Here is a 144,179-nt window from a genome sequence, read left to right on the forward strand (position 1 = left end):
TTCATATATACTTTCTATTCTAATAACTCAATATTCAGTAATAATTTATATTCAATTGTTTCAAACATTTTAGCAGATTATAATACACTGCAAGAGTAGTGTTAGAAGGGAAATCACAACCTCTTGAATACAACTTCAACATTTCTTGATTGAGCTAGGACTCATAGTTGGACCTGGAGTGAAATTAATTTTGTTTAGCACAAAATCAAGTGCATATGAATTTTTACACTTCTGAGATATCAGGTTTAATTTAGTATAGTTCAAAGTTTTTCTTTAACAAATCGGAATTCTTGTATTATCCCGCCACCATAGGTTATTAAATCCTGTGGCTACAATACTGTGATCGGGCTAGATTTTCTAGATTGCTAGTCAATGAGCTAAAAGCAGTTATAAAACTCCACATGATAATCCAATATTTATTCATCTCACCATTATCCGTTCATTATTAGCACCAAATAGCCCAGTCTGTTTTCTAACTTAACAAAGGAAACACTTCTTAAGACATTTTTGTTCCTTTCCTTTCTCTTCATATTCCTATTCCTAGATCCCATATTAAATCCTCCCTTAATCCATATTGTCTTTTGCACATCCTTTAAAAAAAAGACAGTTTAACCGATTTGCTTATAAATATTTTTTGTGTAAACTATCATTTACCTCTTCTTAAATGTCTCACTTTATTAACACTACATGAACTACTGATAAGTAATTTCATATTTTTTCTAAAATATTATATATTTTGAAACAAATTTAATTTGTTAAAACACTACTACAACTTTTAGGACAGGATGGAGCAATCTTGAAAACAATTCTCCAAGTCAACTGCCAAAACTGGGGATAATTAATATTGATTAAAAAAACAAGGAGAGATTCTCGGAATGCAAATGGTACTGTTCATCAGAACAGCTAATTGTTGGTGATTTTTTTAAAAGCAACGACGGCATAGATAAATTTATTTATTAATAAAAAAGATTTGGTATAAAAGAAAAACTAAAGAACGTTTGGTAATATTTATACCTCATGACAGTAGAGTGGAATAATTCTCTCTATTAAAAAAAGAATGGAATAATGAGAAGTCATCTTTGAGATTTAAATCTTTAACTTTTAAATTAGACACATATAGTTATATTGTTTAGGAACCATTTAGCTTGCTGTTAGTAAAATGAAAAAAAAACTATCACCAAAAATTAAAGAACAGTTGATTTTGGTGTAAAATTTGTCTAATTCAAACAGCTAGATGGTGCTTTAATTTTTTGTCATTTAATAAAATTAAGGTGGGGTTTGCAGATAATTCATCTACATCTTTTCTTTTCTCATATTTACTTATTTATATCTTTTTTCTTTATACTTTGGCCCTTTCTTTTAGTGTGGTTGGCATTTGCTTCAAATAGTTGGTTCCTTCTCTCATTTGACTTCCGACAAATAAACTCAGAATTCAAACATTCGTCTAACGTATAAATTTCATGATTTTTTACCAAGAAAATGACAAAATTGACAAACTACATAAAGGTTTTTGTTTACCCGTAAAACGGTACAGTTGAATTTATACGTGGTTTTTAGACAAGTGAACTAATTTGATCCTAAAATAATGCAATAATTGAAGAAATGTACAATACTTAGCCTTGAAATATAGACGAAACAGTAGAGATGACGGTTCCGGGAACAAGGTTTCCGAGCACAGCAATGATGAGATCATATAGTAAGCTTCGTATAGAATATAGTATAAGTTTTGCCTGAAAATTCGTATTCTTTACAATAATAACTGAGATCACTATTTATAGTTATGTTTAGGGAAGGGGGTCCTAGGATCGTTCCCTCCTTTAATGTCAATTATGAGAGTCATTGATGAAGATGTAACGGTGAATATAAATGCCGAATTCTCTGTAACGGATCGTCGCTCTTAATGCTGCAGAATATTTCCTATTAAATGCTACCGGGCACAGAGCATTTAACACACCTTTATGAACATTATCCTTTCTGGTGAGCGGAATGACTGCGTTCGGTCTTCGTCCATCCCTGTCTTGGGTTCCACGTGTCCTCCCTTTAGACGATCACGTGTCATATCATATTTCACCTTATACAGATAGTCCCCCTGCTATCCGGTGACATAACTTTGTGTTACCGAAAAGTTGGTAGAAATACCCTTTTTGCGGGAATTACTATAACTCCCTCTGAATATCCCTGACAGTTGATTAGACGCACGTCTCTCCGCATAAAATGTCCCGAACACGCGTCATCCTATGATTCAGCACAACTTTTACCGATTATCGAGGTAATCATGTCCATGAATTTAGTCGCCAAAATTTTACTTATACGCAACATTCTTTTCCTTTGCGTTTCACAATTTGTCGAGCTTCTGATTTGCATCTTTGTTTTTCATCCTTTCTCTAATTCTCTTCAAACACAAAACCTTTTTCTTCTTCTTTTTCAATGGCTTCTTCCACCAAGCGTGCTGGTCCTTCAAACCAAGCTTGTTGGTCCTTCATCCACTCTTCCATCAAAAGTTGCTATAGCACCTCCATCGGCCGCATCTGACCATAAAGAATGTTTCTGTTCCACAGTCCCCAGTTCATAGGAATCTGGGAAAAATTTATGATGCCCCTTCTAAAGATACACAAAGGGGAAGGAATGTTACTCTTTCGGTCTCTATCGGATACAACTTGCTATCCCGACCGGTGGAGCTTGCTAATTATCTGAAGCCTTTGGCTTCAGAAAAAGACTGGGAAAAGATTCAGGCACTCTCGGGAGAGTGAACAATGCCATGCACAACGCCGCAGCAGTACGTCCTTCTCTTCCTTCATTACTTCTTCTATTTTTGTATGAATGTATTCTAAGTTTTACTTCTTCTTGTCTTGTAGGCCAACTTTCTTGCTTCTGAGAACCTTCAAAGGTTGATTCGTGAAAAGGAAGAACTTACTTCTGAACGGAATCAAATTTTGGTGGAACGAGATCAAACTGTTCTCTGCCTCTCGTAACTGGAAACTAAAGTTACTGAGGCCGTTGTTTTGAAGGCTCGTTTGCAGCAAAGAGACCAAGAAGTGGCAACCTTTATCCAAGAAATTGGCCCTTTGAGGGTTAGATTTGATGAAGCTAAGGCCAAATAGGCTGAAGTCCAGGACGTCGTTCTTGCTGCAACCGAGTGTGAGGCTGCTACTGCCAAAAAAGTGACTAACTTAGAAGCAGCCCTGAATTCCAAACTCGAAGAGCTTGCTGCTGTGGGGGCGAAACATGCCCAGCTAGAAGAGAAGTACAAGAAAACTATCGATCATAATAGGCTCTTTAGTTCAACTGTCTACGACCTTGAAGTCAGCCTCAAATCTGCTAGGTCCGCCTCGGAAAGCCTTTCTGTCGAGGTTACCTGACTCAAAGAAGAACTTAAGCACCGACCGGCTTCCCTCGTTGTTGAAAAAACTTACGCCATGTATAGCATGAGGAGAAAACCTTAAAAGAGGCCAAAGTTGGTATCATCGACTTTGATGCCGAAATTGCTAAGCCCCGAGAGCTTGAGTTAGCTGCTAAAAATGGACTCTCGGTGCAGTCTGATACTCCTGGTTCTTCTGGTTCCGGTTCATAGTTTTCGAAAATCGAAGAGAATCGGAAGGTGACGACGCTGAAGACAAAACTAGGGAAAACGTCTAGCCATTGGTGGATCCACCTATTTCTCCCAAGAATACGGACACTTCTATTCCTCCTGGTTCCCTAGGCGCTGCAGTTTAGCTTTTCTTTTCTTTTTCCCATTTTGAACTTTTACTGTTTTGACACATTTTTGTAAATAAAGACATACTTTTGCTCAAGTATCGTTTTTGTATTACTTTCGTTTGAATATCCATGCAAGTTTTTAATCTTTGCATTTGCTCAAGAATTCTGCGCATATTTTCCTGTTCGCGCTTTACTATGTGTAGTCTCGAATGTATTTCCCTCGAAGCACTTTGGTTTCGAGCATTATCCCTTTTACGTGAGGGTTTTTATAAGTATTTGCGCGAGTTTACTTTTTGCGTCCTTTTCATATATGGCTTCGGGTGTATTTTCCCCGAAGGCACTTTTGATTTCGGGCATAAATTCTTCCGGAACCAACCCTTTAACGTGAGGGTTTTTATAAGAGAGGGCCCTCTTATATTTACGGTGCTCTTAAAGAGGACGTCTCTTATTCATTATGGCACTAACATTTGAAGTACTTGTTTAACTTTCAAATGACAAAGTTTATTCATTGTTCAGACAAGAAACAAGATAAAAACAAAAGGATTTCATTTTATTCCTTCTATTTTCAAAAAATACATAAGCATTTGCTATGCAGAAAAGAAATTGCCATTACTTATGGCTATCTTGTACAACTTGTTTCTACGGGGTTGGCTGCGCAATCCTCGGTCCCGATGATGCGTTTAGTTTCCGGATTTTCGATCCCCGGTTGACATGGCAGTCGTTGTTGTCGTATCCTCATATCATTCCCCCTCAGTGTTCGAATGCGAAGAGTGCAAATTGGAAGACTGGAAGTCTTGTATCTTCAAAGATCCCACTAATGAATTGCTAGATAATCCTCAACTTGGTAACACAACTTTACTTCCCCTCAGGAATTTATGCTATCGAGCGAAGGAATATATAACAACCCTCTAGTGGTTTGTGCTCGTGAACGGTTCGGTAACATTTGTTCGGTAGCAAACTTAATTTCCCAGTGGGAATTTTCTATCGAACTAAAGATTATCTAATTGTCCCCTAGTGTAAGCTTGCTTGTTTGCCTTGCTATTAAAGATCTTATTGTTACTGTCTTCATAGTATGCTTTTTGTTATTGCCTCGTTAAAAACCTTGCCAGAAAAACCCAATTGGAAAAAAAACTAAAGGAAGGAAAAAAGAGTGCAACACATACTTTCCGCTTGATTAATGTTCATCATCAATAATATCTTTTGAGGTGTGCCACGTTCCAGTTGCTAGGCAACTTGTCTCCATTCTAGTTCTCCAACTCGTATGAACCTTTCCCAGTGATACCTGAAATCTGGTAGGGACCTTCCCATGTTGCACCTAGCTTCCCCGCATTGAGCTCCCGTGTATTTTGGGTTACTTTTCTAAGAACCAAGTCTCCTACTTTGAAATAACGGAATATGGCTCTTCGATTATAATATCGCTCAATTCTCTGCTTTTGAGATACCATTCTTACATGCGCCAAGTCCCTGCGTTCTTCGAGCAGTTCCAAGTTTATTAACATCGCTTCGTTGTTCGATTCTTCATCTGCCCGAAAATATCTCAAAGTGGGTTCACCTACTTCCATCGGGATTAGGGCTTCAGCACCGTACACAAGGGAAAATTAGTTTCTCCTGTACTTGATTTGGTTGTTGTTCGATATGCTCATAGATCTCCGGGCAATTCTTCGGGCCATTTGATCTTTGCTTCTTCCATCTTGAGGTTTTGAATAATCACTTTGTTTGTTGACTCTACTTGACCGTTTGCGCTTGGATGATAAGGAGAAGATGTGATCCTCTTTATCTTCGAATCTTCCAGGAATTTTGTAACTTTTGCACCGATAAATTGTGGCCCATTGTCGCATGCTATCTCTTTTGGTATTCCTAACCTACAAATTATATTTTTCCATAGGAAATCGACCACTTCGCATTCTCCGATCTTCTGATAAGGACCTGCCTCTACCCATTTAGAAAAATAGTCAGTCAAAATTAAAAGAAACCTTACCTTTTCAGGAGCTAGTGGTAGCGGTCCGACGATGTCCATCCCCCATTTCATGAACGGCCATGGGGACAAAACCAAATGTAAGGGTTCTACTGCTTGATGTACTAGTGGTGCGTAGCATTAGCACTTATCACATTTTCGTACGAAGTCTTTGGTGTCTTGTTCCATGCTAAGCCAGTAATATCCTACCCGTACCAACTTCAGCATCAAAGAATTTGTGCCCGAGTGATTGCCGCATATACCTTCGTGGACTTCTCTCATGACATAATTAGCTTCTGACGCTCCTAAGCATAGGGCCAGTGGGCCTTGGACAGATTTTCTATACAATTGGCCTCTCTTGAAGCTATAACATGCAGCTTTGGCGCATAACGCTCGTGATGCTTTGGGGTCTTTGAGCAACTTCCCGTGCTCGGGATAGTTGATTATTTCATTTCTCCAGTCCCAGACCAGACTAGTCGAATTTACCTCATAGTAACCATTCGTATCCAGGACTGAGCTCATCAGTTGTACTACCATCCCGGATTCTGATCCATTTATTTTTGTCGATGATCCTAAGTTTGCTAATGCATTCGCTTCTCCGTTATCCTCCCTCGGGATGTGAGTAATTGACCACTCCCAGAATCATGCCAAAAAAGCCTAGACCTTTACCACGTATTGTTTCATATGTTCTTCTTTGGTATCAAAGATCCTGTAGACCTGATTTACCACCTGTTACGAGTCACATTTAATTTTCGATAACTTTGGAATCAAGTCCCCGGGCCAATTCGAGCCCTGCAATCAAAGCTTCATACTCTGCTTCATTGTTAGTTAAAGGGATCGTTCTGATGGCTTGCCTTAGGGTTTCCCCCGAAGGCGTGATTAAGACTATTCCGAGCCCAGACGCATTTACATTTGAAGCTCCATCCGTAAATAAGGTCCAAACCCCTGATGTCGATTCTAACACTATTACTACCTCCTTGGTTGCTAGAGGCAGTAGTCCCGGACTGAAATCGGCCACGAAGTCAGCCAAGACTTGCGACTTAATTGCAGTCCTTGGTTTATATTCTATGTTGAACTCACTCATTTCGACGACCCATTTGGCTAATCTGCCAGAGAGCTCGGGTTTATGGGGGATGTTCCGCAAAGGGAAAGTAGTCACCATAGCTATCGAGCCTCAGCTTCCGAGCGGCGACTACGAGAACTAAGGCTAGTTTTTCAAAATGTGGGTAGCGATTTTATGCTCTCGTTAAAATTTTGCTAACGTAATAAATGAAAAATTGCATACCTTCGTCCTCATAGACTAAAACCACATTTACTGCAACTTTTGAAACCGCGAGGTAGACTAGCAATGTTTCACCTTCTTTTGGTTTTGAGAGAAATAAAGGGCTCGATAAGTACTTCTTCAGATCCCTCAGAGCCTGCTGGCCCTCCGGTGTCCATTCAAAATTATTCTTCTTATTGAGCAGTGTGAAGAAGCGATGACATTTTTCCGATGACCGGAAAATGAACCTGCTCAAAGCTGCTAATCTTCCTGTGAGCCTTTGGACTTCCTTTACGTTCGACAATTGATCCAGGATATCCTCTATGGCCTTGATTTTGTCAGGGTTTACCTCAATTCCCCTTTGTGAGATCAGAAATCCCAGAAACTTACCAGAACTGACCCCATAGGCGCACTTCTCAGGATCAAGTTTTATATTATGCTTCCTGAGGATGTCGAAAGTTTCTTGCAGATGCTTATCATGGTCACCTGAATTCATAGACTTAACGAGCATATCATCTATATAAACTTCCATAGTTTTTCCTATTTGCTTTTCGAACATCTTATTTATGAGTCGTTGATAAGTGGCTCCGGCGTTTTTCAACCCAAAGGGCATTATATTGCAACAATATGTACCGAAATTCGTTATAAATAAAGTTTTTTCCTGATCTTCTGGTTTCATCTTGATTTGGTTATACCCGGAATAAGCATCGAGGAAGCTCATCAATTCGTGTCCGGCCGTGGCATCAATCATTTGATCGATATTTGGCAGTGGGAACGAGTCTTTCGGGCATGCCTTATTAAGGTCTTTATAGTATACACACATGCAAAATTTATTGTTCTTCTTAGGAACTACTACTACATTGGCTAGCTAGTATGGATATCTTACCTTTCGTACCTAACAGATTTTAAGCAAGCGGGTTACCTCTTCTTTGACGAATTTATTCCTCACCTCGGCAATATGGCATTTCTTATGCCTTACCGGATGTATGTTGGGATCCAAACTCAGCTTGTGCATGGCTATTTCCGCCGGGATACCTGTCATATCCTCGTGCGACTATGCAAAACAATCAGCATTAAATTTAAGGAATTCAATAAAAACCAAACCTAAGCTCCGGGTGCAGTCCTGTCCACAAATGGAATTTTCTTTCTGGGAATTCCTCGAACAATGCAACTTGCTCCAGTTCCTCCACCGTGAACTTCGTTGCGTCCGTCTCTTCTGGAACTTGGAAATATCGTGGCACCTGATATTGTTCTGATAACTCTGTTTTCGGGCAAAATCCTTCTAGTTCGGGAATAGGTGCCAGTTCCTGTAATTGCTATTCCATGCGTTCTTTCCTTTTGCTACTAGAAACTGAGATTGAATTCATCTCCCTTGCTGCCAGTTGATCACCTCTTATCTGCTTGATGCCTTAGGGCGTTAAACACTTCAACAATTGGTGATATGTTGATGGTACAACTTTCATCTCGTGTAACCATGGCTTTCCCAGGATAATATTGTATCCCATTTCACCATCTACTACTTCGAAGAGAGTTGTTTTCATTACTCCTTCAGCATTTGTGAGCAACAAAATCTCTCCCCGGGTCGTCACACTTGCAAGGTTGAATCCAGCAATGAGCTTTGTTGCCGGAATAATGCTTCCGATGAGTTTAGTTTGCTCCAATACTCTCCATTATATGATATTAGCTAAACTTCTTAGATCCACTAGAATACGTTTAATCTTAAAATCTAACACATTTAAGGAAATTACTAGTGTGTCGTTGTGTGGTAACATCAATCCGTATGTGTCCTCCTCCGTGAAAGTGATATCGTCTTTTCGGAGTCTTTTACTATGATTTATTGATACTTTTGTCTTCTTCGCTACCGAAAAAGTGACCCCGTTAATCTTATTCCCCCCGAAGATCATATTGATCGTTTGGCGCGGGGGGTTCTTCTCCTGCTTTCAGAAGTTCCACGTTATCTCTGTTACAACCATAATTGTTATTAGCTCGGTCACTCAAGAATTCTCTAAGGTGACCATTCTTCAATAATGTTGCCACCTCTTCTCAGAGGTGTCGGCAGTCCCCTGTCCGATGACCGTTTGTCCCATGGTACTCGCACCATAAGTTAGGATCTCTCTGGCTGGAGTCAGATCTCATAGGTCTCGAGAATTATGTATCTTTAATGTTTCTCATGGCTAACTCCAACTCCACTATACTGGCATTGAAGTTATATTCTGATAACTTGGGGTAAGAAGGATCCCGAGACCTCGACATCTCCTTATCCTGGAGTGATCTATTATTTCGACCACGATCACTCCCTCTATCAGCGATGAACTTCTTTGTTGCCCGAAAGTTTCTGCCACGTCCTTCGGTTCGCTCGTAGGGCAGAAACCAGCCCCTTGAAGTTCGTCTGTTCGCGTCGTAGTCATCCTTTGATTTTTCCCTGGTCTTCTCCCATCCTTTGGCCGATAATATGGAACTGACCTGGTCATCTTCAATCCTTATCTTTGACTTGTACCGGTTATGGACATCTGCCCAAGTTGTTGCTTGAAACTCAAGCAGGCTCTCCTTCAGCTTCCGGGAAGCGTCTGAGCTTCTCGGGTTCAATCCTTTGGTGAATGCTTCAGCTGCCCATTCATTCGGGTCAGTCGGGAGCAACATTCTTTCTTTTTGGAATCGGGTAACGAATTCTCATAATAATTTGGATTCTCTCTGTGCGATCCTGAATATGTCGGCCTTCCGGGATTGTACTTTTTTGGCCCCGACATGAGCCTTGATAAAAGAATCCGCGAGCATCTCAAAGGAATCTATGGAATGCTCGGGTAATAATGAATGCCACGTTAGGGCTCCCCTCGTGAGAGTTTCTACAAATTTCTTTAGCAGCGCAGATTCAATTTCGTGAGGAGCTAGATCATTTCCTTTTACCGCCGTTGTGTAGGTGTTAATATGCTCCTCTGGGTCTTAAGTCCTGTCATACTTTGGCATTTCAGGCATTTTGAATCGCTTCGAGATTAGTTCTGATGCCGCACTAGGCTTGTACGGCAATTGAGTATACTTTTTCGAGTCCGGGCTTTTCAATACTGGTGGCGAGCCTGGGATTTCTTGAACGGGTCATTTTCGTTGTTCATACCGGATCTGCTCCCCCCCAAGCCCCGTCGGAGCCAACGTCGCCCCTGGGAGTGTTGTTATCGACTCTCCGTGTTGTTTGGTCTGCGGGAACAATGAGAGGAATTGGATCTCGTCTCTTTGCATTATTCGAAGCCCCCGATAGTGCCTATTTTAGTTCCGTCATAACCTGGTCCTACCGAGTGAGATGGCCTAGAATGATTGCATGTTGTTCTCGCAGGACCCTCATCGCATCCACGACATGTTCCTCATCAGCATCATCGGGAGTTGCATCTTGAACCTGTCGAGGGTACTGCCTGCCATGCACCGGCGTGGCGTCATTCTCATCATTGCGGGTGTTTCTGATTGAATCCTCGAAATGAGGCTGATCCCCTCGAATTTCAGGGTTGTGCGTGTCGTTTACAGTGTTATCTGCCATTTCTTATGATTTGTTTAAGATAAAATAATCAAATCGCGTTAGTAAACAAGGTAAGGATTAATTTAATTGTACGGCTGTCTAGGCCCCATGGTGGGCGCCAAACTGTTTACTCGTAAAACGGTACAGTTGAATTTATACGTGGTTTCTAGACAAGTGAACTAATTTGATCATGAAATAATGCAATAATTGAAGAAATGTACAATACTTAGCCTTGAAATATAGACGAAACAGTAGAGATGACGGTTCAGGGAACAAGATTTTCGGGCACAACAATGATAATATCAAAGAGCAAGAAAGTAAGATTGTATTATTAGTTTTGCAGAAAATTCGTGTCCTTTACAGTGATAACTGAGCTCACTATTCATAACTATGTTTAGGGAAGGGGGTCCTAGGATCGTGCCCTCCTTTGATGTCAATTATGAGAGTCATTGATGAAGACGTAACAATGAACATAAATACCGAATTCTATGTAACGGATCGTCGTTCTTAATGCTGCAGAATATTCTCTATTAAATGTTATCGGGCGCAGAGCATTTAACATACCTTTATGAACGTTATCCTTTCCGGTGACAAGCGGAATGGATGCGTTCGGTCTTCGGCCATCCCTGTCTTGGATTCCACGTGTCATCCCTTTAGACGACTACGTACCATATCATATTTCACCCTATACAGTTTTGTCGTATATAGTGTTTAGATTTCTGGAAGTGATAAAAATTAAATAAATTTATGTTTGACTAATGTGTAATTTCATCTTTTAAAATTAGCGTGGGCGTAAATGGTGGGACAGATGTATTATGAAAGTCATTGATGAAAACGTAACGGTGAACATAAATGTCGAATTCTATGTAACGGACCGTCGTTCTTAATGTTGCAGAATATTCTCTATTAAATGTTATAGGGCGCAGAGCATTTAGCACACATTTATGAACATTATCCTTTGCGGTGACAAGCGGAATGGTTGCGTTCGGTTTTCGGCCATCCCTGTTTTGGATTCCACATGTCATCCCTTTAGACGACCACGTGTCATATTATAATTCATTTTGTGTATATAGTGTTTAGATTTCTGGAAGTGATAAAAATTAAATAAATTTATGTTTGACTAATGTGTAATTTCATCTTTTAAAATTAGCGTGGGCGTAAATGGTGGGAAGGATGTATTAGCTAACACCGGTGGTGAAATGATTCCAAATTAAATAAAAGTTCCAATTCCTAAAACAATAAAGTAGTGGAAGCTGGTAACCAGTCACTCTCATGTGGGAGTTATTAATTGAAAATTTTCAAAAATATTCTGTGATTGAACTGAAATTGTCAACTAAAAGCCATTTTGTCCATTTCCCACAAGTCAGACCCAAGTATATCCAAAGTTGTACGAAATTTCAATGTAGGGGCACGGAAAATGTTCATTAGAAAGATATTCGTTTTTCACTTTTTAACAATATCCTATCTTATTAGCCTCTCCGTACATCCATAAGATAAATTAGTTTTTAGATTTGACCAAAAAAAATAATAAGATTAATTAGTTTGATTTAGTCTTCAACGGCTCCATAGGTCCCACTAATGATGCATCAAGATTCAAGCAATCACATCTGGAGAGCTTCGACTATAATATATATATATATATATATATATATATATATATATATATATATATATATATATATATATATATATATATATATAAAATTCCAGAAAGTGTTATGCAGATGGTGTTGTGAAAGACAAAATTAAAAGAGTAACATGATCTGTCATATTCATTCCATATTTTGGCCTAAGCACGAAAAATAAAAATAAAAAGTTAAGAGCTGCACCATAATTGACTGTGCATATGATCATACGTAGTCACGGACCACATATAGATAAAGAAATGGACAAACTTAATATCTATACTTGAATTTCATATTTTTGCCGTCATTTTTTTCCCTCGAGAAAACAGTTGCTAAGAGCCCGTTTGGACATAAGAAATTTTTTTTTAAAAAAAAATTCATTTTTTTTTGAAATCAGCGTTCGTTCATAAAATTTTTAATTTTCACTTGAAAATGCATTTTGAAAATTTTTGAAAATTTGAAAAACTCCAAAAAGTTATTTTACAAAATTTTTACTCAAATCACTCACAAAACTTCAAAAACAACCCAAAATTATATTCATGTCCAAACACAACTCTAAATTTTAAATATCATTTTCACTTGAAAATTTTCTCCCCATATATTAGAATTTTACAATTCTTATGTCCAAACGCCTACTAAGACTCTTGTAGTTTGTTCCAGTTCTTAGTCAATGTTGGTCTGAAGCTTCCTCTTTGTTCGTAGCCCAGGCTTTACCTAGTGTCGTTGTAAGATCTTCCTCAGCCCAAACCTAACAAATACAAGAGGCTGCTCTATGAGTGGAAATGACACTAGGTAGTCACTTTAAGGGGCAATTAGTCAGTACGTTCTGAATTTCTGTTTTTCAGTTTAAATTTTTAGGACTAAAATATCCTAATTTGTCATGAATTTGAGATTTTTAGTCTAAAATTTGAGGACAATATAAGTACTAGTTAATCTTTAAATAATATCCCTTAGAATGACTATCTCCGCACTTGCCCCGTTTTATGAAGAGTTTTGCTTTTTGAAGCCTATTATAACGAAGCCATTCCTTGAGCATTATGGCTTTAATCTTACATAGTCCACCATCATAAATTTAAGGGTAAATGACACAGTTACTCACAAACACAAAATTATTTACCCTTGTCTACCTATTTACTTTTCTATCCATCAAGCTTATTACTTTTCTTACCCATATTAGTTTTTGTGGGTAATTTTCTCTTTTTTCTCCTTTTCTTTTTTATTTCTCTGCTTCTTTTCTTTTTTTCTTTCTTTTCTCCTTTTCTTTTTTCTCGTTTTCTTCTTATTTTTTTTCTTTTTTCTCTTTTTCTATTGATTTATTTTTTGCCTAAATCGTATTATTGTTATTTTTATCAAAACTTAATTTCACACTCAATTTTGACTCCTTATTTATTTATTTTTTTCTTTTTATTTATTTTCTTTATTTCTTGTTCCTTTTCTAATTTCATTTAACTCTTTTTTTCTTTTATTTTCTTTTTTTTCATACAATAAGAAAAGATAATTGATATAGTAAATATTTGTTCACTTTTTTAATATAACTAGTATAATATACATTTTGTCTTTTTTTTATTTTTTAAAAATCAATTATTAGAACAACCTATACATTATAACTGTTTTATCTTCTCTTTTTTGTTTTTATTTTTTTTTCATTTTTAATTTCATTTATTGTAGCTTTGTGCTGGTTTAGTTGCCGCGCCGAGCTATGATAGAGTGAGGGCATGTCCTCGAGGGGAGCGGGGGATGGCATGGGGGTTAAGGCACATTCTAGGTTGAGAGTGGGGTCATGGAACATAATGACTCTAACAGGGAAGTCTATAGAGTTAGCAAAGATTCTCAATAAGAGGAAGATTAACATAGCTTGTGTCCAGGAGGCTAGATGGGTAGGGAACAGGACTCAAGAGGTTGATGGGTTTAAGTTGTGGTATTCAGGGAGGGTGAGAGGGAAGAACGGGGTAGGCATTTTAGTTGATAAGGATCTAAGGGAGCTAGTGGTTGAGGTTAAGAGGGTGAATGACAGATTGATGGCCATTAAGATAGTCGTGGGAGGGTATACTCTGAACGTAGTTAGTTCTTACGCGCCTCAGGTGGGTTTGGACGAGGTGGTTAAAAGACGCTTCGGGGAAGATTTGGATGGGTTGGTGTGGGGTATACCGTCCATCGAGAAGCTTATTATATGGGGTGATTTTAACGGCCACATTGGGAGGTTGCCTGGGGGATATAACGGTGTGCATGGTGGCTTCGGTTTTGGAGATAGAAATAGAGGAGGTACTTCACTGCTGGAGTACGCTAAAGCTTTTGAGCTGGTGATCGTTAACTCGTGTTACCCGAAGAAGGCGGAGCACCTGATAACCATTCGAAGTACGGTGGTCAAGACCCATATAGATTATCTACTTCTCCGAAAATGTGATAGAGGTTTATGCACGAATTGCAAGGTCATACTGAATGAGAATCTTACGATCCAACATATGCTTTTGATTATGGACTTAGAGATCAGGTGGACGGGGAAGAAGAGGGATATGTCTGGTATTCCTAGGGTCAGGTGGGGTGCATTGACTAAAGACAAGGCCCAGGAGTTGGGGGAGAAGTTGCTGGCTATGGTAGCCTGGAGGAGTAGCGGAGACGCGAGTTGTATGTGGTATATGACAACAAATTGTATTAGAGAGGCGATGAGAGAGGTGTTAGGGGTCTCGAAGGATTTTTTTGATGGCCATAAAGGGGACTGGTGGTGGAACGAAGAAGTTCAAAGGAAAGTGGAAGCCAAAAAAGTGGCATATTTGAAGCTAGTAGAGAGTATAGACGAGCGGCAGAAGAGTGCCAACAAGGAGGGGTATAAGAAGGCTAGGAAGGAGGCGAAGTTTGCGGTTACTGCGGCTAAGACCGCGTCGTTTAGTCATTTATACGAAGAAATTGGGGATAAATATGGGGTCAAGAAGTTGTACATGCTGGTGAAGGTGAGGGAGCGGAAGGCTCGGGATCTGGACCAAATCAGGTGCATAAAAGATGAGGAGGGTAGAGTTTTATTAGAGAGGGCACAGATTAGGCAGAGATAGCAGTCTTACTTTCATAGACTCTTGAAGGAAGAGGGAGATAGGAGCATTGTGCTGGTGAGTTGGAGTACTCAGAGCGGCATCGAGATTTTGGGTATTGTAGACGCATACGAGTGGGGAAGGTTGTAGGGGCTATGCGCAGGATGACTAGGGGTAGAGTAACTGGGCCGGACGAGATCCTGGTGGAATTATAGAAGAGCATGGGTAAGGAGGGATTGGAATGGTTTGCTAGGTTGTTTAACGTCATTTTTAGGATGAAGACGATGCCCGAAGAGTGGAGGAGGAGTACGTTGATCCCATTGTACAAGAACAAGGGGGATGTCCAAAACTGCAATAATTATATGAGTATCAAGTTGTTAAGCCACACGATGAAAGTGTGGGAGATGGTGATTGAAGGGAGGTTGAGGAGGAATGTGTCCATTTTCGAGAACCAGTTTGGTTTCATGCCGGGACGGTCGACTACTGAGGCCATTCACATTGTGAGGAGATTGGTAGAGCAGTATAGAGCTGTGAAGAAGGATTTGCATATGGTGTTCATTGACCTAGAGAAAGACTATGACAAAGTCCCGAGAGAGGTTCTATGGAGATGTTTGGAGGCTAGATGAGTGCCTGTAGTATATACTAGAGTGATTCAGGACATGTATGATGGAGCTAAGACACGGGTTAGGACAGCAAGAGGAGACTCTGACTACTTTCCGGTTGAGATGGGGTTGCATCAGAGATTTGCACTTAGCCAATTTTTGTTTTCCCTGGCAATGGATTCATTGACGCAACACATTAAAGGGGAGGTGCCTTGGTGCTTGTTATTTGCGCAAGACATAGTCCTAATTGATGAGACGTGAGGTGGCGTTAACGATAGGCTGGAGGTCTGGAGACATACTCTAGAGTCTAAGGTTTTCAAGTTGAGCAGGACCAAGACAGAATACTTAAAGTGCAAGTTCAGCGGTATTACCCAGGAGGCAGACGGGTATGTGAGGCTCGATATGCAAGCCATTCCCAGGAGAGAGAGTTTCAAGTATCTGGGGTCTATAATTCAGAAGGATGGGGAGATAGATAAGGATGTCACACACCGTATCGGAGCAGGATGGATGAAGTGGAGGCTCACTTCCGGTGTCTTGTGTGATAAGAATGTGCCGTTGATACTTAAGGGTAAGTTCTACAAGATAGTGGTTAGACCGACTATGTTGTATGTGGTAGAGTGTTGGCCAGTCAAAAACTCACATGTCCAGCAGATGAAAGTGGCGGAAATGCGGATGTTGAGATGGATGTGTGAGCATACTAGGTTGGATAGAATTAGGAATGAAGTTATTTGGGACAATGTGGGAGTGGTCCCTATGGAGGCAAAGATGCGTGAGGCGAGGTTGAGATGGTTCGGGCATGTTAAGAGGAGAAGCACAGATGCCCCAGTCAGGAGATGTGAGAGGTTGGCTTTGGGAGGTGAGAGGAGGGGTAGAGGTAGGCCAAAAAGTCTTGGGGAGAGGTGATCAGGCGGGACATGGCGCAACTTGAGCTAACCGAGGACATGACCCTAGATAGAAGGGTGTGGAGGTTGAAGATTAGGGTAGAAGGTTAGTAGGTAGTCGTGCGTTTCCTTTTGTTTTTTCTAGTTCGATAGTATTAGTGCTAGTAAAGTACCTTTTTTTCCTTAGTTTGCTATATTCGCATGCCTTGTTCCATTATTACTTGCCATCGGTAATTCCGTAGTTTGCTAGAAGTACTTCGTTCATATTCTCGTTTGCTGCCTTGGACTTAATTTTCTAAATATATTGTCTTAATATTACTTGTTATCGGTACCTCTTTCATATTCTCTGTTGCTATCTTCGATTTAGTTTTCTAATTATTTGTCTTGCTATTACTTGCTATCAGGGCTTCTTTCACCATCTTTAGCCGAGGGTCTATCGGAAATAATCTTTCTGCCCTTCCATGGTAGGGGTAAGGCTGCGTACATCCTACCCTTCCCAGACCCCACTTGTGGAATTATACTTGGTGGTGGTTGTTGTTGTTGTTGTTGTTGTTGTTGTATTTTATTTTTTCATAGTCTAATTCTGCACACATTTATGGCTCCTTTATTTTTATTATTTTTATTTATTTGTATTAGTAACAATTGAAGTATATTATTTTTTTATGATACCCACATGCTATTTATCATATACTGACAAGGTATATGATATCGAAAACTCTGTTAGAAAATTATAAAAAGACTCATTGAATTTTTTTTTAAAATAAAAAAATACCAAATTTAACTATATTGTTACGTTATCCCATATACTGTAATAGTATACTGTTGCAATAAGTATACATCATTGAATCAAATATTATATACCAAAACAGTATGTAGTATGTTATTTTAGTATATAGTACAAATTAGTCTTCTTCGGTAGTTCAACTCAATTTCAACCTAAATTTCAAAAATCTACTCCAGATTTTTCACCAATTGACTTAAACTTTAGCCACAATCTCCGACAAGCGCAAAACACAATAAAAAATAGACACCGCATTTATTGTCTTTTTTGGATTTCTCTCAGTAACAACAGGTAGAGTTCCTAGAACCCTCTCAAACAATAGATTAGCTAGTTGCCCCACATGTCGTTCCAAGTTTCGAATGGCCGTGCCTTGTTCTCGGATAGTCATGCCATGGGTTTCAAGCCTCTCATTTGTCTTACTAATAAAGGCCTTCATCAGATCTTCCATGTGAGACTGATTAGATAGTGGAGGATGATATTGCTGCCTCTGTTGATTTTAAAAACCTGGAGCTCCCTGTCCCTGGGGTCTGGAGTTATTCTGCTGCCATGCATTTGCACTACCACTTGGTGAACTCCAAGAAAAAACTGGGTACCTCTATCCCATGAAGTTAAAATTATTGCCACTTTAGTTGTTGCCTCTACCAGAACTACCCACAACATTTACTACTTCAGCTGAAGCTTGACACTCATATGTAGGGTGTCCCATTCCACAAAAGTCACATGCTGCTTGTGGCTCACTTTGTACCTTGGCCAATATTAACTTTCTTATTTCTTTGACCATGGTGTCTAGCTGGGCTTGCACTGATGTGTTAGAATCTACCTGGCGCACCCCAGTTGATTTTCTTCCATGGTTATCATCTGTAACCTATTGATTTGCATCTTTAGATAATTTATTCAGAGTTGCAACAATCTCCTCAGGAGTTTTCTTCATAAGAGGACCTATAACTGTGTTGTTTAGCATCCTCTTGCCAGATGGTGTCAGGCCATACCAGAAATCTTGGAGTTATATCCACAAGTCTACTCCATGATGATGACATCTTTTCACAATATCCTTAAATCTTACCCATGCTTCAAACACTATATTTGTCTCTTTCTGCTCGAAGTTATGGATTTCTCTTCGAATTTTTCCTGTTTTTGCAGCTGAAAAATAATTTTCAAGGAACTTTTTTATCATGTCTTCCCAAGTTTGAATTGCCCGAGTCGGCAAATTCTGGAACTAGTGCTTAGCATCTTCCCTCAGTGAAAAAGAAAATATCCTTAAGTAGATAGCATCTTTCAATACTCCGTTGTGCTGGAAGGTATTCATAATCTTATCAAAATCCATCAAATGAGTATTTGGATCTTCATTGGGTTTGCAACGGAAGACACAATTGTTTTGAATGGTCTAAAGTAGCCCTTGCTTGATCTCAAAATTATTGGTTGCGATCGAAGGGGGTCATACACTAGATACTCCTTGGTTGTATACTGGCCTGACGTAGTCTCCTAGTGATCGTCCAGGCCTGGGCATATTATTTTCAAATTCGTCTTCAAACAGAGGTCGGTTCAGGTTGAATCTTCGTCTTCCATTCCCGTCAACCGTTTCATCAACTCTGAGAGCTATTGTCACGACCCCAATTTTTCTCCGTAGGATGTGGTGACGACACCTAGTCTTAGGGATTAGGTAAGCCTAACACTTACTGAATTAATGACACACTCAACCAAAAATTATTAAACATGAAAAAGAAATTTTCTATACATGCCAACAATCTCAAAACCGGCAGTACAAGTCATAAGCTATACTGAGTTTACTAGAAAATCTTCTAAGTACAACTGTTTTAGAATAGAAATAAACAGTGTGGACATGTAATTTTTGACCCTCCTCAAAATTTTATACCTTTTAGTGCTTAGATGTTGATTTTAGATATAATATTGTTATTTTGACTATTTTTAACTTTTTACTTTATTTTATCTTAAAAATAAAAACTACAAAAATATTTTCCTCTATTCTAGCTAATTGGTATTTTGTCTAGCAATTTTTAAGTTATTTAGTCTTAACCAAAATGAAAAAAAAAAGAACAAAAACAAAAAGAAGAAAGAAACGAAAAGGGAAAGAAACGAAATCAAAGAATGGAAAAACAAAACAAAAGCAAGAAAAGAAAATTGGAAGCGGTCCCCACTTCTCTATTTTTACTTCATATTCACGTGCCTTTCCATTTTTGACATTTTCTTCAAAATTCTTTCTCTTTCCTTAACCAATCAAATGCTGCCATCTCATCCTTTGGTTCTGGAATGGTCTTTGCTTTCTCTCCAAGATATATTCTTGAGAGATAAATAGACGGAGAGCAGAACAATTAAGGGGGATTGAGAAGAGAGGGCATAAAAAAACATTAAAGAGAGACGTAGAAATACCTAGGCGCCGCAACACTTCTTCCCCATTTGTCTTAGTTCCTGACTCATTTTCTCTGCCTAAGACCACCATTTTAGCATTGTAAATTCACCATTAAATCATCGAATTTACTGCAATCCACCCATAAACCTTTTTTTTCATTAAAATAGTTATGTAAACTCACTACTGCAATATCATCTCCTCCAGTTGACCATTACTTCATTTTTCCTTCATTATTAAAGCCATGGATTTCGATTTTGGAGAGATCGATTTTTAATCAAATTTCAACAAATATATTTGAGTCTTTGCTGAAATACAGTCCGGTTGAAGGTCATAATTTTGCTGATTATTCGATTTTGGTGTAGGTTCCGTCCGTCGAGTTTCGATTTCGGGTCCTTGTTCTTGGTCAAGTTTTGGTTAACGAGTCGGGTTTTGTTTAATACAATCGGAACAAATTGTAGCTGCTTTGGGTCATTCTATTGGAGGTCCATTTGATTGATTCAAAAGAAGATCGCAGTTATAAAGGTTAATTTCGCTTCCCTTCACACAATTATTTGAATATTCTTGAGTGAGTTTCTGACTTAATGTTGTTTGACATGCTTTAGTTGTTTCGTTCACTAGTCTGGTTTTTTTTTTTTAAATTTGCTTATTTTGTTCGAAATTAGTTTGATAACTTTATAAGAATATTGTGTTGCTTGTTGTTTTTGTGAATTATTAATTGTTCAGTAAAGTGGAATTAGGCAGAACAAAGACAAACGGGCAGTGGAAGTTTGAACATAATTAAAGAGAATTGGGCTTAATATGATATGCTTCGTTTCTGCTTCGTTACTATTAGTTTCATTAACGCTAGTAGCATGTTAGGCCGATAACACATGTGTAGGCAAATATTAAGATATTTATACATATTTAATTTTGAGGCAACATGTAATTGAAGACCAAAGACGGCTGTAAGGCACTCTTTTGCGGTCCACAATAGTGTGGCTGCAAGATAATCTTCTACGGCCACACAAATCTTGTGTGGACCGCAATTCGAGGAAACTCTGAACTTGGCTTTTTTGTCAACTCTCTGATCTTGGATCCGAACCTAGCTTTTGCGGCCGCACAATTCATATGCGGTCCGCAATTTGCTTAGAAGTCTGCTGAGTTTTTATTCCTTATTGCGGCCGCAGATGGAATTTTGCGGATCGCGCAGTTTAGGCTTATGTGCCTTTTATTGCCTTGTGTTTAGACTACTCTTTTTAGTCGGATTTCATTTCGGGAGTCCAACATCCAGCATTTCTGCAATTGCGCACATTTTATTAGTTTCGGGAATACAATTTCAATGCTTTTAGACTAAAACAAAGCTAAAAGGCGCTAATAAGTAGTCAAAATTTTCACTTATCAATGCATTTCAATGCTTTTATTTTTTATTTTTGCATTTTTCTTTTTGTTCTTTTCTTTTCTTGCCTTTCATTCTCATCATTTCTTTTTCTCTTTTTGTGCCTTGATACCTCTTTCAAGTTCCTCGTATCTCCCCCAAACTTACGTTTTTAGCCACTTGTTTCACAAGAGTGTTAAGGAAAGTTCGAGTGCCAAGAGAGGGTCACGACAAAACGGGTAAAGACTTGTAACATGGTTATCAAATGAGAAAGGCTCAAGGCTCAAATGGGTTGACTAGGGATAACAACATTGGTAGGCAATGAAAAATTTAAATTGGCCAAGGAAAGCCTACAATCACTTCTCAAGCCAAGCAAAACTTATGATTTCACCTTGCAACACATTCGGAGCAAGGTTTAGACCTTTCGCACGTGTACTTGGACTAACAACAAAGCATTTCACCCCTCACGCAACTGGATTGTTAAAAAGGATAGAGTCGAGGGCCCACAACGACCACATTCAAGATTGAAAATCACTATGGTTTGATTAAACCACTAGATAATTGCCTAAGTCAACACAAGAGTCACAAAGTCACTAACTAGAGCTATTTCTTTCAAAAAAACTATTGTTTCTAACCATAAGCATGTAGTTAAGTGTGTTGGTACCAAGTGAAGCATTTTTGACTCTTCAAGCATGACTTAATTAGGTCTTTTTATTCATTACTACTACTATTATTTCTAAACACAAAACAGACTCATTCCCTTAAGAAGGTTGTCACGCCATCTATCGTTGGGACGAGTCACCCGGTTCGCACAAAAACTATCATTGGAAAGAACCATGGCATTAAGAAAACCAAAAGTTTATTATCTACTAAAACATAAGAAGAAGCTACTAAATCAAAAAGAAGCTACTAATTCAAAAGGAAGTTACTAAATTAAACACTAACCAATAAGAAAATAAACATAAAGAAACTACAAAGCAAAAACTATCGAAAGCATAACGAATGTACATAATGAGGGAGAAGGAGCAGATATATACATAATGAGAGAAGAAGAGAGAATATATACAGAATAAGGAAAGAGAAGAAAATGATGTCAATTTATTACAAGCCAAATGTCTCAGAATCATCAAATAAAATCAAATAAACTCCACCCCCACCCCCGAATAAAAATAAGCATTGTCCCCAATGCTTAACAATATAAGAGTAAACGAAGGGTAAGAGTGAAGAAGACTCCCTATGGCTCCTTGGATAGATATGTGTCCCCTGCAATGTCGTCATCCTCAACTTTGGGAGTGACTGGGTTGGTGAATATCTGACGCACTGCCTCGGCAGTGTCGGTAGCAGAGTCTGGCTCCTCAGACTAGCCAGTCAGTACCACTGGTGCTGTAGGATCTGGGCCTGGATGGTGAGGGTCAATCAGCGTGTCAAATGGAATATCTCTAGCTGCAGCAAGCTTGGCAACCTGTCTTCGGAGCTTGTCCAGTGACTTCTTGGAGGCCTGGGATTTTCTCATCTTCTTTACTTCTTTTCCCATCTCTTCGATCATTGACCCATGCATTACCAATGTAGCCATGATAGTGTTCTGGTTCTCCAGGAGCTTCTTCAATGTTTCTTCCACTGATGGGGGCATCTAAGGTGCCGGAATAAAAGACTATGCTGCAACAGTACTGGATAAGTCAGACAACTTTGCAATGGTTGTCTGCATCCAGTTGTTGAGGCTCGCCAATGTCTGGGAGATTCGCATCGCATAAAGTGGAGCAGTAGGCATTGACACCGGCTTCAAAGCCGAGGTGGAACCTGTGACAGGAACTGCTGTAGGAACTGAGGATGGTGGTGGAGGCATGGCTGCAGAACTAGATGAAGGCTCGGCCGAAGTGGATGGAACATTAACTGCCTCTGCAACTACCACTGATGGCTCATCAGATTGGCCTGTAGTGGTAGACGACTGACCCTTTCTATTAGGGTTGTGTGCATCCATCAATGAGTACCATGAGAAAGGTTTCTTCGCTCGCACCTTTGTATCAAAGTCCCTCGGCTCTACCTTCGCATCCGTGAGATACTTTGTAATGGTGTTGGGATGCGGGTAGGATGTGTCAGCTTACCGGGCGACCATAGAGATGTTGGCCGACATCACGGCACCCACATTGATAGGGTACCCGGCCATGATGGAAGCAACTAAATTGCCCGAGGGATCGGAAGATATGTCTCATTTTAGCACGAGTCTAGTCTGCTGCATACAAAGGTTTGCCACCCCTTTGCCTCGAAGCTCAGAGTGCTCATGTGAATAGAAACCCCTGCTATGATCCATGGTGGTGGTGGTCTAGGAGCTGCTAGAATCTCTGCTAGCCAAGGATGAGATGTATCCCCAAGTGCACATTTTCTAAGTACTCTGTGGGCTCGACATCATCAAATCCCAAGTAGGTGTTCAATGTGTGCCGATCAAATCGCACCTTGAGGTTTCTCTCTTTTGTCACCTTTGTCCCTTTCTTTATATGTGCCACATTGGCGTAGAAATCCCGGACAAGGTACTCCTTAGCATCCACCACGCCCTGGGTAAACCACATCCACCCTTTGCGTTCTCTAAACTTCCTCAACATTGTCGGGTTATACCTCTCAAGATCTTTTAACTGAAATTGCCGCTCAAGAGTGAGCGACCTCACTGGCCACCACTCACGAAAGCTGGTGAAGGCTGCCAAACTGACAAAGCGGTCCTCCCATATTTCTTTCTTCTTCGACCTCTCGAGGCCGGTAGCAGTAGCATCTCTCCCTCTACCATCATCGGGGATGTCCTGCACTGATGTCTCAGGTGCCTCAGGGGCAGGTGTAGTAGATGGCTGAAAAGCCTGACTAGCACTTTTCGAGCCCTCGGAAGTGCTATGCGATGTGGACGACTCGTCCTTGAGATGATATCTCTCTGGCGGTCTTGACTGGACAGTCATTTGCTCATGTACAGAGTCTGAATTTCCCTCTGATGCTTCCCTAGATGGGGCATAAGAACTGGTTTAGGAAAGATCTGCACCTCTCCCTCTGCCGGCTGCTGTTTTATTTCTAATCTCATGTTGTTAGGCACTAGGTAAGGGTCTCTTCCCTCATCCCCGAGAAGGGTCACCCCTTCCTTTCGAAGTGTCACCTCTACCTTTAGATTGCACCATTTTCTGCACCAAGCAAAATTGATTGTTAGTTGCATTTCAAGTTCAAACATGCAATGAGATCTGTAAGGACACATCAGAAGGCAGGGAGGAAACACAGTTGAAACTGCGGTCCGTATATTTTTCATTGCGGCAACAGAAATAGCCTTGCGGACTGCACAATTTTCTTTTGCGGCCGCAGATTTGGGTTGCGGTCCGCACATTTTATCCTGCATCCGCAACTCAGATACCACAAATATGCCAACTCTTTGATAACAGAGAATTGGTTGTTTTGCGGTCGCTCTGCGGTCCGCACAATTTTCTTGTGACCGCACATTGAATCACAAATAGCACCCTTCTCTAAAGTCAGGAAAAGAACAGTTTTGTGGCCGCAATGGAAATTCTGCGGTCTGCACAATTTTTCTTGCGGCCGCAAACTCATGATTATTTAAACTTACCTAGAATCAACTTGTGCGGCCGCAGATTCCAACAATTACGAATAGTTCGGCAATTTTATCTAGGGCTTGCAATGTTTTGCTTGCAATGTTTTGCACAAATTTTGACATGAAAATCTATTAACTCATTCCCCTAGAGTATTTATTAGTTTACCCACTACAGATTTAACCCCACAAGTATGTACAACTAGATTCAACAGACAAATGGCCTAAAATTAATTAAAATGCTATGAATCAAACTAAAAATTGAAAAATCTACCAAGTAATTGAAGCATATCAGATATGAATGAGTGCAAGAAATGAGTGATCAACAGTTGCTAGGCGTGTGGGCAGATGATTTAAGAAGAAATTTCAATTTTGTCCAAGTTTTTGTGCTCAGAGAGGGAAAAGGGAAACAATGCCCTGGCCTCTTTATTTATACTTGTCGATTTTCCCAAAGGAAGGAGAAGTGAGTGCAGCCGCGGAATTTCAGTTGCGGACCACACTCTGTTACCTGGTAAGCTTATACACCATTTGGTCTGCGGTCCGCAGATTTTTGTGTGTGACCGCAGATTTTATTACGGACCGCAGATTTTGTGTTGCGGCCGCAAATCGGCCATTTTTCTGACAGGCCAACTTCAGAGAGCTAACAATTTCCACCTTCAATTGGTGCGGTTCGCAATGTAATTGTGCAGCCATAGAGCACCTTCTGCTGCAACAACCATACTTGTGCGGTCCGCACAATGCAATTGCGGTCCGCAATTCTTTCAACACTTAACCAAATTTCTGTCCACAATTCCTGTAAAGCACACTCATCCCTGTAACACACTTCAAATCAAGTTAGCACCAAAATGACTCCTAACTACAAAAGAAACAAAAAAAAGAAAAAAACACATGGGTTGCCTCCCAAGAGGCGCCCGATTAACGTCGTGGCACGATGCAGATTACCATCATTCGAAATGAATCACTGCCACAACTTGGCGATCACAAACTTTACCCAAATAGTGCTTCACCCGGTGACCATTGACTCGGAATATCTCATTTTTTTTTCTTCAAGTCCAATGGACCAAAAGGCGTCACACCCACAATTTCAAAGGGACCACCCCATTTAGACTTTAGCTTTTCGGTAAACATCCTTAACCGTGAGTTGAACAACAATACAAGATCACCCACCTTGAACTCTTTGTTCCAAATGTATTTGTCATGAAGATATTTCATCTTTTCTTTGTATAAGGACGAACTTGTATAAGCATGGTACCAGAACTCATCCAATTTATTCAAATGTGCAACCCTTAAGTTAGCGGCTACATCCCAATCAAGATTCAACTTCTTTAGAGCCCACATAACTTTGTGTTCAAGTTCCACCGGAGGATGACAAGCTTTTCCGAACACCAGCCGGTATGGAGACATTCCGATAGGTGTTTTGTAAGCCGTCCGACAAGCCCATAATTCATCATCAAGCTTCTTGGACTAATCCGTCCGGTTAACATTCATTGTTTTGGACACGATACTCTTTATCTCCCGGTTGGAGACTTCCACCTGACCGCTAGCTTGTGGATGATTGGGAGTCGTAACTTTATGTGTAACACCATACTTCCTAAGTAAAGTGTCAAAAGCCTTGTTGCAAAAATGCGACCCCCTCCCCCATCGCTTATGATAGCCCGTGAAGTACCAAACCTTGTGAAAATATTCTTCTTCAAGAACGCCACCACACTTCTCGCTTCATTGTCGGGTAGAGCAATGACCTCAACCCATTTAGACACATAATCAACTGCGACCAAGATGTAGGTGTTTCCACAAGAACTCACAAAAGGACCCATAAAGTCAATACCCCACGCATCAAAGATATCAATCTCCAAAATGGTAGTGAGAGGCATTTCATTCTTCTTCGAGATTCCACCGGCCCTTTGACATTCTAAAATCTATTCACTAAATCACTTGCATCCTTGTAAAGAGTGGGCCAATAGAAATCGAAACTTAGCACTTTGGCTGTCGTTCTTGATCCACCATGGTGACCACCATATAGCGAAGAATGACAAGCCCCAAGAATTTCACCTTGCTCTTCTTCCGGTACACATCTTCTAATTACCCCATCCGTACAAATCCGGAAAAGGTATGGCTCATCTCAATAATAATCTTGACAATCTCGTTTGAGCTTCTTCCTTTGATTTAAAGAGAACTCATCCGGAATGATTCCACACACAAGGAAATTTGCTAGAGCCGCGAACCACGGCACCTCCTTCATTGAAATATCCAAGAGTTGCTCATTGGGGAAGGAGTCATTGATTTCAAGGCCATCATGCAGCGTCCTCTCCTCCTTCAAACCAGACAAGTGGTCCGCCACTAGGTTTTCACTTCATTTTCTATCGTGGATGTTAATATCAAACTCTTGAAACAAAAACACCCATCTCATCAACCGAGCTTTGGAATCTTTCTTGCTCATAAGATAGCGAAGTGCCGCATGATCCGTGTGGACAATAACTTTTGCACCCATCAAGTACGGGCGGAACTTCTCAATTGCAAACACAATGGGAAGGAGCTCTTTCTCTGTAACGGTGTAGTTGACTTGGGCACCATTCATGGTCTTACTAGCATAGTAGACCAGATGAAAAATCTTATTCATGTGTTTTCCCAAAAGAACCCCAACCACTATGTCACTAGCATCGCACATGAGCTCAAAAGGAATACTCCAATTAGGAGTGGTGATAATGGGAATGGTTGTCAATTTGAACTTTAACAATTCAAAGGTTCTCATGCAATCATCAGTGAAGTGAAACTTAGCATCTTTCTCTAAAAGCTTGCACAACGGGTTCACCACTTTAGAGAAATCCTTGATGAAGAGCCGGTAAAACCCCGCGTGGCCTAAGAAGCTTCGCACGCCTTTCACCGAAATTGGAGGTGAAAGTTTAGAAATCACCTCAATCTTTGCCTTGTCGACTTCAATGCCATTCTTTGAGATCTTGTGGCCAAGGACAATGCCTTCCTCGACCATGAAATGACACTTCTCCCAATTTAGCACCAAATTCGTTTCTTCACATCTTGCCAATACTTTATCCAAATTTGCCAAGCAATCATCAAAGGATCCAACTACCGAGAAGTCATTCATGAAAACTTCAAGGTAGTCCTCCACCATGTCCGTAAAGATAGCCATTATACACCTTTGAAAAGTCGCCAGTGCATTACATAACCCGAATGGCATCCACTTGAAGGCGAAAGTACCATAGGGACATGTAAAGGTTGTTTACTCTTGATCTTCTGGAGCAATAAGGATTTGGTTGTAGCCCGAATATCCATCTAGAAAGCAATAGAAAGCACGGTTGGCCAACCTATCAAGCATTTGGTCAAGGAAGGGAAGTGAAAAACGATCCTTCCTTGTGACTTTGTTGAGCTTGCGATAGTCCATACACACTCTCCACCCGATCACCGTTCTTGTGGGAATCAACTCATTCTTGTCATTGGTGACCACCGTCATGCCCCCTTCTTTGGGACACATTGCACCAGAGAAGTCCACGAACTATCGAAAATGGGGTAGATAACCCCGGCATCCAACCACTTGATAATCTCCTTTTTGACCACTTCTTGCATAGACTCATTGAGTCTCCTTTGATGTTCAATAGATGGTTTGGCGTCTTCCTCCAAGTTGATCTTGTGCATGCAAAATGAGGGGCTTATTCCCCGAATATCCACCAATGTCCATCCAATATCCTTCTTCCTCTTATGTAGCACCGCTAATGTAGAGTCTAACCTGCACGTTAGTCAAGCAAGAGAAAAGAATAACCGGTAAAGTAGAATAAGGGCCAAGAAATTCATATCGAAGATGTGGAGGCAATGGCTTCAATTCCAAGGTCGGAGGCTCTTTAATTGAAGGCTTTGTAGGAGAAGTTTTCCTATTTTCAAGATCTAAGGAGAGTTTTCGGGGTGCATAGTTGTACGAACCCATTCCTTGCAAAGAGTTCACACATTTCATGAAGCCATCCATCTCGTCATCATCAAAGTTGAGCAAGACGGCCTCCAACATATTACCCATATTGATCGTGGCACATGTATCATCAATAATCACATCGGTCACCAAGTCCACAAAAGAACACACTTAGTTGCTATTTGGGTGCCGCATGGATTTGCACACATGGAATACCACTTTTTCATCACCCACTCGAAAAGTGAGTTCTCCATCTTCCACATCACAAAGAGCCTTCCCTGTAGCAAGGAAAGGTCTTCAGAGAATAATCAGCACCTCATAATCCACTTCACAATCAAAAATGACAAAATCCGCCGGAAGGATGAATTTATCAACACGAACCAAGACATCTTCAACCAAAGGTATCTTTATGGTCTGATTGGCCATTTGCAATCTCATATAGGTGGGTCTTGGTTGCCTAATTCCCAAGGTTTTGAAAAGTGAATAGGGCATCAAATTGATACTTGCCCCAAGATCACAAAGAGCTTTAGCAAACTCGGCACTTCCAATTGTACTTTGAATTGTGAAAGCGTCGGGATCTTCCAATTTGGGAGCCATTGAATGCATAATTGCACTCACTTGATGAGTGACTTTGATAGTTTCAAAATTCATCGAACGCTTCTTTGTGACCAAATCCTTCATAAACTTTGCATAACCGAGCATTTGATCCTAAGCTTCCACTAATGGCACATTGATTGAGAGACTCATCATCATTTGAATGAACGTTTTGAATTGATTCTCGCCATTTTTCTTGGCAAGCCTTCGAGGGTAAGGAGGTGGGGGGCTTAGGCAATGGTGCCTTAGCCTTTTGCACTACCGGCTCCGGTATGTCAATAATGTGATCCGTAGACGGGTTCACCTCCTATTGAGTCTCTTTCACATTGTCATCAATATCAATCTGAACTTCATCATTTGATTGCATCACATTGCTCGAGACCTCTTCTTCTTGTACCACTTGCTCATCATCCACAAGTTGCCTTTGACTTGAGGTGGGTGCATTCCCACCTCTTCCACTTCTTGTAGTAACGGCCATGGCATGCCATGTGTTGTTCCCACCCTTTGGGTTCACCACCGTGTCACTTGGTACTGCCCCCTTAGGACGAGAATTTAGAGCTTGAGAGATTTGCCCCATTTGTACTTCTAAGTTGCGGATCGATGTGTTGTGTGAGGCAAGTTGGGCATCGGAATCGGCATTGTTTTCCATTATTTTCTTGAAAATGTTCTCAATACGCCCCATTTCATTGTTGGAAGATCTAGGACCATGGGAAGGATAAGGAGGCGGGTTGCTCGGTTGTTGATACATCAGGGGACTTTGAAAACCCGACCCCCAGTTGCCTTGATTATTGTTCCATTCACCTTGATTGTTGCCTCCCCAATTACCTTAATTATTGCCATTCCAATTTCCTTGATTGTTATTATGCCAATTCCCTTGATTGTTTCCACCACTCCAATTACCTTGGTTGTTAGAATTTCAATTGCCTTGATTGTTTTGAGGTCGCCATTGTTGTTGATTTGGGCCTTGGAAATTATTTCGTTGCCCTTGAAAGTTGTTCACATATTGCACCTCCTCTTCTTGGTCATTGTAAGAATCATCTTGATCAAACCCACTATCTTCTTGCATAAAATTGTCCACTCATTGTTGCACTTGTGGACCCTTGGTTTTCCGTTTGTTCACCATCATGTTTACTCCTTCCATGGCATTGACTTTCCTAGGATTTTGCACTTGAAGTTGAGCCTTTGCTAGTTGATTCATGGTGGTAGTCAATTCGGCTATGGTTTGCCCATGGTCATGCAACTCTTTGTGGAGGTTAATCACATTAGATCACCTTGTGGAACATTAGTCCGGGATTGCCATGCCGATGATGTGCCCGCCATTTCATCTAAAATCTCACATGCCTCCGCATAAGGCATAGTCATGCAGTTCCCACCAGCAAGTTGATTCACTACACATTGGTTGGTTGTGTTGATCCCATGATAGAAATGTTCTCCGTCGTATCATTTTTGGGACATTATTTAACCATTTTTCTATATCGCTCCCATATCTCGTGTAGTGGTTCATTGGGCTCTTGCTTGAATGCTAGAATCTTATCCCTAAGTGCAGCCATGTGCCCCGGAGAGAATTACTTAGAAATGAACTTTTCCGCCAATTCATCCCAAGTGTGAATGGAATGGTTCGGCAGACATTCCAACCAATCTAAGGCTTTCCCCCGTAGAGAGAAGGGAAAAAGCCTTAGCCTCAAAGCATCCTCGGAGACATTTATTTGTTTACTCCCCCAACACGTGTCCACAAACCCCTTCAAATGTTTGTATGCATTTTGACCTGGAGCACCGGTGAAGAAGCCTCGTTGCTCTAGCAAAGTGAGCATCACATTGGTTATTTGAAAGTTGCCCGCCCTAATACGGGGAGGGACTATTGCACTTGCATGTCCTTCATTTAGCAACACTTGGTGTGGAGACGCTCGTGGTGGAGGTGGGGGTGGAACGAGCACATTATCATGAGGCACTCGGCCTCTTCTATTGGCTTGAGGTTCAAGAGGAACCTCATCTACTTGATCATCCTCAATGTCCACATCCCCCAAAGCAATATTTCCGAGCTCATTGTTTTCCATGGTTGTACCTATGATTTCTCAAACACGTTAGTAACACGGAAGGAAAAGAAGATATTCCCAAAACACACTCAAAGATATAGCTAACACCGTTTTTAACTCCCCGACAACGGCGCCAAAAATTGATCGCGTCCAAATGCACACCTCTAAACAAGGTATGAAACGGTCGATTGCAATTATAGTAACCCAACGAAGAATCGGGGTCGAATCCACAGGGAGCTAGATAGGAGTTAGAGGTATACAATCTAATGCGTAAAATTGAATTATCTTAATTTTTACTTCCACAAAAAGGGTTTTGTTTCTATTTCTAAGTTTAAACTAAAGTTTACAGAATAAAGAAATAAGACTAGGATAGTTGTTTTTGATGTTTTTCAAATTGGTAAAAAGCCTAGGGTTGTGACCATTATCTAGGTGTTTGCCTAATGGGATAAAGACCTTAATGCTTGTTTTGTGGATCGGGGGTATGTTATAGCTATCAACTCTCAATTACCCACTCAATACCTCTCGATAAAAGAGTGTTTTTTTTTTCCAATTTGGCTTTCTCAAGACCATATAGGTATCACACAAAATAGTTGATAAAATCTCAAGTTGGGTTATTACTATCTATAGGTTGAACCCTTTAATTGGGTTAATCAATCTCTCGATTAACCCAATTTCTTGTTAGCCAAGTTTTTCTAGACTAAGTCTCTCTTTCTCAAGTAGAGACTAAGTCAAATAGGCATGAACCAATGTTTGCAACCATTAATTCCACAAATTAAATCATGAACTAGGCTAAATAACAAACACCCAATCATAAACAAGCACTAATTTAATTACCTATAAGGTTAACACACTAGAGTTGGGTCACAACCCTAGTAAAGATCTAGCTACTCATGATTGGGTTTGAAGAAGAAGAAGAAGAAAAACTAATTAAACTCATAATGTAAGCTTAAAATGATAAAATCTATTGTAAAATACACCAAAATATAGTAAACTTCCAAAAAAGGTGAAGAAAAATGGCAATTGTACTTGCTGATGTCAACACTTAACCTAATTTTGTGAAACTCTTCTATTTATATAAGTCTGAAAATCTCGAGGCAAAATGCCCCTCGGGAGGTTCTGCGGCCGCCCAATTCCATGTACGGTCCCGAGGCAATATTTTTGCGGTCTACAAATTTAGCACTGCGGCCGCAAAGCACTCTTTTACGGTCCGCAAGATAATCTCCTACAGCCGCACAAATCTTGTGCGGACCGCAATTCGAGAAAACTTTGGACTTGGCTTTTTTGTCAACTCTCTGATCTTGGATCCGAACCAGCTTTTGCGGCCGCATAATTCATGTGCGGTCCGCAATTTGCTCAGAAGTCTGCTGAGTTTTTATTCCTTGATTGCGGCCGCAGATGGAATTTTGCGGACCGCACAGTGTAGGCTTCTGTGTCTTTTATTGCCTTGTGTTTAGACTACTCCTTTTTGAGTCGGATTTCATCTCGGAAGTCCAACATCCAACATTCCTGTAATTTTGCACATTTCATTAGTTTCAGGAACATAATTTCAATGCTTTTAGACTAAAACAATAGCTAAAAGACGCTAATAAGTAGTTAAAATCCTCACCTATCAAGCATCCTCAGACTCAGCCCCACTGAATGTTGGAGGCTTAAGCCTCCTATGTCTCTCTAGTTTCTTCTGCTCCTCATCTCTCATAATGCGACCCATCTGGGCCTGAGCAACTGCAATCGGGTGGGATGGTAGTACCCCCGGTCTCCCCCGGCTTAAGAAGTGGCTGATGCGGTCGAAACTAAAATTGCCTGAGCAAGTCTAGTGCAAACAGTCAATATCTGGGCTAGAGCCTCCTAAAGGTCTGGAATCACAATGGGTACAACTAGTGCTTGAGTTGGTCCCATCAGCTCAACCACATCTGGAATTTTCTCCTGAGCTGGAGCAACTGGTGGGTCTACAGGTGCTGCTCTAGCTGTTGTACGAGCTGCACCTCGCCTTCTACCGCGGCCCGACCTCTCGTGGCCCTAGCTGGTGGTACTGGTGGTCGTCCGCCCGATCCGGTAGCATGTGTCCACACCATCTGTGAGAGAATATAATAATAGAAGTTTAGTTCCCAGAATCAACAAATTCGCACGACAAGAATACGAGAAAGTGAATTTTTCTTAAGGGTTCGGCTTCCTCTTGAAGATAAGTACAGACGTCTCTGTACCGACCCGCAAGACTCTACTAAACCTGCTCATAACTCGTGAGACCTATGTAACCTAGGCCCTGATACCAACTTGTCACGACCCAAAACTCTACATGTCGTGATGACGCCTATCACAGAACTAGGCAAGCCGATATTCACAATAAAACTAGGCATTTTGTATTAGAAATAAGATGAAGCAAGTTTAACAGTAATAACTCTCATAAATAGCCTATGTAAACAACTGCGACTCGAATGTAATTTTTTCAAAATTCGGGTGTCACTGAGTTCATGAGTATCAACTATAACATAGTCTGAAACACTATCTAGAAAGGTAATAAGTAAGTCTAAGAGATAAAGGAGGAGAGTCAAGGTCTGGGGACGCCAAAGCAGCTACCTTGATTGTCTTCGAAAAGGTTAAACTCCAAGATCAGCAACCACCGTTCCCGAAAATACCTGGATCTGCACATGAAGTGCAAGGTGTAGCGTGAGTACAACTAACTCAATAAGTAACAAGTCTAACCTTTGGGCTGAAACCAGTGACGGGCCCAACAAATATAGTACGAATACAAAGTTTAACATTATAGAAAATGTAGACATGTTTCTAGGTTTAACAGTTAAGTTCAACACAGATAAAATATGCCAAGTGTGATTGATATGAGGAATATGACATCTCTATATCTATATGCCAATATGAATACCGTATGTGATGCAACATAATGAAAATCTCACGTACCTGCACTCTCACAACACTTAATCTAACTGTCTCAATTCTCGCTCGTCACACTCAGTCACTCAGCACTGTACGATGCCTGCTGCGGCGTGCAGCCCGATCAACCTATAGCCATAAGGCCTGTTGCGATGTGCAGCCCGATCCACAAATAGCCATAAGGCTTGTTGCGGTATGCAACCCGATCCACATATAGCCATAAGGCTTGTTGCGACGTGCAGCCCGATCCACATATAGCTCTAAGGCCTGTTGCGGCGTGCAACCCGATCCACATATCTCACTCACAGCACGACTCTCAGGCCTTAACTCAGTCATCAATCTCTCTAGTCTCTCGGGCTCACCACACTTATGCTAAGCAGCCCAAATCAACAATACATGATGTGGCAATAAATGATACAGAGACGGAGATATGATATGAAATGATGAATGCGACTGAGTACGTAACTGCAAATTAAGTAAATAATCTCAACAACAAAAGAACGACCATTGTGCTTCCTACTAGTACCAGCTCATAGCCTAAACATGATTTCTAACCTAATTCACAGCTCAAGTGCTCTAACACATAGAGTACAGTAATAATATTCAGATAAGGTGACTACACCGTCCCACGAAATCGACTAAGTCATAATTACTATAGTGCACGCACACACGCAAGTCACCTAGCATGTGCGTCACCTCAATACTGATCACATAACATGAAATTCAGCAATTCATACCTTCAGAACCAAGTTTAAAAGTATTACTTACCTCAAACCGTGTAAATCTCTACTCCAATAAGCTCTTGCCTCGTGCATCGGCCTACGAACGCCTCGAATCTAGCCGCAAATAACTCAATACGATCAACACAAGCTATATGAATCAATTCCATATGAAAAAGCTAAGTTCTTAATCAAAAGTCAAGTCAACTCAAAAAGTCAACCCCGGGCCCACATCGAAATCCGACAAAATTAACAAAATCTGAACACCCATTCAACCACGAGTCCAACTGTCACGACCAAAAACCAATCGTCGTGATGGCGCCTATCGTGAAACTAAGCAAGCCAACTACTCAACCAGTTCAACCAAATAAAAACATTGAAAATTAAACGGAAGCAGTTAATATTTAAGAAAAAACCCTTTAAAAACCAAAATAAAACAACAACGCAATACAAATCTATCCCAAAATCTGGGTGTCACCGAGTACATGAGCATATATACCAGGATACAACCTACTACAATGTCTAAGGAATAAGAACTGACATACAAATAAAGATAATGAAGGAGAGTCAAGGCCTGCAAATACCATCCAGCTACCTCGATAGTCTCCGAGATCTCGATTCCTCACTCAGCAGCCACCGTACCCGGAAGCACATGGATCCGCACACGAGGTGCAGGGTGTAGCGTGAGTACAATCAACTCAATAAGTAACAAATCCAAACTTTGGACTGAAAGTAGCGACGAACTCAACCGGCACAGTTCAATATAAAAAATAACAGTGCAGAAATGTAGACATGCTTTCAAGTTCGATAGATATCTCAAAATAGTAAAATGGATCAAATGTGAATGATATGAAGAATATAACTCCTCTACTTCTACATGTCAATGCACATGTTGTATGTGACACACCATGCTAACAGCCTCATGTGCTCACACTCTCAAATGCTCAATCACTCAGTATTGTATATGGCCCATACGGCCCAGGGAAGATCCATCCCGAAATATATACATCACTGACCATCAGTCACCCAGTACTGAGTAGGACTAATCCAGCCCGCGGAGAAGATCAATCTCCTAGTATAAAATGCTTCGGACGAGATCATGTCCAGGGAAGATCCATCCCTCAATATAATCAACCGCGCTCATTGTGGGTGTGTGCAAATTTCGGAGGGGCTCGTTCAGCCCAAGCAATAGCATAAATCAGTATAACCGCTGCGGCGTACAACCCGATCCCATAATTGCCACTCATAATCAGGCCCTCGGCTTCACTCAGTCATCAATCTCTCTAGTCTCTCTCTCACGGGCTCACAATATCATGATACTAGCTCAAGAACAGTGATATGATGTATCAATAAATAACAACAGAGACTGAGATATGATATGAAATGAATGAATATGACTAAGTACGAAATATCAATGAAATTAGTAAGACAACAGCAAGAAACGACCAGTATGGGTCCCAACAGTACCGGTATAAAGCCTAAACATGATATCTAGCATGCGTGACAGCTCAATTACTTTATCACATGATGAAAACATGGATATCAACAATATAGAACCACTAGACAGTTCCATGGAATCTACCACGTCCCAATTCTCACGGTGCACGCCCGTCACTTGGCATGTGTGTCACCTCAATACCAATCACATAACACATAAATTCGGGGTTTCGAACCCTTAAAACCAAGTTTAGAAGTGTTACTTACCTCAATCCGGGCAAAACTCTACTCCAACATACCTTTGCCTTAAAAATCGGCCTCCAAATGATCCGAATCTAGCCACAAGCAGTACAATACAATCAATACTGGCTAAAGGAATTAATTCTACAAGAAATTACTAAGTTATAACTCAAAATCCGAAATTGGTTCAAAACCGTCCTGGGCCCACGTCTTGAAATCCAACAAAACTCATAAAATCTAAAAGCCCATCCAACCACGAGTCCAACCATATAATTTTTATCAAAATCCAACACCCAATCGTCACCCAAATCCCCAAATCAACTCTCCAAATCCCTAGCCTCAAACTCCCAAATTACACCTCAAAAACACCCAAACTAGGTGGGAAAATCAATGGGGATACAAGATTATTGAATAAAAATGATCACAACGAGCTTACCTCAAGAATCACCTCGAAATTCCTCTAAAAAATCTCCAAAATTCGAGCTCAAAATGTTAGAAATGGTAAAAATCTCGGAACCCTCGCTTATATAGGTTCTGCCCAGCGATATCACTTCTGCGGCTCACTTAGCCGCTTCTGCGGACACACATGAGTGACTCCAAGCCCTCTTCTGCGGTTAACTCCGCACCTGCGGCAAAAATTTCGCTCCTGCGGACTTGCTTCTGCGCGAGAAATATCCGCTTCTACGGAGCCCAGCTTCACAAGCCAATTCCGCTTCTGCGGCCCTCCTGACCGCAGATGCGGGAAAACCTTCGCACTTGAGACCATCTGCCTCCTCTCCTCAAACTTCGCATCTGCGCTGCCATCCCCGCATCTTCGGGATCACATCTGTGGTCCCCCCTCCGCAGGTGCGATTATACCAAAAATCCTCAAAACATCAGCAGCTTATCGATTTCAATTCCAAGTCCGTTAACCACCCGAAATCAACCTGAGGCCCTCGGGACCTCAACCAAACATACCAACAAGTCCTAACACACGATTTGAACTTAGTCAAGCCTTTAAATCACCTCAAACAACATAAAAAACACGAATCACACCCCAATTCAAGCCTAATGAGTTTTGAAATTTCTAAATTCTACAAACGACGCCGAAACCTATCAAATCACGTCCGATTGACCTCAAATTTTGCACATAAATCACAAATGACACCACGAACCTACTCCCACTTCCGAAAATTCAATCCGACCCCGATATCAAAAAGTCCACCCCTGATCAAACTTTCCAAAATTTCAACTTTCGCCATTTCAAACCAAATTCTACTACGGACATCCAAATCACAATCCAAACGCGCTCCTAAGTCCAAAATCACTCAATGGAGCTGACGAAACCATCAAAACTCTTATCTGGGATCGTTTACACATACGTCAATATCCGGTCAACTTTTCCAACTTAAGCTTTCCATTATGAGACTAAGTGTCTCAATTCACTCCGAAATCTCTCCATACCCGAACCAACTAACCTGATAAGTCATATAACAATTGTAAAACACAAAAGGAGTAGAAATTAGGGGAACGAGGCTACAACATTCAAAACGATCGGCCGTGTCGTTAGTTCCTCCCTCTCTTAAACAAACGTTCGTCCTCGAACGGGTCTAGAAACATACCTTGAGTCCCAAATAGGGGTGGATATCTGCCCCGCATCTCCCGCTCGGTTTCCCAAGTAGCTTCCTCAACGGGCTGACCTCTCTACTTCACCTTCACTGAAGCTATATCCTTTGACCTCAACTTCCGAACTTGCCGCTCCAAAATGGCCACCGGATCCACATCATAAGTCAAATCATCATCCAACTGAACCGTGCTGAAATCCAAAACATGAGGCGAATCGCCAACATACTTTAGGAGCATAGAAACATGAAATACTTTATGCACGCCCGACAAACTAGGTGGCAAGTCAAGCTCGTAAGCCACCTCCCCAATCATCTGAAGCACTTCAAATGGCCCAATGTACCGAGGGCTCAACTTCCCCTTCTTTCCGAACCTTATAACACCCTTAATGGGTGAAAGCTTCAGCAGGACCTTCTCCCCAACCATGTAAGCAACATCACGGACTTTCCTGTCGGCATAACTCTTCTGTCTGGACTGCGCTGTGCGAAGGAGCTCCTGAATCAATTTAACCTTGTCCAATGCATCCTGAACCAAGTTAGTACCCAATAGCCTAGCCTCACCCGACTCAAACCAACCCACCGGAGACCGACATCGTCTCCCATATAACACCTCAAACGGAGCCATTTGAATGCTCGATTGGTAGTTGTTATTGTAAGCAAACTCTGTCAGTGGCAGAAATTGATCCCAAGAACCCCAAAATCAATGACACACGTGCGCAGCATATCCTCCAATATCTTAATAGTGCGCTCAGACTGTCAGTCCGTCTGAGGGTGAAATGTTATTCTCAGCTGAACCTGTGTACCTAATTCTCATTGCACTGCTCTCCAAAACTGTGATGTGAACTGTGTGCCCCGATCTGAAATAATGGACACTGGCATACCGTGTAGGTGAACAATCTCGCGGATATAAATCTCAACCAACAGCTCCAAAGAATAAGTAGTGCCGTCTGGAATAAAATGTGCGGACTTGGTCAGTCGATCTACAATCACCCAAACAACATCGAACTTCCTCAAAGTTCGTAGGAGTCCAACTACAAAGTCCATGGTAATACGCTCCCAATTCCACTCCGGAATTTCAAGTCTCTGAAGTAATCCGCCCGGTCTCTGATGCTCGTACTTCACCTGTTGACGATTTAAACACCGAGCTACAAACCCAACTATATCTTTCTTCATTCGCCTCCACTAATAGTGCTGCCTCAAATCCTGATACATCTTCACGGCACTTGGATGAATGGAGTACAACGAACTGTGAGCCTCCCGGAGAATCAACTCATGCAAACCATCTACATTAGGCACACATAGCCTGCCCTGCATCCGTAATACACCGTCATCCCCAATAGTAATACGGGGATCATTATACTGGCGCTCTCTGATGCGATCATATAAGGAAAATCGAGAAACCACACCAGCTAGAACTCGACTGGGCTCCGAAATATCCAATCTCATGAACTGGTTGGCCAAAGCCTGAACATCAACTGCCAGAGGTCTCTTCCCAATGGGAATGAATGCGAGACTAGCCATACTCACCGCCTTTCTACTCAAGGCATCGGCCACCACATTGGCCTTCCCGGGATGATATAGAATGGTGATATCATAGTCCTTTAGCAGCTCCAACCATCACCGCTACCTCAAATTTAGATCCTTTTGTTTGAACAAGTGCTGGAGACTCCGATGATCCGTAAACACCTTACAAGACACACCGTAGAGATAATGCCTCCAAATCTTCAATGCATGAACGATGGCAGCTAAATCCAAATCATGAACAGGGTAGTTCCTCTCGTGACGCTTCAATTGACGCGAAGCATAAGCGATCACTCTACCCTCCTGCATCAACACACACCCAATGCCTATCTGAGAAGCATCACAATACACTGCATAAGATCCTGAAGCTAATGGCAAAACTAAAACTGGAGTTATGGTCAAGGCAGTCTTGAGCTTCTGAAAGCTCTCCTCACACTCATCCGACCACCTGAAAAGAGCACCTTTTTGGGTCAATTTGGTCAAGGGCGATGCAATAGACGAGAAACTCTCCACAAAGCGGCGATAATAACCGACCAAGCCGAGAAAGCTCCGAATCTCCGTAGCTGAGGATGGTCTGGGCAAACTCTGAACCGCCTCTCTCTTCTTTGGATCCACCTGAATACCCTCACTGGACACCACGTGTCCCAAGAATGCCACTGAGCTGAGCCAAACTCACACTTGGAGAACTTGGCGTAAAGCTTCTCCTCCCTCAACCGCTGCAACACAATCCTAAAATGTTGGGCATGCTCCTTCTGGCTACGAGAGTAAATCAGGATATCATCAATGAACACTATAACAAACGAGTTGAGATAAGGCTGAAACACACTGTTCATCAGATGCATGAATGATGCTGGGGCGTTGGTCAACCGAAAAGACATCGCAAGGAACTCATAATGACCATAACGGGTCCTGAAGGCTGTCTTTAGAATATTCGAGTCCCGAATCTTCAACTGGTGATACCCAGACCTCAAATCAATCTTGGAGAACACCCTCGCTCCCTGAAGCTGGTCAAATAGGTCATCAATGCGTGACAAAGGATACTTGTTCTTGATTGTGACCTTGTTCAACTGCCTATAATCAATGCATATCCTCAGAGTACCGTCCTTCTTCTTCACAAACAGAACTGGTGCACCCCAAGGCGACACACTAGGCCTAATAAACCCCTTATCAAGGAGTTCCTGAAGCTGCTCATTTAATTCCTTCAACTTAGTTGGTGCCATACGATACAGTGGGATAGAAATGGGCTGAGTGCCTGGTACCAAGTCAATACCAAAGTCAATATCCCTGTCGGGCGGCATTCCCGACAGGTCTGTAGGAAACACATCCGGAAACTCTCGCACCACCGGAACAGAATCAATGGTGGGAGTATCAGCACCAACATCCCTCACAAATGCCAAATTAGATAAACAACCCTTCCCAACCATCCGCTGGGCCTTCAAATATGAAATCACACTACTAGGAACATAGTCTAGAGAAACTCTCAACTCAATCCCCGGCAACCTCGGCATCGCTAACGTCATGGTCTTAGCGTGACAATCTAGAACAGCGTGATATGGAGACAACCAATCCATACCCAAAATCACTTCGAAATCAACCATACTAAGCAACAGAAGATCAACTCTAGTCTCCATTCCCCCAATAGTCACCACACACGACCGATATACACGGTCCACAACAATAGTATCGCCCACGGGCGTAGAGACATGAACAGATGAAACTAAGGACTCACGGGGCATTTCCAAATGATGAGCAAAATACGATGATACATATGAATAAGTGGAACCAGGGTCAAATAATACAGAGGCCTCCCTATGGCAAATTGAGACAATACCTGTGATCACTGCATCTGAAGTAACAACATTTGGTCTGGCAGGAAGAGCATAGAATCGGGCCTGACCGCCATCTGATCGGCCTCCCCCTCTAGGGCGACCCCTAGCTGACTAAGGTCTACCCCGAGCTGGCTGAGCGAGTGGTGAAGTAACGGGTGCTGAATTCATAGGCTGACTTCTCTACTGAGCTGGACCTCCCGTAAGGCGGGGACAATACCTCTTGATGTGACCCATATCTCCACGCTCGATACAACCCTTCCCTGCGAATGGCGGTGGGGACTGGAGGGAGCCCCGAAAACCAGAATACCCACTAGAAGAACTCGGTGCCGATGAGCCCTGAACTGAAGGTGCATGGGACGAACTCTGAGCTGGAAGGGCACTAAGAGATGACAGGCCCTGATGTGTACTGTATGAACCATGGCCGGGTGATGCACCACGGTGGACTGGATGAGCCGTCTGAGCATGCCTATAAGGACGACCCCTACCGTGGTAGAACTGGCCTCCAAAAGGAACACCACTAAAACCTCCTGACCCCCGAGGCCTCTTGGCCTCCCTCTCAACCCGCTCCTGGCTGCGGACCATCTCTATCTGTCGAGCAATATCGACAACCTCATCAAAAGTAGCACAAGATATCCTCTCCCTAGTCATAAGCAATTGCAGTTGATATGCGAGGCCATTAATGAACCTCCTGATCCTCTCCCTATCAGTGGGAACCAACTAAACTGCGTGACGATCTAACTCAGAAAACTTCATCTCGTACTGCATCACAGATATGCCATCCTGACAAAGCTGCTCAAACTGTCTGCACAACTCCTCTCTGCGAGACTGCGGCACGAACTTCTCCAAGAAGAGAACGAAAAACTCCTGCCATGTAAGTGGTGCTGCACCGACCGACCTGCGCCTCTCATAAAATTCCCAACATCTGAAGGCAACCCTAGAAAACTGAAAGTGGTGAACGAGACCCCACTGGTCTCCAGAATACCCGCTGTCCGAGGCAATCGCTCGCACTTATACAGAAGGCCCTCAGCATCCTCTGACTCAGCACCGCTAAATGATGGAGGTCGTTTCCTCCCAAATCTCTTAAGTCTTCTCTGCTCATCATCGGCCATAACGGGGATCACCTGGGCCTGAGCAGCTGCAACCGGCTGGACTGGTGGTACCCCCGGTATCTGAAGTCCCTGCACTACCTGCTATAGAGTACGGGCAATAGGGGTATGAGTACCTCCCCCGGCCTGAGCCGAAACTACCTGGGCAAGGCCAGTGCAAACTGTCAATATCTGGGCCAAAGCCTCCTGAAGGCCTGGAATCACAATGGGCACAACTGGTGCCTCAGCTGGCCCCACTGGCTCAATTGTATCGGGTACCTGCTCCTGAGCTGGAGCGACTGGTGGGTCTGCAGGTGCTACCTTAGCTGGTGGTACGAGCTGCACCCCCACCCCTACCGCGACCTCGGCCTCTTGGGGCCCTAGCTGGTGGTACTGGTGGTTGTCCATCCTACCTAGTAGTATGTATCCTCACCATCTGTGAGAGAATAGAATAATAGAAGTTTAGTTACCGGAATCAACAAATTCGCACGACAAGAATACAAGAATGTGAAATTTCCTAATGGTTCGGCAGTCTCTCGAAGATAAGTACAGACATCTCTGTACCGATCCACAAGACTCTACTAAACCTGTTCATGACTCGTGAGATCTATGTAACCTAGGCTCCGATACCAACTTGTCATGACCCAAAATCAACCGTCGTGATGGCGCCGATCGTGGAACTAGGCAGGCTAACTACTCAACCAGTTCAACCAAATAAAAACTTTGAAAATTAAACGGAAGCAGTTAATATTTAAGAAAAACCCTTTAAAAACAGAAATAAAACCACAACGCAATACAAATCTCTCCCAAAATCGGGGTGTCACCGAGTACATGAGCATCTATACCAGAATACAGCTTACTACAATGTCTGAGGAATAAGAACTGAAATACAAATAAAGATAATGAAGGAGAGTCAAGGCCTGCAAACACCATCCAGCTACCTCGATAGTCTCCAAGATCTCGATTCCTCACTCAGCAGCCGCCGTACCCGGAAGCACATGGATCCGCACACGAGGTGCAGGATGTAGCGTGAGTACAACCAACTCAATAAGTAACAAATCCAAACTTTGGACTGAAAGTAGTGAGTAACTGAACCGGTATAGTTCAATATAGAAAATAACAGTACAGGAACGTAGATATGCTTTCAAGTTCGATAAATATCTCAAAATAGTAAAATGGATCAAATGTGAATGATATGAAGAATATAACTCCTCTACTTCTACATGCCAATGCACATGTTGTATGTGACACACCATGCTAACAACCTCATGTGCTCACACTCTTAAATGCACAATCGCTCAGTACTGTATATGGCCCTATACGGCCTAGGGAAGATCCATCCCGAAATATATACATCACTGACCATCTGTCACCCAGTACTGAGTAGTGCCAATCCAGCCCGCGAAGAAGATCCATCTCCTCGTATAAAATGCTTCGGATAAGATCCATGTCCAGGGAAGATCCATCCCTCAATATAATCTACCGCGCTCATTGGGGTTGTGTGTAGACTCCGGAGGGTCTCCTTCAGCCCAAGCAATATCATAAATCAGTATAACCGCTGCGGCATGTAGCCCGATCCCATAATTGTCACTCATAATCAGGTCCTCGGCCTCACTCAGCTCACAATGTCATGATACTAGCTCGAAAATAATGATATGATGTATCAATAAATAACAACAGAGACTGAGATATGATATGATATGAAATGAATGAATATGACTGAGTACGAAATATCAATGAAATTAGTAAGACAACAGCAAGAAACGACCACTATGGGTCCCAACAGTACAGCCATAAAGTCTAAACATGATATCTATCATGTGTGACAACTCAAGTACTTTATCACATGATGAAAACACATATATCAACACGATAGAACCACTAGACAGTGCAATGGAATCGACCAAGTCCCAATTCTTACGGTGCACTCCCACACGCCCGTCACTTGGCATGTGTGTCACCTCAATACCAATCACATAACACATAAATTCGGGGTTTCGAACCCTTAGAACCAAGTTTAGAAGTGTTACTTACCTCAACCCGGGCAAAACTCTACTCCGACACGCCTTTGCCTTGAAAATCGGCCTCCAAATGACCCGAATCTAGCCACAAGTAGTACAATACAATCAATACGGGCTAAAGGAATCAATTCTACAAGAAATTACTAAGTTATAACTCAAAATCCGAAATAGGTTCAAAACCGCCTCCCGGACGTACATCTCGGAATCCAACAAAACTCACAAAATCCGAAAGCCCATCCAACCAAGAGTCCAACCATACAATTTTTATCAAAATCCAACACCCAATCGTCACCCAAATCCCCCAAAGCAACTCTCCAAATCCCTAGCCTCAAACTCCCAAATTACAACTCAAAAACACCCAAACTAGGTGGAAAAATCAATGAGGACACAAGATTATTGAATAAAAATGAACACAAGGAGCTTACCTCAAGAATCACCTCGAAATTTCTCTCAAAAATTTCCGAAATCCGAGCTTAAAATGTTAGAAATGGTGAAAATCCCGGAACCCTCGCTTATATAGGTTCTGCCTAGCGATATCGCTTCTGCGGCTCACTTAGCCACTTCTGCGGCCTTGCAGGAGCGACTCCAAGCCCGCTTCTACGGCTAACTTCGCACTTGCATCCAAAATTCCGCTCCTGCAGACTCGCTTCTGCGAGAGAAATCTTCGCTTCTACGGAGCCCAGCTTCACAAGCCAATTCCGCTTCTGCGGTAACGCAGATGCGGGAAAACCTTCGCACCTGCGACCATCTGCCTCCTCTCCTCAAACTCCGCATCTGCCCTGCCATCCCTGCATCTGCAGGCTCGCACCTGCGGTCCTCCCCCCCTCCGCAGGTGCGATTACACTAGAAATCCTCAAAACTTCAGCCGCTTCCCGAATTCATTTCCATGTCCGTTAACCACCCGAAATCAACCCGAGGCCCCGAGGACCTCAACCAAACAAACCAACAAGTCCTAACACACGATACGAACTTAGTCTAGCCTTTAAATCACCTCAAACAACATCAAAAATATGAATCGCACCCCAATGAGCCTAATGAACTTTGAAATTTCCAAATTTTACAAACGACACCGAAACTTATCAAATCACGTCCGATTGACCTCAAATTTTGCATACAAGTCAAAAATGACTCCACGAACCTTCTTCCACTTCCAGAAATCCAATCCGACCCCGATATCAAAAAGTCCACTCTGGTCAAATTTCCAAAATTTCAACTTTCGTCATTTCAAGCCTAAATCTACTACGGACCTCCTAATCACAATCCGAATGCGCTCCTAAGTCCAAAATCACTCAACGGAGCTAATGAAACCATCAAAACTCAAATCCAGGGTCGTTTACACATAAGTCAACATCCGGTCAATTTTTCCAAGTTAAGCTTTCCACTATGAGACTAAGTGTCCCAATTCACTTCGAAATCTCTCAGGACCCAAACCAACTAACCCGGTAAGTCATATAACAACTGTAAAGTACAAAAAAAAGAGTTATTAGGGGAACGGGGCTACAAACCGCAAAATAACTGGCCGGGTCGTTACACCAACTATACCAAAATTACTCAAATCCGATAAAATTAACAAAATTCGAACACCCATTCAACCACGAGTCCAATTGTCACGACCAAAAACCAATCGTCATGATGGCGCCTATCGTGAAACTAAGCAAGCCAACTTCTCAACCAGTTCAACCAAATAAAAACTTTGAAAATTAAACGGAAGCAGTTAATATTTAAGAAAAACCCTTTAAAAACCAAAATAAAACAACGCAATACAAATCTATCCCAAAACCGGGGTGTCACCGAGTACATGAGCATCTATACCAGGATACAGCCTATTACAATGTCTGAGGAATAAGAACTGAAATACAAATAAAGATAATGAAGGAGAGTCAAAGCCTGCGAACGTCATGCAGCAACCTCGATAGTCTCTGAGATCTCGACTCCTCACTCAGTAGCCGCCGTAACCGGAAGCACCTGGATCTGCACACGAGGTATAAGATATAGCGTGACTACAACCAACTCAATAAGTAACAAATCCAAACTTTGGACTAAAAGTAGTGAGTAACTCAACCGGCACAGTTCAGTATAGAAAATAACAATGCAAAAATGTAGACATGCTTTCAAGTTCGATTGATATCTCAAAACAGTAAAATGGATCAAATCTGAATGATATGAAGAATATAACTCCTCTACTTCTACATGCCAATACACATGTTGTATGTGACACACCATGCTAACAACCTCATGTGCTCACACTCTCAAATGCACAATCGCTCAGTACTGTATATGGCCTATACGGCCTAGGGAAGATCCATCCCGAAATATATACATCACTGACCATCTGTCACCCAGTACTGAGTAGGGCCAATCCAGCCCGCAGAGAAGATCCATCTCCTCGTATAAAATGCTTCGGACAAGATTCATATCCAGGGAAGATCCATCCCTCAATATAATCTACCGCGCTCATTGGGGTTGTGTGTAGACTCCGGAGGGGCTCCTTCAGCCCCAGCAATATCATAAATCAGTATAACCGCTGCGGTATGCAGCCCGATCCCATAATTTTCACTCATAATCAGGTCCTCGGCCTCACTCAGTCATCAATCTCTCTAGTCTCTCTCTCACGGGCTCACAATATCATGATACTAGCTCGAAAATAATGATATGATGTATCAATAAATAACAACAGAGACTGAGATATGATATGATATGAAATGAATGAATATGACGGAGTACGAAATATCAAATAAATTAGTAAGTCAACAGCAAGAAACGACCACTATGGGTCCCAACAGTACCGGCATAAAGCCTAAACATGATATCTATCATGAGTGACAACTCAATTACTTTATCACATGATGAAAACACGGATATCAACAAGATAGAACCACTAGACAGTGCAATGGAATCGACCAGGTCCCAATTCTTACGGTGCACAACCACACGCCCACCACTTGGCATGTGTGTCACCTCAATACTAATCACATAACACATAAATTCGAGGTTTCGAACCCTCAGAACCAAGTTTAGAAGTGTTACTTACCTCAACCCGAGCAAAACTCTACTCCAACACGCCTTTGCCTTGAAAATCGGCCTCCAAATGACCCGAATCTAGCCACAAGCAGTACAATACAATCAATACGGGCTAAAGGAATCAATTCTACAAGAAATTACTAAGTTATAACTTAAAATCCGAAATTGGTTCAAAATAGCCCCGGGCGCATGTCTCTGAATCTAAAAAAACTCACAAAATCCGAAAGCCCATCCAATTACGAGTCCAACCATACAATTTTTATCAAAATCCAACACCTAATCGTCACCCAAATCCCCCAAATCAACTCTCTAAATCCCTAGCCTCAAACTCCCAAATTACACCTCAAAAACACCCAAACTAGGTGGAAAAATCAATGAGGATACAAGATTATTGAATAAAAATGAACACAAGGAGCTTACCTCAAGAATCACCTCGAAATTCCTCTCTGAAATTTCCAAAATCCGAGCTTAAAATGTTAGAAATGGTGAAAATCCTGGAACCCTCGCTTATATAGGTTCTGCCCAGCGATATCGCTTCTGCGGCTCACTTAGCCGCTTCTGCGGCCTTGCAGGAGCGACTCCAAGCCCCCTTCTACGGTTAACTTCGCACTTGCGTCCAAAATTCCGCTCCTGCGGACTCGCTTCTGCGAGAGAAATCTTCGCTTCTACGGAGCCCAGCTTCACAAGCCAATTCCGCTTCTGCGGTAACGCTAATGCGGGAAAACCTTCGCAACTGCGACCATCTGCCTCCTCTCCTCAAACTCCGCATCTGCCCTGCCATCCCTGCATATGCAGGCTCGCACCTGCGGTCCCCCCCTCCGCAGGTGCGATTACACTAGAAATTCTCAAAACTTCAGTAGCTTCCCGATTTCATTTCCATGTCCGTTAACCACCCGAAATCAACCCGAGACCCCGAGGACCACAACCAAACAAACCAACAAGTCCTAACACACGATACGAACTTAGTCGAGCCTTTAAATCACCTTAAACAACATCAAAAATACGAATCACACTCCAATTCAAGCCTAATGAACTATGAAATTTCCAAATTTTACAAACGACGCCGAAACCTATCAATTCACGTTCGATTGACTTCAAATTTTGCACACAAGTCAAAAATGACACCAAGAACCTACTCCTACTTCCAGAAATCCAATCCGACCCCGATATCAAAAAGTCCACCCCGGTCAAACATTCCAAAATTCCAACTTTCGTCATTTCAAGCCTAAGTCTACTACGGACCTCTAAATCACAATCCGGACGCGCTCCTAAATCCAAAATCACTTAACGGAGCTAACGGAACCATCAAAACTCAAATCCAGGGTCATTTACACATAAGTCAACATCTAGTCAATTTTTCCAACTTAAGCTTTCCATTATGAGACTAAGTGTCTCAATTCACTTCGAAATCTCTCAGGACCCAAACCAACTAACCCGGTAAGTCATATAACAACTGTAAAGTACAAAAAAAGGAGTTATTAGGGGAACGGGGCTACAACCCTAAAAAAAATGGCCGGGTCATTACACCAACTATACCAAAATTACTCAAATCCGATAAAATTAACAAAATCCGAACACCCATTCAACCACGAGTCCAACTGTCACGACCAAAAACCAATCGTCGTGATGGCGCCTATCGTGAAACTAAGCAAGCCAATTTCTCAACCAGTTCAACCAAATAATAACTTTGAAAATTAAACGGAAGCAGTTAATATTTAAGAAAAACCCTTTAAAAACCAAAATAAAACAACAACGCAATACAAATCTATCCCAAAACCGGGGTGTCACCGAGTGCATGAGCATCTATACCAGGATACAGCCTACTACAATGTCTTAGTAATAAGAACTGAAATACAAATAAAGATAATGAAGGAGAGTCTTAGTAATAAGAACTTAAAACAAGAGAATCTCAACAAATGGATCTCGCAACCTAAGTGGGGTTTGGGTGGGCGGGTAATTTATTTTGGTCGTATAGGTATTTTATGTAATTATTTTAAAGATGGGTAGAAACGGATAATATAATAGGTCCAAGTAGGTATTTTGTGTAGTTCCCTCTAAATTTAATGCCCTAAATTGCACTTTTACACTTATCATCTGAAAATAGGGTAGGATTCTCATACGCTTCTTGATTGCTTGGCCAAAGTTATTTATGTTCGTTTTGGATTGAACAAGAGATATTCACTAGAATTTATAGGAGTGCCTGATATATCAAATAAAAAAGATGTCACAACAATAAAGAAAATTTTGGGCAAATATCATATTTAGCACACGGTCGAAACTATTTATATTCGGTAGCCGCAAAAGTATATAAAATTAATTTGTACATGACATACAGAAATGTACATATATACAAAAAATTGACAAAAATACGCTCAAAACTTTTGAGACTATATTTAAGAGTAGAGCCGTCAAAATGGGTTTAGCCCGTGAGTCCAACTCTTCCCAACCCGCTACTTGGGTAGGGTTGGGTTGGAATTTTTTTAGCCCATTTAAAACTGAGGCTTATAACCAAATCAGTTCGTTGGCCCTTGAGGCTTGACCGATGCTCGACCATGGCCGGCCCGTGCTCGCAAATCCAAGCTTGTGAATGCATAGCACAAAAAGTCCAGCTGCCCCAACACCACTTCGCGATCGCGATCGCGTACAAGGACACCAGCACCAGCAAAATCAGCAGTCTTCCAAGTTTCGAAATGCGCCGAACATGATCTGAATCACACCCGAGGCCCCCGGGACCTCAACCAAACATACCAACCAAGTTCTAAAATATGATACGAACTTAGTTGAGGCCTTAAATCACATCAAACAGCATCAAAAACACGAATCGTACACCTATTCAAGCCTAATGAACTTATGAACTTCTAACTTCTACATTTGATGCCGAAACTTATCAAATAAACTTCGATTGACCTCAAATTTGCACACAAGTCATAAATGACACAACAGACCTATTCCAACTTCCGAAACCAAAATTCGAATACGGTAACCATAAAGTCAACTCTCAGTCAAACCTCTCAATTCTCCAAACATCTAATCTTCCAACTTTTACCATTTCAAGCCAAAATCACCTACGGAGCTATCGAAATCATCAAAACTCCATTCTGGAGCCGTTTACACATAAGTCAATATCCGGTCAACTCTTTCAACTTAAGCTTCCAACCTTGGAACGAAGTGTCCCAACTCATTCCGAAACATCTACGGAACCAAACCAACTACCCCGGTAAGTCACATAATAGCGATTAAGCAAAGAATAAGTAGTAAATGGAGGAACATGACTATAACACTCAAAACAAACGGCGGGTCGTTACACCTTTACTCAGACTTCAAAACTCCATATTGTTCGACTTAGTTCTAAATTATGTTTTTAACTCTGAAGCACTTCCCGCAAGGCATTAAATACAGAATAAGTGCAATTCACTATTATTTAAGCTCAAACACAAGTAAAATACATTAATTAAAGTGCAAACTATGACCAAAATACTAGATTCTAGCCTACCATCAACCCCCAATCAAATATTTCAAACTATATATTTTGATTTAAGAAAAACAATGAAACCATATGAGAATTCCGTTGAAAATCTGAAAAAGAACTCAATGAAATTTTTTAAAAAATATAAAAGGGCCAAATTGTAATAGTATACTCTTACATTATATAGTAATTGTAGACTTTTAGTTTTTTAACCCTTTTTGTCACGACATGAAATTCCCACCTTCGGACCGTGATGGCGCCTAACATTTCACTTGCTAGGCAAGCTAACGTTAGAATAATATTATCTATTTTTAAAATAATTTTTAAATTTATTAATAATTAAAGAACAAATGCGGAAGCAAAATTTAAAATATAGTGAAATAATCCATCAAACAACGGTGTCTAAATACCATCCCAGAATTGGTGTCATAAGTGCACGAGCTTCTAGAATAAATACAAATAAATGTATGAATAAAATAAAGCTGCCTGGATATAATCACACATCTAAAGTAAAATAGGCGGGGACTTCAGAATTGTGGACGCCATGCAGTTATACCTCAAGTCTCCTCAGGTAGCTTAAATCCGAGCAAATCTATGGTACACTGGTGGGACCAACTCCGAAATCTGCATAAGAAGTGCAGAATGTAGTATCAGTACAACCGACCCCATGTACTGGTAAGTGCTGAGTCTAACCTCGACGAAGTAATGACGAGGCTAAGGCGGTTCACTTACATTACCTGTACGCAATATTAGTAACAACAACAATAATAGAAATAAATCAAGTAACTCATTTATAATAATTGAAGCCAACTCAGCAGTCATAACCAATTATCCTTTCCATCGATTCAGTTCTGTTACAGCGTGCAACCCGCTCTCACAATATATTCACATTCAGTTTTGTTGCAGAGTGTAACCCGCTCTCACAATATATTCACATTCAGTTCTGTTGCGGCGTGCAACCCGCTCCTCCAATATATTCATTTTAATCAAGTCTGTTGCGGCGTGCAACCCGATCCCCCAATATATATATATATATATGTATGTCGACTTTTAAATAAGTCTGTTGCGGCGTGCATCCGATCCTCCAATATGGACTTTTAATAAGTCGGTCGCGGCGTGCAACCCGATCTTCCAATATATTCATTATAATTAATTCTGTTGCGGCGTGCAACCCGATCCTCCAATATATTCATTATAATTAATCCTGTTGCGGCGTGCAACCCGCTCCTCCAACATATTCATTTACCAATTCTTATAGAAGAAATTTCCCCAATAAATGCAACAATTAATATAAAATTATAAGACAACAAGCATACAATAATTATGATTTAATTATGAAACTAACAAAGGCAAAGAGTAAATTATTATGAAAATCAGAGAGAAAATATACAGTTTAATATTTAATATGCTAAATGTCAAATAATAATTAAGGTACATAATTTAAATAACATGTAACAATTAATGCAGGAATTCAAGAATTATTGTTTGACAAAGAATAGGAGAGAAACAATTATTATAATAATTAATTCATGATTTAAAATAATTTATGATTTTTTTCAAGTAAGCAGGCAAACAATTAATTTGACGACGTATAGACACTCGTCACCTCGCCTATACGTCGTTCACATGCAATTCACATAACAAGTAATTTAAGGGTTCTATTCCCTCAAGTCAAGGTTAACCACAACACTTACCTCGCTTTGGAAATTCCAATCAATTACTCGACCTCAACTTTTCCTTTTAAATTTGTCTCCAAAACCTTCAAATCTATTCACAACCAATTCAATATACTCAATACGAATCACAGGAATTAATTCCATATGAATTTTCTAATTTTTCGGATAAAATCCGAAATTTATTAAAATATTCGGCAGTGGGACCCACGTCTCAAATCTCGGAAAAACTTACGAAATCCGAACACCCATTCCGAGACGAGTCCAACCATACAAAAATTATCCAATTCCGATATCAAATGGACCTTCAAATCTTAAATTTTCATTTTTGCAAGATTTTATAAAAATCTGATTTTTCTTCCATAAATTCACGGATTCATGATATAAATGAGTATGAAATCATGAAATATAATCAATATAGGATAAGGAACACTTACCCCAATATTTTTCCGTAAATATCGCCCAAAAATCGCCTTACCCGAGCTCAAAAATGGAAAAGAGTAGAAAATGGGTCGAAACCCCATTTCCAGAACTTAAGTTCTGTTTCTGGGATTTTTACCCTTCGAGAACGCGGTCAGTGCCTCGCGTTCGCGATGAACAAATTCCTACTGCTCCATTTTACTCTTCGCGAACGCGAGGGCTACTTCGCGAACGCGAAGCATGCCTGGCTTGGCCTTTGCAAACGCGAGATGCCCTTCGCGAACGCGAAGGCAATTGTCCTGGCCAGCCCCTTTCCCTTCGTGAACGCGAGGCTTCGATCGCGAATGCAAACCTTCGCACCTCAAGCCTTCGCGAACGCGTTCTCTGTCACGAACGCGGAGCACAAAATGTGCCAGCCTCAATTTTCTCTTAGCAAACGTGAGACTCCCCTCGCGAACGCGAAGAAGGAAACCAGAAGCAGGTTTCTGCAGTTTCCTCAATCCAAAAATAATCCGTTAACCACCCAAAACTAACCCGAGCCCTCGGGGCTCCAAACCAAACATGCACCCAAGTCCTAAAACATCATACGAACTTGCTCGCGCGATCAAATTGTCAAAATAACACCAAGAACTATGAATCAGACACCAAATCAAAGGAAATTTTCAAGAAAACTTTAAAACTTATATTTTTACAACCGGACGTCCGAATCAGGTCAAATCAATTCCGATTCCCACCCAATTCGGCAGATAAGTCATAAATATTATGGTGGACCTATACGGGCTCCGAAACCAAAATACGGACCCGTGGTCAATAAATCCAACATCAGTAATTTCTTAAAAATCATTATGCTTTCAAGCTTTTAATTTTTCATCAAAATTCCATATCTCGGGCTAGGGACCTCGGAATTCGATTCCGGACATACGCCCAAGTCCCAAATCACGATACGGACTTACCAGAATTGTCAAAGCACTTATCCGAGTCCGTTTGCTCAAAATGTTGTTGAGTTTTAAAGCTCTATTTTACATTTTAATCCATTTTTCACATAAAAACTTTTCGAAAAATTGTACGGACTGCGCACGCAAGTCGAGGAATAATAAATGGTATTTTTTGAGGTCTTAGAACACAGAATTACTTATTAAATTTAAAGATGACATTTTGGGTCATCACATTCTCCATCTCTAAAACAAACGTTCATCCTCGAACGGAGTTAGAAAAAGTACCTGAGATGGAGAAAATGTGTGGATATTTACTCCGCATGTCCGACTCGGACTCCCAAATAGATGCCTCTACCGGTTGACCTCTCCATTGCACCCGAACTGAAGGATAACTCTTAGACCTCAACTGTCGGACCTGCCGGGCTAGAATAGCCACCGACTCCTCTTCGTAAGTCAAATCTTGTCCAATTGGACTGAGCTGAAATCTAACACATAGGACGGATCACCATGATATTTTCGGAGCATAGACATATGGAATACCGGATGAACCGCTGATAAACTAGGTGGTAATACAAGCCTGTAGGATAATTCACCCACCCTTTCAAGAATTTCAAAGGGTCCGATATACCTAGGGCTTAACTTGCCCTTCTTTCCGAACCTCATTTCACCTTTCATAGGTGAAACCCGGAGCAATATTCTTTCTCCAACCATGAATGCAATATCACGAACTTTACGGTCGGCATAACTCTTTTTCCTAGACTGAGCTGTGCGAAGTCGATCCTGCATAATCTTGACCTTATCCAAGGCATCCTGTACCAAATCGGTAACCAACAACTGAGCCTCTCCCGGTTCAAACCAACCAACTGGTGATCAACATCGCCTTCCGTATAATGCCTCATATGGAGCCATCTAAATGCTCGACTGGTAGCTATTATTATAAGCAAACTCCACAAGTAGCAAGAAATGATCCCAAGAACCTCCAAAGTCTATAACACAAGTGCAGAGCATATCTTCCAATATCTGAATAGTGCGCTCTGACTGTCCGTCTGTCTGTGGATGAAATGTTGTACTCAACTCCACCCGCGTACCTAACTCACGCTGTACAGCCCTCCAGAAATGTGAGGTAAACTGCGTACCTCGATCTGAAATAATAGACACGGGCACACCGTGAAGGTGGGCAATCTCACGAATGTAAATTTTAGCTAACCTCTAAGAATAGGTAACTGCCACTAGAATGAAATGTGCTGACTTGGTCAACCTGTCCACAATGACCCAAACTGCATCAAATTTTCTCTGAGTCCGTGGGAGCCCAACAACAAAATCTATAGTGATACGCTCCCACTTCCACTCAGGAATTTCTAACTTCTGAAGCAAACCACCAGGTCTCTGATGCTCGTACTTAAGTTGCTGACAATTCAGACACCGAGCTACATATGAAACTATATCCTTTTTCATTCTCCTCCACCAATAATGTTGCCGCAAATCTTGATACATTTTGGCGGTACCTGGATAAATAGAATACCTGGAACTGTGTGCTTTTTCAAGAATTAATTCACGAAGCCCATCCACATTAGGCACACAAATATGACCTTGCATTCGCAGAACCCCATCTTCCCCCACAATAACCTGTTTGGCATCACCGTGCCGCACCGTGTCCTTAAGGACAAGTAAATGAGGATCATCATACTGCCTCTCTCTGATGCGCTCATATAAAGAAGACCGAGCGACTGTGCAAGCTAGAACCCGACTGGGTTCTGAAACATCTAACCTCACGAACTGATTAGCCAAAGTCTGAACATCTGCAGCTAATGGCCTCTCACCAACCGGAATATATGCAAGGCTGCCCATACTCACATCCTTTCTACTCATAGCATCGGCCACCACATTGGCCTTTCTGGGGTGATACAAAATGGTGATATCATAGTCTTTCAACAACTCCAACCATCTTCTCTGCCTCAAATTAAGATCCTTTTGTTTGAACAGATACTGAAGGCTATAATGATCAGTAAATACCTCACACGAGACACCGTAGAGGTAATGCCTCCAAATCTTCAGCGCATGAACAATGGCTGCCAATTCTAAGTCATGAACAAGATAATTCTTCTTGTGAACTTTCAACTTCCACGACGCATATGCCATTACCTTGACATCTTGCATTAATATTGCACCAAGCCCAATGTGAGATGCGTCACAATATACCGTATACGATCCTGAACCTGTGGGTAATACCAACACTGGCGCCGTAGTCAAAGCGGTCTTGAGCTTCTGAAAGCTCAACTCACACTCCTGTGACCATCTGAATGGGACACCTTTCTGGGTCAATCTAGTCAATGAGCTTGCTATAGATGAAAACCCTTTCATGAACCGACGATAATAACCTGCTAAACCCAGGAAACTCCGGATCTCTATAACTGAAGTAGGAACAACCTCAATCTTCTTAGGATCCACCTTTATTCCTTCTGCCGATACAACATGCCCCAAAAAGGCAACTGAGTCTAACCAAAACTCACATTTTGAAAACTTGGCATATAACTGATTATTCTTCAAGGTGTGAAGCACACTTTGAAGATGTTCCTCGCGTTCCTCTCGACTGCTGGAGTAAATCAAGATATCATCAATGAATACAACCACAAAAGAATCCAAATAAGGCCTGAACACCCGATTCATCAAATCCATAAATGCTGTTGGGGCATTTGTCAACCCAAATGACATCACTAGGAATTCGTAATGCCCATACCGAGTTTGAAAAGCTGTTTTAGGGACATCAAATCGATCTTAGAAAATACCGGACCTTAAATCGATCTTCAAAAATACCTTGGCACCCTGAAGCTGATCAAATAAGTCATCAATTCTTGGCAGCGGATATTTGTTTTTGATAGTGGCTTTGTTCAACTGCCGATAATCTATACACACTCGCATAGAGCCATCTTTCTTCTTTACAAATAATACTGGTGCACCCCAGGTGTAACGACCCGACCGGTCGTTTCGAGAGTTATAGCCCTGTTTTCCCCATTTCTACTTCTTTTTGTGTTATTCAGCTATATTATGTTGTATTGGGTTAGTTTGTTCGGGACCAGAGTGGTTTCAGAGTGAATTGAGACACTTAGTCTCTTAAGTAGAAACTTAAGTTGGAAAAATCAACCGGATGTTGACCTATGTGTAAACGATTTCAAATTTGAATTCTGATTGTTCCGTTAGCTCCGCTAGGTGATTTTGGACTTAGGAGTACCTCCGGAATGTGATTTGGAGGTCCGTGATAGAATTAGGCTTGAATTGGCAAAATTGGAAATTTGGCGATTTCCGGTCGGTCGTGGAAAATTAGATATCGGGATCGGAATGGAATTCCGGGGGTTGGAGTAGGTTCGTAGTGTCATTTGTGACATGTGTGCAAAATTTCAGGTCATTCGGACGTGGTTTGGTTGGTTTCGACATCATTGGCGAATTTTGGAAGTTTAGAAATCCTTAGGCTTGAATGCAGGGTTAATTCGGTGTTTTGGTGATGTTTTAGGTGTTCCGAAGGTTTGACAAATTTTGTATGGGGTTATGTGACCTATTAGTGTAATTGGTTGAGGTCCCGAGGGCCTCGGGATGATTTCGGAAGGTTAACGGGAAGTTTGAAGTTGGAAAATGCAGCTGGTGCTACTGTTCTGGTGTGGCCGCACCTGCGGGTTGGGAACTGCAGGTGCGGAATTTAGTCGCAGGTGCGGAGTTTGGAAGCCTGGGGTTTTATCTCAGAAGCGGATGAGGGCTCGCACCTGCGAGACCACAGGTGCGAAGAGGTGATCGCAAGTGCGGTTTTAGGACCTTAAGTGACTTCCGCAGACGCGGGCTTTTGGGCGCAGAAGCGGAGGCCGCAGGTGCGCTATTTGGACCGCAAATGCAGTTTTGCTGGGCAGAAAGGCATAAATTGAACCCTTCGCGAATATTTGGTCATTCTTCACAATTTCAACTCGGTTTTTAGAGCTTTTGGAGGGTTTTGAAGAGGGATTAAAGGGGAAACTCGTTGAGGTAAGGTTTTTGAACTTAATACTCGAATCTATGATGAATTTCAATTGTTTAAGCATGGAAATTGTAGAAATTAGGGGTGAAAATTGGGGAAACTAGGGCTTGGAATTTTTGGAGAGTAATTTAAGGATTTGAAGGACCAAACGATGTCGGATTTTAATGAATTTGGTATGGTTAGACTCGCGACTGAATGAGCTTGCTAGTTTTGTAAATTTTGTCAGATTTCGAGACGTGGGCCTGTGGGCCGGGTTTGAGCCAATTTTGGGGTTTGGTCTAATTTTGTAGATTTTCTTGTGGAATTCATTCCATTAGCGCGTATTGATGGTATTATACTGATTGTGAATAGATTCGGAGCACTTGGAGGCCGAGTCTAGAGGCAAGAGCATTGCGGTGTAGAGATTTGACCGGTTTGAGGTAAGTAACGATTGTAAATCTAGTCCTGAGGGTAGGAAACCCCGGATTTTGTATCATTCTACTATTTTTAGTGACGCACATGCTAGGTGATGGGCGTGTGAGCGTGCACTATTTGGGATTGTGACTTGGTCCGTCCCGTAGCAGCTCTAAAGTTGCATATTTTGTTGAAACTATATGATACTTATATGTTTTAGAAAGAGTTTCTGTAAATTGGGCTGAATGCTATGTTCGGGCCTTGCGCTAGTGCTGTTTATACTTGTTTACCGCGTAACTCAGTTTCATGACTCTATTTTGATGCATATAAATATTTTAGGCCGAATGCCCTGTTTTACTGAAATGCCCAAATGGCTTGATAGGTTTATGACTGAGTGAGGCCGAGGGCCTGATTTGTGAGGATGAGTGTGGATCGAGGCTGCCCGCCTGCAGCATACTTTGTTATTATAGCACGTGAGTTGTTAGTGCAGCACGTGAGTTGTCTGTGCAGATTATAGCGCTTGGGCTGAAGGAGCCCCTTCGGAGTCTGTACACACCCCCAGTGAGCGCAGGTACCTACTAAGTGCAAGTGCCGAGTGCCGAGTGACTGGGAGGCATGAGTGATTGTGAGGTATGCCCGAGTGGTAAGAGTGATTGTGAGGTATGCCCGAGTAGCAAGAGTGATTGTGAGGTATGCCCGAGTGGCTGTATATGAATGATGTTTTGCCCGAGGGGCTGTTTATGATTTTACCATTTTGCTCACCTTTGCATTTTTCCTCTGTTTGAAAACTGTTGAAAAATATCTTTAAATGATTTTTTTAACTGGAATTGGGTTTAAACGAGATGTTTTGATTCAAATCCTGATTTTAAAAGCATGTGGTATTTTATTGAGTTTTCCTGATATGAATGTTGTATGCTTTATTGCTCGTCACTACTGCTCAGTTTTTATTTATTTTTGTTACCTACTGAGTTAGCGTACTCATGTTACTCCCTGCACCTTGTGTGCAAATTCAGGTGTAGCTCGACGCGGTAACAGTTATTGATTGTTCTGGTTTCAGATTTTCTTGGAGATAGCAAGGTAGCTGTTTGGAGATCGCAGCCCCTGCTCCTCTCCCTCTTATCTTCCTCTAGTTGTATTTAGCTATTTTCCAGGCTGAGTTAGCCTCTATATTGTTAGACAGATTGTAGTAGATGCTCATGACTAGTGACACCCCGATGTCGGGCTTTTCCTTCCGCACTTTTATTTTGATTTGAACTTCTTTACGAAGGTTTTTATGTTAAATAACATTGAAATTATCTCTGAAATAAAAACATCAGTTTGTTTTGGAAATGAGTCGGCTTGCCTAGTTCCACAATAGGCGCCATCACGACAGGGGTTAGTTTGGGTCGTGACAGATTGGTATCAGAGCCTAGGTTACATAGGTCTCACTAGTCATGAGTGGGTTTAGTAGAGTTTTGCGGATCAGTACGGAGACATCTGTACTTATTTTTGAGAGGCTGCAAAACCTCTAGGAAACTCCACATTCGTGAGTTCTTGTAGTGCGAATCTGTTGATTCTAGTAACTAAACATCTGTTGTTTCATTCTCTCACAGATGGTGAGGACTCGTGCTATCGGTCAGGAGGGCCAGCCACCAGTACCACCAGCCAGGGCCGTGACAGGCCGAGGCCGCGGTAGAGGCCGTGGTAGGGGCAGAGGTACAGCCCGTACAGAAGCTGGGGCAGTACCTGCAGATCCACCGGTTGTCCTAGATCAGGACCAGGTTACAGTTGTTGATGCACCAGCTCAGGCACCACCTGTGCCTATTATGATTCCAGGCCTTTAGGAGGCCCTAGCTCAGATTCTGACAGCGTGTACTGGCCTTGCTCAGGCGGTCTCTATTTCGACGGTCGCAACCACTTCTCAGGCCAGGGGAGGCACTCAGACTCCCATCGCTCGCACACCCGAGCAGGTTGTTCAGGGACTTCAGACACCGGAGGCACCACCAGCCCAGCCGGTTGTAGTTGCTCAGGATTATGTGGTTCCCGCTATGCCTAAGGAAGATCAGCGTAGGTTGGAGAGATTTGGGAGACTCCAGCCACCACCTTTCAGTGGGCACAGAGAAAGAGGATTCTCAGGACTTTTTGGACAGGTGTCAGAGGATACTCCGTACTGCTGGTATTCTGGAGACTTGTGGGGTCTCATTTACTACCTTTCAATTCTCTGGGGCTGTAATCAGATAGTGGGAGACTTACGAGAGGCGTAGGCCTGATGGCACAGCACCCCTTACTTGGAAGCAGTTCTCCGTGGTCTTTTTGGAGAAGTTCGTGCCTCGATCCTGCAGAGAGGAGCTGCGCAGACAGTTTGAGCGGCTTCGCCAGGGTGATATGTCTGTGACACAATATGAGATGCGATTCTCTGAGTTGGCCTGTCATGCTATCTGGTTGGTTCCTACGGACAGAGAGAGGATCATGAGGTTTATTGATTGCCTCACTTATCAGCTACAGTTGCTCATGACCAGGGAGCGGGTTTCGGGTGCTACCTTTGATGAGGTTGTCGACATTGCTCGGCAGATTTAGATGGTTCGCAGTAAGGAGAGGGTTGAGAGGGAGGACAAGAGGCCTCGTGGTCAGGGTGGATTCAACGGTGCTCCTTTTGGGGCTCAGTTCCAGCACGGTAGAGGTTGTTATTTCAGACAGGCTCAGTCAGCTCGGCCATTTCACCGTGGTGTATCATCTAGCCATGGTTCTCACAGTTCTCATCAGGGCCACTCATCACTTAGTGCCCTTCCAGTTCAGAGTTCGTCCCGTGCTCCACCTGTTCAGGGCTCTTCCATGCCAGGTTTTTCTACCAGTTATCCCGGTGCTAGGGGTTCCCTTCAGTTTTCGCCGCCAGCACCAAGGAGTTGTTTTGAGTGTGGGGTGCTTGGGCATATGTGGAAGCAGTGTCCTCGTCGTCATGGAGGTCTATCTCAGCAGAGGAGTCAACCTCCGACTACAGCACCAGTTACCTCACCACCCGCCCAGTCAACTCGGGGTGGAGGTCAATCAGCTAGGGGTCGCCCTAGAGCGGGAGGCAGATCAGGGGGTGGTCAGGCCCGTTTCTATGCTCTCCCTGCCAGACCAGATGCTATTGCTTCAGATGCTGTGATTACAGGTATTGTCTCAGTTTGTCACAGAGATGCCTCATTATTATTTGACCCCAGTTCCACGTATTCATATGTTTCCTCGTATTTTGCCCATTTTCTGGATATGCTCTGTGAGTCTCTAATTTCTTCTGTTCAAGTATCTACTCCTGTGGGAGATACTATTATTGTGGACCGCATATATCGGTCATGTGTGGTGACTATTGGGGGTCTGGAGACCCAAGTGGACCTTTTGCTGCTCAGTATGGTCGACTTCGATGTGATATTGGGCATGGATTGGCTTTCTCCATGTCATGTTGTTCTAGATTATCACGCTAAGACCGTGACCTTAGCGATGCCGGGATTCCCGAGGGTTGAGTAGAGAGGTTCCATTGATTATGTGCCTAGTAGGGTGATTTCATACCTGAAGGCTCAACGCATGGTGGAGAAAGGGTGTCTATCTTATTTGGTTTTCGTGAGGGATGTCAGTGCTGAGACTCCCACTATTGATTCTATTCCTGTGGTATGTGATTTTCCGGATGTGTTTCCTGCAGACTTGCCGGGCATGCCGCCTCCCAGGGATATTGATTTTGGTAATGATTTGGTGCCAGACACTCAGCCTATTTCTATTCCACCGTATCGTATGGCACCGGCGGAGTTGAAAGAATTGAAAGAGCAGCTTCAGGAACTCCTGGATAAGGGGTTTATTCGGCCTAGTGTGTCACCTTGGGGTGCACCGGTTCTATTTGTGAAGAAGAAGGATGGTTCCATGAGAATGTGTATTGATTACAGGCAGTTGAACAAGGTCACAGTCAAGAACAAGTATCCTTTGCCTCGTATTGATGATTTATTCGACCAACTATAGGGAGCGAGGGTGTTCTATAAGATCGATTTGAGGTCCGGTTATCACCAACTGAAGATTCGGGATTCAGATATTCTTAAGACAGCTTTCAGGACCCGATATGGCCATTATGAGTTCTTGGTGATGTCTTTTGGGCTGACCAATGCCCCAACAACGTTCATGTATTTGATGAACAATGTATTCTAGCCCTATTTGGACTCATTCGTTATTGTATTCATTGATGACATCCTGGTGTACTCTCGTTGCCAGGAGGAACACGCTCAGCATTTGAAGATTGTATTATAGAGATTGAGGGAGGAAAAGCTTTATGCAAAGTTCTCCAAATGTGAGTTTTGGCTCAGTTCAGTAGCATTCTTGGGGTACGTGGTGTCCAGTGAGGGTATTCAGGTGGATCCGAAGAAGATAGAGGCGGTGCAGAGTTGGCTCGGACCGTCCTCAGCCACAGAGATTAGGAGTTTTCTTGGTTTGGCGGGTTACTATCGTTGCTTTGTGGAGGAATTTTCATCTATTGCATCGCCCTTGACTAAATTGACCCAAAAAGGGTGTTCCATTCAGGTGGTCGGATGAGTGTGAGGAGAGCTTTCAGAAGCTCAAGACTACTTTGACCACAACTCCAGTGTTAGTTCTGCCATCAGCTTCAGGTTCTTAAACCGTGTATTGTGATGCCTCGAGGATAGGCATTGGTTGTGTTTTGATGCAGGAAGGTAGGGTGATTTCCTATGCCTCGCGCCAGTTGAAGACCCATGAGAAGAACTATCCTGTCCATGATCTTGAGTTAGCATCCATTGTTCACGACTTGAAGATTTGGCGTCATTATTTGTATGGGGTTCATTGTGAGATCTATATTGATCACCGGAGTCTGCAGTATCTGTTAAAGCAGAAGGATCTTAATTTGCGTCATCGGAGATGGTTGGAGCTTCTTAAGGAATATGATATCACTATTTTGTACCATCCGGGGAAGGCCAATGTGGTGACCGTTGCTTTGAGTCGCCGGGCATAGAGTTTGGGGAGTTTAGCATATCTTCCAGCAGCAGAGAGACCTTCTGCATTAGATGTTCAGGCCTTAGAGGGCCAGCTTGTCAGATTGGATATTTTGGAGCCTAGTCGGGTATTGGCTTGTGTGGTCTCCAGGTCTTCTCTTTATGACCGTATCAGGGAGCGTTAGTATAATGACCCCCACTTGCTCGTTCTTCAGGACAGGGTTCGGAGAGGTGATGCTAGGGATATGACTATTAGTGATGACGCCGTGCTGAGAATGTAGGGCTGGATATGTGTGCCTAATGTAGATGGGCTTCGAGAGTTGATTCTTGAGGAGGCCCACAGCTCACGGTATTCCATCCATCCGGGTGCCGCGAAGATGTACCAGGATTTAAAGCAGTACTATTGGTAGAGGCAGATGAAGAAGGATATAGTTGGGTTTGTGGCTTGGTGCCTCAACTATTAGCAGGTTAAGTATGAGCATCAGAGACTGGGTGGCTTGCTTCAGAGATTAGAGATCCCAGAGTGGAAGTGGGAGTTGGGATCCCACGGACTTTGAGGATGTTCGATGCTAATTGGGTTATTATGGATCGGCTGACCAAGTCCGCGCACTTCATTCCAGTTGGTACTACTTACTCTTCAAAGCGGTTGGCTGAGATTTACATCCGAGAGATCGTTAGCCTGCATGGTGTCCCAGTTTCCATCATTTCAGATAGGGGTACTCAGTTCACATCGCAGTTTTGGAGGGCCGTGCAGCGAGAGTTGGGTACTCAGGTTGAGTTGAGCATATCTTTTCACCCTCAGACGGACGGGCAGTCCGAGCGCACTATTCAGATATTGGAGGACATGTTGCGTGCTTGTGTTATTGACTTTGGGGTTTCATGAGACCAGTTTCTGCCACTCGCGGAGTTTGCATATAATAACAGTTATCAGTCGAGTATTCAGATGGCTCCGTACGAGGCTTTATATGGAAGGAGGTGTAGATCTCCGGTTGGATGGTTTGAGCTGGGTGAGGCTAGGCTCTTAGGTACAGACTTGGTCCAGGATGCATTAGATAAGGTGAAATTGATTCAGGAGCGGCTTCACACGACGCAGTCTAGGCAGAAGAGCTACGCGGATAGGAAGGTTCGTGATGTGTCTTTTATGGTTGGGGAGAAGGTTTTGCGGAAGGTATCACCCATGAAGGGTGTTATGATGTTTGGGAAGAGGGGTAAGTTGAGCCCCCAGTTCATTGGGCCTTTTGAGGTATTTCAGAGGATAGGGGAGGTGGCTTATAAGCTTGCCTTGTAACCCATCTTGTCGAGTGTGCATCCAATGTTCAATGTTTTCATGCTCCGGAAGTATATTGGAGATCCGTCCCATGTTTTGGATTTCAGCACGGTTCAGTTGGAGGGTGATATGACTTATGATGTGGAGCCGGTGGCTATTTTAGATCGGCAGGTTCGAAGGTTGAGGTCAAAGGATATAGCTTCAGTGAAGGTGCAATGGAGAGGTCAACCTATGGAGGAGGACACCTGGGAGACCAAGCGGGAGATGCGGAGCAGATATCCATGCCTATTCGAGACTCTAGGTATGTTTCTAGACCCGTTTGAGGACGAACGGATGTTTAAGAGAGGGAGGATGTAACGAGCCGGCCGGCCGTTTCGAGAGTTATAGCCCCGTTTCCCTATTTCTACTTTTATTTTGTGTTATTCAGCTATATTATGTTGTATCGGGTTAGTTGGTTCGGGACCGGAGTGGTTTCAGAGTGAATTGAGACACTTAGTCTCTTAAGTAGAAACTTAAGTTGGAAAAGTCAACCGGATGTTGGCCTATATATAAACGATCTCGGATTTGAATTCTGATGGTTCCGTTAGCTCCGTTAGGTGATTTTGGACTTAGGAGTGCGTCCGGAATGTGATTTTGAGGTCCGTGGTAGAATTAGGCTTGAATTGGCGAAATTGGAAATTTGGCGATTTCCGGTCGGCAGTGGAAAATTAGATATCGGGGTCCGAATGGAATTCTGGGGGTTGGAGTAGGTTCGTAGTATCATTTGTGATATGTGTGCAAACTTTCAGGTCATTCGGACATGGTTTGGTTAGTTTCGGCATCGTTGGCGAATTTTGGAAGTTTAGAAATCCTTAAGCTTGAATTCGAGGTTAATTCGGTGTTTTGGTGTTGTTTTGGGTATTCCAAATGTTCGACTAAGTTCATATGGGGTTATGTGACCTATTAGTGTAATTGGTTGAGGTCCCGAGGGCCTCGGGATGATTTCGGAAGGTTAATGGGAAGTTTGAAATTGGAAAATGCAGCTGGTGCGAGTTTCGCAGGTGCGGAATTTAGTCGCAGGTGCGGAGTTTGGAAGCCTGGGGTTTTATCGCAGAAGTGGATGAGGGGTCGCACCTGCGAGACCGCAGGTGTGAAGAGGTGATCGCAGGTGCGGTTTTAGGACCTTAAGTGACTTCCGCAGATGCGGGCTTTTGGGCGCAGAAGCGGAGGCCGCAGGTGCGCTATTTGGACCGCAGATGCGGTTTTGCTGGGGTAGAAAGGCATAAATTGAACCCTTCGCGAATTTTTGGTCATTCTTCACAATTTCAACTCGGTTTTTGGAGCTTTTGGAGGGTTTTGAAGAGGGATTCAAGGGGAAACTCGTTGAGGTAAGGTTTTTGAACTTAATACTCGAATCTATGATGAATTTCAATTGTTTAAGCATGGAAATTGTAGAAATTAGGGGTGAAAATTGGGGAAACTAGGGCTTGGAATTTTTGGAGAGTAATTTAAGGATTTGAAGGACCAAAAGATGTCGGATTTTGATGAATTTGGTATGGTTAGACTCGCGAGTGAATGAGCTTTCTAGTTTTATAAATTTTGTCAGATTTCGAGACTTGGGCCCGGCGGCCGGGTTTGAGCCAATTTCGGGGTTTGGTCTAATTTTGTAGCTTTTCTTGTGGAATTCATTCCATTAGCGCGTATTGATGGTATTATACTGATTGTGAATAGATTCGGAGCATTTGGAGGCCGAGTCTAGAGGCAAGAGCATTGCGGGGTAGATATTTGACCGGTTTGAGGTAAGTAATGATTGTAAATCTAGTCCTGAGGGTACAAAACCCCGGATTTTGTATCATTCTACTATTTTTAGTGACGCACATTCTAGGTGACGGGCGTGTGAGCGTGCACTGCTGGGGATTGTGACTTGGTCCGTCCCGTAGCAACTATAAAGTTGCATATTTTGTTGAAACTATATGATACTTATATGTTTTAGAAAGAGTTTCTGTAAATTGGGCTGAATGCCATGTTCGGGCATTGCGCCAGTGCTGTTTGGACCCTTAGGGGCTTTTTCTTACCATCCTCTCATTTTTTTCGATTGAAAATCCATACTCAGTCATGTTTATACTTGTTTACCGCATAACTCAGTTTATGACTCTATTTTGATGCATATAAATGTTTTGGGCCGAATGCCCTGTTTTACTGAAATGCCCAAGTGGCTTGAGAGGTTTATGACTGAGTGAGGCCGAGGGCCTGATTTATGAGGATGAGTGTGGATCGGGGCTGCCCGCCTGCAGCACACTTTGTTATTATAGCACGTGAGTTGTCCGTGCAACACGTGAGTTATCCGTGCAGATTATAGCATTTGGGCTGAAGGAGCCCCTCCGGAATCTGTACACACCCCCAGTGAGCGCAGGTATCTACTGAGTGCGAGTGTCGAGTGTTGAGTGACTGGGAGGCACGAGTGATTGTGAGGTATGCCCGCGTGGCAAGAGTGATTGTGAGGTATGCCCGAGTGGCAAGAGTGATTGTGAGGTATGCCCGAGTGGCACGAGTGACTGTGAGGTTTGCCCGAGGGGCTGTATATGAGTGATATTTTTCCCGAGGGGCTGTTTATGATTTTACCATTTTGCTCACCTTTGCATTTTTCCTCTGTTTGAAAATTGTTGAAAAATATCTTTAAATGATTTTTTTAATTGGAACTGGGTTTAAACGAGATGTTTTGATTCAAATCCTGATTTTAAAAGCATGTGGTATTTTACTGAGTTTTCCTGATATGAATGTTGTATGCTTTATTGCTTGTCACTACTGCTTAGACTTTATTTATTGTTGTTACCTACTGAGTTAGCGTATTCACGTTACTCCCTACACCTTGTGTCCAGATTCAGGTGTAGCTCGACACGGTAGCGGTTGTTGATTATTCTGGTTGCAGATTTTCTTGGAGATAGCAAGGTAGTTGTTTGGTGATCGCAGCCACTGCTCTTCTCCCTCTTATCTTCCTCTAGTTGTATTTATCTATTTTCCAGGCTGAGTTAGCCTTGATATTGTTAGACGGATTGTAGTAGATGCTCATGACTAATGACACCCCGATGTCGAGCTTTTCCTTCCGCACTTTTATTTTGATTTGAACTTCTTTACGGAGGTTTTTATGTTAAATAACATTAAAATTATCTTTGAAATAAAAACATCGGTTTGTTTTGGAAATGAGTCGGCTTGCCTATTTCCACGATAGGTGCCATCACGACAGGGGTTAGTTTGGGTCATGACACCAGGGCGAGACACTGGGTCTAATGAATCCTTGATCAAGCAAGTCTTGTAACTGCTCTTTTAATTCTTTCAACTCCGGCGGGGCCATACAGAATGCTGGAATAGAAATGGGCTGAGTGCCTAGAGCCAAATCAATACAGAAGTCAATATCTCAGTCGGGTGGCATCCCCGACAAATTTGCAGGAAATACTTCTGAAAATTCACGAACAACTGGTACTGAGTCCATAGAAGGAGCATCCGCACTGGGATCGCGAATATAAGCCAAATAGGCTTGACACCCTTTCTCTACCATACGTCGAGCTTTCATATAAGAAATAACCCTGCTGGAAGAATGACCAGGATTCCTATTTACTCTAACCAAGGTAACCCCGACATAGCTAGGGTCACTGTCTTGGCATGACAATCCAATATAGCATGATAAGGGGACATCCAATCCATACCCAAGATGACATCAAAATCTACCATATCAAGAAGTAGAAGATCCACACTAGTCTCAAGATTACTAATAGTAACCACACACGAATGATAGACATGATCTACTATAACAGAGTCTCCCACCGGTGTAGATACACACAGAAGCACTCAGAGAATCACAAGGTACAACCAAATATAAAGCAAAATAGGAGGACACATAGGAATAAGTAGATCCTGGATCAAATAGAACTGAAGCATCTCTATGGCAAACTAGAATAATACCTGTGATCACATCATCAGATGACTCGGCCTGAGGCCTAAAAGCATAAAATCGGTGCTGGGCCCCACCACTCTAAACTGCGTCCCTGGGACGACCTCTAATTGGCTGGCCTACACCTCTAACGGTCTGACCTCCACCTCTAATGGCCTGACCTCCACCTCTAGCTGCCTGACCCCTACCTCTAGTTGGCTGAGCAGGCGGTGAAGCAACCGGTGCCTTTATGATGGCATGCAAATCTTGTCGAGACCTGTTACTCGCCAATCTAGGGCAATACCTCCTAATGTGACCAATGTTCCCACACTCATAACACCCATCCTGATGTTGTGGTTGCTGAAGCTGAAGCTGCCCCAAATGGGCTGGATAACCGCTCTAGTAACTCTGGAATGGTGAGGCACTGATAGGAGCTGAATGTGCACTGAATACTAACTGCCCAGAGTAAGGCATAATAGGACCGTGACTCCCTGAAGCACCGGGAGATACATGAAGTGCTGAATGAAATGGTCTGGGAGGATGACCCCTACCAAAATTACCTCTGCCTCCAGACGAGGCACCACTAAAACCACCGAACTGACGAGGCCTTTTATCGAACCTCCGCCCTCTCTCCTGTGCAAGAACCATCTTGATCCTCCTTGCGACATTAGCAGCCGCCTGAAAAGAAATCTCACTTCCGGTCTCCTTGGCCATCTGAAGTCTGATAGGGTGAGTGAGTCCCTCAATAAACCTCCACACTCTCTCTCCCTCCGTAGGTAGTAAAAGGAGAGCATGACAGGATAAATCTACAAAACGGGACTCATACTGAGTAACAGTCATACTGCCCTGCTGTAGACGCTCAAATTGCTTGCGAAATTCCTCTCTCAGTGTGATAGTGTCACGACCCAAATTAACCCTCCGTAAGGTGTCGTGATGAGACCTAGTCTTTACGACTAGGTAAGCCTAACATTTGCGGAAAATATAAAGTCCCCAACACAAGGTTAGGCAAGCCACTTACCTCAAACCGCTCAAATCAACTTGATATCACGTTCTTGCCACGAGTATCCGACTCCTAATGGCCCGAATCTATTCAAAACAGTACAATACCATCAATACGCGCTAATGGAATGAATCCCACAAGAAAAACTATAAAATTAGGCCAAAACCCAAAATTGGCTCAAACCCGGCTCCCGGGGCCCACGTCTCGAAACCCGACAAAATTCACGAAACTAGAAAGCTCATTCACTCACGAGTCTAACCATATCAAATTTACTAAAATCCGACACCAAATGGTCCTCCAATCCACAATTCAAACTCCTAAATCCCTAGTCTCCAACTTCCAATTTCCACCTTAAATACACATTAACTAGGTGGGAAAATACATGGCAAGGCAAGATTATTGACCAAAAATAAGCACAAGGAACTTACCTCAAGAAATGCCTCGAATATTCTCTCAAACATCGCCCTAACCCGAGTTTGCAAAGCCAAAAATGATAAAACTCGCGAAGCCCTTCGATTTTAATCACTGCCTAGGTATTTCCGCACCTGCGGAACCTGGGCACGCACTTGCGGGTGCGCTTGTGCGGAAACCGTGCGCATCTGTGTAACTCACTTATCCCCTCTGCCTTCGCACCTGCGACGAAAGGGCCGCATCTGCGCCCTCACGCCTGCGGAGTCCCTTCCGCTTCTGCGCATCTTGCGCATGTGCGAACATCCTTGCGCATCGCATTTGCGGGCATCGCAGATGCGGAAACTTCCTCGCACCTGCGACCCCAGGACAACTCTCGATTTATTGCATCTGCGCTTCCATCTCTGCATGTGCAGCTCGCGCACCTGCGGTCTCTTTTCCGCCGGTGCGAAAACACCAGAACTAGCAAAGTTCAGAAATTCCTCTAAGTCCAAGTTTTCATCCGTTAAGCATCCGAAACACACCCGAGGCCCCCGGGACCTCAACCAAACATACCAACCAATCCTAAAACACCTTACAAACTTAGTCGAGCCTTTAAACCACGTCGAACAACACCAAAATCATGAATTAATCACGGATTCAAACCTAAGAATTTAAAGTTTTCCAAATTCTACAAACGACGCCGAACCACATCAAATCTAATACGAATGACCTCAAATTTTACACAGGTCACATATGACATTAAGAACCTATAGCCTCTTTCGGATTTCCATTCCGAGCTCGATATCAAAATTTCCACTATCAGCCGACATCGCCGAAAAACTAGCTTCCGCCAATTCAAGCCTAAATCTATTACAGACCCCAAAACACTTTTCGGACATGCTCCTAAACCCAAAATCACCTAACGGAGCTAACGGAACCGACAGAATTCTATTCTGGAGTCATCTTCATGCAGTTCCGACTACGGTCCAAATCCTAAGGCTTAAGCTCTCATTTAGGGATTAAATGTCCCAAAACACTCCGAAACCCAAAACCAATCATCCCGGCAAGTCACAATAGCAGAAAAAAGATTTGGGGGAGACAATTAATAGGGGATCGGGGCTATTACTCTCAAAACGACCGGTCGGGTCGTTACATCCTCCCCCTCTTAAAACAATCATTCATCCTCGAACGAGTATAAAGACATACGTGAAACTGTGAAAAGATGAGGGTACTGGCTGCGCATATCCTACTCGGTCTCCCAAGTCGCCTCCTCGACCTGCTGACCCCTCCACTGGACCTTTACTGAAGCAATATTTTTTGACCTGAACTTTCTGACCTGCCTGTCCAAAATGGCTACTGGCTCCTCAACATAAGATAGATCTTTGTCCAACTGGATAGAGCTGAAATCCAATACATGAGTCGGATCACCGTGATACTTCCGGAGCATAGACACGTGGAATACCGGGTGAACTCCTGCTAGGCTGGGAGGCAAGGCAAGCTCATAAGCAACCTCCCCAACTCGCCGCAATATCTCAAAAGGACCAATGAACCTCGGGCTCAGCTTGCCCTTCTTCCCGAACCTCATGACACCCTTCATAGTCGATACCCGAAGCAAGACCCGCTCACCAACCATAAACGCCAAATCACGAACCTTACGGTCTGCATAACTCTTCTGCCTGGACTGGGCTGTGCGAAGTCTCTCCTGAATCACCTTCACCTTATCCAGGGCATCCTTGACCAAATCTGTACCCAACAATCGGGCCTCGCCCGGCTCAAACCATCCCACTGGGGACCGGCACTGCCTACCATACAAAGCCTCATACGGTGCCATCTGAATGCTGGACTGGTAACTGTTGTTATAAGCGAATTCTACAAGTGGCAAGTATAGGTCCCATGACCCTCCAAAATCCATCACACAGGCACAGAGCATATCCTCAAGAATCTGAATTGTGCGCTCGGACTGCCCGTCCGTCTGAGGGTGGAAGGATGTGCTCAACTCCACCCTAGTACCCAACTCCTGCTGTACGGCTCTCCAAAACCGTGATGTGAACTGTGTACATACGGGAATGAAATGGGCTGACTTGGTCAGCTGATCCACGATCATTCAAATAGCATCGAACTTCCTCAAAGTCCGAGGAAGTCCAACCACAAAGTCCATGGTGATCCGCTCCCACTTCTACTCTAGGATCTCCAACCCCTAAAGTAATCCACCCAATCTCTGATGCTCATATTTAACCTGGTGACAGTTGAGACACTTGGCCACAAACCCAACTATGTCCTTTTTCATTCTTCTCCACCAATAGTGTTGTCTTAAGTCCTGGTACATCTTCGCGGTACTCGGATGAATGGAGTACCGCGAGCTATGGGCCTCCTCAAGAATCAACTCCCGAAGCCCATCTACATTGGGCACACAGATCCGACCCTGCATCCTCATCACACCGTCATCACCAATAGTCACATCTCTGGCATCACCTTGCCGAACCCTGTTCTGAAGAACTAGAAGATGAGGATCATCATACTGGCGCTCCCTGACATGGTCATAAAGAGAAGACCGAGCAACCACACAAGCTAATACCCGGCTAGGCTATGAAATATCCAATATCACGAACTGTTTGGCTAAGGCCTGAACATCCAAGGCTAAGGGTCTCTCAGCTGCCAGAAGATATGCCAAGCTCCCTAAACTCTCTGCCCGGTGACTCAAGGCGTCGGCCACTACATTGGCCTTCCCCGGGTGGTATAATATAGTGATATCATAGACTTTAAGTAGCTCCAACCACCTCCGCTGACGCAAATTAAGGTCCTTCTACCTGGACAAGTACTGCAAACTCCGGTGATCAGTGTAAATCTCACAGGGAACACCGTACAAATAATGACGCCAGATCTTCAGGGCGTGAACAATAGCTGCTAATTCGAGATCACGAACTGCATAATTCTTCTCATGCACCTTCAACTGTCTAGACGCGTAGGCAATCACCCTACCGTCATGCATCAATACCGCTCCAAGGTCAATCCTCGAGTCATCACAATAGATAGTGTATGACCCTAAACCTGTAGGCAATACTAATACTGGGGCTATAGTCAAAGTTGTCTTGAGCTTCTGAAAGCTCTGCTCACACTCCTCGGTCCACCTGAACGGAGCACCCTTCTGGGTCAGCCTGGTCATAGGTACTGCAATGGATGAAAATCCCTCCACAAAGCAACGGTAATACCCCGCCAAACCAAGGAAACTGTGGATCTCTGTAGCTGATGACGGTCTAGGCCAACTTTGCACTAGCTCCACCTTCTTCGGATCTATCTTGATCCCATCACAAGACACTATGTGGCCCAAGAATGCCACTGAATCAAGCCAGAATTCACACTTAGAAAATTTTGCATACAACCTCTTCTCCCTCAAAGTCTGAAGCACGGTCCTCAGGTGCTGCTCATGATCCTCCCGAGATCGGGAATATACCAGGATGTCGTCAATAAACACAATGACGAAGGAATCAAGATAAGGCCATAATACATTGTGCATCAAATGCATAAAGGCTGCTGGGGCATTGGTCAGCCCAAATGACATGACAAGAAACTCATAATGACCATATCTGGTCCTGAAAGCAGTCTTCGGGATATCCGGCTCCCGAATCTTCAACTGATGATAGCCAGAACGCAAGTCAATCTTGGAAAACAACCTGGTACCCTGTAACTGATCAAATAAATCATCAATGCGAGGCGAAGGATACCTGTTCTTCACTGTAACCTTGTTCAATTGCCGATAATTAATACGCATACGCATAGAACCATCCTTCTTCTTTACAAATAAGACCGGAGCACCCAAAGGTGACACACTGGCTGAATGAAGCCCTTATCAAGCAACTCCTGCAACTTCTCCTTCAACTCCTTTAATTCAGGAGGAGCTATACTATATGGAGGAATAGAGATGGGCTGAGTGCCCGGCAACAAATCAATGCCAAAATCAATATCTCTGTCGGGCGGCATGCCTGGAAGATCAGCTGGAAACACATATGGGAAGTCCCTCACTACTGGAACTAACTCTACTGTAGGGGTATCAGTACTGACGTCTCTCACATAGGCCAAATATATATCACACCCCTTCTCAACCATTCGCTGAGCTTTAAGAAATGAAATGACCCTGCGGGGAGTATACTCTAAGGTACCTCTCCACTCTAATCTCGGCAAACCTGGCATAGCCAGCGTCACGGTCTTAGCGTGACAATCAAGAATATCATAATGGGGCAACAACTAGTCCATGCCCAAGATAACATCAAAATCTACCATACTGAGAAATAACAAATCGACTCTGGTCTCAAAACCACTAAGAGCAATCAAACACGACCGATATACGCGGTCCACAATGAGAGAATCTCCCATGGGAGTAGATACATAAACAGGAGAACTCAATGAATCCCGAGATATCACCAAATGTGGGGCAAAATAAGAAGACACATATGAATATGTAGAGCCTGGGTCAAATAATACTGATGCATCCCTATTGTAGACGGGGACGATACCTGTGATAACTGAATCTGAAGCAACGGCCTCTGACCGGGCTGGAAAGGCATAGTACCTAGCCTGGCCTCCCCCTCTAGGGTGACCTCGACCTCCCCGACCTCCACCTCGAGCTGGCTGAGGAGGTGGGGTAGCAGCTGGTGCTGGAAGAAGGGCCGGAAGATCCGGTGGAGCACGTGGAAGCTGATAAGTTTGTGGAGGTGCACCCCTCCTGGCTCTGGGCCAATCTCTAACTAGGTGACGAGTGTCACCACACTCAAAAAAACCTCTTGGAGGACGCGGCGGCTGAGACTGACTCAGACCTGACCTGCTGGACTGGCCGATAATAGCACCTCGAGTAGGAGGCATACTGGATACTGGCGGTGCATAATAGGGCTCCTGAGGTCTAGGAGGAGCTGGGACACCGCTGGCTGCTGGAAGAGCTGAATGAACAGGGCGATTCACAAAACCCCTACCATAGCGTGCTGCTGGTGCACGAGCTTCTGAATAATGACCAGTCTCTCGAGACCTCTTGGCCACTCTTTCCTCTCGGTCCCAGGCGAAAATGCCCTCCACTCTCCTGGCAATGCTCACTACCTGCTGATAAGTGATGTCCATCTCCAACTCCCTGGCCATACTGGTCCGAATACTGGGGTGGAGTCCCTCAATGAAGCGACGAACCCTCTCTCTGCCTGTAGCAACTAGAGCCGGTGCATGGCGAGCTAACCCACTGAAATAGACTGCATACTCCGACACAGTTAAAGAACCCTGACGCAACTGCTCAAGCTCTGCGCGCCAAGCATCCCTAAGGCTATGAGGAATATACTCACGCAAGTCGCCTCCTCCCTGTTAGTCCAAGTGAGTGAGTCTGCCTCGTCCGGACTACTCAGCTCATAGGCACGCCACCACTGATATGCTGCTCCCCTCAGCTGGAAAGCGGTGAAAGAAACCCCACTCGTCTCCACAATGCCTATAGTGCGGAGAATACGATGACACTCCTCAAGAAAACCCAGAGCATCATCTGAAGCTAGTCCGCTGAAAGTAGGGGGTGGTACTTCTTGTACCTCTCAAGTCTGAGCTGCTCTTTCTCAGAAGCAGCTAACCTGATCTCATGCTGAACCGGAGCCACTAGGGGCATAGGAATATACTCTGGGGCCTGATCAACCTTGACCCTATACTCAGTGGTGCGGGCTGCGGGAGTCTGTGGCTCTCCCCCGGCCTGAGATGTAGTGGGAGCTATCGAAAATAGTCCAGCCTGAGCCATAGTGCTAAACATGCTCAAGAACTGAGCTAAAGTCTCCTGGAGGGCTGGAGTAGCAATAGGGATCTCTGGCGCTGGCCCTCCAGCTGGAGCTGCTGGGGGCTCCTCTGACGCAGCTCTCACAGGTGCTCGGGCTGCACCGCATGGTCGTCCTCTACCCCGACCCCGGTCTCTGGTGGCTCTGGCGGGGGCTCGGGTGCCTAATCGTCGGTCCTCCCAATGCGGGTCCTCACCATCTGTGAGAAAGAATAGAATATAATAGAATCTTAGATTTTTTGGTGTCAATAACTCGCACGACAAGGAAATCAAAGTAATATGATTGTTCTTAACAGTTACATAGCCTCCCGAAGATAAGTACGGACGTCTCCGCACCGATCCGCGAGACTCTAATAAATCGGCTTGTGACTCGCGACTCCTACGAACCTAGTGCTTTGATACCAACTTGTCACGACCCAAATTAACCCTCCGTAAGGTGTTGTGATGGCACCAAGTCTTTACAACTAGGTAAGCCTAACATTTGCGGAATATATAAAGAAAACACAACATTTTTAAGATAAACTATATATTTTAAATAGCCAAGAGTAGTAATACTCGGCATACACAAAATAATTTTTCAAGACCCGGAATATCACTAAGTCACAAGCTGCTATAATATATGTAGCTCTATACAAAAGTCTGAAGATAGTAAGGAAAATCTCTAGACGAGGGAGTAGAAGGGGACTCCGAAGATCTGCGGACGCCAGCAGAGGTACCTTGAAGTCTCCTAGAATCAGCAACACGTACTAACCCCGAGGCTGATAGCTCGCACCTGGATCTGCACACGAAAACATGTGCAGGGAAGGGCATGAGTACACCACAATGGTACCCAGTAAGTGCCAAACCTAACCTCGGTCGAGTAGTGACGAGGTCAGGTCAAGGCCCTACCAGAGTGAATATAATAAATTAAACAGTAAAAGATATAAGTAGAATTAACGGTAACACAGTTAAAGAAATTCTCAAAAATTTAACAATTAAGGGAGCCCTCGGCTCAAAACAAGGTAAACACAGTGGGAAATCTCTCGGGATACCGTCCCGTAGTTTCAAATGAATATGCACTACAGGGGGATCTCCCGAAATACGTCCGTAGTCCCAAAGTAAATATGCAGTGCTGGGGGATTTTTCGGAATACGTCCGTAGTCCCAAAGTAAATATGCAGTACATAGGGGATCTCCCGGAATACGTCCGTAGTCCCAAAGTAAATATGCAGTACAGGGGGATCTCCCGGAATACGTCCGTAGTCCCAAAGTAAATATGCAGTACAGGGGGATCTCCCGGAATACGTCCGTAGTCCCAAAGTAAATATGCAACGCAAGATGAAATGACAGGTATGACATCGAGTTATACAGTTTATACTGGACACAGATAAGGAAAATAAGGACTTAACTGAACATGACGCACAGAATGTCAATTAGGCAGTTAAAACACGTAAGCATGCTTTTCTAGTCTAAACTACACAATTAAACATATTAGTACAATTAATAAGAGAAGCAATTTATGATTTAAAAAGGTTAAACATGATTTTTGCAATAATAGCCCGGTATGTACTCGTCACCTCACGTATACGGCGCCCACACACCAAATAATATCAAGATATCTTAAGGGGAAAGTCTCCAACACAAGGTTAGGCAAGCCACTTACCTCAAACCGCTCAAATCAACTTGATATCACGTTCTTGCCACGAGTATCCGACTCCTAATGGCCCGAATCTATTCAAAACAGTACAATACCATCAATACGCTCTAATGGAATGAATCCCACAAGAAAAACTACAAAATTAGGCCAAAACCCGAAATTGGCTCAAACCCGACCCCCGGGGCCCACGTCTCGAAACCCGACAAAATTCACGCAACTAGAAAGCACATTTAGTCATGAGTCTAACCATATCAAATTTACTAAAATCCGACACCAAATGGTCCTCCAATCCACAATTCAAACTCCCAAATCCCTAGTCTCCAACTTTCAATTTCCACTTTAAATACACATTAACTAGGTGGGAAAATACATGGCAAGGCAAGATTATTGACCAAAAATAAGCACAACTGAACTTACCTCAAGAAATGCCTCGAAAATGCTCTCAAAAATCGCCCCAACCCGAGTTTGCAAAGCCAAAAATGATAAAAATCGCGAAGCCCTTCGGTTTTAATCACTGCCCAGGTATTTCCGCACCTGCGGAACCTGGGATCGCACCTGCGGATGCGCTTGTGCAGAAAGCGTGCGCATCTGTGCAACTCACTTACCCCCTCTGCCTTCGCACCTGCGACGAAAGGGCCCCATCTACGCCCTCGCGCCTACGGAGTCCATTCCGTTTCTGCGTATCTTGCGCATGTGCGAGCATCCTTGCGCATTTGCGGGCATCGCAGATGAGGAAACATCCTCGCACCTGCGACCCCAGGCCAACTCTCGATTTATCACATATGCACTTCCATCTCCGCATGTGCGGCTCGCGCACTTGCGGTCTCTTTTCCGCAGGTGCGAAAACACCAGAACCTGCAAAGTTCAGAAATTCCTCTAAGTCCAAGTTTTCACCCGTTAAGCATCCGAAACACACCCGAGGCCCCCGGGACCTCAACCAAACATACCAACCAATCCTAAAACACTTTACGAACTTAGTCGAGCCTTTAAACCATGTCGAACAACACCAAAATCATGAATTAATCACGGATTCAAACCTAAGAATTTAAAGTTTTCCAAATTCTACAAATGACGCCGAACCACATCAAATATAATCCGAATGACCTCAAATTTTACACACAGGTCACATATGACATTACGAACCTACAACCACTTTCGAAATTCCATTCTGAGCTAGATATCAAAATTTCCATTATCGACCGACATCGCCGAAAAACTAGCTTCCGCCAATTCAAGCCTAAATCTACTACAGACCCCCAAAACACATTCCGGACATGCTCCTAAACCCAAAATCACCTAACGGAGCTAACGGAACCGACATAATTCCTTTCCGGAGTCGTCTTCATACAGTTCTGACTACGGTCAAAATCCTAAGGCTTAAGCTTTCATTTAGGGACTAAGTGTCCCAAAACATTTCGAAACTCAAAACCAATCATCCCGGAAAGTCACAATAGCAGAAAAACGATTTGGGGGAGATAGTTAATAGGGGATCGGGGCTATTACTCTCAAAACGACCGGTCGGGTCATTACAAATAGGGAGGAACTTCTCCAAAAATATTTGAGAGAACTGCTCCCAGGTAAGTGCAGGCGATCCAACTGGTCTGGTCAATGTATAATCTCTCCACCATCTCTTGGCAGAACCCGTCATCTGAAATACAGCAAAATCAACCCCATTGGTCTCAACTATACCCATGTTCCGCAGCATCTCATGGCAGCGGTCAAGATAATCCTTGTGGGTACTTAGAAGGTGTATCACTGAAGTGAACCGGAAAGAGCTTGGTAAACTTATCTAGTCTCAATAAGGCCTCCAAAGACATGGCGGGCCTATCACCAGTCTGTGCCGCACTAACTGGCTGAACTACCCCAACTAGCGGGGCTGCTAGAGCCTGATTCTGGGGAGCCATCTGCTCCGGAGCGGGAGTAGTGGGAGTTTCTGCTCTTCCCCCAGCCTGTGAAATGGCTGGTGCCATTGGAAATGTACCATTCTGGGCCACGCCCTCCATAAGACTCACCAAACGGACTAGAGCGTCCTGAAGCACTAGAGTAGCTATGAATCCTTCCGAGACCTGAACTGGTCCAGCTGGTACATTCTGAACTGGAACCTCCTCCTGAAGGTCCACCTGAGGTTCTACAACAGATGCAGCTGCTCGAGCTGTGGACTGAGCTCTACCTCGGCCCCCGCCTCGGCCTCTAGCACGACCTCGACCTCTACCCCTGGCCATAGTTGCCACCGGGGGTTCTGGTCCCTGACCATCGATAGAGGTATTACGTGTTCTCACCATCTGCGAGAGAATAAGAGTAGAATGGTTCAATCATCGAAGATAAAAATAAAATCGCACGACAAAATAAGAAAGAAATGATATTGTTCCTAAACTTCATAGCCTCTGAGAGATAAGTACAGACGTCTCTGTGCCGATCCTTGAGACTCTACTAAGCTTGCTCGTGACTCGTGAGACCTATGCAACCTAGTGCTCTGATACCAACTGTCACAGCCCGAAATTCCCACCTTCGGACCGTGATGGCGCCTAATATTTCACTTGCTAGGCAAGCCAACGTTAGAATAATATTATCTATTTTTAAAATAATTTTTAAATTTATTAATAATTAAAGAACAAATGCGGAAGTAAAGTCTGAAATATAGTGAAATAATCCATAAAAACAACGGTGTCTAAATACCATCCCAGAATTGGTATCACAAGTGCACGTGCTTCTAGAATAATACAAATAAAGGTCTGAATAAAATAAAGCTGTCTGAAAATAAATACACAGCTAAAGTAAAATAGACGGGGACTTCAGAACTGCGGATGCCATGCAGTTATACCTCAAGTTTCCTCCGAGTAGCTGAAATCCGAGCAAGTCTATGGCACGTTGCTGGGACCAACTCTGAAATCTGCACAAGAAGTGCAAGGTGTAGTATCAGTACAACCGACCCCGTGTACTGGTAAGTGCTGAGCCTAACCTAGACGAAGCAGTGACGAGGCTAAGGCGGGTCACTTACATTTCCTGTACGCAATATTAGTAACAACAACAATAATAGAAATAAATCAGGTAACTCATATATAATAATTGAAGCCAATTCAGCAATCATAACCAATTATCATTTCCATCAATTCTGTTGCAGCGTGCAACCTACTCTCACAATATATTCACATTCAATTCTTTTGCAGCGTGCAACCCGCTCTCACAATATATTCATATTCAATTCTGTTGCGGCGTGCAACCCGCTCCTCCAATATATTTATTTTAATCAAGTCTGTTGCGGCGTGTAACCCAATCCCCCAATATATACATATATATATATATATATATATATATATATATATATATATGTATGTATGTTGACTTTTAAATTAGTCTGTTGCAGCGTGCAACCCGATTATGTTGACTTTTAAATTAGTCTGTTGCAGCGTGCAACCCGATCCTCCAATATGGACTTTTAAATAAGTCAGTTGCGGCGTGCAACCCGATCCTCCAATATATTCATTATAATTAATTCTGTTGCGGCTTGCAACCCGATCCTCCAATATATTTATTATAATCAATCATGTTGCCCTCCAACATATTCATTTACCAATTGTTATAGAAGAAATTTCCCCAATAAATTCAATAATTAATATAAAATTTTAAGACAACAAGCATACAATAATTATGATTTAATTATGAAACAAACAAAGATAAATAGTAAATTATTATGGAAATCAGAGAGAAAATATGCATTTTAATATTTAATATGCTAAATGTCAAATAATAATTAAGGCACATAATTCAAATAGCATGTAACAATTAATGCAGGAATTCAAGAATTATTGTTTGACAAAGAATAGGAGAGAAACCATTATTATAATAATTAATTCATGATTTAAAATAATTTATGATATTTTTCAAGTAAGCAGGAAAATAATTAATTTGATGATGTATAGACACTCGTCACCCCGCCTATACGTCGTTCACATGTAATTCACATAACAAATAATTTAAGGGTTCTATTCCCGCAAATTCCAATCAATTACTCGACCACAACTTTTCCTTTTAAATTTATCTCCAAAAGCTTCAAATCTATTCACAATCTATTCAATATACTCAATACGAATCATAGGAATTAATTCCATATGAATTTACTAATTTTCCAGATAAAATCCGAAATTCATTAAAATATTCTGCAGTGGGACCGACATCTCAAATCTCAGAAAAACTTACGAAATCCGATCACCCATTCCGAGACAAGTCCAACCATACAAAAATTAACCAATTTCGATATCAAATGGACCTTCAAATCTTAAATTTTTGTTTTTGGAAGATTTTATAAAAATCTGATTTTTCTTTCAGAAATTCACGGATTCATGAAATAAATGAGTATGAAATCCTGCAATATAATCAATATAGGATAAGGAACACTTATCCCAATGTTTTTCCGTAAAAATTGCCTTACCCGAGCTCAAAAATGGAAAAGAGTAGAAAATGGGTCGAAACCCCATTTCCAGAACTTAAGTTCTGTTTTTGGGATTTTTACCCTTCGCGTACGCGGTCAGTGCCTCGCGTTCGCGAAGCACAAATTCCTACTGCTCAATTTACTCTTCGCGAACGCGAGGGCTACTTCGTGAACGTGAAGCTTGCCTGGCTTGGCCTTCGTGAACGCGAGATGCCCTTCGCGAACGCGAAGGCAATTGTCCTGGCCAACCCCTTTCCCTTCGCGAACGCGAGGCTTCGATCGCGAACGCGAAGCTTCGCACCTCAAGCCTTCGCGAACGCGTTCTCTATGTCGCGAACGTGAAGCACAAAATGTGCCAGCCCCAATTTGCTCTTCGCGAATGCGAGACTCCCCTCGTGAACGCGAAGAAGGAAACGAGAAGCAGGTTTCTCTAATTTCCTCAAGTCCAAAAATGATCCGTTAATCACCCGAAACCAATCAAACACGCACCCAAGTCCTAAAATATCATACGAACTTGCTCGCATGATCAAATCGTCAAAATAACACCAAGAACTACGAATTGGATACCAAATCAAAAAAAATTTCTAAGAAAATTTTAAAACTTATATTTTTACAACCGGACGTCCGAATCTCGTCAAATAAACTCTGATTCTCACTAAATTCGGCAGACAAGTCATAAATATTATGATGGACCGATATCAGGCTTCGGAACCAAAATATGGATCCGAGGTCAATAAATCCAACATCAGTAATTTCTTAAAAATTATTAAGCTTTCAAGCTTTTAATTTTTTATCAAAATTCCATATCTCGGGCTAGGGACCGCGGAATTCGATTCCGAGCATACGCCCAAGTCCCAAATCACGATACGGACCTACCAGAATTGTCAAAATATAGATTAGGGTCCGTTTGCTCAAATGTTGACCAAAGTCAACTTAGTTGAGTTTTAAAGCTCTATTTTACACTTTAATCCATTTTTCACATAAAAACTTTTCGAAAAATTGTACGGACTGCGCACGCAAGTCGAGAAATAATAAATAATATTTTTTGAGGTCTTAGAATACAGAATTACTTATTAAATTTAAAGATGACATTTTGGGTCATCACAATACCAAAATGGTATATAGTATATCGTTTTGGTATACAATACAATTTTTCGTCGCCAGTTATACGCAATATTGGATTAAAAGTGTGTTGATTGCTATACAATCTTTCTGGTCACAGATCTTCCCTCTACCAAAGAAAGTCATACAAGCAATTAAAGCCATTTGTAGAAGATTCCTATGGAAAGGAGATGCTGCACCAAAATGAAAGCTTTGGTGGTATGTGACAACTTGTGCAGGCCCAAGACAGCAGGGGGGCTCAACATCACTGATATATATACATGGAACAAAGCTGAATTGTTGAAGCATTTAAGGAATTTGTGCAAAAAGAAGAACAAGCTTTGGATACAATGGGTACATAAATACTATATAAAGGGAAGGGATCCATGGACAGTGACAACTAAACAGGCTTCGTGGAGTGTTCAAAAGATTTTACATGCTACTAAGTACCTGGAGGAGGCTGGTTTGGACATAGGGAAAATCTTAACAGCAGGAAGCTACTCTATAAGAAGTACCTACAACCAATTGAGAGGGGAGTTTCCAAAAGTAACTTGGAGAAGAATGATATGTAATAATCAAGGAAGCCCAAAATGGATATTCATACTATACCTAGCACTTCAGTAGAGGTTGTATACCAATGATAGATTAAGAAAATAGGGAATTCAAGTCAGTCCAGTCTGTCCATTGTGCGACCAGGAAATGGATGATCATCAGCACATATTCTTTGCATGTATCTACTCGGCAGGAATCTGGAGAAAATTATTAGCATGGCAAAGGATTAATTGGCAAATCTTTGGCTGGAAGGAAGAAGTTGACTGGGCAGTTCAACATGCAAATGGAAAGGACCCAAAGGCTGAGGTTTACAGGTTGATCATGGCAGGAGCAATATACCATCTGTGGCTGGAAAGGAATTGTCGAATCTTCCAACAACAGAAGCGATGCTGTAAAGATATCGCAAGACAAGTAATTCAAGAAGTTCATTGCAGAGGGAATATGAAGATACAACTAAACAAACAAATACAGTTCTTAAATTTTTACCCGTAGCTCGATAGGAAGATGTATAGAAGTAGAAGATCAATGCAAGCTGCTTGTACTGACTTTGGGGCCATATGTCCAATTTCAGGAGTTTTTTGTTTATACATGTACATATTCTTGTTGGTAATAAAATCTTTAATTACCAAAAAAAAAATATTGAATTAAATATTATATACCAAAATTGTATATAGTATGTTATTTTGGTATATAGTACAAATTAGTATTATTCGCTTGTTCAACTCAATTTCAACCTAAGTTTCAAAAATCTACTCTAGAATTTCCACCAAATTGACTCAAATTTAGCCACAACCTCCAATCAAATATTTCAAACTAAATATTTTGGTTTAAGAAAAATAAAATAAAAAAAACATGAGAACTCCGTTGAAAAGTTGAAAAAGAAGTCAATGAAAATTTCAAAAATAGAAGGACCAAATTGTAATATTAAACTGTTACATTATATAGTATATTTTTTAATTTTTTCTTTTTTCTCCTTGTCTAATTTTATTTATTATTATTTTTAAATTATTTTTTTCTTTATTTTCTATGTTTTCATAATCTAATATTGTGCACCTTTTTAACTCCTTTATTTTATTCTTTTTTATTTTTTTCTCTTTATGTTTTCACTAGATCAAAAAAATATAACGAATATAGTATATTTTTTTTATTTTTTTATATATTAATTATTAAAAAATAACTTATTCTAGCATATAGTATGCCAAAGATAATATATTAGTAGTAGTTAAAGTATATTATTGCAGTATGCTATGTTACACATATGATATATATTATATAATGACATGGTATCATAAAGGACTAGTTCATTTATTTAACAAAAAAAAAAGTACTTCTCGGTCCTCTATGATACCCACATAGTATATATCATATACTAACACGAAATATATTATATATATTATTAGGGTATCATAAAGGACTAGTTCATTACTTCAAAAAAAATAGCAGTATACTATTATAATTAATTATATACTCTTGAATTAATTATTGATTGGTATACAATATAACATTTTGGTATACAATACAGATTTATATTCTTTGCTAGTTCAACTCAATTTTAACCCAAATTTTAAAAATTTACTCTAAATTTTCTACCAAATAAACTAAAAATTTAGAAACAATCTCCAATCAACACATCCAACACACTCCAATCAGAATTGGATCGAAATGACTTAAAACAAACTCAATTTTTGAGTTTTATGCTCCAAGTTTCTTGAATGAAGGATTTTAATTTTTCTTATAATAGGATACTTATAAATTAAGATTTATTTTTAATACAAATTAAATATTTTGAAATTACAAAAATGGCAATGAAAGATAAGACGATTGATGGCATTTTCCCATGTAGTAATAATAGTTTTCTTATTCTTTGAGAGTAAGGCTATTCAAAATCGAGCTGTAACTATCAACCAAACCGTAAAATATTTGTCCAATCCGCCAGATAAGCAGCCTATTTGATACATTTGTATGTTAATTGAATATTATTTATTTGCAAGAAAAACTCATCAATGCTAAAATAGAGGTCAATTGTCGTATGTACTATATGTGGATATAATCTGCCATAAAGAAGAACAAGTTTGCTAAATTCATATCACATGCTTACATGTAATGATTACCAAAATAAGAGAATCTCAACAAATGGATCTCGCGACCTAAGTGGGGTTTGGGTAGGCGGGTAATTTATTTTGATCGTATAGGTATTTTATGTAATTACCTTAAAGATGAATAGAAACGGATAATATAATAGGTCCAAGTAGGTATTTTCTATAATTCCCTCTAAATTTAATGCCCTAAAGTGCACTTTTACACTTATCATGTGAAAATAGGGTAGGATTCTCATACGCTTCTTGATTGCTTGACCAAAGTTATTTATGTTCGCTTTGGATTCAACAAGAGATATTCACTAGAATTTAGAGGAGTGCCTGATATATCAAATAAAAAAGATGTCACAACAATAAAGAAAATTTTGGGCAAATATCATATTTAGCCCACGGTCGAAATTATTTATATTTGGTAGCCGTAAAAGTATATGAAATTTATTTGTACAAGACATACAGAAATGTACATATATACAAAATATTGACAAAAATACGCTCAAAACTTTTGAGACTATATTTAAGAGTAGAGCTGTAATGACCCAACTGGTCATTTTAACTTTTAGAAACTCGTTCCCTAAAATAAAACTCTTCGAACATATTTTTATTAATTTATGACTCGCGGAGATGGTTGGTTCGGGATTTGGAAGTGTGTCGGTTGAAATCGGAACACTTGGTTCCTTAAGTTAGCTTTAAATGGACAAGTTTTACTTCGGTCAATATTTTGAGAAAACGACCCCAGAATCGAGATTTAATGGTTCCAATAGGTTCGTATGATGATTTTGGACTTGGGCGTATGTTTGAATCAGGTTTTAGATAACTCGGGAGTGTTTTGGCGCTTAATAGTAAAAATTAACTATTTGAAGGTTTAAACTTCTTTAAATTTGGTTTGGAGTAGGATTTTGAGTAATTGAAGTTCGTTTGGAATTCCAAGTTTGGAAATAGTTCTGTATAGTGATTTAAGACTTGTACGTAAATTTTCGTGTCATTCCGAGTAGTTTAAGTATATTTCGGCGCATTGGAAGTAAATTGAAGAACTTGAAATTCTTAAGTTTGAATTAATTTGGTTTAGGGTATGATTCTTAGATTTGATATTGTTTTACGCGTTCTGAGAGTTCGAGCGAGTCCGTTTTATGATTTTAAACTTGTTGGTATGTTCGGGCGGGTTCTCGGGGACCCCGAGTGTCAATCGAACGAGGTTCAGACCAAGTTGGAAGTTTGGAGCCAAAACTGAAACTCCCAACTACTGTCAGAATCGTACCTGCACTTGGCCAGTCGCAGGTGCGACATTCGCAGATGCGACAGAAGCTCGCAGGCGCGACACTCGCAGATGCGAGATTTCTTCACAGAAGCGGAAAAGGAAAGGGAGGCCTGCCACCGCAGGTGCGGAATATTGGGCGCACCTGCGAACCTGCAGGTGCGAGGCTAGACCCGCAGGTGCGGGGCTAGACGCGCAGATGCGAGAATTGGCCAGTCGAGTGAAACTCGCACCTGCGAGGATTTTCCGCAGGTGCGGAGCCGCAGGTGCATTCCAACCTCCGCTGGTGCGAAAGGCCTGTTTGGTAGAAAGTTTAAAAGAACGGGAATCCACCATTTTTGCTTATTTGTTCCTCCATTTCCGAGGGATTTCAGAACTTTTGAGAAGGGGGTTTCAACTAGCAATTTAAAGGTAAGTTAATTCCATACCCCTTGAGTTAAATACATAGATTGTAAGTAGGTTATAACTAGTAAATCATAGAAATCAAAGATTTAGATGAAAAACCTTGATTTTTATAAAAGTGAGATTTTAACCACGAAAATAGTTATGGAATTGGGTAGAAATTATATATTTAGGTTCTTGAGATTATAGATAATATTTTCATCCGAAAATTTTCAGAATCTGAGCACGTGGGCCCGAGGTGAATTTTAAGAATTTTACCATTTTGGATAAGGTAATTTATTTAATAGATATATTTCGAATCATTTAGCATATATTAATTATTTTATATAATATTTGGATAGTTTTGGATTTTCGGCGTCGAATCGAGAATTCAACGCGACGTGGTAATCGGAAAGTGGATTTTGAGATGAGGTATGTCTCTTGTCTAATCTTGTGAGGGGAAAATTACCCCATAGGGATAAAATTGAACAATTGTTGCTAATTGCGGGGGCTACGTACGCACGAGGAGACGAGAGTCCGTGCGTAACTACTATTAATGCTAAAGTCCGGGTAGTTTAGGACTCAAAGCATGAATTACATGTGTACATTGTATTCTTTGTTTAATTAATATTCAATTGATATATATGAATATATTGTAAATTGTCAAATAAAGATATTAAAGGATGAAAATCTCATATGCTTGATTTATATATATATATATTAAAGGATGAGAATCTCATATGCTTGATTTTCTGTTTAAATTAATTAATTGTTAAAAGAAATTATTCTTCCTCCCAAATTTATCTTATAATAAATATACTCTCCTTTCGGAGGTACATAAGAAAATGTCCTCCTTTTTTCTGGAGCGGGCCGAACGCCTCGGCAAGATAGATGCATCTATGGATCATGCCGTACGTCCCTCGGCAGTGTACAAGACACTCTAGATCGGGCCGTATGTCCTCGGCAGAAATTGTGCTTAATAATAATAACTACACAATACTCTAATAGTTATTTCAGCTTGCGAAGCTAATTGATAAATTGGAGAATCCTTGAAATTTAATGAATTATTATTCCTGCTTGTTAAGGAATTAATTGTTATTCCTGTAAATGAGATTAATTGATAAATTAGAAATTATTTGAATTTAAGAAATTTAATTAATATATTGAGAATTGTTGCATTTGAAGGAATATGATTATTTCCGCTGGTTAAATAAATTATTATAAATTCTGTGAATCATGCTGATTTAGATATTCTAGTTGTATTTCAGTTATTATTATTGACCCATAGTGAGTGTCAAAGTTGACCATCTCGTCTCTACCACTTCGAGATTAGGCTTGATACTTACTGGGTACACGTTATTTGTGTACTCATACTACACTTGCTGCACTTTTGTGCAGGACCTGAGGCAAGTACTAGTGGGGGACCTATCGTCTTACACCCATGTTATCCAGAGGCATAGTGGTGAGCTGCACTTTCTGAGCCGTTCTGCACCTACTAGTGTCTCTCCTTGTATTTTTTTTTTATTTTGTCTATTTTTATTTCAGACAGTATTTGAGGTTTTGTATAATCTACTAGATGCTCATACACTTGTGATACCAGGTCTTGGCACACACATTGGTAGAATTTGGTGTTTTATTATTTTCATGGTTTTAAATTTTGTCAATATATGCTTAATTTATTAAGTTGGCTTGCCTAACTGTAGTGTTGGGCGCCATCACGACCTATAGGTAAAATTGGGTCGTGACAAGAGCCGTCAAAATGGGCTTAGTCCGTGAGTCCAACCCTTCCCAACCCGCTACTTGGGTAGGGTTGGGTTGGAATTTTTTTAGCCCATTTAAAATTGAGGCTTATAACCAAGTCAGTTTGTTGGCTCTTGAGGCTTGACCGCTGCTCGGTGTAACGACCCAACCGGTTGTTTTGACTGTTAGAACACTGTTCCCCTAAATAAAACTTCCCGTATGTATTTTTAATGATTTATGACTTGTGGGGATGGTTGGTTCGAGATTTGAAAGTGTTCGGGTTGAAATCGGAACACTTGGTTCCTTAAGTTAGCCTTAAAAGGCCAAGTTTGACTTCAGTCAACATTTTGAGAAAACGACCCCGGAATCGGGATTTGACGGTTCCAATAGGTTCGTATGATGATTTTGGACTTCGGCGCATGTCCGAATCGGGTTTTGGATAACCCGGGAGCGTTTTGACGCTTAATACTAAAAATTAACTACTTGAAGGTTTAAAATTCTTTAAATTTGGTTTGGAGTAGGATTTTGAGTAATTGAAGTCCGTTTGGAATTCCGAGTTTGGGAATAGTTCTGTATAATGATTTAAGACTTGCACGTAAATTTTCGTGTCATTCCGAGTAGCTTAAGTATATTTCGGCGCATTAGAAATAAATTAAATAACTTGAAAATTTTAAGTTGAATCAATTTGGTTTGAGGTATGATTCTTAGATTTGATGTTGTTTTACGCGTTACGAGAGTTCGAGCGAGTACGTTTTATGATTTCAAACCTGTTGGTATGTTCGGGCGGGAACCCGGGGGTCCCGAGTGTTAACCGGACGAGGCTCGGATCAATTTCGGACTTGGGAGAAAAATGCTGAAACTTTCTGCTTCTGGTACGTTTGCACCTGCGCTTGGACAGCCGCAGGTGCGACCCTCGCAGATGCGAGCTTCAATCGCAGAAGCGGAAGGGTTAAAGAAGGCCTGCCATCGCAGGTGCAGAACATTGGATGCACCTGCGAACGCGCAGGTGCGAAAGCCGCATGTGCGGTAGCCCTCCGCAAGTACGAAAAAGTTGTTCGGGCAGAATGTTAAAAAGGGGCGAGGCTGAGCCATATTTGTCCGTGTTTTCTCCATTTTTGGGCGATTTTGGAGCTGTTCGAGAGGGGATTTCAACTAGCAACATAAAGGTAAGTTAATTCTACACTCTTAGAGTTAAATACATAGATTATGGGTAGATTATAACTAGTAAATCTTAGAAATCAAAGGCTTAGGTGAAAAATCTAGATTTTTATAAAAATGAGATTTTAACCACGAAAATAGTCATGGAATTGGGTAGAAATTATATATTTAAGTTCTTGAGATTATGGGTAACGTTTTCATCTAAATATTTCAAGAATCCGAGCACGTGAGCCCGGGGTAAATTTTAGGAATTTTACCATTTTGGATAAGGTAATTTATTTAATAGATAGATTTCGAATTATTTAGCATATATTAATTATTGTGTATAATATTTGGATAGTTTCGGATCTTTCGGCGTCGAGCCAAGAATTCAACGCGGCGTGGTAATCGAAAAGTGAACTTTGAGACGAGGTTAAGTCTCTTGTCTAATCTTGTGAGGGGAAAATTACCCCATAGGGATTAAATTGAATAATTGTTGCTAATTGCGGGGGCTACGTATGCACGAGGTGACGACAGTCCGTGCGTAGCTACTATTAATGCTAAAGTCCGGGTAGTTTAGGACTCAAAGCATAAATTACATGTGTACATTATATTCTTTGTTTAATTAATATTAATTGATATATATGAATATATTGTGAATTGTCAAATAAAGATATTAAAGGATGAAAATCTCATATGCTTGGTTTTCTGTTTAAATTAATTAATTGTTAAAAGAAATTATTCTTCCTCCCAAATTTATCTTTAATAAATATACTCTCTTCCCGGAAGTACATAAGAAAATATTCTCCTTTCTTGTGGAGCGGGCCGAACGCCTCGGCAGGATAGATGCATTTATGGATCGTGCCGCACGTCCCTCGACAGTGTACATGACACTCTAGATTGGGCCGTACCTCCTCGGCAGAAATCGTACCTAATAATAATAATCACACGATACCTTAATAGTTTATTGCAGCTTGTGAGCTAATTGATAAATTAGAAATCATTGGAATTTATGGAATTATTATTCCTGCTTGTTAGGAATTATTGTTATTCCTGTAAATGAGACTAATTGATAAATTGGAAATCTCTGACATTTATTGAATTATTATTCCTGCTGGTTAAGAATTATTATTATTCCTGTAAATGAGACTAATTGATAAATTTGGAAATTTATTGGAATTGAAGGAATTTAATTATTTCTTCTGGTCAATAAAATTACTGTTAACTTTGTGAATCGCGTTGATATAAATATTTCTATTTCATGAATATTTAATATTATTGACCCATAGTGAGTGTCAAAGTCGGTCATCTCGTCTCTACCACTTCGAGATTAGGCTTGATACTTACTGGGTACACGTTATTTTTGTACTCATACTGCACTTGCTGCACAGTTTATTGTGCAGGTACATATATGTATAGTGGCCTTAGGGGCGCAGAGGTGTGGTTAAAAATTGTGGGGACATAGGTGAGCTGCATTCTATATTACGATCCGCAGCTAATAGAGTCTCCTTCAGAGTTATTATATTTTCCTGTCTAATTTGTATTCTGGATAGATGTTGTATTTTATTTTAAATTTCCTAGTAAATACTCATGCACCTGTGACATCGGATTTTGGGAATGGTTGTGAATTGTTTAGAAATTTAGTTATTAAAAATATTTATCATTTACTCTATGAGTTTTATCTTTACTATTTCATTGAAGAAATTTTTATTTCAAAAATACTAAAAATGGGTAATTAAGTTATTCGAATTATGGTTGGCTTGCCTGACAGTGGTGTCCGGCGCCATCACGGCCTTGATGGATTTTGGGTCGTGACAACATGGTATCAGAGCACTAGGTACACTTAGGTCTCACGAGTCATGAGCGAGTCTAGTAGAGTCTTGCAGATCGGTACGGAGACATCTGTGCTTATCTTTGAGAGGCTATAGGGCTAATAAGAATACTTTCCTTTTTGATTCCTCATCGTGCGATTCGATTCCTTTTAGGCTTATGCCTACATTTTCTTCCTATTCAATCTTATGCGACGTGAAGCGCTTGTTATAAATTGGGGATCGAGGAAATTTTTAATGGTACTATAGATGTAGTGCGGGATGCTTCTCCCTGTGTAATTAATTAGGCTATTGTCGTCGCCTTGCAGAAGGCTGCTCTATCGTTTTAGTTCAGTATCAATACTACCTAAGTTTTTGATATTTGGCATTGATTGTTATGACGATTCATGTGTTGTTATCGCATAGTGTTTATGTAATGGTAGAATGCCCGTCTATGTGTCAGGGCAGTAAACGACTTGAAAGAAGGTTTTTCTCAGTACATGATTCAGAGGTTCCATGTTTTAATTCCAGCGGAGAAAAGGCAATCAGACTAGGAATGTTCAGGTTTGGAGTTGATGGAGTAACGAAGCTTGATATTTTCGAGTGTGGTAGAATTCTCAATTTTGATGTGGTGTCATCGCTTTGTAAAATGCGTTAAGGTTCGGCGGTGTTATATTTTTTTCAACTCGCCTTCACAATGGGGTATTAGGAATTTGTATAGGGGAAACAGCCGTTAGAGATCGCGGTGTGCAGTGATTCAGGATCGAAGCAGTGTTTCTATTATTGATGTCTCGAGAAGGATGATCGTCAGAAAGGTTTAAAGCTGGTAACAAGCTATTGGTTCAAGTGCTACAGAGATGGATTTTCAGTTAAGGCAACAACTAGGCAGCGAAGGATGAGAAAGGACATGTGGAAGGTGTCTTGTGGTGGTTAAGTTCCTAGAAGGCCAAGTGTAAGAAAACAGAAGTCGAGCAGCTGCTTAAAGGAGGGTTTGACCAAAGTGGGAGAGTGGCAAAGTAGCATATGGGTTACGTGGTAGGATAACTACATGGCTTGAGGAAAGTTTGAAGTGATTTGGGATTCATGGTGGACAGTGACTAGGTCTACGGGTTTAATTTGGAATATTGGCTGCTATATTGAGGAAGATTTGGTGTGACAGGAGAGAGTTGCTTGATATGAAGAAGGATACAACATGACTTTGGATTGGAATGTATTGTCTCACCTTTAGCTGATGTCCACGAGGAGTGAACGGACTAATGTAGCTGGTGAATGAGCTTGGACTCGGGATGATCTACTGATTTCGTAGTATTTGCACCCAGTGCAGCGGTGTTGGAATATGTCGGCTTGTAATTTCCACGGGTGGGTTATATCCTGTCAGCAGGTTAGCGGTTGCATGGTATTGACAAAGCTTCTACGAAGAATTCTTCTAGCTACCCGGTAAGATATTTAATATGTAAATCTGGCTAGTGGTTCGGAGTATTTATTAAAGGTTAATAGAAGGATTTTGAGAAAATTTGGCGAGTTGCGTGTGCAGGATCATGTCAACAATGAAGAAAGAATCTCGGTGGATTCCAAAAATTTTGTAATTGTAGCTTCAAGCTAAGTGGGAGAGCCCCACCATCTATGATTGGATTGCGTAGTATCAACTTGTGCAGTTTCTGGTTATCGGTGCATTGGTGGGTCATTGCAACTAAGGAAAGAAAACATCAGTGTTAATTTGATCAAAGTATTTGGGGAATGTGTGCCATATTTGGCCCTATTAATTCATATTCAGGTTTTTGGAAGACTTAGAGTTTATGCTTCGTGTAGATGTAATGCACAGGGAAATGAAATAGTCGGATGTTTCCTTGATAAAGTGTCCATGTGCTAGTAGGGCCTTGGAATTGATCATGTTTGGGAACAAGTCAGAGCAAGTGACTCTCAATAACGTTCCTAGTGGATTCAAAATTTTAAAGTGTGGTGTCTAAGGATCTCGAGTCTATAGTATGGTTGAGTATCGAGCTTTTGCAGCAGATTATGAAACGGGGCTTGGAGTACTCTGCGTTATCTTCAGGTTGTGGTGTAGCAATAGAGAAACGGAAGAAAATAACTTCAGATTCATAAAAGAAGTATCAGAATGGGTGTACCAATTGAAGATGTGAAAGTGCGCACAAGGAGGGATATGAGATGATTAGTGGGTTTTGAAACAACGTGGCCTCGTGAAATAAGGTCACTCGGGATGAGTACGGATTTGAGTTCATGATGTAATGAATGAAGCTATTATTATTTCTAAGGCAAGTTGAGAAACAAATTGAGAAAAGACGGGTCAGCTAACAATGGTTGAATCGGCATGATGGTGGCAATGATCAGTTCCTTCAGCGCATTGAGTTATGCGTGTGATTTGTGGTGGTACGTGCGAGGCTTGACGACCACCGTAATTGATTTTATTTGGAAGAATTAAAGTATGATGACATGTTATGTGTAGAGGGATCCCAGAAGAGTTATGGTGGTTTAGACCACTACTTGAGGCCGGTATTTTCTGCCGATATGGGAATTCAGTCAGGTGTTGCAATGGTTCTCTTCAAATAAGTTAAGTAGAAGGTTTCTATATGATGAAGTATTTACCCTATTAGTGGTTCGGGAGTTATGATGGAATTCTTGTACTCCGGCGCATTTGCGTGATTAAGTGCACTAAGTAGCATGAAATTCGAAAGTTGAGGATTCAAGATTTCTGTTCGGTGTTGACAAGGATGTCATGAGCTCGGATGAGCAGGAAAAGGATTTAGATGTTTAAAGTAATATGGTATTATTTTTGGCATCATCTAAGGTCGATGTCAGGTGTAAGAGACCTTGTGTATTGATTTGTGGATTCTTGATATGCTTTACAGCATTAGTGTAACTAGTAGCATGGATGTGCAGACTTGTTACCCGGTGCGGAAGGTCGTGGGAGCGTGTCTCACGGAAAGATTGTGTAAGAGTGACATGTAGTCACTTGATTGAGTGAAGATTGAAACCAAGTATAAAGATTGTGGTAATATCGTTGATTCGAGAATTTATGCCTGGAGGGCGCTCGATTCATTTGGTTGTCGACTGTGGAAGTATTGTTCCGGTTATGATGGCTATTTTTGTATGTTATGGGAAAAAGGGTTATTATGGATACTTGAAAGGTTATTAGCTGTCACGACCCAATTTTTCCTCCGTTTGGGTATCGTGATGGCACCTAGTCTTAGGGACTAGGTAAGCCTAACAATAATTAAAACAACAATATTATTTAAATAGAATCTCTTAAAATTCCCAAAATCGGTAGTACAAGTCATAAGCTCTACATAGTGTTTGCTAGAAAACTTCTAAATACAATTGTCCATAAATAAGAATAAACAGTGCAAAACAAAAAGTTGAAGGTGACTCCGAAGCCTGCGAACGCAGCGGCAGGTTTACCTTGAGTCTCCGCAGCAACAGTCCACACAGCTAGCTAACGAACAATTACCTGGATCTGAACAAAATAAATGTGCAGAAGAGTAGCATGAGCACACCACAGTGGTGCCCAGTAAGAATCAAGACTAACCTCGGTGGGGTAGTGACGAGGAACAGTCAAGACACTCATTGGTCTAATAAACTAAATAGGTACAAGTATATGAGCAGCAGAAGTATGATGTCTATATAAAGACTATGCAATATAGCTCACAGTACAGTAATGGTAATAAGGAAGGAAACAACCAGTGTCAGCGAAATATCATGAAAATGACACAGAAAAATGAATGGAACCCAACCTAAATCCGAAATCACAAATACAGCAAGGACAAGTAATAACGCAGCAACTACAACCGCTTTTACATCAGGTTTTAGCCAACAATTTCATGAGGTACCGAACCTCGAACAATTTACAACTCACGGGTCTCGATACCTGAACCCTAACACTTGGCATCCTGTGCCCTTATAACACCTCATAACCGCACTGACGATTCACGTGCCAATAGAGCCATTCTCACATAGAAGGCAAGTAAACAAGGGTGAGCATCTATGCTCAACAATATCAAGAACACCTCTTATCCGATGAGAGTGCTTAACTACGTGTATGCTTGTGCAAGTGTCCTACCATAGTCCATATCAGCAAATAAGCATAAGGAAAAAGAACGGACAGCACGTAGAATATTTTCTCACAGCTTTCACAAGATAAAGTTCACATAGGTATATATACCACTTCACAAATATCAACAACAAGAATGCCCCAGGCCACAAATCAATCCCCGGCACAGCCCACCTTGTCTCGCCATGTGTGCAATAGTAACATAAATGCCCGCCTTGTCTCGCCACACGTGCATAATAATATTCCCACCTTGTCTCGCCACATGCGCAACCCACACACACATATATATATATATCCCGCCACACACACACACATATATATATATATATATATATACACACATACATATCCCGCCTTGTCACGCCGCATGTGCAAATATCAATGGTAATAATAGCACGACAGAAACCTCGTGCAACCCAACAATAACAAGTACAACAACAACAATGACAATAATACAAAGTACGACAAGTAAATCAACTCAAGAACTTTAATTCACAAAGAAACGGTAGAACCAATTCACATGGAATAACCACAGTAAAGAATGCTAGGCGAAAAGAGAACAGCTCAACAAAGGAAAAACTAATGTGTAGCAACGATCCCACAATATATACTTCAACAACAGGGAAGCTAACACAAATAAAATAATGCCAAATAAAACAAGTCGACTAAGATATAGGATATCTAAACTTCTTTTAAGGTTGAGAAAATTACAAAGGATATCCAACAATTCAATTAAGGATAAGCAGCGGAAAAATAATCATAACCTCAATTAAGACTGAACAATTATAGGATGAAATAATCTAAATTCCAAATAAAGATAAGCAGTTATAAAAAGATAGCATGGTTATAAAAGAGTTAACAGTTTCAGTTAAGGCACGTATGAATCAAGTAGCAATAACAGTGGATCATGAAGCAATTGATTCTAATTAAGCAGGTAGATGTGAATCTAGTAATTAAGATATATAATCATAACAAGAACAACTGCATATTCAATGAATACAAGGACCTAAGAACCCTAAAAGGCCAACTTCCCACAAATAAGTCTGTGCACGCACTCGTCACCTCGTGTACACGGACTACAATCAACATAGAAGACTCAAATCTTAAGGGGAAGTCTCCTACACAAGGTTAGGCAAGATACTTACCTCCAATCAAGCTCAAACAATCGGTCACAATGCCTTTCCACGAATATCCGGCAACGAATGGCCCAAATCTAGCCAAACACAATTGCATAACATGAATACAATAATATTAGACTCATCTAATCAATGAAATCAATATTTTAACAAAAATTCCGAAATTCGCCCTAAAAATTCGACCCGGGCCCACATCTCGGAATCAGGTAAAAATCACAAAATACGAATACCCATTCACTCACGAGTCCAACCATATAAGAATTACTCAAATCCGACCACAAATCCCCCTTCAAAACTCAAAATCCTTATTGAAGAAGTTCTTCCAATGTTTCCCCATTTCAACCCCAAAAATCCGAAATTAAATGGAGAAACAACTATAGATTAATGCAATAAAACCAAATTCGAGTAAGAAATCGTTACCCACAAGATGCCTCTGAAAATCCCTCAAGGAATCGCCTTCTCCCGAGCTAAAAATAAAAAATGGAGTGAAAAATGAACTAACCCTCGATTCCAACCCCTTTCTGTCCAGCGATCCTCGCACCTGCGATCATTTCTCGCACCTGCACCTACCGCACATGCGGTCTAACCAGTCGCACCTGCGGAAGTCACTAACTCCCACAGCCTCCGCACCTATGAGCCTTCTGCGCATCTGCGGGCATCGCAGATGCGGAACTTCCTCGCACCTGCGACCCCAGGCCAACTCTCAATTCTCGCATCTGCACTTCCATCTCCGCACGTGCGAGTCCGCTGATGCGAACAAATTCTCCGCACCTGCAGAGACTGCCAAGTCCAGCTCTTCTCGCACTTACGCCTCCATCTTTGCACCTGCGACCATCGCACCTGCACCCAAGGTCCACAGGTGCGATTACACCAGAACTCAGACCTCCCCAAAACCATGGAAATCATCAGCAACTCGTCCTAAAAACACCCGGAGGCCTCGGGACCCCGTCCAAATATACCAACAAGTTCTATACCCTAACACGGACCCGCTCGAGGTCTCAAATCACATCAAACAATGTTAAAACTACGAATCGCACCATGAATTGAACTTATAAATTTTCAAATCTTTCAACTTCTAAAACCTATGCCGAAACCTATCAAATCAACCTGGAATGACGTCAAATGTTTGAAGGCAAGTCCCAAATAACATAACAGAGCTAATGGAACCGACGAAACTCCATTCCGGAGTCGTCTTCACATAGTTCCGACTACGGTCGAAATCCTAAGACTTAAGCTTCCATTTTAAGGACTAAGTGTCCCAAATATCTATGAAACATCCGGTAACCGAATTCAACCACGCACGCAAGTCAATACACATAATATGAAGCTGCTCAGGGCCTTATGCCGCCGGACGAGACTTAAATTTTCAAAACGGCCGGCCGGGTCGTTATATCCTTCCCCTCTTAAACAAATGTTCGTCCTCGAACGTGCTAAGAATCACCTCGAAGTCTTGAAATCACTGAAAGTACATACCCAACATACACCCGTGGGGGACCCTATGTCACCCCAATCCACATAAGCTTGACGACACCATCCCAACTGTAATTTATCCTTTCTATCAACACCGATAATCCTTAGAGTCAAAATTATCACCTTCCATTTATCTTCAAAAGACCCGATTCTAAATCCATAACCAGTATCAGTCTCAACCAGCTCTAACAATTCATGCCTACATCCACAAGGTACGACCACACAATAAGACATACCACATATAAGCCCATAATAACATTTCTGATCACATTAGCTGCCCGAAATCAAAACTAGCACCGACAATTAGACCCATATCCATTAGCAACCCGTTTCAAACCTCCACAACGCTGACAATGATGCAAGAAACATGAAGACCTCATAACTATACACCCGAATCAACAAGTCACAACTAACACCACCGGGCACACACCCCGCAAGCTAAAAGTCGAGAAGCACAGAATGAAAATGACTAAATATGTAAAGAGAAACACATAAGGAAAATATCAAACAAGCCCGACAGACACAACTCTCTAACAGTATCATACTACGAATTAATTCAAAAGGAAAAATCAAAGTACATGAACAAATCATAAGGATCTCATCCTCGTATAACCTTCCACCGCGGCACGCAGACCGGCTCAAACATATCAATCACATGGAATCGTGAGGGTCTTATCCTCAACTCTAAATCAAAAGCCGAATACACATCATACCAATGGAAATCTTCCACTAATTCAATTCTGCCAATAAAATCACAACACTTACTAAACCCTCACCTCGGTAGAGTATCAAATTACAAATCGTAACCAATTTACTCAGGAATCACATCAAACCTGCCATAATGGACAACATGAATTCACTTCTAGTCTCGTAACTTTCAAAAATGAATAGAAACAAATGATAGACACGGGCTACCACTCATAGAGTCTCCCAACAGGGGTAAACACCTAAACATAATACTAAGTCATGAACTCACCCATATGTGGGACAACAAATAGGGGAACCCGCCCCGATAAGCAGAAACGAATCAAAATACGAATGGTGCCCCTCTGTAACAAATAAAAAGAATACATGTATGACATCATCTGGCATAGTGGCCTCAAGCCTACTATATGAAACACATCAACGGGTCGGGCCTTCCCCTCTTGGGCGCCCTCTACTAGCCTGAATACTCCACTTTGACACACATGTCCGGAGTCTAGGACAATCTCTCACCCTTTGGCTGGTATCTCCACACTCGAAGCAACCTCTATGCTGACATGGTTAGGAAAACTGTGCGGTACGGGTAATCTGAGACCCATGAGCACCTGAAACACTATGCGAAGCCTGAAGTGCAAACTGAACTGGCTGACCCACAAAAACTCTATCATGTCGTACCCTGCCTCCAAAATAAGGACCAGTAGATCTCTCCGGTCTACGAGGCCTCCTCACCTCCCTGTCCTCTCTCTCATGATCTCGCATGTACTCTCTCTTATGGCCCCGCATGTCCTCTTCCTCCTGATCCCACATGCCCTCTACACGGCAAGCGATCCCTACCACCTGCTGATACGAAACATCTAACTCTAACTCCCGAGCCATGCTAAACCGAATATCATGTCTTACTCCCCTAATGAATCTGCGGACACGCTCTCTAACTGTGGCCACCAAAGCAGGCACATACCTAGCCAAATCACTGAATCTCACGGCATACTCTGACACTGACATAGTGCCCTAGCGCAGCTGCTCAAACTCTGCATGCCATGCATCTCGAAGGGACTGAGGTACAAACTCTCTCAGGACCATCTCTGAAACCTGAACCCATGTAAGTGAAGCTAACTCGGCTGGGCTACCCAACTCATATGCCCCCCACCACTGGTAAGCCACTCCCTTGAGCTGGAACGTGGTAAAAGCAACCCCACTCGTTTCCACAATACCCATAGTATGGAGAATATGGTGACACTCTTCCAAAAAACCCTGTGCACTCTCTGAATCCAAACCACTAAATGTAGGAGGGTCATATTTCTTGAACCTTGCAAGTCTAAGCTGCTCTTCCTCAGATGCTGCTGCCCTGACCATGGGCTGAACTGGAACCACAGGCTGTGTCGCCATGACACCTGGAACCTGACCAACAAGAACTCGCTGCTCTGGTGTGGGGGCTGCGGGAGTCTGGGTTCCTCCTCCGGTCTGTGAAGTAGCTGGTGCAATCGGAATCAACCCCGCTTGAGCCAATGTCCCAAACATGCTCAGGAATTGTGCTAAGGTCTCCTGAAGTCCGGGGGTAATAACAGGTGCCTCCGGTACCTGCTCCCTAACTGGAACTACTGGCAGCTCCTCAACTGCTGCTCTGGTAGGTGCTCTGGATGCAACACTTACTCCTCGCCAACCTCTACCTCTGCCTCTAGCGATACTTGCTCCAGGAGCAGCGTCATCTATAACTGTAGCTCGTGTCCTCACCATCTGTGAAAGAATGGAATGAAAAAAGTTCAAATTCCGAGATCAATAAGCTCGCATGATAGGAATGAAAGAAGTGAGATTGTCCTAATAGTTCTGTAGCCTATCGAAGATAAGTACAGACGTCTCCGTACCGATATGCAAGACTCTACTAAACTCGCTTATGACTCGTAGCACCTATGAACCTAGGGCTCTGATACCAACTTGTCACGACCCAATTTTTCCTCTGTTTGGGTATCGTGATGGAACCTAGTCTTAGGGACTAGGTAAGCCTAACAATAATTAATACAATAACATTATTTAAATAGAATCTCTTAAAATTCCCAAAACCGGTAGTACAAGTCATAAGCTCTACAGAGTGTTTGCTAGAAATCTTTTAAATACAACTGTCCAGAAATAAGAATAAACAGTGCAAAACAAAAAGTTGAAGGTGACTCTGAAGCCTGCGAACGCTGCGGCAGTTTTACCTTGAGTCTCCGCAGCAACAGTTCACACAGCTAGCTAACGAACAATTACCTGGATCTGCACAAAAAAAATGTGCAGAAGAGTAGCATGAGCACACTACAGCAGTGCCCAGTAAGTATCAAGACTAACCTCGGTGGGGTAGTGACGAGGAACAGTCAAGACACTCACTGGTCTAATAAACTAAACAGGTACAAGTATATGAGCAGCAGAAGTATGATGTCTACATAAAGACTATGCAATATGGCTCACAGTACAGTAATGGAAATAAGGAAGGAAACAACCAGTGTCAGCGAAATATCATGAAAATAACACAGAAAAATGAATGGAACCCAACCTAAATCCGGAATCACAAATACAACAAGGACAAGTAATAACGCAGCAACTACAACCTCTTTTACATCAGGTTTTAGCCAATAACTTCACGAGGTACCGAACCTCGGCATGCCGCATATGTAAATATCAATGTTAATAATAGCACGGCAGAAACCTCGTGCAACCCAACAATAACAAGTACAACAGCAACAATGATAATAATACAAAGTACGACAAGTAAATCAACTCAAGAACTTTAATTGACAATGAAACGGTAGAACCAATTCACAAGGAATAACCACAGTAAAGAATGCTAGGCGAAAAGAGAATAGCTCAACAAAGGGAAAACTAATGTGTAGCAACGATCCCATAATATACACTTCAACAACAGGGAAGCTAACACGAATCAAATAATGCCAAATAAAATAAGTCGACTAAGATATAGGATATCTAAACTTCTTTTAAGGTAGAGGAAATTACGAAGGATATTTAGCAATTCAATTAAGGATAAGCAGCGGAAAAATAATCATAACCTCAATTAAGACTGAACAATTATAGGATGAAATAATATAAATTCCAAATAAAGATAAGCAGTTATGAAAAGATAGCACGGTTATAAAAGAGTTAACAGTTTCTGTTTAGGCACGTATGAATCAAGTAACAATAACATTGGATCATGAAGTAATTGATTCTAATTAAGCAGGTAGATGTGAATCTAGTAATTATGATATATAATCATAACAAGAACAACTATATATACAATGAATACAAGGACCTAAGAACCCTAAAATGCCAACTTCCTACAAATAAGTTCATGCACGCACTAGTCACCTCGCGTACATGGACTACCATCAACATAGAAGACTCAAATCCTAAGGGGAAGTCCCCCACAAAAGGTTAGGCAAGATACTTACCTCGAATCAAGCTCAAACAATCGGTCACAATGCCTTTCCACGAATATCAGGCTCCGAATGGACCAAATCTAGCCAAACACAATTGCATAACATGAATACAACAATAATATGACTCATCTAATCAATGAAATCAATATTTTAACAAAAATTCCGAATTTCGCCCTAAAAAGTTGACTCGGGCTCACATCTCGGAATCGAGTAAAAATCATAAAATACGAACACCCATTCACTCACTAGTCCAACCATATAAGAATTACTCAAATCCGACCACAAATCCCCCTTTAAAACTCAAAATCTTTATTGAAGAAGTTCTTCCAATATTTCCCCATTTCAACCCCAAAAATACAAAATTAAATGGAGAAACTACTATAGATTAATGCAATAAAACCAAATTCGAGTAAGAAATCGTTACCCACAAGATTCCTCTGAAAAACCCTCAAGGAATCGCCTTCTCCCGAGCTAAAAATCAAAAATGGAGTGAAAAATGAACTAACCCTCTATTCCAACCCTTTTTTGCCCAGCGATCCTCGCACCTGCGATCATTTATCGCACTTGCGCCTACCGCACCTGCGGTCTAACCAGTCGCACCTGCAGAAGTCACTAACTCCCATAGCCTGTGACCCCAGGCCAACTCTCAATTCTCGCATCTGCGCTTCCATCTCCGCACGTGCGAGTCCACTGATGAGCACAAATTCTCCGCACCTGCGGAGACTGCCAAGTCCAGCTCTTCTCGCACTTGCGCCTCCATCTTCGCACCTGCGACCATCGCACATGCGCCCAAGGTCCACATGTGCGATTACACCAGAACTCAGACCTCCCCAAATAATCGCACCTTGAATCGAACTTATAAATTTTCAAATCTTTCAACTTCTAAAACTCGTGCTGAAACCTATCAAATCAATCCGAAATAACGTCAAATTTTACAGGCTAGTCCCAAATAACATAACGGAGCTAATGGAACTGATGGAACTCTATTCTGGAGTCGTCTTCACATAGTTCTGACTACGGTCAAAATTCTAAGACTTAAGCTTTCGTTTTAGGGACTAAGTGTCCCAAATCACTCTGAAACATCCGGTAACCAAATTCAACCACACACGCAAGTCAATACACATAATATGAAGCTGCTCAGGGCCTTATGTTGTCGGACGGGACTTAAATTCTCAAAATGACCGGCCGGGTCATTACATTAGCCTAGTACGATGCGATCAGAATCGGCTTGAGGTCTGTGAATGGATTTGAATATGAATATGGGCTCTATATCAGGTCGGATGTGTTCATTTTAGCATAACCACTCCCTATGGAGGAGTATTCATACGTTGGATGTCATTTCATCGTCGGTTATTTCATGTAATACTATATTATGCCGTGTGAGTTGCGAAACAGCTTGATAAATTTCTTATGTGTTGAGGTTCCGCATAGCGATGGTGTTTTGTGAGCAGGATGGCTCTCGAGATTTAGATCATGTATCGCACCTTAGTTGTGCTTGAGTTTTGTAGCGTATGGCACTGTCGGTCCTTCCAGGGATGATATTATGCATTGAGCGTGCTTGTGTCCGATATTCGGATATTTTGTATTAATGAGCATTCTAGCTCGGTAAGTATTTTCTTATAGATTCTTTTTATGCGGATCGGGTGGCACGCCGCCACGGGTATGTTATTTTGATCGGGTTGCATGCCACAACGGTATCATGTGTGGATCAGGTTGTACACTACAACAGTGTGATGTCGAGTACAATTCCCTATATTCTATTTTGTGTGTTTTGTGTCCCATTTTCTGAGGAAGGTTCATGACACCTTTTCAGTTGTTTAATTAGTCACGTGGGTTGAGTAATCCCTTTCATATCATGCTTTTCTTATGTATCTCAATCGAGTCCGTATCTTATTAGATCATTGTGGTGTTATATGAGACTTTTTTTCATGTCTGAGGTGGCTTATTGCCTGAGCAACATATACTAAGTGAGACGAGGTTATTGGATCTGGGATCAGTACGATCGGATTATATGAAGTATAATAAAGAGAAAATACCATTATTTGGTCCATAATGGGGAAATAGTTCTTGTCAGAAGGAGAAACTCAATAATTTGTTGACTCAGCAGTTGGTTATGAATTTCTACACATTTCTTCCATCGTGGAAGTAGTTCAAGAGTTGGAATAGGAATTATATGTATCATGAGGTGTGTTGTGAACATCAGATTTATGGAATTTTTGGCTATTGTTATCGGAGGATGATATTATGATCATGTGAATGGTGCGGTGCATGGTATAAATTCAACCCTATATTGGTGCATCGTGTAGTGATTGATACAGTGTTCGTATGTTGGAAACAGGCATGGTGGAGAATTCTAGATGTTAGAATTGGGCTCTAAGGCTTAATCGCCTAAATAAAGGGGAGAAACTTCAGATTGGCTCGAGCTAATGTGCTCAATTGGGTGTGGTACCACAGGTAGGTGCTCGAAGTGTTAAACAGTGATTTTGGACAACTCTGGAATAGTCCTTAGCACGTTTGAGGACGAAGCACGTTTGAGGACGAACGTATATTTAAATGGGAGAGAATGTAACGACCCAACCAGTCGTTTTGACTGTTAGAATCCCGTTGCCCTAAATAAAACTTCCCGTATGTGTTTTTAATGATTTATGACTTGCGGGGATGGTTGGTTCGGGATTTGGAAGTGTTCGGGTTGAAATCAAAACACTAGGTTCCTTAAGTTAGCCTTAAAAGGCCAAGTTTGACTTCAGTCAATATTTTGAGAAAAAGACCCCGGAATCGGGATTTGACGGCTCCAATAGGTTCGTATGATGATTTTGGTCTTAGGCGTATGTCCGAATCGGGTTTTGGATAACCCGGGAGCGTTTTGATGCTTAATAGTAAAAATTAACTATTTGAAGGTTTAAAATTCTTTAAATTTGGTTTGGAGTAGGATTTTGAGTAATTGAAGTCTGTTTGGAATTCTGAGTTTGGGAATAGTTCCGTATAGGGATTTAAGACTTGCACGCAAATTTTTGTGTCATTCCGAGTAGTTTAAGTATATTTCGGCGCATTGGAAGTAAATTAAAGAACTTGAAAATTTTAAGTTGAATCAATTTGGTTTGAGGTATGATTCTTAGATTTGATGTTGTTTTACGCGTTCCGAGAGTTTGAGCGAGTCCGTTTTATGATTTCAAACCTGTTGGTATTTCGGGCGGGGCCTCGGGGGTCCCGAGTGTTAACCAGACGAGGCTCGGACCAATTTCGGACTTGGAAGAAAAATGTTGAAGCTTTCTTCTTCTTGTACGTTTGCACCTGCGCTTGGACAGCCGCAGGTGCTACCCTCGCAGATGCGAGCTTTAATCGCAGAAGCGGAAGGGGGAAAGAAGGTCTGCCATCGCAGGTGCGAGAATTTTTGCGCAGATGCGGCCTTGGCCCAGGCGAGTGGAACTCGCACCTGCGAGGAATTTCCGCAGGTGCAAAAGCCGCATATGTGGTAGTCCTCCGCAGGTGCGAAAAAGCTATTCAGACAGAATGTTAAAAAGGGGCGAGGCTGAGCCATTTTTGTCCGTGTTTCCTCCATTTTTGGGCAATTTTGGAGCTGTTCGAGAGGGGATTTCAACTAGCAACATGAAGGTAAGTTAATTCTATACTCTTAGAGTTAAATACACAGATTATGGGTAAATTATAACTAGTAAATCTTAGAAATCAAAGGCTTAGGTAAAAAACCTAGATTTTTATAAAAATGAGATTTTAACCACGAAAATAGTCATGGAATTGGGTAGAAATTATATATTTAAGTTCTTCAGATTATGGGTAACGTTTTCATCCAAAAATTTCAAGAATCCGAGCACGTGGGCCCGGGATAAATTTTAAGAATTTTATCATTTTGGATAAGGTAATTTATTTAATAGATAGATTTCAAATTATTTAGCATATATTAATTATTGTGTATAACATTTGGATAGTTTCGGATCTTTCGGCGTCGAATCAAGAATTCAATGCGGCGTGGTAATCGGAAAGTGAACTTTGAGATGAGGTAAGTCTCTTGTCTAATCTTGTGAGAGGAAAATTACCCCATAGGGATTAAATTGAATAATTGTTACTAATTGCGGGGGCTACGTACGCACGAGGTGACGACAGTCCGTGCGTAGCTATTATTAATGCCAAAGTCCGGGTAGTTGTTAAAGGATAGAAATTGATAGTCCGGGTAGTCTGTACATTGTATTCTTTGTTTAATTAATATTAATTGATATATATGAATATATTGTGAATTGTCAAATAAAGATATTAAAGGATAGAAATCTCATATGCTTGATTTTCTGTTTAAATTAATTAATTGTTAAAAGAAATTATTCTTCCTCCCGAATTTATCTTTAATAAATATACTCTCTTCCCGGAGGTGCATAAGAAAATGTCCTCCTTTCTTGTGGAGCGGGCCGAACGCCTCGGCAGGATAGATGCATCTATGGATCGTGCCGCACGTCCCTCAGCAGTGTACAAGACACTCTGGATCGGGCCGTACGTCCTCGGTAGAAATCGTGTTTAGTAATAATAATAATCACACGATACCTTAATAGTTTATTGCAGCTTGTGAGCTAATTGATAAATTGAAATTCATTGGAATTTATTGAATTATTATTCCTGCTTGATAGGAATTATTGATATTCCTGTAAATGAGACTAATTGATAAATTAAAAATCTCTGGCATTTATTGAATTATTATTCCTGCTGGTTAAGAATTATTATTATTCATGTAAATGAGACTAATTGATAAATTTGAAAATTTATTGGAATTGAAGGAATTTAATTATTTCTACTGGTCAATAAAATTACTGTTAACTTTGTGAATCACGTTGATATAAATATTTCTATTTCATGATTATTTAATATTATTGACCCATAGTGAGTGTCAAAGTCGGTCATCTCGTCTCTACCACTTTGAGATTAGGTTTGATACTTACTGGATACACATTATTTTCGTACTCATACTGCACTTGCTGCACATTTTATTGTGCATGTACATATATATATAGCGGCCTTGTAGGCGCAGAGGTGTGGTTAATAATTGTAGGGACATAGGCAAGATGCATTCTATGTTACGATCCGCAGCTAACAGAGTCTCCTTCAGAGTTATTATATTTTCATGTCTAATTTGTATTCTGGACAGATGTTGTATTTTATTTTAAATTTCCTAGTAAATGCTTATGCACTTGTGACACCGGATTTTGGAATGGTTGTGAATTGTTTAGAAATTTAGTTGCTAAAAATATTTATCATTTACTCTATGAGTTTTATATTTACTATTTCATTGAAGAAATATTTATTTTCAAAATACTAAAAATGGGTAATTAAGTTATTCGAATTATGGTTGGCTTGCCTAACAGTGGTGTCTGGCGCCATCACGACCATAATAGATTTTGGGTCGTGACACTCGGCCATGGCCGGCCCGTGCTCGTAGACCCAAGCTCGTGAACGCATAGCAAAAAATTCTAGCTGCCCCAATAACACTTCGCGATCGCGATCGCGATCCTTCACTTGCGATCGCGTGCAAGGACACCAGCACCAGCAAAATCAGCAGTCTTCCAAGTTTCGAAATGCGCCGAACATGATCTGAATCACACCCGAGGCCCCTGGGACCACAACCAAACATACCAAACAAGTTCTAAAATATGATACGAACTTAGTTGAGGCCTTAAATCACATCAAACAGCATCAAAAACACGAATCGTACCCCTATTCAAGACTAATGAACTTATGAACTTCTAACTTCTACATTCGATGCTGAAACTTATCAAATCAACTTTGATTGACCTCAAATTTGCACACAAGTCATAAATGATACAACAGACCTATTCCAACTTCCGAAACCAAAATTCGAGCCCGGTAACCATAAAGTCAACTCTCAGTCAAACCTCTCAATTCTCCAAACATCTAATCTTCCAACTTTCGTCATTTCAAGCCAAAATCACCTACGGGCCTCCAAATCATTATCCGGACACACTTCTAAGTTCAAAATTACCATACAGAGCTATCAAAATCATCAAAACTCTATTCTGGAGTCGTTTACACATAAGTCAACCTTGGAACGAAGTGTCCCAACTCATTTTGAAATATCTCCGGAACCAAATCAACTACCCCGACAAATCACATAATAGTGATTGAGCAAAGAATAAATAGTAAATGAAGGAACATGACTATAACACTCAAAATGACCGGCGGGTCGTTACACTTTTACTCAGACTTCAAAACTCCATATTGTTCGACTTAGTTCCAAATTATGTTTTTAACTCGAAAGCACTTCCTGCAAGGCATTAAATACTGAATAAGTACAATTCACCATTATTTAAGCTCAAACGCAAGTAAAATGCATTAATTAGAGTGCAAACTATGACCAAAATACGGGATTCTAGCCTACCATCAACCACCAATCAAATATTTCAAACTATATATTTTGGTTTAAGAAACAAAATTGAAAATCTATGAGAATTCCATTGAAAATCTGAAAAAGAACTCAATCAAAAATTTTAAAAAATATAAAAGGGCCAAATTGTAATAGTATACTCTTACATTATATAGTATATTGTAGCATTATATCGTTGGAATGAACTGTATTCCAAAATGGTATATAGTATATCATTTTGGTATATAATACAAATTCTTTGTCACCAGTTATACGTAATATTGGATTAAAAGTGTGTTGATTGCTATACAATCTTTCTGGTCGCAGATCTTCCATCTACCAAAGAAAGTCATACAAGCAATTAAAGCTATTTGTAGAAGATTCCTATGGACAGAAGATGCTGCAGCAAAAAAGAAAGCTTTGGTGGTATAGGACAACTTGTGCAGGCCCAAGAAAGCAGGGGGGCTCAACATCACTGATATATGTATATGGAACAAAGCTGCATTGCTGAAGCATTTAAGAAATGTTTGCAAAAAGAAGGGCAAGCTTTGGATACAATGGGTACACATATACTATATAAAGGGAAGGGATCCATGGACAGTGACAACTAAACAGGCTTCGTGGATAGTTCAAAAGATTTTACATGCTACTAAGTACCTGGAGGAGGCTGGTTTGGGCATAGGAAAAATCTTAACAGCAGGAAGCTACTCTATAAGAAGTACCTACAACCAATTGAGATGGGAGTTTCCAAAAGTAACTTGGAGAAGAATGATATGTAATAATCAAGGAAGCCCAAAATGGATATTAATACTATACCTAGCACTTCAGTAGAGGTTGTATACCAAGGATAGATTAAGAAAATGGGGGATGCAAGTCACTCCATTGTGCGACCAGGAAATGGATGAGCATCAGCACCTATTCTTTGCATGTATCTACTCGGCAGGCATCTGGAGAAAATTATTAGCATGGCAAAGGATTAATTGGCAAATCTTTGGCTGGAAGGAAGAAGTTGACTAGGCAGATCAACATGCAAATGGAAAGGACCCAAAGGCTGAGGTTTACAGGTTGATCATGGCAGGAGCAATATACCATCTGTGGCTGGAAAGGAATTGTCGAATCTTCCAATAATAGAAGCGATGCTGTGAAGATATCGCAAGACAAATAATTCAAGAAGTTCATTGCACAGGGAGTATGAAGATACGGCTAAACAAACAAATGCAGTTCTTAAATTTTTACCTGTAGCTCGATAGGAAGATGTATAGAAGTAGAAGATCAATGCAAGCTGCTTGTCTTGACTTTGGGGCCATATGTCCAATTTTTGGAGTTTTTTGTTTATACATGTACATATTCTTGTTGGTAATAAAATCTTTAATTACCAAAAATGAAATATTGAGTTAAATATTATATACCAAAATTATATATAGTATGTTATTTTTGTATATAGTACAAATTAGTATTCTTCGCTTGTTCAACTCAATTTGAACCTAAATTTTAAAAATCTACTACAGAATTTTCACCAAATTGACTCAAATTTAGACACAACCTCCAATCAAATATTTCAAACTAAATATTTTGGTTTAAGAAAAATAAAATAAAAATATATGAGAACTCCGTTGAAAAGTTGAAAAAGTACTCAATGAAAATTTTAAAAATAGAAGGACCAAATTGTAATATTATACTGTTTCATTATATAGTATATTTTTTAATTTTTTCTTTTTTCTCCTTGTCTAATTTTATTTATTATTATTTTTATATTAATTTTTTCTTTATTTTCTATGTTTTCATAATCTAGAATTGTGCACCTTTTTAACTCCTTTATTTTGTTCTTTTTTATTTTTTTCTCTTTATTTTTTCACTAGATCAAAAAAATATAATTAATATAGTAAATTGTTTTTATTTTTGTATACATTAATTATTAAAAAATAACTTATTCTAGCATATAATATGCCAAAGATAATATATTAGTAGTAGTTAAAGTATATTATTGCAGTATGCTATGATACCCATATGATATATATTATATAATGACATGGTATCATAAAGGACTAGTTCATTTCTGCAACAAAAAAAGTACTCCTCAGTCCTCTATGATACCCACATAGTATATATCATATACTAACACGATATCATAGAGGTGTGGTTCACTCCTTCCAGAAAAATACTCAGTCCTCTATGATACCAACCTGGTATATATCACATACTGATATGGTATCATATAGGACTGGTTTATTCCTTAAAAAAACTCATTAGTCCTTTAAATACTATATTGGTTGGTATACCCACATGATACCCCCATGAAATATATTATATATTATCAGGGTATCATAAAGGACTAGTTCATTACTTCAAAAAAATTAGCAGTATACTATTGTAATTAATTATATACTTTTGAATTAATTATTGATTAGTATACAATATAACATTTTAGTATACAATACAAATTTATATTCTTTGCTAGTTCAACTCAATTTTAACCCAAATTTTAAAAACCTACTCTAAAATTTCTACCAAATAAGCTAAAAATTTAGAAACAACCTCCAATCAACACATCCAACACACTCCAATCAGAATTGTTTCGAAATGACTTAAAACAAACTCAATTTTTGAGTTTCATGCTTCAAGTTTCTTGAATGAAGGATTTTAATTTTTCTTATAATAGAGTACTTTTAAATTAAGATTTATTTTTAATACAAATTAAATATTTTAAAATTATAAAAAATGACAATGAAAGATAAGACGGTTGATGGTGTAAAGACCCAACCGGTCATTTTAACTTTTAGAAACCCGTTCCCTAAAATAAAACTCTCCGAAAATATTTATATTAATTTATGACTCGCGGGGATGGTTGGATCGGGATTTGGAAGTGTTTGGGTTGAAATCGGAACACTTGGTTCCTTAAGTTTGCTTTAAATGGACAAGTTTGACTTCGGTCAATATTTTGAGAAAACAACCCCGGAATCGGGATTTAACGGTTCCAATAGGTTCGTATGATAATTTTGGACTTGGGCGTATGTCCGAATCAGGTTTTATATAAACCGGGAGCATTTTGGCGCTTAATAGTAAAAATCAACTATTTGAAGGTTTAAAATTTTTTAAATTTGGTTTGGAGTAGGATTTTGAGTAATTGAAGTCCGTTTGGAATTTTAAGTTTGGGAATAGTTCTGTATACTGATTTAAGACTTGCACGCAAATTTTTGTGTCATTCCGAGTAATTTAGGTATATTTCGGCGCATTGGAAGTAAATTGAAGAACTTGAAATTCTTAAGTTTGAATCAATTTGGTTTAGGGTATGATTCTTAGATTTGATGTTATTTTACGCGTTCCGAGAGTTCGAGCGAGTCCGTTTTATGATTTCAAACTTGTTGGTATGTTCGGGCGGGGTCCCGGGGGCCCCAAGTATCAATTGGATGAGACTCGGACCAAGTTGGAAGTTGGGAGCCAAAACCGAAACTCCCAACTACTATCAGAATCGCACATGCGCTTGGCCAGTCGCAGGTGTGACATTCGCAGATGCGACAGAAGCTCGCAGGCACGATACTCGCAGATGCGAGATTTCTTCGCAGAAGCAGAAAAGGAATGGGAGGCCTGCGAACGCGCTGGTGCAGAATATTGGGCGCACCTGCGAACACGCAGGTGCGAGGCTAGACGCGCAGGTGCGAGAATTGGCCAGTCGAGTGGAACTCGCACCTACGAGGATTTTCTGCAGGTACGAAGCCGCAGGTGCGTTCCAACCTCTGCAGGTGCGAAAGGCCTGTTTGGCAGAAAGCTTAAAAGAACAGGAATCTACCATTTTTGCCCATTTTTTCCTCCATTTCCGGCCGACTTCAAAACTTTTGAGAAGGGGGTTTCAACTAGCAATTTAAAGGTAACTTAATTCCATACCCGTTGAGTTAAATACATAGATTATAAGTAGATTATAACTAGTAAATCTTAGAAATCAAAGATTTAGATGAAAAACCTAGATTTTTATAAAAGTGAGATTTTAACAATGAAAATAGTTATGGAATTGGGTAGAAATTATATATTTATGTTTTTGAGATTATGGGTAACGTTTTCATCTAAATATTTTCAGAATCCGAGCACGTGGGCCCGGGGTAAATTTTAGGAATTTTACCACTTTGGATAAGGTAATTTATTTAATAGATAAATTTCGAATTATTTAGCATATATTAATTATTTTGTATAATATTTGGATAGTTTTGGATTTTCGGCGTCGAATCGACAATCCAACGCGACGTGGTAATCGGAAAGTGGACTTTGAGGCGAGGTAGGTCTCTTATCTAATCTTGTGAGGGAAAAATTAACTCACAGGGATTAAATTGAATAATTATTGCTAATTGCGGGGGCTACGTACGTACGAGGTGATGAGAGTCCGTGCGTAGCTACTATTAATGCTAAAATCCGGGTAGTTTAGGACTCAAAGTATGAATTACATGTGTACATTGTATTCTTTATTTAATTACATGTGTACATTGTATTCTTTGTTTAATTAATATTAATTGATATATATGAATATATTGTGAATTGTCAGATAAAGATATTAAAGGATGGAAATCTCATATGCTTGATTTTCTGTTTAAATTAATTAATTATTAAAAGAAATTATTCTTCCTCCCGAATTTATCTTATAATAAATATACTCTCCTTCCGGAGGTACATAAGAAAATGTCCTCCTTTCTTGTGGAGCGGGCCGAACGCCTCGGCAGGATAGATGCATCTATGGATCGTGTCGCACGTCCCTCGGCAGTGTACACGACACTCTGGATCGGGCCGTACGTCCTCGGCAGAAATCGTGCTTAATAATAATAATTACACGATACTTTAAAAGTTATTTCAGCTTGCAAAGCTAATTGATAAATTGGAGAATCTTGAAATTTAATGAATTATTATTTCTGGTTGTTAAGCAATTAATTGTTATTCCTGTAAATGAGATTGATTGATAAATTAGAAATTAATTGAATTTAAGAAATTTAATTAATATATTGAGAATTGTTGCATTTGAGGGAATATGATTATTTCCGTTGGTTAAATAAATTATTGTAAATTCTGTAAATCATGCCGATTTAGATATTCTAGTTGTATTTAAGTTATTATTATTGACCCATAGTGAGTGTCAAAGTTGGCCATCTCGTCTCTACCACTTCGAAATTAGGCTTGATACTTACTGGGTACACGTTATTTACGTACTCATACTACACTTGCTGCACTTTTTGTGCAGGACCTGAGGCAAGTACTAGTGGGGGACCTATCGTCTTATACCCACGTTATCCAGGGGCATAGTGGTGAGCTGCACTTTCTGAGCTGTTCTGCAGCTACTAGTGTCTCTCCTTGTATTTTTTTTATTCTGTATATATTTATTTCAGACAATATTTGAGGTTTTGTATACTCTACTTGATGCTCATACACTTGTGACACCAGGTCTTGGCACACACATTGGTAGAATTTGGTGTTTTACTATTTTCTTGGTTTAAAATTTTGTCAATCTATGTTTAATTTATTAAGTTGGCTTGCCTAACTGTAGTGTTGGGCGCCATCACGACCTATAGGTGAAATTGGGTCGTGACAGATGGCATTTTCCCATGTAGTAATAATAGTTTTCTTATTCTTTGAGAGTAGGGCTATTCAAAATCGAGTTGTAACTATCAACCAAACCGTAAAATATTTGTCCAATCCGCTAGATAAGCAGCCTATTTGAGAGATTTGTATGTTAATTGAATATTATTTATTTGCAAGAAAAACTCATCAATCCTATAGGTGGATATAATATTCCATAAAGAAGAAGAAGTTTGCTAAATTCATATCACATGCGTACATGTAATGATTACCAAAACAAGAGAATCTCAACAAATGGATCTCGCGACCTAAGTGGGGTTTGGGTGGGCGGGTAATTTATTTTGGTCGTATAGGTATTTTATGTAATTATTTTAAAGATAGATAGAAACGGATAATATAATAGGTCCAAGTAGGTATTTTGTGTAGTTCCCTCTAAATTTAATGCCCTAAATTGCACTTTTACACTTATCATTTGAAAATAGGGTAGGATTCTCATACGCTTCTTGATTGCTTGACCAAAGTTATTTATGTTCGTTATGGATTCGACAAGAGATATTCACTAGAATTTATAGGAGTGCCTGATATATCAAATAAAAAAGATGTCACAACAATAAAGAAAATTTTGGGCAAATATCATAGTTAGCCCAAGGTCGAAACTATTTATATTCGGTAGCCGCAAAAGTATATAAAATTTATTTGTACATGACATACAGAAATATACATATATACAAAAAATTGACAAAAATACGCTCAAAACGTTTGAGACTATATTTAAGAGTAGAGCCGTCAAAATGGGCTTAGCCCGTGAGTCCAACCCTTCCCAACCCGCTACTTGGGTAGGGTTGGGTTGGAATATTTTTAGCCCATTTAAAACTGAGGCTTATAACCAAGTCAGTTGGTTGGCCCTTGAGGCTTGACCGATGCTCGGCCATGGTCTGCCCGTGCTCCCAGACCCAAGCTCGTGAACGCATAGCACAAAAAGTCCAGCTGCCCCAACAACACTTCGCGATCGCGATCCTCCACTCGCGATCGCATACAAGGACACCAGCACCAGCAAAATCAGCAGTCTTCCAAGTTTTGAAAAGCGCCGAACATGATCCGAATCACACCCGAGGCCCCCGGGACCTCAACCAAACATACCAAACAAGTTCTAAAAAATGATACGAACTTAGTTGAGGCCTTAAATCACATCAAACAGCATCAAAAACACGAATCGTACCCCTATTCAAGCCTAATGAACTTTTGAACTTCTAACTTCTACATTCGATGCCGAAACTTATCAAATCAACTTCGATTGACCTCAAATTTGCACACAAGTCACAAATGACACAATGGACCTATTCCAACTTTCGAAACCAAAATTCGAGCCCGGTAACCATAAAGTCAACTCTCAGTTAAACCTCTCAATTCTCCAAACATCTAATCTTCTAACTTTCGCCATTTCAAGCCAAAATCACCAACGGGCCTCCAAATCATTATCCGGACACACTCCTAAGTTCAAAATTACCATACGGAGCTATCGAAATCATCAAAACTCCATTCTGGAGCCGTTTACACATAAGTCAATATCCGGTCAACTCTTTCAACTTAAGCTTCCAACCTTGAAACGAAGGGTCCCAACTCATTCGGAAATATCTCCAGAACCAAACCAACTGTCACGACCCAATTTCACCTATAGGTCGTGATGGCGCCCAACACTACAGCTAGGCAAGCCAACTTAATAAATTAAGCATATATTGATAAAATTTAAAACCAAAAAAATAATAAAATACCAAATTCTACCAATGTGTGTGCCAAGACCTGGTGTCACAAGTGTTTGAGCATCTAATAGATTATACAAAACCTTAAATATTGTCTGAAATAAAAATAGATAGAATGAAAAATACAAGGAGAGACACTAGTAGCTGCAGAACGGCTTAGAAAGGCAGCTGACCACTATGCCCCTGGATAACGTGGGTGTAAGATGATAGGTCTCTCACTAGTACTTGCCTCAGGTCCTGCACAAAAAGTGCAGCAAGTTTAGTATGAGTACGTAAACAACGTGTACCCAGTAAGTATCAAGCCTAATCTCGAAGTGGTAGAGACGAGATGGCCGACTTTGACACTCGCTATGGGTCAATAATAATAACTGAAATACAACTAGAATATCTAAATCAGCATGATTCACAGAATTTACAATAATTTATTTAACCGGCGGAAATAATCATATTCCTTCAAATGCAACAATTCTCAATATATTAATTAAATTTCTTAAATTCAAATAATTTCCAATTTATCAATTAATCTCATTTACAGGAATAATAATTAATTCCTTAACAAGCTGGAATAATAATTCATTAAATTTCAAGGATTCTCCAATTTATCAATTAGCTTCGCAAGCTTGAAATAACTATTAAAGTATCGTGTAATTATTATTATTAAGCACGATTTCTGCCGAGGACACGGCCCGATCCAGAGTTTTGTGTACATTGTCGAGGGACGTGCGGCACGATCCATAGATGCATCTATCCTGCCGAGGCATTCGGCCCGCTCCACAAGAAAGGAGGACATTTTCTTATGTACCTCCGGAAGGAGAGTATATTTATTATAAGATAAATTCGGAAGGAAGAACAATTTCTCTTAATAATTAATTAATTTAAACAAAAATTCAAACATATGAGATTTCCATCCTTTAATACTTTATCTAGCAATTCACAACATATATATAAATATATCAAATAATTTAACTAAGTAAAGACTACCATTTACACAAGTAATTCATGCTTTTGATTCCTAAACTACCCGGACTTTAACATTAATAGTAGCTACACACAGACTCTCGTCACCTCGTGCATACGTAGCCCCCATAATTAGCAACAATTATTTAATTTTTAATCACCTATGAGGTAATTTTTCCCTCACAAGATTAGACAAGAGACTTACCTCGTCTTGCTCCAATTTAATCCACTAGAAGGCCTTTTCCACGATTATCCAACTCTGTCTGGCTCGAATCTAGCCAAAATAATTCGATACAATCACTAAAAATTATTAGAATCAATTCTATAAGAAAATACTACATTTTCAATAAAAATTCCGAAATTAATTAAAAATTCGTCTGTTGGGCCCACATCTCGGAATCCGGCGAACGTTACGAAATATGAACACCCGCACAACCACGAGTCTACCCATACCAAAATCACTAAATTCCGATAACAATTCGGCCCTCAAATCTATCCAAGAGGGTTTTCAAACTTTTCCAAATCAATTCACTAATTAAATAATAAAAATAGCGATGGATTCGGGTAATTTAACCAATATTGAGTTAAGAACACTTACCCCATTGTTTTCTCTAAAAATATCCCAAATATCGCCTAAATCTGAGCTCCAAATTGTTAAAAATGGAAGTCCCATTTTCATAACTTAAACTCTTTGCCCAGTGATTTCTTCTACACGATCGCGAACTTCCTCACGCGATCACGTAACACAAATATTTCTGCCCAAACATTAACCCTACGCGATCGCATCAAGTCCCACGCGATCGCGATGCGCCAGGTTTTGACTCTACGCGATCGCATCCATCTTCACGCGATCGCGTAGCACAACACGTGGCCTAGCTTCCTCTCAAATATTTCCTACGCGATCGCGATACACACACTGGCCAATCCTACGAGATCGCGGACGTGTCCACGCGATCGCAGTGAACAAATTCCCAGCTGCCCAAATTAACCTTATGTGATCGCAAGCCCATTCACGCGATCGCGTAGAACAAATCCACCTTTGCCTAAATTACTCTACGCGATCGCAGACCAACTTATGCGATCGCATATAAGGATACCAGAAGAAAATACCAACAGTTATCAGTAGTGTTCCAAAGGCCAAAAGTGATCTGTTAGTCGTCCGAAACTCATCCGAGCCCCTCGGGACCTCGACCAATTATACCAACAAGTCCCAAAACATCAAACGAACTTAGTTGAACCCTCAAATCACACCAAACAATGCTAAAACCACGAATTATCCCCCAATTTAAGCTTAATGAAACTTAAGATTTCTAACTTCTACATTATGTACTGAAACCTATCAATTCAAGTCTGATTGACCTCAAATTTTGCACACAAGTCATAAATGCCATAACGGAGCTATGTGAATTTTCAGAACTGGATTCTGACCCCGATATCAAAAAGTCAATTCCCCGGTCAAACTTCCAAACTTAAATTCATATTTTAGTCATTTCAAGCCTATTTTAACTACGGACTTCCAAATGAAATTCCGAACACGCTCCTAAATCCAAAATTACCATACAGAGCTATTGGAATTGTCAAAATTCTATTTAGGGGGTCATTTTTTCAAAATATTGACTGAAGTCAAACTTGGCCTCTTAAAGCCATCTTAAGGAATCAAGCGTTCCGATTTCAACTAAAATACTTCCAAATCCCAAACCAGCCATCCCTGCAAGTCATAAATCATTAAAAGTACATACGGGAAGTTGTATTTTAGGGAACGGGGTTCTAAAAGTTCAAATGACCGGTTGGGTCAATACATTCTCCACCTCTTAAACAAATGTTCGTCCTCGAATGGGTTTAGAATTGTACCTAGAATGCTAAATAAGTGTGGATATCTACTCCGCATGTCTTCCACGGCCTCCCAAATTGCTTCCTCGACTGGTTGGCCCCTCCACTAGAATTTTACTATAGAAATCCTCTTGGACCTCAACTGGCGAACTTGTTTATCAACAATGGCAAATGGCTCCCCTTCATAACCCAAACTCTTATCTAGCTGAACTGTGCTAAAGTCCAACACATGTGACAGGTCAGCATGATACTTCCGAAGCATAGATACATGGAAAACCGGATGAACTCCCGATAGACTGGGAGGCAATGCAAGCTCATAAGTATCCTAACTCGTCAAAACCCCTCAAATGGGCCTATAAACCTTGGGCTCAACTTGCCCTTCTTCCCGAATCTCATAATTTCCTTCATCAGTGAAACCTTCAAGAGAACTTTTTCAACTACCATAAATGATAAATCATGCGCTTTCTGATCCGCGTAACTCTTTTGTCTGGACTGTATTGTACGAAGTCGCTCCTGAATCAACTTTACCTTTTACAAGGCATCCTTTACCGAATCAGTACCATATAACTTAGCCTCACTGGGCTCAAACCATCCGATAGGTGAATGGCATTGACGGCCATATAAAGCCTCAAATGGAGCCATCTCGATGCTGGATTGGTAACTATTATTATAAGCAAATTCGGCCAAAGACAAGAAACGATCCCACTGACTTCCAAAGTCAATCACACATCTCCTGAGCATATCCTCCAAAATCTGAATTGTCCGCTCTGACTGCCTATTGGTCTGCGAATGAAAGGATGTGCTGAGCTCTACACGGGTCCCTAATTCACTTTGCACTGCTCTCCAGAAATGTGAAGTAAACTGAGGGCCTCTATCTGATATGATAGAAATTGGCACACCGTGCAACCAAACTATCTCCTGAATATAAATCTGGGCCAACCTCTCTGAAGTATACGTAGTCATAACAGGAATAAAATGTGCCGACTTGGTCAACCTGTCAACAATCACCCAAACTGCATCAAACTTCCTCAAGGTCCGCGGCAACCCAACCTCAAAGTCCATAGTGATGCGTTCCCATTTCCATTCTGGTATAGTCATCTGCTGAAGTAGGCCTCCTGGCCTCTGCTGCTCATATTTAACTTGCTGGCAATTTAGACACCTAGCTACATACTCAACTATGTCCTTTTTCATTCGTCTCCACCAGTAATGTTGCCTCAAATCATGATACATCTTCGTAGCACCTGGATGAATAGAATACCGAGAACTGTGTGCCTCCTCTAGGATCTTTTTCCTCAGTCCATCCACAGTAGGAACATATAGACGATCCTGGAGTCGCAGAACACCATCCGCTCTAATAGTAACTTCCTTGGCACCACCTCGTAGTACCGATTCTCGAAGAACTATCAAGTGTGGATCATCAAACTGATGAGCCTAGATCTATTCAAATAGTGAAGACTGAGCTACAACACATGCAAGAACTCAGCTCGGCTCTAAAATATCTAGCCACACAAGTTTGTTAGCCAAGGATAGGATATCCAAAGCTAATGGCCTCTCTTCTGCTGAAATGAAAGACAAACTACCCATACTCCCCGCCTTTCTACTCAAGGCATCTGCAACTATATTTGCTTTACCTGGATGATATAGGATAGTAATATCATAATCTTTTAGTAATTCCAGCCATCTACGCTGCCTCAAATTTAGGTCCCTCTGCTTGAACAAATGCTACAAACAGCGATGATCAGTGTAAACTTCACAAGACACCCCATAAAGATAATGCCTCCAAATCTTAAGAGCGTGAATAATCGCAGCTAACTCCAAATCATGTACTGGATAATTCTTCTCGTGGGGCTTCAGCTGACATGAAGCATAAGCAATGACTCGCCCTTCCTACATTAAATAAACAACCCAAACTAACGCGTGAAGCATCACAATATACTGTATACATTCCCGAACCGTAAGGTAACACTAACATTGGTGTTGTAGTCAATGGTGTCTTGAGCTTCTGAAAGCTTGACTCACAATCATCGGACCATCGAAACTGAACACCCTTCTGGGTTAATTTGGTCAATGGCGCTGCAATAGATGAAAAACCTTCTAGGAATCGACGATAATAACCTGCTAAACCCAGAAAAATCTGGATCTCGGTCGCTGAAGTGGGATGATGCCAATTCTGAACTGCCTCAATCTTTTTGGGATCAACCTTAATACCATCACACGATACAATATGCCCCAAAAATGCTACAGACTCTAGCCAGAACTCACATTTGGAGAACTTGCATATAGCTTTTATTCCCGCAATGTCTGAAGCACTACTCTCATATGATGCTCATGTTCCTCCTTACTGGGCGAGTAGATCAAAATGTCATCAATGAAGACAATGACAAACGAATCCATATATGGCTTGAATACCCTGTTCATCAGATCCATAAACGATGCCGAGACATTAGTTCAACCGAAAGACATTACCAGAAACTCATAATGACCATATCTAGTACGGAAAGCAGTTTTCGGAACATCCGAATCTCGAATCTTCAACTGATGATACCCCGACCTCAAGTCGATCTTAGAGAACACCCTAGCACCCTGCAACTTGCCAAATAGGTCATCAATACGTGGCAGCGGGTACTTGTTCTTAATAGTAACTTTGTTCAATTGGCGATAGTCAATACACATTCGCATTGTGCCATCCTTCTTCTTCACAAATAATATCGGTCCAGCCCAAGGCAATACACTCGGTCTAACGAACCCTTTGGCTAGTAACTCCTCAAGCTATTCTTTAAACTTTTTCAATTCTTTCGGAGCCATACGATACTGTAGAATAGATATAGGTTGAGTATCTGGAGCCAAGTCAATACAAAAATCAATATCACGATCAGGTGGCATACCTGGAAGATCTGAAGGAAATACATCGAAGAACTCCCGAACTACAGGCACTGAATCAATAGCCGGAGTATCTACAGTGGTATCCTGAACATAAGCTAGATAAGCTAAACAACCCTTATCAACCATGTGTTGAGCCTTTATAAAATAAATAACCCGATTAAATGAACTAACCGGCGAACCCTTCCACTCCAGCCTAGGCAAAGATGGAATAGCCAAGGTAATAGTTTTGGCATGACAATCTAGAATAGCATGATATGGAAATAACCAGTCCATACCCAGAATAATTTCAAAATCGGTCATCTCAAGCAATAAGAGATCTGCTCTAGTTTCATAACCACAGAATGTAATAATACAAGACCGGTAGATCCGGTTCACAAAAACAGAATCGCCTACAGGAGTGGACACATAAATAGGAGTACTCAAGGACTCACGAGAAACACCCAGGAATGGAGAAAATAGAGATGACACATATGAATACGTGGATCCTGGATCAAATAATACTAAGGCATCCTTGCCGCAAACAGAAATAATACCTGTAATCACAGCATCTTAGGCCTCTGCATCTGGTCTAGCCGAAAAAGCATAAAACCGAGCTGGAGAGCCAACAGGTTGGCCTCCGCTTGGCTGACCTCCACCTCTAGGACGGCCCCTACCCACTTGTCCTCCACCTCTTGGTGGTCGGACTACTGGTGGATCAACTGGTCCGGTAAGCATAGGCTGCTGACCCTGCTATACTGGTCTACCTCGAAGCCGGGGGCAAAACCTCCGCATGTGACTGGGATCCCCGCACTCATAATAACTCTTCGGTGCGATGGGCTGCTGACTAAGAGTCTAGCCCTGGGGACCTGAATACCCACTGGGAGGACCCTGAATAGCTTGTAGGCAGTAAGAACTCTCTAGAATAATACTGAGATAAGGTCGCACCGGAGTACCCCCGAAGAGGTAGTGGTGCTGGAAATGGGGGTCTGCTGGATTGCCCCCTCACGAACTGACCTCTGCCCCTAGACGGAGCACCTCTGAACTCTCTAGAGTACATGAACCGCTTATCACTCATAATCTGCTCTCGGCTCCACTGACGCACTCCCTCAATCCTCCGGGCTATCTCCACAACTAGCTCATAAGAAGTACTCATCTCAACCTTTCGAGCCATAGTGGCTTGAGTGCCCGTATGTAAACCAGCTACAAACCTCCACACTCTCTCCGCCTCAGTAGGGAGTATCATAAGTGCATGGCGAGATAATTCAGAACATCTCGCCTCATAATCGGTCACTGACATCTGACCCTGTTGGAGCTGCTCAAACTAAAACCGTAACTCTTCCCTCTGGGAGGGTGGAATATACCTGTCCAGGAAGATACGGGTGAACCTGTCCCAAGTCATTGGGAGGATAATAAGACTGCCACAATATACGGGCCATGCCCTCTAGTTGAAAAGTAGCGAAGTCAACCCCATGAGATTCCAATATCCTCATGTTGTAAAGTCTGTCCTTGCAACGATCAATGAAATCCTGTGGATCCTTATGTCGCTCACCCCCGAAGACAGGAGGATGTAGTCTAGTCCATCGATCCAATAGTTTCTGAGGATCGGCGGCTACAGCTGGCCTGGGCTCAGATGTAGCTGATGCCACTAGCTGGACTCCACCCATGAGTAGTGCACCCGGGGTTTGATATACAACAGCTGCCTGTCCATGAGCCTGCGCGGTAGGGGTCTGTGCTCTCCCACCCGCTTGAGATATGGTTGGGTCTGCCAAAAATAAACCGGCATGAGTCATATTGTCCATGAATCGCAGCATACGACCCATGACATCCTAAAATCCCGGTGCAGATGTGAAATCCACCGGAGCTGGCTCTACCACAGGCACCTCATCTCGTTCATCAACAATGGGGTTCTCTGTTGAACCTACTGGCGGCATAACTGGAACAGTCCTGGGACGTCCTCGCCCTCTACCACGGGTAGGAGCCCTGCCTCGGCCTCTAGCAACTGGGGGAGTAGCTCTTCCCTAGTCTGGAACCTCATTCGAGCGCGTTCTCACCATCTGTGAGAGAAAAAGAGAAGGATATTTATTACTACATTAATTGCACGATGGAATATGAAGAAAGGTAGTTTTCCTAACACCCTGTAGCCTCTTGAAGATAAGTACAGACGTCTCCGTACTGATTCTCAAGACTCTATTAGGTCTGCTCATAACCTAGTGCTCTGATACCATGTTGTCACGACCCAATTTCACCTATAGGTCGTGATGGCGCCCAACATTATAGCTAGGTAAGCCAACTTAATAAATAAAGCATATATTGACAAAATTTAAAACCAAGAAAATAATAAAACACCAAATTCTACCAATATGTGTGCAAAGACCCTGTATCACAAGTGTATGAGAATCTAGTAGATTATACAAAACCTCAAATACTGTTTGAAATAAAAATAGACAGAATGAAAAATACAAGGAGAGACACTAGTAGCTGCAGAACGGCTCAGAAAGGCAGCTCACCACTATGCCCCTGGATAACGTGGGTGTAAGACGATAGGTCCCCCACTAGTACTTGCCTCAGGTCCTGCACAAAAAGTGCAGCAAGTGTAGTATGAGTACGTAAACAACGTGTACCCAGTAAGTATCAAGCCTAATCTCGAAGTGGTAGAGACGAGATGGCCGACTTTGACACTCACTATGGGTCAATAATAATAACTGAAATACAACTAGAATATCTAAATCAGCATGATTCACAGAATTTACAATAATTTATTTAACCAGCGAAAATAATCATATTCCTTCAAATGCAACAATTCTAAATATATTAATTAAATTCCTTAAATTCAAATAATTTATAATTTATCAATTAATCTCATTTACAGGAATAACAATTAATTCATTAACAAGCAGGAATAATAATTCATTAAATTTCAAGTATTCTCCAATTTATCAATTAGCTTCGCAAGATTGAAATAACTATTAATGTATCGTGTAATTATTATTATTAAGCACTATTTCTACCGAAGACGTACGGCTCGATCCAGAGTGTCGTGTACACTGCCGAGGGACATGCGGCACGATCCATAGATGCATCTATCCTGCCGAGGTGTTCGCCCCGCTCCACAAGAAAGGAGGACATTTTCTTATGTACCTATGGAAGGAGAGTATACTTATTATAAGATAAATTCGGGAGGAAGTATAATTTCTCTTAACAATTAATTAATTTAAACAGAAATTCAAACATATGAGATTTCCATCCTTTAATACTATATCTAACAATTCACAACATATATATAAATATATCAAATAATTTAATTAAGTAAAGACTATTTTTACACAAGTAATTCATGTTTTTGAGTCCTAAACTACCCGGACTTTAGCATTAATAGTAGCTACGCAAGGACTCTCGTCATCTCGTGCATACGTAGCCCCCACCATTAGCAACAATTATTTAATTTTTAATCACCTATGAGGAAATTTTCCCCTCACAAGATTAGACAAGAGACTTACCTCGTCTTTCTCCAATTTAATCCACTAGAAGGCCTTTTTCACGATCATCCAACTCTGTTTGGCTCGAATCTAGCCAAAATAATTCAATACAATCACTAAAAATTATTGGAATCAATTCTATAAGAAAATACTATATTTTCAATAAAAATTCCGAAATTAATTAAAAATTCGTCTGTGGGGCCCACATCTCAGAATCTGTCAAATGTTATAAAATATGAACACCCGCTCAACCACGAGTCTATCCATACCAAAATCACTAAATTCCGATAACAATTCGGCCCTCAAATTTATCCAAGAAGGTTATCAAACTTTTCTAACTCAATTCACTAATTAAATGATACAAATAGTGATGGATTCGGGTAATTTAACCAATATTGAGTTAAGAACACTTACCCCGTTGTTTTCACTGAAAATCTCCCAAAAATCGCCTAAATTCGAGCTCCAAATAGTTAAAAATGGAAGTCCCGTTTTCAGAACTTAAACTCTCTGCCCAGTGATTTCTTCTATGCGATCGCGTAGCACAAATTTTTCTGCCCAAACATTAACCCTACGCAATCACATCAAGTCCCACGCGATCGCGATGCACCAGGTTCCGACTCTGCGCGATCGCATCCCTCTTCACGCGATCGCGTAGCATAACTCGTGGCCCAGCTTCCTCTAAAATTTCCCCTACGAAAGCGCAAACAATGACACACGATCACGATACACACACTGGCAAATCCTACGTGATCGCGGACGTGTCCAAGCGATCGCAATGAACAAATTCCCATCTGCCCAAATTAACCCTACGCGATCGCAACCCATTCACGCGATCGTGTATAAGAACAAATCCACCTCTGCCTAAATTACTCTACGTGATCGCAGACCAACTTATGCGATCGCGTATAAGAATACCAGAAGAAAATACCAGCAGTTATCAGCAATGTTCCAAAGGCCAAAAGCGATCTGTTAGTCGTTCGAAACTCACCTGAGCCCCTCGGAACCTCGACCAATTATACCAACAAGTCCCAAAACATCAAACGAACTTAGTCGAACCCTCAAATCATACCAAACAATGCTAAAACCACGAATCATCCCCCAATTCAAGATTAATGAAACTATAAATTTTTTACTTCTACATTATGTATCGAAACCTATCAATTCAAGTCCGATTGACCTCAAATTTTGCACACAAGTCATAAATGATATAACAGAGCTATGTAAATTTTTATAATTGGATTCCGACCCCGATATCAAAAAGTCAACTCCCCGGTCAAACTTCCAAACTTAAATTCTTATTTTAGCCATTTTAAGCTTAATTTAACTACGGACTTCCAAATAAAATTTTGAACACGCTCCTAAGTCCAAAATTACCATACGGAACTATTGGAATCGTCAAAATTCTATTCAGGGGGTCGTTTTCTCAAAATATTGACTGAAGTCAAACTTGGCCTCTTAAAGCCATCTTAAGGAACCAAGCGTTCTAATTTCAACTCAAACACTTCCAAATCCTGAACCAACCATCCCCGCAAGTCATAAATTATTAAAAGAACATACAAAAAGTTTTATTTTAGGGAACGGGGCTCTAAAGGTTAAAATGACCGGTTGGGTCATTACACCAACTACCCCGGCAAGTCACATAATAGCGATTGAGCAAAGAATAAGTAGTAAATGGAGGAACATGACTATAACACTTAAAAGGACCGGCGGGTCGTTACAGTTTTACTTAGACTTCAAAACTCCATATTGTTCGACTTAGTTCCAAATTATGTTTTTAACTCAAAAGAACTTCCTGCAAGGCATTAAATACATAATAAGTGCAATTCACTATCATTTAAGTTCAAACACAAGCAAAATGCATTAATTAGAGTTCAAACTATGACCAAAATACGGGATTCTAGCCTACCATCAACCCCCAATCAAATATTTCAAACTATATATTTTGATTTAAGAAAAAACTTGAAAAATATGAGAATTCCGTTGAATTCTGAAAAAGAACTCAATGAAAAATTTAAAAAATATAAAAGGGCCAAATTGTAATAGTATACTGTTACATTATATAGTATACTGTAGCATTATATCGTTGGAATGAATTGCATACCAAAATGGTATATAGTATATCATTTTGGTATACAATATAAATTCTTCGTCGCCAATTATAGGCAATATTGGATTAAAAGTGTGTTGATTGCTATACAATCTTTCTGGTCGCAAATCTTCCCTCTACCAAAGAAAGTCATACAATAAATTGAAGCCATTTGTAGAAGATTCCTATGGATAGGAGATGCTGCAGCAAAAAGAAAGCTTTGGTGGTATAGGACAACTTGTGCAGGCCCAAGACAGCAGGGGGCTCAACATCACTGATATATGTACATGGAACAAAGTTGCATTGCAGAAGCATTTAAGGAATTTGTGCAAAAAGAAGGACAACCTTTGGATACAATGGGTATACATATACTATATAAAGGGAAGGGATCCATGGACAGTGACAACTAAACAGGCTTCGTGGATAGTTCAAAAGATTTTACATGCTACTTGGTACATGGAGGAGGCTGGTTTGGACATAGGGAAAATCTTAACAGCAGGAAACTACTCTATAAGAAGTACCTACAACCAATTGAGAGGGGAGTTTCCAAAATTAACTTGGAGAAGAATGATATGTAATAATCAAGGAAGCCCAAAATGCATATTCATACTATACCTAGCACTTCAGTAGATGCTGTATACCAAGGATAGATTAAGAAAATGGGGGATGCAAGTCAGTCCAATTTTCCATTGTGCGACCAGGAAATGGATGATTATCAGCACCTATCCTTTGCATGTATCTACTTGGCAGGCATCTGGAGAAAATTATTAGCATGGCAAAGGATTAATTGGCAAATCTTTGGCTGGAAGGAAAAAGTTGACTGGGCAGTTTAACATGTAAATGGAAAGGACCCAAAGGCTGAGGTTTACAGGTTGATCATGGCAGGAGCAATATACCATCTGTGGCTGGAAAGTTATTGTCGAATCTTCCAACAACAGAAGCGATGCTGTGAAGATATCGCAAGACAAGTAATTCAAGAAGTTCATTGCAGAGGGAGTATGAAGATACGGCTAAACAAACAAATGCAGTTCTTAAATTTTTACCCGTAGCTCGATAGGAAGATGTATAGAAGTAGAAGATCAATGCAAGCTGCTTGTCCTGACTTTGGGTGTCACGACCCAATTTCACCTATAGGTCGTGATGGCGCCCAACATTACAGCTAGGCAAGGCACTTAATATATTAAGCATATATTGACAAAATTTAAAACCAAGAAAATAATAAAACACTAAATTCTACCAATGTGTGTGCCAAGACCTGGTGTCACAAGTGTATGAGCATCTAGTAGATTATATAAAACCTCAAATACTGTTTGAAATAAAAATAGACAGAATGAAAAATACAAGGAGAGACACTAGTAGCTGCAGAATGGCTCAGAAAGGCAGCTCACCCCTGTGCCCCTGGATATTGTGGGTGGAAGACGATAGGTCCCACACTAGTACTTGCCTCAGGTCCTGCACAAAAAGTACAGCAAGTGTAGTATGAGTACGTAAACAACGTGTACCCAGTAAGTATCAAGCCTAATCTCAAAGTGGTAGAGACGAGATGGCCGATTTTGACACTCACTATGGGTCAATAAAAATAACTGAAATACAACTAGAATATCTAAATCAGCATGATTCACAGAATTTATAATAATTTATTTAACCAGCGAAAATAATCATATTCCTTCAAATGCAACAATTCTAAATATATTAATTAAATTCCTTAAATTCAAATAATTTCTAATTTATAAATTAATCTCATTTACAGGAATAACAATTAATTCATTAACAAGCAGGAATAATAATTCATTAAATTTCAAGTATTCTCCAATTTATCAATTAACTTCGCAAGCTTGAAATAACTATTAATATATCGTGTAATTATTATTATTAAGCACTATTTCTGCTGAGGACGTGCGGCCCGATCCAGAGTATCGTGTACACTGCCGAGGGACATGCGGCACGATCCATAGATGCATCTATCCTGCTGAGGCGTTCGGCCCGCTCCACAAGAAAGGAGAATATTTTCTTATGTACCTATGGAAGGAGAGTATACTTATTATAAGATAAATTCAGGAGGAAGAATAATTTCTCTTAATAATTAATTAGTTTAAACAGAAATTCAAACATATGAGATTTCTATCCTTTAATACTATATCTAACAATTCACAACATATATATAAATATATCAAATAATTTAATTAAGTAAAGACTATTTTTACACAAGAAATTCATGCTTTTGAGTCCTAAACTACCCGGACTTTAGCATTAATAGTAGCTACGAAAGGACTCTCGTCATCTCGTGCGTACTTAGCCCCCACCATTAGCAACAATTATTTAATTTTTAATCACCTATGAGGAAATTTCCCCCTCACAAGATTAGACAAGAGACTTACCTCGTCTTTCTCCAATTTAATCCAATAGAAGGCCTTTTTCACGATTATCCAACTCTATCTGGCTCGAATCTAGCCAAAATAATTCGATACAATCACTAAAAATTATTGAAATCAATTCTATAAGAAAATACTACATTTTCAATAAAAATTCCGAAATTAATTAAAAATTCGTCCATGGGGTCCATGTCTCGGAATCCGGCGAATGTTACGAAATATGAACACCCGCTCAACAACGAGTCTATTCATACCAAAATCACTAAATTCCGATAACAATTCGGCCCTCAAATTTATCCAAGAGGGTTTTCAAACTTTTCCAACTCAATTCACTAATTAAATGATAACAATAGTGATGGATTCGGGTAATTTAACCAATATTGAGTTAAGAACACATACCCCATTGTTTTCTCTGAAAATCTCCCAAAAATCGCCTAAATTCGAGCTCCAAATCGTTAAAAATGGAAGTCCCGTTTTTCAGAACTTAAACTCTCTGCCCAGTGATTTCTTCTACGCGATTGCGTAGCACAAATTTTTCTGCCCAAACATTAACCCTACGCGATCACATCAAGTCCCACGCGATCGCGATGCACGAGGTTCCGACTCTGCGCGATAGCATCCCTCTTCACGCGATCGCGTAGCTCAACTCGTGGCCCAGCTTCCTCTAAAATTTCCCCTACGAAAGTGCAAACAATGACACGCGATCACGATACACACACTGGCCAATCCTACGCGATCGCGGACGTGTCCAAGCGATCGCAATGAACAAATTCCCATCTGCCCAAATTAACCCTACGTGATCGCAACCCATTCACGCGATCGTGTATAAGAACAAATCCACCTCTGCCTAAATTACTCTACGTGATCGCAGACAAACTTATGCGATCGCGTATAAGGATACCAGAAGAAAATACCAACAGTTATCATCAGTGTTCCAAAGGCCAAAAGCGATCTGTTAGTCGTCCGAAACTCACCTGAGCCCCTCGGAACCTCGACCAATTATACCAACAAGTCCCAAAATATCAAACGAACTTAGTCGAATCCTCAAATCACACCAAACAACGCTAAAATCACGAATCATCCTCCAATTCCAGATTAATGAAACTTAAGATTTTCAACTTCTACATTATGTATCGAAACCTAACAATTCAAGTCCGATTGACCTCAAATTTTGAACACAAGTCATAAATGACATAACGGAGCTATGTAAATTTTTGGAACTGGATTCCGACCCCGATATTAAAAAGTCAACTCTTTGGTCAAACTTCCAAACTTAAATTCTTATTTTAGCCATTTCAAGCCTAATTTAAGTACGGACTTCCAAATAAAATTCCGAACACGCTTCTAAGTCCAAAATTACCATACAGAACTATTGGAATCGTCAAAATTCTATTCAGGGGGGCGTTTTCTCAAAATATTGAATGAAGTCAAACTTGGCCTCTTAAATCCATCTTAAGGAACCAAGCGTTCTAATTTCAACTCAAACACTTCCAAATCCCAGACCAACTATCCCCACAAGTCATAAATCATTAAAAGCACATACGAGAAGTTTTATTTTAGGAAACGGGGCTCTAAAAGTTAAAATGTCCGGTTAGGTCATTACACCAACTACCCCGGCAAGTCACATAATAGCGATTGAGCAAAGAATAAGTAGTAAATGGAGGAATATGACTATAACACTCAAAACGACCGGCGGGTCGTTACAGTTTTACTTAGACTTCAAAACTCCATATTGTTCGACTTAGTTCCAAATTATGTTTTTAACTCAAAAGCACTTCCTGCAAGGCATTAAATACATAATAAGTGCAATTCACTATCATTTAAGCTCAAACACAAGCAAAATGCATTAATTAGAGTTCAAACTATGACCAAAATACGGGATTCTAGCCTACCATCAACCCCCAATCAAACATTTCAAACTATATATTTTGATTTAAGAAAAAACTTGAAACAATATGAGAATTCTGTTGAAATTCTGAAAAAGAACTCAATGAAAATTTTTAAAAAATATAGTATATTGTTACATTATATAGTATACTGTAACAGTATACCGTTGGAATAAACTGTATACCAAAATGGTATATAGTATATCATTTTGGTATACAATATAAATTCTTCGTCGCCAATTATACGCAATATTTGATTAAAAGTGTGTTGATTGCTATACAATCTTTCTGGTCGCAAATCTTCCCTCTACTAAAGAAAGTCATACAATAAATTGAAGCCATTTGTAGAAGATTTCTATGGACAGAAGATGCTGCAGCAAAAAGAAAGCTTTGGTGGTATAGGACAACTTGTGCAGGCCCAAGACAGCAGGGGGCTCAACATCACTGATATATGTACATGGAACAAAGTTGCATTGCAGAAGCATTTAAGGAATTTGTGCAAAAAGAAGGACAACCTTTGAATACAATGGATACACATATACTATATAAAGGGAAGGGATCCATGGACAGTGACAACTAAATAGGCTTCGTGGATAGTTCAAAAGATTTTACATGCTACTCGGTACCTGGAGGAGGCTGGTTTGGACATAGGAAAAATCTTAACAGCAGGAAACTACTCTATAAGAAGTACCTACAACCAATTGAGAGGGGAGTTTTCAAAATTAACTTGGAGAAGAATGATATGTAATAATCAAGGAAGCCCAAAATGCATATTCATACTATACCTAGCACTTCAGTAGAGGCTGTATACCAAGGATAGATTAAGAAAATGGGGGATGCAAGTCAGTCCAATTTGTCCATTGTGCGACCAGGAAATGGATGATTATCAGCACCTATTCTTTGCATATATCTACTCGGCAGGCATCTCGAGAAAATTATTAGCATGGCAAAGGATTAATTGGCAAATCTTTGGCTGGAAGGAAGAAGTTGACTGGGCAGTTCAACATGCAAATGGAAAGGACCCAAAGGCTGAGGTTTACAGGTTGATCATGGCAGGAGCAATATACCATCTGTGGATGGAAAGGAATTGTTGAATCTTCCAACAACAGAAGCGATGCTGTGAAGATATCGCAAGACAAGTAATTCAAGAAGTTCATTGCAGAAAGAGTATGAAGATATGGCTAAACAAACAAATGCAATTCTTAATTTTTTACTCGTAGCTCGATAGGAAGATGTATAGAAGTAGAAGATCAATGCAAGCTGCTTGTCCTGACTTTGGGTATCACGACCCAATTTCACCTATAGGTCGTGATGGCGTCCAACACTACAGCTAGGCAAGCCAACTTAATAAATTAAGCATATATTGACAAAATTTAAAACCAAGAAAATAATAAAACACCAAATTCTACCAATGTGTGTGCCAAGTCCTGGTGTCACAAGTGTATGAGCATCTAGTAGATTATATAAAACCTCAAATACTGTCTGAAATAAAAATAGACAGAATGAAAAATACAAGGAGAGACACTAGTAGCTGCAGAACGGCTCAGAAAGGCAGCTCACCACTATGCCCCTGGATAACGTGGGTGTAAGACGATAGGTCCCCCACTAGTACTTGCCTCAGGTCCTGCACAAAAAGTGCAGCAAATGTAGTATGAGTACGTAAACAACGTGTACCCAGTAAGTATCAAGCCTAATCTCGAAGTGGTAGAGACGAGATGGCCGACTTTGACACTCACTATGGGTCAATGGTAATAATTGAAATACAACTAGGATATTTAAATCAGTATAATTCACAGAATTTATAATAATTTATTTAACCGATGGAAATAATCATATTCCTTCAAATGCAACAATTATCAATATATTAATTATATTCCTTAAATTCAAATAATTTCTAATTTACCAATTAATCTCATTTACAGGAATAACAATTAATTCCTTAACAAGCAGGAATAATAATTAATTAAATTTCAAGGATTCTCCAATTTATCAATTAGCTTCGCAAGCTTGAAATAACTATTAAAGTATTGTGTAATAATTATTATTAAGCATGATTTCTGCCGAGAACGTACGGCCCGATCCAGAGTGTCGTGTACACTGTCCAGGGACGTGCGGCACGATCCATAGATGCATCTATCGTGCCAAGGCGTTCGGCCCGCTCCACAAGAAAGGAGGACATTTTCTTCTATACCTCCGGAAGGAGAGTATATTTATTATAAGATAAATTCGGGAGGAAGATCAATTTCTCTTAACAATTAATTAATTTAAATAGAAATTCAAACATATGAGATTTCCATCCTTTAATACTATATCTAACAATTCACAACATATATATAAATATATCAAATAATTTAATTAACTAAATACTATCATTTACACAAGTAATTCATGTTGTTGAGTCCTAAACTACCCGGACTTTAGCATTAATAGTAGCTACGAACGGACTTTCGTCACTTCGTGCGTACGTAGCCCCCACAAATAGCAACAATTATTTAATTTTTAATCACCTATGAGGAAATTTTCCCCTCACAAGATTAGACAAGAGACTTACCTCGTCTTGCTCCAATTTAATCTACTAGAAGGCCTTTTCCACGATTATCCAACTCTGTCTGGCTCGAATCTAGCCAAAATAATTCGATACAATCACTAAAAATTATTGGAATCAATTCTATAAAAAAAATACTACATTTTCAATAAAAATTCAGAAATTAATTAAAAATTCGTCCGTGGGGCCCACGTCTCAGAATCCGGCGAACGTTACGAAATATGAACACCTGCTCAACCACGAGTCTATCCATACCAAAATCACTAAATTCCGATAACAATTCGGCCCTCAAATCTATCCAAGAGGGTTTTCAAACTTTTCCAACTCAATTCACTAATTAAATGATAAAAATAGTGATGGATTCGGGTAATTTAACCAATATTGAGTTAAGAACACTTACCCCATTATTTTCTCTGAAAATCTCCCAAAAATTACCTAAATCCGAGCTCCAAATAGTTAAAAATGGAAGTCCCATTTTCAGAACATAAACTCTCTGCCCAGTGATTTCCTATACGCGATCGCGAACTTCCTCACGCGATCGCGTAGCACAAATTTTTCTGCCCAAACATTAACCGTACGTGATCGCATTAATTCCTACGCGATCGCGATGCACCGGGTTCCGACACTACGCGATCGCATCCCTCTTCACGCGATCGCATAGCACAACGCGTGGCCCAGCTTCCTCTCAAATGTCCCCTACACGATCGCAAACAATGACACGTGTTCGCGATACACACACTGGTCAATCCTACGCGATCGCGGACGTGTCCATGCGATCGTAGTGAACAAATTCCCAGCTGCCCAAATTAACCCTACGCGATCGCAACCCCATTCACGCGATCGCGTATAACAAATCCACCTCTGCCTAAATTACTCTACATGATCGCAGACCAATTTACGCGATCGCGTATAAGGATACCAGAAGAATATACCATCAGTTATCAACGGTGTTCCAAAGGCCAAAAGTGATCCGTTATTCGTTCGAAACTCACCTGAGCCCCTCGGGACCTCGACCAATTATACCAACAAGTCCCAAAACATCAAACGAACTTAGTCGAACCCTCAAATCACACCAAACAACGCTAAAATCACGAATCATCCCCCAATTCGAAACTGGATTCTGACCCTGATATTAGAAAGTCAACTCCCGGTCAAACTTTCAAACTTAAATTTTTGTTTTAGCCATTTCAAGCCTAATTTAACTACGGACTTTCAAATAAAATTCCGAACACGTTCCTAAGTCCAAAATCACTATACGGAGCTATTAGAATCGTCAAAATTCTATTCAGGGGGTCGTTTTCTCAAAATGTTGACCGAAGTCAAACTTGGCCTCTTAAAGCCATATTAAGGAACCAAGTGTTCCGATTTTAACTCAAACACTTCCAAATCCCGAACCAACTGTCACGATCCAATTTTCCCTCCGTTTGGTATCGTGATGGCACCTAGTCTTAGGGACTAGGTAAGCCTAACATTAATTGAAATAACATTATTTAAATAACATCTAACGAGTTAACTAGAAATATCTTACAATTCCCAAAACCGATAGTACAAGTCATAAGCTCTACAGAGTTTGCTATCACTTCTAAATACAACTCTTCGGAAGTAAGTAAAAATAGTGTAAATACAAAATAGGAAGGTGACTCCGAAGCCTGCGAACACAGTGCCAGGTTTACCTTGAGTCTCCTCAGCAAGGATCCGCACAGCTACTAACGATCGATACCTGGATCTGCACAAAAATGTGTAGAAGAGTAGCATGAGCACACCACAACGGTGCCCAATAAGTATCATGACTAACCTCGGTGAAGTAGTGACGAGGACTAGTCAAGACACCCACTGGTCTAATAAACTAAACAAGTATAAGTATAGGGATGACAGAACATGACATCTATTTGAGGATCCCACGATATGGCTAACGACATAACAACTGCAATAAGGAAGGAAAGACAGCAAGTAACAGCGGAACACCAGAATAAGACACAGAAGAATGAACGAAAGCACAACCCAAATCTGAATATCACAATATAGTAAAGGCAAGTAGTAACTCAGCAACTGCAATAGTTTTCACATCATGGCTCAGCCAACAAACCCCAATAAATTAGTCAAATTCTTCAAGTGTAAACTTTTACCTTATTTTTTTGAAATATTCTTCCTTCAAATAAATATCTTTCAAATATAAACTTTTCAAGATAAAAACCTTTCAAATATAAACTTTTCCAGTAATATCTTTCGAGTATAAGTCACCATGTGATACTTAAGCATGGAAGATTAGCAGCTCCGAACACAGATATAACCACAGGGGAATCTACCGAGATACCGTCCCGTAGTCCCGAATTAAATATGCAAGACAGGGGGATCTCTCGAAATACGTCCGTAGTCCCAATTTAAATATGTGGTGCTGGGGGATCTCCCGGAATACGTCCGTAGTCCCAAAGTAAATATGCAAGACAGGGAGATCTCCCGGAATACGTTCGTAGTCCCAATTTAAATATGCAGTGCTGGGGGATCTCTCGGAATATGTCCGTAGTCCCAATTTAAATATGCAGCGCAAACAACAGAGATAACAACTATAAAATAACAGAAACCTCGTACATCACCATGACAAGTACAAAAGCAACAATGACAAAGATGCAAGTGTGATGACCCAAAATGTCATCTTTAAATTTAATAATTAATTTTGTGTTTTAAGACCTCAAAAAGCACTATTTATCATTCCTCGACTTGTGTGCGCAGTTCGTAAAATTTTCCAAAAAGTTTTCAGGTAAAAAATGGATTAAATGTGAATTAGAGCTTTAAAACTCAATTGAATTGACTTTGGTCAACATTTTGAGCAAACAGACTCGGATCAGTATTTTGACAGTTTCGGTAGGTCCGTATTGTAATTTGGGACTTAGGCGTATGCCCGGAATCAAATTCCGAGGTCCCTAGCTCGAGATATGAATTTTTGATGAAAAATTAAAAGTTTAAGTTCAAATAGTGACCAGATGTCAAATTATGTGCAAACGACCCCAGAATAGAATTTTGATGATTCCAACAGCTCTGTATGGTAATTTTGGACTTAGGAGCATGATCGGAATTTTATTTGGAAATCTGTAGTGGAATTAGGCTTGAAATGTCAAAAGTTAATTTTTTTGGGAAGTTTGACCGGGGGTTGAATTTTTGATATCGAGATCGGAATACGATTCTGGAAATTGGAATAGGTCTTTTATGTCATTTATAACTTGTGTGCAAAATTTGAAGTCATTCCGAATTGATTTGATGTGTTTCGGCACAAGATATAGAATTTGAAAGTTCAAAGTTCATAGATTTTGATTTGAGGTGCGATTCATCGTTTTGATGTTGTTTGATATGGTTTGAAGCCTCGACTAAGTTCGTATGGTATTTTGGGATATGTTGGAATAATTGGTTAAGGTCCCGAGGGTCTCGGGTGGATTTCGGAAGGTAAACGGAATGGATTTCGGACAAAGAGTGTTGGAAATTTTTGTTGCAGAAATTTCGGCGTGGAGCCAACTTTGGAAGCTTATATCTCGCATTTCATAAGGAATCAGAAAATTTACAAAACATAAAGGTTGTAGTTGTTGGATTCTAGTTTCCATAAAGTTAAACCATTCATCATTTAGACATTGTTATAGAAAGTTATGATTGATTGAATGAAGGCCGGTAGAGCAGTTTCGCCAGAAATTTCTGATGTGTGGAGCCGACTTGGGAAGCTTATATCTCGCAATTCATAAGGATTCGGAAAAATTTTCAAAACATGAAAGTTGTATTCGTTTGATTCTAGTTTCCAGAAAGTTAAACCATTCATCATTTGTACATTTGTACATAAAGTTATGGTTGATTGAAGGAAGGCTGGTAGAGCAGTTTCTGGTGGACTTTTAGTGACGGAAAATGGACTTTTAGTGACGGAAAATGGACTTTTAGTGACGGATGGGCAGAAACTTAAGGACCAAAAATGGTCATTTCCTTCATTTCGTTTTGGATTTTTGGAGTACCGTTCTTGGGCGATTTTTAGGCGATTTTCACCAAAAAACATTGGGGTAAGTGTTCCTTATCCTATATTGTTTATATTTCATGATTCCATACTCATTTACATCATGAATCCGTGAATTTATGAAAGAAAAATCAAGATTTTTGCAAAATCTTCCAAAAATAAAAATTTAAAATTTGGAAGTCGAGTAGTTATCGGAATTTGATAAAATTGGTATGGGTGGACTCGTGATTGAATGGGTTGTCAGATTTTGTTAGTTTCGCCGAATGCCGATATGTGGGCCCCATGGGCAAATTTTGAGCTAATTTCAGATTTTATTGAAAAATATAATATTTTCTTATGAAATTGATTACTATAATTTTTGTTGACTGTATCGAATTAATTATGACTAGATACGAGTCGATCGGAGTCGGAAAAATCGAGAAAAAGGCATAATACTTGGTTAAATTGGAGCAAGTCGAGGTAAGTGACTTGTCTAACCTTGTGTAGGGGAAATTCTCCTAGGATTGATAATTGTAATGTGTGAAAAGTCATGTACACGAGGTGACGAGTGTGTACACGGGCTAAATGTGAAAGATTATGTTTTTAATTGTATAGATCATTGTTGCGCATTAATTAAATTATTTCATTTTGTTATATTCTTCATTATTGATTTAATGTTTATATTTTTAAATTTGCTTGACATTTTCCTACTAATTATTTTATCTGTTTAGTTGGAACTTGGTTTCTTTTATTATGTGCATTATTTGAAGGTTGATTTTTTTTAAATTAAATATTATTAATATGAAGTATTTGATATTTTTAAACTTGATAGCAATGTATTAAAGGTTTTGAAATATTATTTTCCTGAATTATTTACTCCTGAATAGTTTTGTAAGATTTTCGTACTCATTGTGATGGAGCAGTGAGCTCTTTATTGTGGAAAAATATTATTGTTGAATTATTTTGATATGAACCATGAGCTCTTTATTGTGGAAAAATATTATTGTTGAATTATTTTGACATGAGCCGTGAGCTCTTTATTGTGAAAAAATATTATTAATGATTTATTTTGGCATGAGCCGTGAGCTTTTTATTGTGAAAAATATTGTTGTTGAATTATTTTGGCAAGTTAAATTATTTGAGCACTTGAGGTGCAAATTGTGATATATTGTGATATTGATACGCATGCGGTGGTATAAGGTCTGGGTATTGAAACGCATGCGGTGAGATAAGGGTGGCTTGATACGCGTGGCTAGTAGGGGGAACTACTAGAAGTCATGCAGTGTGATAAGGATGGCTAAAGCGCGGGATGCTATTTCGGAAAAAATATTTTCCTTTAAATAAATTGTGAAGGCTCCCGCGGTGAGAAAAGGAAATGAGATATTCTGAATTTGTTTATGATTTGGGACTACGAGGCGGTACCTCGGGAGTGCCCTTGTTGATATTGATTTATGGTCGCAGTTGCCTTTGATTATTGTTGTGATTTTCTTAAAGTTGAAAAGAATTTTGTTTTGTTTTCACGAGGTATTTATTTTTTATTATTTGATGTAATTAAATGTGACATACTACTTGATTCATTTCCATTGTCATTTTATCTTATAATATTGTTTAAACATTTTACCATGCCATTATGTATTCTCCAGTAGGGCCTGACCTCTCGTCACTACTCTACCGAGGTTAGGCTTGGCACTTACTGGGTACCGCTTTGGTGTACTCATACTACGCTTCTGCACATCTTTTTGTGCAAATCCAGGTACATCTTATCAGACCACGCATCAGTAAACTAGTTGTACGAGGAGACTTCGAGGTATATCTGCTAGCGTCCGCAGACTCCGGAGTCCCCTTCTATCTTACTATGTTCTCTTCCTTATTTGCTTTAGACTCTGATGTATAGAGACAGAGAGAATAAATTCTTAGAAGCTTGTGACTTATTTCTACTGGGTTTTGGGAGTTGAAATTGTTTAAATTGTAGTTTATTTATTTCAGATATTTATTATTATTCTGCATTGATAGGCTTACCTAGTCTTAGAGACTAGGTGCCATCACAACATCCTACGGAGGAAATTTGGGGTCGTGGCAGCAAGGTACGGCGAGCAAATCAACTCAAGAACTTAAATCACAAGAACGGTAGAACTCATTCACAAGGAATTACCACAGTGAAGAATGCTAGGCACAAGGAGAACAACTTAACAAAGAAAACAAAACAAAATATAGCAACGATTCCACAATATTCAAGTCAATGATAAGAAGCCAACACGAGTCAAATAGTTCCAAATAATGGCAAGTCAACTAAGATATAGGTTATCTAAACTCCTTTTGAGGTTGAGCAATTACGAGGAATATTCAACAATTCAAGTAAGGATATGCAACGGAAGATAATCATAACTCCAATTAAGACTAAATAATTATAGGATGAGAAAATAATGATTTCAATTAAAGATAAGCAGTTATGAAAAATATAGCACGACGATAGAAGAGGTAAAATCTTTGGTTACATCGAATAAGGGTCAAATAGGCAATAAGAGTGAATCCTAAAGCAATTATCTCTAGTCAAAGCATGTAAAGGTGAAACTAGCAAATAGGAATTCAAGCGTATCAAGAACAACATCATACACGGTGAATATAAGGACATAAGAACCCTAAAAGGCCAACTTTCCACATATAAGTCTGAGCACGCACTCGCCACCTCACGTACACAGACTACAATCAACATAGATGACTCAAATCCTAAGGGGTAGTTCCCCCACATAAGGTTAGGCAAGATACTTACCTCAAACTGCGCTCATTCAGTCAAGTAGTATGCCCTTTCCTCAAATCTAGTCATAATTAATTAGATTCAATCAATACAAATTGTAGGAATAAATTCCATATGAAAATACAAATTTTCTATAAAAATCCAAAATTTAACCCAAAAATTGCTCGTGGGGCCCATGTCTCGGAACCCAACAAAAGTTATAAAATATTAACGCTCATTCCGATACGAGTTCAACCATACCAATTTCATCGAATTCCAATAACTAATCAACCTCCAAAACTTAAATTTTTGCTTTTGGAAGATTTTACAAAAATCTTGATTTTTCTTCCATTAAATCCGAATTAAATGATGGATTCAAAGACATAATCATGGAAATTAATCAAAACTGGATAAGAATCACTTACCCCAAACACCCACGCAAGAATCTCTTCAAAAATCGCCTTCTACCGATCTCCCAAATTGATTTTGAGTTATGAACTCAAACCCCCCGTTTTTGGGACTTTTAATTCTACCCAGATACACCTTCTTCGCGTTCGCGAACATTCCTTCATGTTCGCGAAGGCCAAAAATCAAGCTGCCTCCAATCTTTCTTCGTGTTCGCGTGACAAGCGTCGCATTCGCGAAGGCCAACTGCTCCTGCCCCATCGATGTAACGACCCGGCAGGTTGTTTTGAGAGTAATAGCCCCGATCCCCTATTAACTGTCTCCCCCAAATCTTTTTTCTACTATTGTGACTTTCCGGGATGATTGGTTTTGAGTTTTGAAGTATTTTGGGATACTTAGTCCCTAAATGAGAGCTTAAGCCTTAGGATTTGGACCGTAGTCGGAACTGTGTGAAGACGACTTCGAAATGGAATTCAATCGGTTCCGTTAGCTTCGTTGGTGAGCTGGTCTTACTTCGGGTATCGCCTATGAAGGGTGTCATGAGGTTTGGGAAGAAGGGCAAGTTGAACCCGAGGTTCATTGGTCCTTTTGAGATATTGCGGCGAGTTGGGGAGGTTGCTTATGATCTTGCCTTGCCTCCCAGCCTAGCAGGAGTTCACCCGGTATTCCACATGTCTATGCTCCAGAGGTATCACGGTGATCCGAGTCATGTATTGGATTTCAGCTATGTCTAGTTGGACAAAGATCTATCTTATGTTGAAGAGCCAGTAGCCATTTTGGACAGGCAGGTCAGAAAGCTCAGGTCAAAGAATATTTCTTCAGTAAAGGTCCATTGGAGGGGTCAGCTAGTCGAGGAGGCGACTTGGGAGACCGAGCAAGATATGCGCAGCCAGTACCCTCATCTTTTCACAGTTTCAGGTATGTCTTTATACTCGTTTGAGGACGAACGATTGTTTTAAGAGGGGGAGGATGTAACGACCCGGCCGGTCATTTTGAGAGTAATAGCCCCAATCCCCTATTAACTGTCTCCCCCAAATCTTTTTTCTGCTATTTTGACTTGCCAGGATGATTGGTTTTGAGTTTCGGAGTCTTTTGGGACACTTAGTCCCTAAATGAGAGCTTAAGCCTTAGGATTTGGAACATAGTCGGAACTATGTGAAGGCAACTCCGGAATGGAATTCTGTCGGTTTCGTTAGCTCCGTTAGGTGATTTTGGATTTAGAAGCATGTCCGGAATGTGTTTTGGGGGTCTGTAGTAGATTTAGGCTTGAATTGGCGGAAGCTAGCTTTTCGGCGATGTCGGCCGATAGTGGAAATTTTGATATCAAGCTCGGAATGGAATTCCGAAAGTGGCTGTAGGTTCGTAATATCATATGTGACCTTTGTGTAAAATTTGAGGTCATTCGGATAAGATTTGATGTGGTTCGGCGTCGTTTGTAGAATTTAGAAAAGTTTAAATTCTTAGGTTTAAATCCGTGATTAATTCATGATTTTGGTGTTGTTCGGCGTGGTTTAAAGGCTCGACTAATTTCGTAAGGTATTTTAGGATTGGTTGGTATGTTTGGTTAAGGTCCCAGGGGCCTCGGGTGTGTTTCAGATGCTTAACGGGTGAAAACTTGGACTTAGAGGAATTTTTGAACTTTGCTGGTTCTGGTATTTTCGCACCTGCGGAAAAGAGACCGCAGGTGCGCGAGACGCACATGCGGAGATGGAAGCACAGATGCAATAAATCGAGAGTTGGCCTGGGGTCGCAGGTGCGAGGAAGTTTCCGCATCTGCGATGCCCGCAAATGCGCAAGGATGTTCGCACATGCGCAAGATGCACAGAAGCGGAAGGGACTCCGCAGGCGCGAGGGCGCAGATGCGGCCCTTTTGTCGCAGGTGCGAAGGCAGAGGGGGTAAGTGAGTTGCACAGATGCGTACGTTTTCCGCACAAGCACACCCGCAGGTGCAAGCCCAGGTTCCGCAGGTGCGGAAATACCTGGGCAGTGATTAAAACCGAAGGGCTTTGCGATTTTTATCATTTTTGGCTTTGCAAACTCGGGTTGGGGCGATTTTTGAGAGCATTTTCGAGGAATTTCTTGAGGTAAGTTCCTTGTGCTTATTTTTGGTCAATAATCTTGCCTTGCCATGTATTTTCCCACCTAGTTAATGTGTATTTAAGGTGGAAATTGGAAGTTGGAGACTAGGGATTTGGGAGTTTGAATTGTGGATTGGAGGACCATTTGGTGTCGGATTATAGTAAATTTGATATAGTTAGACTCGTGAGTGATTGAGCTTTCTAGTTTCGTAAATTTTGTCGGGTTTCGAGACATGGGCCCCAGGGGCAGGTTTGAGTCAATTTCGGGTTTTGGCCTAATTTTGTAGTTTTTCTTGTGGGATTCATTCCATTAGCGCGTATTGATGGTATTGTACTATTTTGAATAGATTCGGGCCATTTGAAGTCGGATACTTGTGGCAAGAACGTGATATCAAGTTGATTTGAGCGGTTCGAGGTAAGTGGCTTGCCTAACCTTGTGTTGGGGACTTTCCCCTTAAGATATCTTGATATTATTTGGTGAGTGGGCGCCGTGTACATGAGGTGACGAGTACGTACACGGGCTATTATTGCAAAAATCATGTTTAACCTTTTTAAATCATAAATTGCTTCTCTTATTAATTGTACTAATATGTTTAATTGTGTAGTTTAGACTAGAAAAGCATGCTTACGTGTTTTAACTGCCTAATTGACATTTTGTGCGTCATGTTCAGTTAAGTCCTTAT

General features: G+C 40.9%; 1 protein-coding gene across 4 annotated transcripts; it reads left to right on the plus strand.

The window, feature by feature from the left end:
* Window positions 1-19,633: 19,633 nt before the first annotated feature.
* LOC142171641 (uncharacterized) lies at window positions 19,634-67,777 on the plus strand. 4 transcript variants are annotated; one of them, XR_012701483.1, is made up of 2 exons: window positions 19,634-20,215; window positions 67,471-67,777. XR_012701483.1 is itself a non-coding variant. In XM_075235112.1 (2 exons), the coding sequence occupies exons 1-2, from the start codon at window positions 60,959-60,961 to the stop codon at window positions 67,503-67,505; spliced, it is 612 nt and encodes a 203-aa protein (XP_075091213.1). In that variant the 5' UTR covers window positions 60,005-60,958; the 3' UTR covers window positions 67,506-67,777. The 4 variants fall into 4 exon arrangements, 1 of the variants encoding a protein (XP_075091213.1); XR_012701485.1 differs by lacking the exon at window positions 67,471-67,777 and adding an exon at window positions 59,416-59,700; XR_012701484.1 differs by lacking the exon at window positions 67,471-67,777 and adding an exon at window positions 59,460-59,700.
* The last annotated feature ends 76,402 nt before the right edge of the window (window positions 67,778-144,179 follow it).

This window comes from Nicotiana tabacum, chromosome 17 (assembly GCF_000715075.1).
Source record: "Nicotiana tabacum cultivar K326 chromosome 17, ASM71507v2, whole genome shotgun sequence".
NCBI lineage: Eukaryota > Viridiplantae > Streptophyta > Magnoliopsida > Solanales > Solanaceae > Nicotiana > Nicotiana tabacum.

Excerpts from the sequence above, each read along its gene's own strand:
- LOC142171641 (XM_075235112.1), top strand. The coding sequence starts at position 60,959 with ATGGTTCGCAGTAAGGAGAGGGTTGAGAGGGAGGACAAGAGGCCTCGT. Across the intron at positions 61,536-67,470 it reads TTCAGATGCTGTGATTACAG|ATTCAGGTGTAGCTCGACAC; the intron begins GTATTGTCTCAG and ends CCTTGTGTCCAG.